At 36.8% G+C, this 144179-nt stretch overlaps 2 protein-coding genes across 3 annotated transcripts; both read right to left on the bottom strand.

The window, feature by feature from the left end:
- Window positions 1-24816: 24816 nt before the first annotated feature.
- On the bottom strand, window positions 24817-26278 carry LOC132301375 (uncharacterized). The gene is made up of 3 exons (XM_059798633.1): window positions 26259-26278; window positions 25414-26062; window positions 24817-25239 (listed from the first exon to the last, which is right to left on the bottom strand). Exons 1-3 carry the CDS (start codon window positions 26276-26278, stop codon window positions 24817-24819), a joined length of 1092 nt encoding a protein of 363 aa, XP_059654616.1.
- A 3181-nt stretch (window positions 26279-29459) lies between these two features.
- LOC132300130 (serine/threonine-protein kinase TOR-like) lies at window positions 29460-115292 on the bottom strand. 2 transcript variants are annotated; one of them, XM_059797094.1, is made up of 57 exons: window positions 114807-115292; window positions 111435-111773; window positions 111285-111359; window positions 110426-110598; window positions 108617-108715; window positions 107152-107311; window positions 106881-107024; window positions 106571-106740; window positions 106286-106490; window positions 106018-106209; window positions 99922-100074; window positions 97326-97447; window positions 97092-97191; window positions 96924-97019; window positions 94056-94186; window positions 91677-91779; window positions 91409-91591; window positions 91249-91341; window positions 91101-91136; window positions 90591-90689; window positions 90395-90493; window positions 90106-90268; window positions 89867-89991; window positions 89711-89763; window positions 88597-88720; window positions 88314-88499; window positions 87598-87750; window positions 87373-87525; window positions 84349-84420; window positions 84107-84241; window positions 83914-83975; window positions 83638-83735; window positions 81794-81903; window positions 81546-81719; window positions 81392-81457; window positions 74220-74288; window positions 74001-74114; window positions 60932-61072; window positions 60712-60837; window positions 60438-60597; window positions 60128-60342; window positions 46673-46879; window positions 44986-45099; window positions 44677-44880; window positions 44249-44329; window positions 43305-43379; window positions 43157-43223; window positions 42908-43068; window positions 42540-42713; window positions 42326-42454; window positions 42148-42231; window positions 41397-41458; window positions 41251-41323; window positions 41008-41142; window positions 40454-40627; window positions 40116-40378; window positions 29460-29664 (listed from the first exon to the last, which is right to left on the bottom strand). In XM_059797094.1, exons 1-57 carry the CDS (start codon window positions 114921-114923, stop codon window positions 29646-29648), a joined length of 7410 nt encoding a protein of 2469 aa, XP_059653077.1. In that variant the 5' UTR covers window positions 114924-115292; the 3' UTR covers window positions 29460-29645. The 2 variants fall into 2 exon arrangements, with proteins under 2 accessions (XP_059653077.1, XP_059653076.1); XM_059797093.1 differs by having other exon boundaries at window positions 97092-97194.
- Between the last annotated feature and the right edge of the window lie 28887 nt (window positions 115293-144179).

Here is a 144179-nt window from a genome sequence, read left to right on the forward strand (position 1 = left end):
TGTTTTTCTCACAATCGCTCTCTGTTTCTCTCTATATCTTTGGTACGTGAATAAGGTTTTTCCAACCCTTGTTGCAGACTATAACAGTATACTTATAGGCACAAATAAAACCTAAGTCCAATTGTTAATCTAAGACGAAAACCCTAATTAAACCCTAGTCGGCCACAACGTAAATCATAAAAGAAAAACAAAACCTAAATTAACCATTAATAAAACCCTAATGTAATTCAAATAACGCATTTAAAACAATTAATTCAATTGAAGAAAAATCTCAACACAATTTAATAAAACAATTCATTTAAACAAAACAATTCATCTAATGAATTCAAATAAACAGGCAAATAAATAATAAAATAAATAAAAAATGCAATTAAATAAGTAATTAAATACCAGGACTATCCTTGTAAAATTAGGGGTATTACAGCGAGGTTTGGAAACTCCTACTCTTCTTCTCAAGACCTCTCTTGAGACTTCCCAATCCACTATTGTTTCTCCTTACGGGTGGAGAGCAAACATTTGTATGAAGTAACTCCTTGCTTCTCCTTGCTAAGAGAGCAACCTTCCCTTAGTCTTCCTTTGGGTCACACCAACCCTGTGGGTTAAGCCAACCCTTACAATAAATAGTAACAAGAATAATAAAGTACAAGAAATCTCTCAAAGATAGATGTACAAATTTTAACTCATAACTAGAGTATTGATGAATATAAGTGAAGCTCAAACTTTTTGAATGATATGAATGAGAGATGATGATATAAGTGAAGAATAAAAGCTCTTATGAACTCAATAGGATCTCTCGAGTATAGAAAAAATGGAAAGCTCTTTAAATCCTTAAGTTGAATCTCTCAAGTATAGTATATGAATGAATGAGAGAAATAGAGAGAAAATGTGAGAACAAAAGCTCTCTTTGATGTCTAATGAGGTCTCTTAAGTGTTGGCTCTCTTGCATACCCACAATGTTCAAACATTGTGTATTATAGCCCTATTGAAGAATATGGCCGTTTGGGGGCAATATAGTAAAGTCCCATAAGGTTCTATGGTCAAACTAACCGTTATTTCAAATTTATCTCAGTGTCGGTCGACTGATGGTACACTTTTAGTCAGCTAAAAGTGCCTTGTCGGTTGGCTGACAGTCCACTTCGATCGGTCAAAACGATGACTCTCAGAATCTAAACTCTCTGTTTTGCTGTCGGCCGAATGCCACAAACTGGGCATTATCACAAGTCGATTGACAGACAAAAAATATGTCTTGACAATTTTGTTTTCAGTTTAGACTTCTACCAAACTGTCTGCATATGTCTATTTACTTTAAGTTTACAATGTAAATAAGGAAGTACCCCCAATTTGGATTCAATAAAAAATATAAAAAATTTGAAATCTAACTAAATCAAAATGTAAAAATTCATTTTAGCACAAATTTGGATTTTCGACAGTTTTGGTAAAAATGAATCCTTATGTAGACCAATGTAGACTTCGGTCATAAATTCTGATAAAATCAATTTAGATTATTTGAAGTATAAGGAGTAATTACCGGGAAAAAATATTTTGAAATAATCATTATTTCAAAAATTTATTTTTCACACTTAGCCATTTTTCATACTTAGCCAAAAACACAGTTTTCACGAGGTGCATACTGGGGTCCTAATGTTCTTTATCAAGGCATGGTAACAAAGGCTTTATAGATGAATAATTAAGTTCTAAGCCTTAACCTTTGCTTTCTAGAGACCAAAGTGAATCATATAATTGATGTGCATGGTCCCAGCATTTTACCACAAGTGTTGAGTCCTTTCAAAGCTTAAGCAAGTTTGACCTAACTCATTCTTTAGCAATGACTTCATACGTCAATTATATATGTGAATGAAGCGCATAGTCTATTACTAATGGATATAGGAACATATGAATGATAATGATGATATGCATGATCCTATAGAGATGAGTTTCAAATGGATTCATAAATACTTTGAAATTGAATCCTAATTATTCACCATCCTATCTACCCTTTTCTTCATGCTTTGTCCATGATCGTTTAAGCTTTGAGGTACTCTTCCTTTCTTCTTTTCTTTGAGTTGCTTACTTGCTTATTGTAGTTCAAGCTATCTTTAAATGGACTTTGCATTTTGGTTCCTTACAACTTCATGTCTTCTTTGTATCCATTGCTTTACTTGATGTGATCTTGAATAATGAAATACTTGGAATGATCTTTGTAGCTTCATTGAGTTCATTCTTTGAATGTGAATAATCTATAACACTCAATATAATCATTAGTCCTTAAACATCATTAATGGTTTATTATTATCAAAACACTTAGATTGTATTTGGATGAACCCTTATGGTCAACACTTCTAACTGCAAGTAACTGCCTCTCTTTGCTTGCCATGTGTCCCATTCAATAGTTACTTTCCAACTGTAGGTAACCACGTACTCCTTTGACTCACACGTGTCTATATGCAGTTACTTGTACCAAATGACTTCCTTTGATGAAGTTATGTATCGCTTCATAATTGCATCATTATCTGTATATCACCGGTGACGGACCCAGGAAATTATGTCAGGGGGGCGGCCTTTTAATAACAACTAGGATAACAAATTGCAAGTGGGTACTGTGTTTGTGGGTGTCGTGTATATGAGAGAGAGACATGGATTGCAGGATGGAGGTAGGGGCTCGTTGGTGATCGAAAGAACTGCCGAAGGCAGAAGGCCTGAAGACTGAAATTATATGGTTTGATATATCATATATATTCGCGCACGAGGCAGAGATGAGAGAATCAAAGTGTGAAAGAGATAAAATAATATTTTGGGAACTTATATAGTGGGGGGCATTTGTGAAATTTCAAGGGGGCATGGTATAAAATTAAAAAAAAATCAAGTATATAATACAAAAAAATAAATAAATAAATTCTAGAAGGGGCATTCGCCCCCTGGTCCCCTTACAGGTTCGTGGCTGCATATCACCCTTCCATTGAACATGGTCACCCTTTCATAGATATCGGCCATGACAACCTTTTCCACTGGAAAGGAAATGGTTAATAGTTATGGTGTAAACAATAAAAATAACGAAGATACTAATAACCTGTGTTTGTGGTTTACTAATTATGCTTTTACTAACAACTAGGATAACAAATTGCAAGTGGGTACTGTGTTTGTGGGTGTCGTGTTTATGAGAGAGAGACATGGATTGCAAAATGGAGGTAGGGGCTGGTTGGTAATGGAAAGAACTGTCGAAGGCAGAAAGCCTAAGGGCTGAAGTTATATTGTCTAATATATCATATATATTCATGCACGAGGCAGAGATGAGAGAATCAAAGTGTGAAAGAGATAAAATAATATTTTCGGAACTTATATAGTGGGGGGCATTTGTGAAATTTCAAGGGGGATTGGTATAAAAAAAAAAAAAAAAAAATCAAGTATATAAAAAAAAGGGTAAATTACACAAATCACCCACGAGGTTTCTATATTGTGGATGTGTATAGAAGTTATAGCAATATTACACAAAGGTCCATATTGACACACCTATATATAGATATACCCAATTATTCATATGCATCAAGTTCATATCTATATGTCCTTATTTTTGGATAAACCATCATCTATAATGAGCAACCTACCCAGATCTTTAACAGATTCTTTTTTCACCTTCTTCAAACTATCCATATCTGCTTCATACCCTTGACTTTTTTCTCTTTTCTCTTAATAATTCACCTTTTAGGTTTAGAATTCTAGCTAGGTGGGTATATAGTTTTTTCTTTTCTTTAAAAAAAAAAACAAAGAAGAGATTTTGGGTTGTTCTTGAGAGGATGATGAGTAGTAGGAAGGAGTCTCATCTTCTGAATTTTCATCATCATCATCCTAATAATAATAATAATCATGATCATCATCAAGATATCCCAAAAGGGTGTGTGGCGATCATGGTGGGTCAAGGAGAGGAGCAGTAGAGGATCATCATCCCTGTGGGCTAAATCAATCATCCACTCTTCATGCGATTGTTGAAGGAAGCTGAAGAAGAGTATGGGTTTGATCAGAAAGGCACCATCAACATTCCTTGCCATCTCGAGGAGTTTTGCTACGGCCAAGGTTTGATTGACAAGGAAAATCATCACCACCACCACAACCACCACCTTCTTCAGCATCACAATTCTTGGTGCTTCAGGCACTGAAAGATTTCATATGGTTGATTAATTACTTACTTTCTTTTTCTTTTTTCTTTTTTTAATTTTTGGACGTTGTTTCTTTTTTTCTTTTTGTTTTTTTGGTTGCTAATGTACATAGATTGTAATAGAAGATGATGAGAATTAGAAATTATTGAAAGATAAGGAGAAAAAACTATAGTTGGTGTTTTTGATTGGAAAATATTGCAGCAATGCCATATGTATCTATTATTTTATTTAGGTTGTTATCCTTTTGTATTTTGTAAATATGTTATTTTTTGTGGTCAAACGGTCAATATGGACCTTTGTGTAATATTGCTATAACTTCTATCTACATACACAATATAAAAACCTTGTGGGTGATTTGCGTAATTTGCCCAAAAAAAAAATTCTAGAGGGGGCATTCGCCCCCCTGGTCCCCTTACAGGTTCGTGGCTGCATATCACCCTTCCATTAAACATGGTCACCCTTTCATAAAAATCAGCCATGACAACCTTTTCCACTGGAAAGGAAATGGTTAATAGTTATGGTGTAAACAATAAAAAAATGAAGATAATAATATGTATATTTTTATTAAAGGCAATGTAATTTAGTGGCACTTTCTCATCTTCCGCGTTCAAGGTTAAGTTTCTATAAGTGCGTAATTATTGGATACACTATGCCTAAGTTATGTATGTTTTTCAAATCTACACTTTTTCTCTCTTTCCTTCAAGTTCCATCGAACAAGCACACCATACATGGTGGTTTGGGTGGGCACAAGGGAGGATTGGTGGAAGGCTAGCGGAATACAATATAGCGATTTAATCAATGGACATTGGGTTGAGGATGACTCACAAATTCAGGATATTTTCTTACAATATTTCTAAGGTTTGTTCCAAACTCATTTTCCGGTTGGTATTGAGCAGTTCATCCGCCATGTTCCTTCACGCGTTTCTGATGAGATGAACCAGAGTTTGCTCCGACTACCTGCCGAAGAAGAAGTCCGATGTGCTGTCTTTGATATGCAACCCTGTAAATCTCCGGGGCCTGATGGTATGACTCCCCTGTTTTACCAATAGTATTGGCATTTGGTTAAACATGAGGTACTTTAAGTACTTTTTTGCATTCAGGGTACTTTCTTACTAGTATGAATTATACTAATATAGTGTTAATTCCTAAGATTGATGCTCCCCCCCAAGTTTTACACTACCAGCCTATTTCTTTATGCAATGTCTCGTATAGGATTGTTGCCAAGGTGCTAGCTAATCGTCTCAAGGGATTTATTCATTCTCTCGTTAGTGAATCTCAGAGTGCTTTTGTTACGGGGCGTTATATTACAGACAATATTTAATTTCACATGAAATTCTTCATTATCTCAAAAATAAGCGCAAAGGAAAAAATGATTTTCTTGCTTTGAAGTTGGATATGAGTAAGGCTTATGATAGAATTGAATGGTCATTTTTGTTGGCAATGCTTACTAAATTGGGTTTTCACTCTCATTGGAATAAAATTATTCATACTTGTATCTCTACGGTTTCTTATTCTGTGAGGATTTATGGTTGCTCTGTGGGGTTATTTAAGCCTACCCGCGGCCTTCGCCAAGGGGAATTTTTATCCCCATATTTGTTTATTTTGTGTGTAAAAGTTCTTTCTTTCTCGTTGCAGCGGGCACTTGTGACACCCCTCGGATCCGAGACATGGGTTGATCAGGCCCAAGCCTAAACCCAAGGGAATATCAAACAATTAATATGTAAATCGAACACGGAATACAAAATTGAAATAAGAATTAAAAATTAAAAGCTGAAAAGAATTCTAATTATAAGATCCTCAAAAGTTAATATTGTTAAAACCAACATAATCCCAAAACCTTCATTTATTTAACAATTCGGGAATCCATCCATTGGACCCCTATTACGAAAATCCAAACTGAAATATAAAAAAAGCTAAAAGAACATCCAAAAAATAAACCATGGAAAGGAGTCCTACGTCGTCGGAAGAGTGAGTAATAGTCTCTGCTCAGCACGATCAGGTTTAAGTCTGGAACTGGCGAATACTTGAAAAATAGAAGTGGGTCAGGCCCACGAACAAGTTCTAACCTACTACAATCCAAGCAGAGACTCGATACGTATATATATTCTAACTAACTCAACAATAGCTAATAGTCTGTACATAAGTATATCCACACTATGGGACTCCTACTGAACTATGAAGAGGGTCTCAACCTGAATAAAAGACAACATGCAAAATGCACCTAAGTGGGCATGAGTACCTAAGCCTAACAGGGTATACCTCAACCAACATAGCCAGCTACGCATCCTACTGCATATGCGCTCCCTAACTGTCGACACTAAGACTCAAGCTCATGCCACGGTACCATAAATATATATTTAAAGTCCTATCCTATCCATCCATAAGAAATCCAGTTAGTCGTTCAGCTTGTTCAACTGCACAGACTAAACATCCAGAGGAAATCCAGTTAGTCGTTCAGCTTGTTCAACTCCACAGACTAAACATCTAGAGGAAATCCAGTTAGTCGTTCAACTTGTTCAACCGCATAGACTAAACATCCAGAGGAAATCTAGTTAGTCGTTCAGCTTGTTCAACTACACAGACTAAATATAAGTAGGATTCTATATTTATAATCCATTCACTTATTCCGTATAGGTAGGATATAGTATTTTGAAACTAATCCGTCCCTAGTAGGCCACCGTCCCATACCGGTGCATACAATCCATCCATCCAGCGGTTGATAAAACAAATAATGAATACAAATACCAACTAATCCACAGAATTCATATAACTGACAGAACATGGATAAATGTTTACATCAATTAATTCCATAGCAAGCATAATAACATTGGCCAATTATCATGCTTATAATTTCAGTCCAACAATTGATGTGACAAATGCTGAAATTTAAACATCAATTTAATTCTTAACAAGCATAACAAAAATATAAATTTGACATGCCTATTTTTCCATTGATACATGATTTGAAACATATAATCAGTGATAGAATATTGCTAAAATAAATCCAATCAATTTAATTTTCCATAGCCAAAACCAATATGCATAAATTGTAAAGAAATTGTTTTATAACTCCGTGTTGTCCAATTCCTTAAGCATATAAAGTGTATTATGCATTCTAGAACCTTCCAAAGTCCATTTAACCCATTTAGATTAATTAAAATAGGTTTAAAAATAATTCTGGGCAATTAAAACCAACATCCAGGTCGAGGTCCAACTGAGCAGGTTGAGTTGCTAACTGAGCAAGCTGAGTTCCCAACTTAGTCGGCTAAGTTGGTGCTGAAGTTGTCTTCTTCGTCTGTTCAGCCTCTGTAAACTCTAAAACTCCATAGTTAAGGCCTCTAAGCTTCAACCTAAGTCCCATATGTCCATACTAAATTATTTTAAGTGTTTTGGTAGGCAACGATTCAACTTAAACAACAGTTCATGCATTATAATTTAAGAATAAAGAAGTCGCTAAACAAGAATATATATAATCATGAAACTCTCTGTTTTAGTCCGATTAAGCATACATGATTATTCCGTTTTAATTGTTTAAGTCTCCTGGAATATCCTAAGCATGTATAGAAATACATACTGATTTAATTACATCTGACATGCAAACCAGATTAACGTTTATATTTCTTTACTCCTGAAGTTGTGTTAAGAATGTAAAGAACAGTAGCCAAAGGAAAAGAGTTAGGATTAGAACTTGCCTTTAGGTCTCAATCCGAAACCTTGCACCGTTGTCTTCCCAAATTCTCCAGCGAACTCCTACTGTAAACCTTCCTCTATTCTCTCTCTGCCTCCACTATCGTGAATAAGGTTCTAAAACCCTAGGCAGAACTTAATACTTATCTTTATAGGCAAAACTAAACCTAAGTTCAACTAAACCCTAATCTGATACTTAATCGGCCCATAGAACAAAACCTAATTTAAAACTATGTCTGCTACCAATTAAAAAAACACCGTTACATAATTAAAACATTTAACAATTAATTCAATTAAAAGAAAACAATTAATTCATTAATCCACATCAACATATAATAAAGAAAGAAAAATTAAAACAATTAATTAATTAATTAATTCGATTAAAATAAAACAAATACTACAATTAATTCAATTAATTAACAATAAATAAACAAATACACAAATAGCCAAATAAACACATACAAATGCAAAAATTACAACAAAACCATAGAATAAACTACCGAAACTATCCTTCTAAAATTAGGGGTATTACATTCTTCCCCCCTAACAAAAGGAATTCCGTCCTCGGAATTCGCTCTTACCTTCTTCCAATATTTTAGGAAACTATGAGCGAATGACATCCTCCCGTTCCCAAGTAGACTCAGCCTCATTGTGATGGCTCCACTGAACACACACCAAAGGTATAACCTTGTTGCGAAAAATTTGATCCCGACGGTCGACAATACGACACAATGGCTCTAAATAAGTTGCATCCTGCTGCAACTCAATCTCCCCAACATCGATATGCTGATACCGATCCTCATCACACAAAAATTTCCACAACATGGAAACATGAAACACGTTGTGTACGCGATCCAAATTATTCGAAAGTGCCAACTGATAAGCGATAGCTCCAACTCGATCCATAATCATGAATGGACCGACAAATCGCGGAGACAACTTCCCTTTCTTTCCAAAGCGCATTACTCCTTTCATAGGAGACACTTTGAGTAGAACCTGATCTCCAACCCGAAACTCCAATGCACGAGTACGACGATCCGCATAACTCTTCTGCCTACTCTGAGCAGTGCGCATGCAATCCCTAATAAGAGCAATCTTCTCAAAAGTATCCTTGATAAACTCAGGACCCAAGAATCTGCTCTCGCCAACCTTTATCCAACAAATAGGCGATCGACATGGTCGGCCGTACAATGCCTCAAATGATGCCATCCCAATAGTCTTCTGGAAACTATTGTTATATGCAAACTCCACAAGTGGCAAATAATACTCCCAGTGGCCCTTGAATTCAAGAACACACGAACGTAGCATATCCTCCATAATCTGATTAACCCGCTGTAATACCCCTAATTTTACAAGGACAATTCTGGAATTTAATTATTGTATTTAATTGCATTTTATTTGATTATGTGTAATTTTATTGAATTATTTTAATTGGTTTAATTATTTAAGTGTTTTTATTTGAATTACTTGTTGTATTATTGTTATTTACTTGTGTTTTATTTTCTTTAAATTAAATGGTTTTATTTTTATGTTATGTGGTTAATTATTTTTAATCTCATATGTATTTAATTGGATTTTATTTTAAAATGGATTAAAGTAATTACGTGAATTGACTTAGGGTTTTGCTTAAATTAAATCGTATCTTGGGTTTGAGCCGACTTGTAGTTAGTTTAGGATTTGAATTTAGGGTTTCAAACAAAACCTATAAATATATAGGTATACGTCTACCAAGGGTTTTTGTAAACCCTATTCACCATATCCACGTACCTAAGATACAAAGAGATTACAGAGAGCAACTGAGTGTGTTTTGTGAGACAAAATACAGAGAGAACCTTAAGAGATTAAAGGAGGGATTCAAGGAGGAGTTCTGGATTTAACTAGGAGCGACAGAGGTTGATAACAACAATTGATGTTGCCGGAGTTGCTAGTGACGACAGTTTTAGATTTTCAACCCGAAATTAGAGGCAAGTCTTAATTCTTACTCTTTCCCTTTAATTCGTGTTCTGTGCATGCCTAGTTAGACCCTAGGGACTTAATAAAGGCCAAAACAGTTGTAAATAAACATAATAACATGTTTTATGTATATACGAATCTGGTTTAATACTAGTGAATTAACTATTTTGCTTAATTGTGATACTCTGTTCTTTCTGTAGTTTGTGCTTAAGTTTGTTTTAAACTGAGGTTTGTAAATTTTATATTGGATGCTTTGTAAATAATCTAGGAGTGAGTTTAAATCCTAGAACAATATCTTAAAACAGTTTTTATTTTTACTAAATAAACCTGTTGTAAGTTGCTTAAAGTTGCTATCAGAAATTCTGTAATCGTTGCTTCAAAACTTGTGTCTAATTCAGATCGTGGTTGCATATCAGTGGGTTAGGATTAATCTAGGACAAAGATTGAACCCTAGGATAACTATTAAAAATATTACAGAGGTCTGGGAAAACACCGGAGTCGAAGAAGATGAAGTAGAAACGGTCGACGGCATCTAAGGGAGTGAGAGCAGGCTCCAAAAGGGGACAGAGCCGGCTCTATAACCCTTAGAGCCGGCTCCCAAAGGTTGGAGCCGGCTCTTGGCAGCCTTGGATCCATCTCTTAGAGCCATAGAGCCGGCTCAATCAAATAAAAGAGTAGGCTCAATTTTTTTAGAGCCTGCTCTTGCCCAGAAATCTCATACAGTATAGTTTTTGTGCGTGTTTGGGCTGTACAGTGTTTTTAGAAACTGTTTAAAGGCTATTGTGAGGTGTAATTAAATGTTAGGGACTTATATTAAAATTGAAAATGCTTAGTATAATAATGGATTAAGGAAAGGAGTAATGAACAGCTCCAAGAAACGTCTATACGTTGCACTGTTTGGCTAAGAAATTTAATTACCGGAACTTAGCAAATTGTTAGTAATTATATTTAATCATATTTTCCACCATGTTATGAACGTAGTGAATTATCTATAAATTCAACTATGATTGGTTTGGAATGAATTGGTACTTAATGGCTGTTAAAAGGTATCAGCTTATGGACTATATGTAGAATTTAAATACTATGAAATATTTTAGCTATTTAAATTGTTGGAGTATGATATTTAGGTTCTGAAGTGAATACCTAATTTTGTTATATATGTATGAATTTATATTGATGCATATTTTGTTGGAGGATGTAAAGGGTTGGATTTGTCATTGCAGTTTACAGCATTGGATATGATTTTAGGCTCTGTACTGAATGCCTAATATTTATGTATATGCATTTAATTTATCTTGTGCATATTCTGGAGTATGGTTGATGACTATTTAATACTGTATTTGTCAACTGTGTTAGCTGGAGGATTGTATGTACCGGTATAGGACGGTGACATACTAGGTATGGACTAGTTAAAACACTAAGTTCTACCTAATTTGGATTAAGGTATGGATTACTCATAAAGGTTCTGTCCATCACCTACATGTGTCATATCAATTGTGAATTGAGTGACCTACTTTTGGTTTCAGGATGGATTCGTTACATGTATCAATTATAATATATTTGATTGATATTTTGTACTAGGAGGACGGACTTTATATATTTTATTATATGTGCCATGGTATGAGCCTGAGTCTCAGGACCATGGTTAGGGTGCGTATATCACCTAAGATGGATAACTGGACATAGGTGTTGTTCCCTGGTAGGTCTAGGTAATTCATGCCCACCCTTGTGTGCGATTTGCATGGTACCTCTACTCAGGCTTAGACAGACCTACTGGACTAGTATAGTGTGTACTATATATACATATATGGACTACTCTAGCTATTGTTGAGTCTTTCTAGGATGTATCTGCGTATTGGATTACTGTTTCGATCGTAGTAGAATATGACTTGCATGTGGGCCTGACCCACTCCTTTATTTTTCAAGTGTTCGTCAGTTCCAGGGCTAGAGCTTGGACATGTAGAGCGAATACATATATTCATTCCTCCAACTACGTAGGAATCTTCTCTATGTTAGCTTTAGATTCTATTTCATTTATTTCAGTTTCGGTTTGAGAATTTTAATAAAAGGGTAAACTTATGTGGAGGTTTTGGAATATCATATTTGATTAATTATGATTCAAGGATTTTTTTTTTTTTTTTAGTTTCTTTCCACTTATTATATTATTTCTTATTTCACCTTGTATTCTGTGTTCGTTATAAAATACTTTAATTGTTTGACATCCCTCGGGTTTGGGCCGGGCCTGATCAACCCGTGTCCCGGATCCGAGGGGTATCATACCCGCTTTATCTGTCCATCAGTCTGAGGATGATAAGTAGTGCTAAGATGTAACTCTGTACCCAAAACCTGTTGAAAACTCTTCCAAAAACCTAACACAAAGCTCGAATCCCTGTCCGATATAATAGACAACGGAATACCATGCAACTTTACAATCTCTATAATGTAAAGTCTCGCCAACTGCTCCGATGTGAAGTCAGTGCGAATAGGCAAGAAATGAGCTGATTTAGTCAACCTATCCACGATGATCTAAATGGAATTGTGATCCTTGAAGGAATTAGGCAATCCCTCCACGAAATCCATAGAAATGCTCTCCCATTTCCACTCCGGTATCGGTAGTGGCTGTAGAGCTCCTAGCGACCGCTTATGATCAATCTTGACCATCTAACAAGTACTACACTGAGAAACAAAAAGAGCAATGTCCCTCTTCATACCTGCCCACCAAAACTGCCGCTTCATATCCTGATACATCTTGTCTCCTCCTGGATGAACAGAAAACTTAAAATGATGAGTCTCAATCATCACATCCTTCCTTAAATAATCAGCAAAAGGTACCACTAAACGTCCCTTGTACCTCAAACCTCGATCAGCCCCAACATGGTAAAATGGGACCTCCCCAACAGTTATCTCTGTAACTTGTCAATACACTGCAGATCCGTGAGTTGCGCCCTCAAAACTTTGTGAATGATAGAAGGTGTAATTACCATGCAAGCCATGAAAGCATCCGACAACTTATCCACCGTCTTCAAAGCATTCCACTCAGTGGTGAATAAAGCAGAAAGACTAGCAGTGGGTCGGCGACTGAGTGCATCTGCCACCACATTCGCTTTCCCTGGATGGTATTGTATAGAGAAATGATAGTCTTTCACAAACTCTAACCATCGATGCTGTCTCATATTCAGCTCCCGCTGAGTGAACAAATACTGTAGACTTTTGTGATCACTAAATAATCTGAAGGACTCGCCCAACAGATAATGCCTCCAAATACGTAAGGCAAAGACCACTGCTGCCAACTCCAAATCATGTGTTGGATAATTAAGCTCGTGTGGCTTAAGCTTCCGAGATCCATATGAAATCTGTCGCTCCTCCTGAATCAAAACACATCCAAGACCTTGCAAAGAAACATCTGTATAGACAAGATACTCTATCCCACTCTGTAGAGTAGACAGAACTGGTGCAGAAGTCAACTTGCGCTTTAGCTCATCAAAAGCTTTCTGACAGTGTTCATCCCACACGAACTGTACATCCTTTTTAGTCAGATGAGTGAGTGGTCCTACTATCTTCGAGAACCCCTAGATGAACCGACGATAATATCCTGTCATTCCGAGAAAACTCCGAATCTCCGTAGGTGAAGTAGGCTGTCTCCACTCAACCATTGCTGAAACTTTGGCTGGATCTACCGCTATCCCCCTTTCTGACCCAGAAACTTCACTTCCCGCTGCCAAAATTCACATTTCTCGAACTTAGTATATAACTGGTGCTCACGAAGCGTCTGCAAGACTATCCGAAGATGTCTAGCATAATCGTCCTCTGACTTTGAATAAATTAATATGTCATCTATGAAGACAATGACAAACTGATCTAAATAAGCCCTGAAGACTCTGTTCATTTAGTCCATGAAAACGGCTGGTGCGTAAGTCAATCCAAACGGCATGACACGAAACTCATAAGATCCATACCTAGTGAGAAACGTTGTCCTCGGAACATCCTGCTCCCTAACTCGAAGTTGATGATATCCAGAACGCAGATCAATCTTGGAGAAGTATGTAGCTCCCCTCAACTAATCAAAAAGATCATTAATCCTGGGTAGTGGATACTTATTCCGAATAGTAACCTTGTTCAATTCCCTGTAATCTATACACAGGTGAAGTGAACCATCATTTTTCTTCACAAACAGAACTGGTGCTCCCCAGGGTGAAGTACTCCTACGAATGAAACCCTGGCTGAGTAATTACTGAATCTGTTCCCTCAACTCTCGCATCTCCACTAGTGCCATCCTGTACGGTGCCCTAGTAATAGGCGTAGTGCCTAGAGCTAAATCAATCACAAAGTCTATCTCGCGACTAGGTGGTAATCCTGGAATCTCCTGAAAAACATCCGAAAAGTCCTGTACAATTGGTATACGATCCAATGTCACAGTAACCTTCTCCTCCGTTTCCTCCTCCACATGAAACAAATACGTGCTACTTCCCCCATTAGAACGTGGCATAGCGATGACGTACATATCCTGACCGGGTATGGTGAACACAATAGACCTATCAAAACAATTAACTTGGGCATGGTAGTGCGATAACCAATCCATCCTAGGTAACACCGTATAAGTGTAAATGTCCAGAACTACTAGATTGCTAGGAATCTGAGCCTACAAATACCTAGTGTCACCGACTAAACTATCCAAACCAGAATGCTAAATACCTCGTAGAGCAAAACACGGAAAGTATACAAAATACTCCGAAATCAACTCATAGTTAGAACATCAATCTATCCTAAGAATTATTTCTTTACTATCAAACTCGTCATATTAATTTACACAAGTTCTTTTATAAGCTTCTTGATAATCGTCCCGTCTCAACACAACGTACATGTATGCAAATACTTATTTGCCTGTCCAAACCAATCACTCCACTGTGATAGTCATTTATTATCACAGCATACACATTCCAATACAGTTTAATACAACAATATGTGTATAAATCACAAAAATGCTTCCATAAAACACAATAAAGACAGCCAAAATTGTTAATTCATTTTATCGAGAACTTCTTTAAATCACAAACCTCTAAAAGAAAATTTGTCAAATATTCTTTAAAATACTAATGTGTGCAATTCAAACAGTACTATTCTTTAAATAATCCTTCCACTCCTACTAGTACTAAATACTACTCTAAAAAGAGCAATTCATTCTTATGATTCGGTACCCTTCTGCTGGGATGGCCCGGTATCTCCACGTTTGGGACACTGCCTCCAAATGTGTCCAAATTCGCCACAATTATAACAAGTACCCATAAAAATACCAAACAGCCTCCTCTACTGGTTAGCCTGCGGCTGACCCCGTCCTGCCTGTGGTTCTCCATTCAGCTGTCTCTGAGCTAATCCAGGACATCGTCTGGTTGTATGGCCATAATCTCCGCAGGCAAAACAATGTCCTTTAAACACATTATGCACCACTGGTACTACTTCTAGTGTCTGTTGAACGTGTAGCTGATTCTGAAGTGCAGTTGCTATGCCCACTGCTATAGCTTGAACAATGGTGTAAACTAACTGAGGAGAATACTCGGGTTGCCTGCCTTGATTGTAGCCCCAATCCTCAGACTCATGAGTCAGCTGAACTTCCTCATGCTCTATCTGCAGCCAACCATCTTCCTTTTGCTCTTCCTGAAACCTAGGCAGTTGTTGCTCCTCCTCCATTTGCTGACGCTGTAGGAGATCTTGCTTCCTACGTGTCGCTTCCCTTCGGTGCCTACGATTCCGTCTGGTTCTAGCGTTAATCATTATGTTAACACAGAAGACAGACATCAATACGATTTTAAACGAACGGTAATGGAATACAATGAATCCTAAACTTAAGCTATAATCAAGAGAAAACGTTACGCGGAAGTCTTATACGATAGAATCCTAGAGACACTTGAACCTGAAGTGCTCTGATACTAACTGTGACACCCCTCGGATCCGAGACACGGGTTGATCAGGCCCAAGCCCGAACCCGAGCGAATATCAAACAATTAATATTTAAATTGAACACATAATACAAAATTGAAATAAGAATTAAAAATTTGAAGCTAAAAAGAATTCTAATTATAAGATACTCAAAAGTTAATATTGTTAAAACCAACAATCCCAAAACCTTCATTTATTTAACAATTCGGGAATCCATCCATTGGACCCCTATTACAAAAATCCAAACTGAAATATAAAAAAAGCTAAAAGAACATCCAAAAATTAAACCATGGAGAAGAGTCATACGTCGTCGGAAGAGTGAGAAATAGTCTCTGCTCAGCACGATCAGGTCTAAGTCTAGAACTGGCAAATACCTAAAAAATAGAAATGGGTCAGGCCCATGAACAAGTTCTAACCTACTACAATCCAAGCAGAGACTCGATACACATATACATTCTAATCAACTCAACAATAGCTAATAGTCCGTACATAAGTATATCCACACTATGGGACTCTTACTGAACTATGAAGAGGGTCTCAACCTGAATAGAAAGCAACATGCAAAACGCACCTAAGTGGGCATGAGTACCTAAGCCTAACAGGGTATACCTCAACCAACATAGCCAGCTACGCATCCTACTGAATATACGCTCCCTAACCGTTGACACTGAGACTCAAGCTCATGCCACGGTACCATAAATATATATTTAAAGTCCTATCCTATCCATCCATAACAAATCCAGTTAGCCGTTCAGCTTGTTCAACTGCATAGACTAAACATCCAGAGGAAATCCAGTTAGTCATTCAGCAGACTAAACATCCAGAGGAAATCCAGTTAATCGTTCAGCTTATTCAACCGCACAGACTAATTATAAGTAGGATTCTGTATTTATAATCCATTCACTTATTCCGTATAGGTAGGATATAGTATTTTGAAACTAATCCGTCCCTAGTATGCCACCGTCCCATACCGGTGCATACAATCCATCCATCCAGCAATTGATAAAACAAATAATGAATGCAAATACCAACTAATCCACAGAATTCATATAACTGACAGAACATGGATAAATGTTTAAATCAATTAATTCTATAGCAAGCATAATAACATTGGCCAATTATCATGCTTATATTTTCATTCCAACAATTGATGCTACAAATGCTAAAATTTAAACATCAATTTAATCCTTAACAAGCATAACAAAAATATAAGATTTGACATGCTTATTTTCCATTGATACATGATTTGAAACATATAATCACTGACAGAAAATTACTAAAATAAATCCAAGCAATTTAATTGTCCATAGCCAAAACCAGTATGCATAAATTGTTAAGAAATTGTTTTATAGCTCCGTGTTGTCCAATTCCATTTAACCCATTTAGATTAATTAAAATAGGTTTAAAAATAATTCTGGGCAATTAAAACCAACATCCAGGTCGCGGTCCAACTGAGAAGGCTGAGTTGCCAACTGAGCAAGCTGAGTTCCCAACTAACTAGGTTAAGTTCCCAACTTAGTCGACTAAGTTGGTGCTGAAGTCGTCTTCTTCGTCTATTCAGCCTCTGTAAACCCTAAAACTCCATAGTTAAGGCCTCTAAGCTTCAACCTAAGTCCTATACTAAATTATTTAAGTGTTTTGGTAGGCAACTATTCAACTTAAACAACAGTTCATACATAAAAATTTAAGAATAAAGAAGTCGCTAAACAAGCATATATATAATCATGATACTCTCTGTTTTAGTCCGATTAAGCATACATGATTATTCCATTTTAATTGTTTAAGCCTCCTGGAATATCCTAGACATGTATAGAAACACATACTGATTTAATTACATCTGACATTCAAACCAGATTAACGTTTATATTTCTTTACTCCTGAAGTTGTGTTAAGAATGTAAAGAACACGAGCCAAAGGAAAAAAAGTAGGATTAGGACTTGCTTTTAGGTCTCAATCCGAAACCTTGCACCGTCGTCTTCCCAAATTCTCCGATGAACTCTACTGTAAACCTTCCTCTGTTCTCTCTCTGCCTCCACTATCATGAATAGGGTTCTAAAACCCTAGTCAGAACTTAATACCTGTCTTTATAGGCAAAACTAAACCTAGGTTCAATTAAACTCTAATTTGATACTTAATCGGCCCATGAGAAAAAACCTAATTTAAAACTATGTCTGCTACCAATTAAAAAAACACCGTTACATAATTAAAACATTTAACAATTAATTCAATTAAAAGAAAACAATTAATTTATTAATCCACATCAGCATATAATAAAGAAAGAAAAATTAAAACAATTAATCAATTCATTAATTCGATTAAAATAAAACAAATACTACAATTTATTCAATTTATTAACAATAAATAAAACAAATAAACAAATAGCCAAATAAACACATACAAATGCAAAAATTACAATAAAATCATAAAATAAACTACCGAAACTATCCTTTTAAAATTAGGGGTATTACAGCACTCCAACACAAAGTCCTCTCGGGTTGTCACATTTGTCCACAAGCTCCATCCATTTCACATTTATTTTTTACGGATGACTCTATTATTTTTTGTAGGGCTTCTACTTCAGAAATTACATTTCTTAAGACTCTCCTTCAGAAGTATGAACACGCACCTGGGCAACAAATTAATTTTGCTAAGTCCTCTATTTTTTTCTCCAAAAATACATCAGAGGAGGTTAAGTCCATGTTATGTCAATTGTTGGTGATTCAAAAAGAAGGCCTTTGTGCTAAGTACCTGGGTATGCCTACAATTATTGAACGCTTCAAATGGGATATTTTCGACTATATTGTTCAACGGGTTGTTGATCGATTAGCGTCTTGAAAATCTCTCTTACTGACTCCCGCTGGCAAGGAGGTCTTAATTAAGGTAATGTTGGGTGCTTTACCTACTTATGTGATGTCTTGCTTTAGACTGCCAAATAATTTATGTCACTCCATCTCGAAGCATGTTAGGCGATTCTGGTGGGGTAAATTGGATGGTTCTCCCAGTATTAATTGGGTTGCATGGGAGTCATTATCTGCATCGAAAAAGGACGAGGGCCTTGGCTTTCGTAGCTTTGAAGCGTATAATACGGCTTTGTTGGCTAAATAGGGTTGGAACTTTCTGGTTCTTCAGAAAGGCTTGGCTTTTAAATTGTTTAAAGCCAAATATTTTCGCCATTGTTCTTTTTTAGAAGCACGGCTGGGATCTAATCCTTCATGGACCTGGCAGAGTATATGGTCTACCCAATCAATTATTACGGAAGGTTCTTGTTGGAATGTAGGAGGTGGGCGATCTATTCGTATATGGGAGGATCATTGGGTTCTTGGTCTGTCTCATTCCCTTCCATTACCATCTTATCCAGTGACTCCCCATTTTATGGCTGACTTGATTGATCATTCCAACCAAAGCTGGAATGTGGGTTTGCTTCATCAGTTGTTTCCCCCGAACATTGTTACTTCTATTCTTCAATGTAGTTTTAGTTTATTCTCTAAAGTAGATGTGTTGGGTTAGAACTTAATGACCAATGGTATGTTCTATGTGAAATCTGCATATAATTTGGCTTTTCGTTTGTTGTGCAGTGGAGGAAGGTCTCTGGAGGTCTCCACTTCGGATTTTGATGCTCAGTTGTTGTGGGCTAGTATTTGGTCCTGTAAAATTCCGCCCAAGATCTAGCGTTTCCTGTGGAGGTGTTGCAAGCTAGCTCTTCTAGTTCGCAAATGTCTCATCGGTCATGGCCTTGTTGTTGAGGATGTGTGCCCCCGTTGTGGTTTGGATAAGGAATCTATTGAGCATTTGTTTTTTCTGTGCCCCCAGTCCATTCAGATTTGGAAGGCTTCCCCATTTCGGTTTGATTTGGTTGTTAATTGCCCTTTTTCCATACTGCTTGGTGGTTAAGTTTGTTTCGTCAGTGGGGACGCCAGGAAAGGGGTGCGGATGTGTTGGGGTTTGTTACTTGCTGTTGTTGGTTTATTTGGAAGGCTCGTGATAAGCTTGTTTTTAATGGAGAAGACTGGATTGCTCAACGGGTTGTTAATTTGACATGTTCTTATTTTTGGAAGTTCAAAGAGGCCTCAAGTTCTTTGCATTTGGGAATGCCTCATGGTTTGCTTGGGGCTAGCTCTAATTCATCGGTGTCTTCTTCCATGTCACGTTGGTTTCCTCCTTCACCAAGTATTGTTAAATGTAATGTAGACGCTTCCTTTTCTTTTTTGTTCCGTGTGGGGGGTAGGGGAGCGGTCTTTCGCGACTCTTGGGGAAAGATCTTGCAGGCGGTGGTTTTCAGTCCTTTCCTTGTATCCAGTGCGACATTGGTTGAAACTATTTGTCTCCGTAAAGCTGTTTTGTGGGCTTTGTCTTTTCCTTTTGATCAAATTTGGTTTGAATGCGATTCTCTAGTTGTAGTTAAGGCTATATCTGGAATTGATCCTGGGCCTATTGAAATTCATGTGATCTCTTTTGATATTAAAGTGGCGCTTCAGAGTTTTTCCTCATCTTCTTTTAGCCATGTTCATAGGCATGGCAATGAGGTTGCCCATGCTCTTGCAGCGCTGTCTCGAAGTCATATTCCAAAGGATGTTGCTCTTGTCCATATTTCGTTTGATATTTGTTGCTTAGCAACCAAGGATTGTACGTCTTGATATGTTTGTGCTGCTTTGTTTGTTTTTTTGCCAGGTTAAAACAAAAAAATAAAAAAAAATTAATCAATTTCATAAGAAATTTTCTTGTACAAATAAAAAGTGCATGTGATTGAAAATTAAATGGATGATGCTACCATTCTCACTTATTTTTATAAGGATGGTGATGATAAATGATTTTATTTTTTCACCTTAACAAAGTATTGAATATTTATATATTGACGGATCACATGTTCTTTTAATGAGAAAATTAAATTTTAGTGATTAAATCTAAATAAATTTTTTCTAAAATGACCACAAAATAAAGAAAATATGGATATTCACCAAATTTAAAATTTAAATGCCAACAAGTGACAATTTAATGGTTTATTAGGTAAATGTCCATTTAGTAATAAATTATTATATAGTTGGACAAATTCACCCAATGCATTAAAGTACTAAATTAAACACTTGCTTCAAAATTACTTGTCATTTTTTTTTTTTTTGGAGTGTTATTTGATTGTTTTCTACTTTCCTTAAATTTGATTTGATAGCTATTTGATTAATCCTGTTAGAGCATCTGTAGCAGTTGTGTGTGTGTGTGTGTGTATATATATATTTGTAAATCTCATGTGTCATAGTAGATTTACATAAAATAAATAATAAATAAAAAATAAAAAAAATTGAACTACTCATCTTTAGCTCCAGCCATTATTTTATACCTTTTATGTAAAAATGTATCTACAAATAACAACCAACCACGTGTCATGTGAGAACCCAAATAACTTTTACAAACTTACTTAATATATGGTTGATTTGTTAATGGAATGAGAAAAATGGAGGAAATATGTTGATGTGGCTATGTAAAAGGGTTGTATAAAATATACAACAATTTTATACATTGATGACGTGGCAATAAATCTTAACATATGCATGGAGATTAAAAAAAATAATACATTATACGTGGTAGAATATATTTTACACAAAAAAGTATTTTAACATACTGCTGGAGATGCTCTTATAACTAGGAGTGCCATATACCCGTCACTTGTTAGCATTTAAGTTTAAAATTTGGACTATTAATCTCTTTTCTTTATTTTGGGTCACTTTAGAGCGATTTTGTTTAGATTTGATCACTAAAATTTAAATTTTTCTAAAATATTTTGCTTAATCCATTAATTAGCACAAAAAATCACGTAAATAAGATCACAATGATTACAAGAACCAAACGTAAAGGTATGCATTATTTTCTAATAAGTTTGAATCCATAAAGGGAAGAAGAAGAAAAAAAAAAACGTTTATATACACACATAATTTTAAGAAAAATTGTTTACAAAATCTTACCTTTGCTAAATATATAATTGTCCAAAGAGGATTTACCTTTAAACAATAACGTTCTATCTCAAAATTTGCAAGGCAAAAAGAGGACCTGAGCAAGTAGATTTCACCAAATAGAAAGAACAAATTAAAAGTGTAAATAAAATTTCAGTAAATTACGTTGCCCTTTCTTGTGAGGTTTAGACAAATTACACATAGGTAGAGCGTTTGGCTTTTATTACTTTGACCTCTCTTAAGATTTGACTACTGTACTCAACGACACCCCCTATCACTAATTAAAATGCAAAAAATGACTTAGTTTCCCTTTTCGTGCGTTAAAAGACATCAATAACTATATATTTTGACATAAAATGACGAAAATATCAAAGTATCAATTTTTGTACCAATTTTATATTATTAAATTTTACAAAAACAATTTTTTTGTTAATGACATTTCATTAGTTGTCTTTTTAGGATTTGATTAGTGTTTTTTCTTTAAAAACAAAACGTTAGGTAGGTAAGGTAATATAGTGTAAGATGAAAAAAAAAAAAAAAAAAAAGGTTAATAGAGTATTTTGTTTGACAGATTTTTGTTATTAAACTATATTAAACAAGATAAGGGTATTAAATATATTTCATGTTTTTAGGGGAGGTTTAAATAACAAAAGCCAAACGCTCTATCTGTGCATAACTTATCCAAATCTCGGGGGCTCAGCCTGTGTAATTTACCCATAAGTTTTTAAGTGCTCACATTTTACATATTGCAGAGTACTTATTATCAGATTGTATAAAAATCTGAAACCTGATGAATTCAATGAATGATGGATGAATTATAAAAACGGTGAAATCAAAAGAAAAATTTGACTAAAATACACTAATACTATGTTTGGGAGCATCGAATTTGCAACTTAAATTTGGAATCCGAAAAAATTTAGTTAAAACTTTCAACTAAATTTTCTCAAATTCTAAATCGATGGCACCAATTCAATACTCCCAAATGCAACGTAAAAAAAAAAAAAAAAAACAAACAAAAAAAAAAAAAAAAAAAAATTAAGGGAAGGTTTATATTAAAATATAATCAAATATATTCTCAAATTCAAACATCCCTTAAAAGAAATAAGGTTTTGAATTGCAATATGATGCACATCAACCAAATATGAACTCTTCTCCGAAAAGGTTCGAAGTTGTCCTTGGAATACAACCAAAAAAAAAAAAAAAAAAACTCCAACTGATATGAATTATGATGTTGAAATTATAAATAGATACAAGAAATATGTAAAGATATGAGTGAGAGCGAGAGAGAGAGAGAAGGCTATTTTTCTTTCTATTTCTATATATCTTCATCTGTACACAAATAAGCCTATTTATAGGCAAGGTTTCGTGGGCACCAAGTACAAAAAGCAGCTTATACCATAAGCCTCAAAACTTTTCAATCTATGTCATTGCATGTGGACCCCACATATGAAGATATATATATAACACTCCCTTTTGGGGTCCATTGCACCTATACTAAGAATATGCCTTGTTAAAACCTTGCTAAAGAAAATCTAGTGGGACAAAACCCTAGCGAAGGAAAAAGAGTACAATATTCTTATGTATCTGAAAATGGTATTGCATAAATTAAAACTGCCTCATTAAAAACCTTGCCAGGAAAACCCAGTGGGACAAAACCTGGACGAAGGGAAAATAGTACAGCATGCCAATACCTCTTTGATCAATTGCTCCCCCTCATTAGTTTAACCCTGAAGATCTTTTAGTTGACGCATTCCAATGTTGTGCACCAGCTTCTTGAATGTTGCAGTTGGAAGTGTTTTAGTGAATAGATCTGCTAAATTTTTACATGAACGTATCTTCTGAATATCAATATCACCCCTTTTCTGGAGTTCATGTGCATAAAAAAATTTTGGTGAGATGTGCTTGGTCTGTCACTTTTAATATACTCTTCTTTCATCTGTGCAATGCATACCGCATTATCTTCATATAATACTATTAGGCTTTCTTTTATTAATGAGAGACCACATGTTATTTGAATATGTTGGATCATTGATCTCAACCAAATGCATTCCCTGTTTGCCTTATGAATTACCAGTATCTCAGAATGATTTGAAGAAGTTACAATCATTGTTTGTTTTATAGATCGCCATGATATAACAGTGCCGCCACAGGTAAACACATATCCTGTTTGTGAATAAGCTTTATGTGGGTCAGAGAGATAGCCGGCATCATGCTAATAAATTGACTGGAAAAATTATATCACGTCTTGTGCAATTTGCAAGATATAAAAGAGCACCAATCGCACTGAGATAGGACACTTCAGGACCAAGGAGTTCTTCATCATCCTCTCAAGGACGAAAATGATCTTTCTTGATGTCAAGTGATCAGACAATCATTAGAGAGCTCAATGGATAGGCTTTGTCCATATAAAAACATCTCAGAATCTTTTCTATACATGTTGATTGATGGATGAGAATACCGCTCGAAAAATGTTCAACCTGCAACCTAAGGAAAAATTTTGTCTTTCTAAGATCTTTCATTTCGAATTTTTTCTTTAAATAAGTGGCCGTCTTTTCGATCTCGTCTAATATTCCCACAAGATTCAGATCATCAACATATACTGCAACAATAACAAAACCAGATTTTGATTTGTTAATAAAAATGCATAGACAAATATGATTGTTCACATACACTTCTTTGAGTGAGTAATCACTAAGACGATTGTACCACATTCGTCCAGATTGTTTCAATCCATATAGAGATCGTTGTAATTTTATCGAGTACATATTACGTGGTTTTGTTTCAGGCATTTTAAATCCTTCTGGGATTTTCATATAAATATCACTATCTAGTGATCCATATAAATATGTTGTAACCACATCCATTAAATGCATATGCAATCTTTCTGTGACTGCCAAATGTATTATGAATCTAAATGTAGGTGCATCAATCACAAGGGAGTATTTTTCCTCATAATCAATACCAGGTCTCTGTGAGAAACCTTGAGCTACCAGTCGAGCTTTGTATATCACAATTTCATTTTTCTTATTACGCTTTCGTACTAACACCCATTTGTATCCAACAGGATTGACACCCTCAGGTGTCTGGACTACTGGTCCAAATGCTTCACGTTTAGCTAATGAATTTAGCTCTATTTGTATCGCTTCTTTCTATTTTGGCCAATCATTTCTTCGTCGACATTCTTCGACGTTTTGAGGTTCTGGATCCTTATCATCAATATCAAGAGTAACAACATATGAGAATATGTTGTCGACAACAATTTTATTTCTATTCCATCTCATTTCATAATTTAGTGAGATCTCATCATTTTTAGGTAACTTTGCCTCATCAAGGGCATGTGCCTCATCAAAGGCCATACTATCATCTGTTGCCTTTGCCTCATCAATATTTATTATTTCATCAATTTTAGGTACCTGAGACTCATCAAGAGCCTCTACCTTATCAAAGGCTGTTATCTCAGATTGATTAATAATATCTGTTGCTCCTCTTGTGGCCTCTTCAGGAGTGCCAGCTTTTTTGTGTGATTTCCTCTTACGAGGAACAATATCTTTTGCACCGACTGGTTTATCATGCTTCAGACGTGTTTTAAATGCATTTGCGGCATTATTGACAGAAGGTTCCTCAGGGACAGCAATTCATGCTAGAATATTTGCAGCTGGTATATGGGTTTTTATTACTTTCTTTGTATCAGTAAATGCATCAGGTAATTGGTTTGCAACATTTTGCAAGTGAATGATCCTCTAAACTTCTCGTTCACATTGATTTGTGCGAAGATCAAAATGAGACAATTCCAAGGCATTCCAAGTAATATCATGTTGCTGCTGTTCCTTTTCTCCCCCTAATGGTGGGAAAATAGCCTCATCAAAATGACAGTCAGCAAATCGTGTTTTAAAGACATCACTTGTCAGGGGTTCAAGATATCTAATAATAAATGGAGAATTAAAACCAACATAAATTCCAAGTCTACGTTGAGGACCCATTTTAGTGCATTGGGGTGGTGCAATTAGAACATATACAGCACAACCAAAAACTCGTATGTGAGAAATATTTGGTTGTTGACCAAAAACAAGTTGCAATGATGAGTACTTATGATAAGCAGTTGGTCGTATACGAACTAATGATGCAGCTTGTAACATGGCATGACCCCAAGCAGAAACAGGTAATTTTGTTCGCATAAGTAAATGACGACCAATTAACTGAAGTCTTTTAATAAAAGATTCAGCCATACCATTTTGAGTATGAGTGTGTGCAACAGGATGTTCAACATTAATTTCAACTGACATGCAATAATTATCAAAAGCTTGAGAAGTAAATTCAGCGGCATTATTAAGACGGATCGTCTTAATTGGGTAATCAGGGAAGTTTGCCCATAATTTGATGATTTGAGCAAGAAGTCTAGCAAATGCAACATTACGAGTAGAAAGCAGACAAACATGTGACCATCGTGTTGAGGCATCAATTAATACCATAAAATAGCGAAATGGTCCACAATGTGGATGAATCGGCCCACATATATCCCCGTAAATTCGTTGTAAAAATGGGAGAGATTCAACAATGACTTTTGAAGGGGATGGTATGATAATCAACTTACCTTGTGAGCAGGCGGTGCATAGATGATTATTTGGTAAGATGATTTTTTGATCATTTAGTGGGTGTCCATGTGACTTTTCAATAATTCAACGCATCATTGTACTCCCCGGGTGACCAAGTCGATCATGCCAAAACATAAAAAGTTTTGGGTCACAAGATTTTTTATATATCACAACATTGGACTCAATTGTCCTAATGGTTGTATAGTATAACTCAGAAGAGAAAATAGGGAGTTTTTCTAATATCTGTTTTTTGCATGAGGTAATGGAAGTAATGTAGAGATATTACACATTTCTTTCATTTGCGGTCTCAATATGATACCCATTACGACGCAAGTCTTTAAAACTCAACAGATTTCTCCGAGATCTTGTAGAATATAAGGCATCATTGATTTGTAATCTTGTTTCATGTGGTAAAATGATGTTGGCTCATCCGGAGCCTTCAATCAAGTCGGTGGGACCTGATATTGTACTAACAGTAGCGTCTGTCAGAGTTAGGTGAGAAAAATATTTTTGATCTCGAAGGATTGTATGTGTTGTTCCACTATCTGCAAGACATATGTCTTCATTATTTATTTTGGAACTAGTCAGATCCATTCCTATTTATGCAAATTTCTTTATCAGAAAAGAAACATTTATAACAAAAGAAACTTTAATACAAACTAGAAGATAAAAACTTTAATACAAAGAAAACAAAAACATAGTAGACAGAACATAAAAGAAAATAGGATTAATTGGTGTGAATATTTCTATCACCAATCAGGAAGTCTATCTTTCCATCACGGTCCTCAAAAAAATTTGATACATCCAGATTTGTGATGTCAACTGGCTCATCATGATTAATGAAATTCATTTTCAGATTTGTGATGTCAAATGGCTCATCATGATCAAGAAAATTCATTTTCTTTTGTTTCCCCTTTTCTTTCAATGAGGCTTGGTAAAGTTCAGCTAGATGCTTAGGTGTAGACAAAGGCTTTGCCAATGCCCTGTCATGCCATATCGATAGCAAGTATTATCATGTGCCTTGGGAGGTTGAGCCACATCCTTCCCTTTTACTTGTTTCATTTCATTATAATCCCTCATTTGGGGATATGGTGTGGATCTCTGATTGCGAAAATGTGAGGATTGATATCTTCACGATAATAAGAATGATTTCTACCACGATCATATTCATTATTGTGGTTGTTATTTTTACCACGACCATATTCATTATTATAGCTATTTCTACCACCCCGTCTACGTCTACGTCCACGTCCACGACCACCGGATGAGGCAACATAGGTTTCAGGGATCGGTGTCGATCCAATTGGACGAGACTGGTGGTTTCTTAACAAAAGCTCATTATTTTGCTCTGCCACAAATAAACATGATACCAGCTATAAATATTTTTAAATCTACGTTCTCGATATTGTTCTTGTAAGAGCACATTCGAGGCGTGAAATGTGGTGAATGTTTTTTCCAGCAAAAGTTCATCAGTAATAGTATCACCACATAAGTTCAATGTAGAGCTGATTTTAAATAGGGCAGAGTTATATTCAGCCATAGTTTAAAAATCTTGCAACCACAGTTATTGCCAATCAGCCCGAGCCTTTGGGAGGATAACTGTTTTTTGATGATCATATCTTTCTTTCAAATTATTCCACAAACACAGTGGATCTCTTTTAATGAGGTATTCAGTTTCTAGCTCCTCACTAATATGGCGCCGAAGGAAAATCATGATCTTCGCTTTATCTTGTAATGATGCATCATTCTCTTCTTTAATTGTGTTTCCAAGGCCCATAGCATCCAAATGGATCTGAGCATCCAGAATCCAAGATAAATAATTTTTGCCAGACATATTCAAGGCCACGAATTCCAGTTTTGTCAAGTTTGACATTTTCATAATAACTAGATGTAACAATATAAAAATATAATTTAGAATAGTATATAAATAAATAAAATGGCATTAAATAAAATAATAACATAATATGAATTATTTAAATAACAAAAGTGGTAAAACCAAATAGATAAATTATTAAGTAATAAAGGAGGTAAAACCGGCCATAAATCATTAAATAATAAAGGTGGTATAACCGATCATAGTGTGAGCACATATATCATTTAAGTGAACAAATTTATTTTATCAATAATAATCCATAATTATAATTTTCTTACATTTTAGAGTCAGAAATACTATTTTCTTCGATAAAGCAAACCAACCCAACAATCTATCAAAATTAATATCACAAAATAAATATATAATTGAGATAGAAAGGGAGAGAGTTTTTTCTTCAAATCTCATATGGATAGAGCTCGTGCTGATAACGTGAAATGAATTATGATGTTGAAACTATAAATAGATACAAGAAATATGTAAAGATATGAGAGAGTGAGAGAGAGAGAGAGAAGGCTATTTTTTTTTCTATTTCTATATGTCTTCATCTGTACACAAATAAGCCTATTTATAGGCAAGGTTTCGTGGGCACCAAATACAAAAAGCAGCTTATACCATAAGCCTCAAAACTTTTCAATATATATCATTGCACGTTAACCCCACATATGAAGATATTGGTGTGGGGGGGGGAAGTGCGACAGAACCACTACCCCTCCTCAGTTCCAACGCATTCATCTATTTCCCTGGCCCACCCACACACACATTACTGCTTTTATTTTTTCAGTGTTTTTTCCCCCTCAATGTCTTCACTCCGCCAAGTGATGCTTAAACATGCAGTGAACATGGTTTTTGGTCAGTTTTTGGTTCTATTGGCATTAATTTCTCCATTACCCTTACTCGGGAGGCTTGCGTTTTCTCCTATCTTTGCACATTTCTGCTGAAGCAAGTTTAATTACACCATATTTCCGTGTTAATTGTTGCATTGAATTGGACTCTTGGAATTAGAATTGGTATAATTTGATAAAAACAAATAAGAAATTGAACCAAAATTTTCTCAAATTCTTCAAATTCCAATTCCCCAACTCCATGCAGCACAACACACCCTTAGACGTTTTTTGATTCGGAATTCTATTTCGTTTAACAAGTTTGCTCCCAAAAATATAGTGCTCAATTCTCCAAGCCTCTTATCTGAATTATTTTTGTTGCTTTCCAAACCAAAACTTTCAAAAACGAACAATACGTTTTGAAACTTGGAAAGCATGAACAGCTAATAAAAGCGGTGTAACATTAAGGCATTAATATGAAGCGTCTCTGTACAATTTCCTAAATATTGTTTTATGAGAATACACAATTTTTCCATTAATGTGAAGTGTCTCTGTACATACATAAATTACATAAACAAAAAACAGAGGGCAAACCTAGCTACTATATAATAAGAAGAACAATAACCAAAAAAAAAAAAGACAATACTTTGCTGATATGTACATGATATCTACAATCTGTGGTAGTTCCCAAATTACCAAAAAGGACACCACCTGAAAGGAAGGAAAAAAAAATAGTAGTTAGTTAATCCCAATAATAAAGAAATATGAAAATAAAGAAATAAAAAAAAAAATTGAATAGCAAGTTAAACCTAAGTGTTAAAGCAGGTTTAATTTACACAACCAGGTTTTATATTGAATCGAGCACACAATGTTACTGATCTGGACTCTGTTTAAAAGCCATGACGATACAATGACATGATCTACAAATAAAAAACTTGATAGTAAAACTAAAACTGTTATTTGACCTAAGTGACCTGGTGGTTTTATTATTTAGTAGAAATAAAACGGTATTAAGTGAAAGTGATGATCAGCCTCGTGAACAAAACACATGGACATTTCAAATAAAAGCCATTACGAAACCAAGGAATCCGACCCTATACAATGAACAAAGTATTTTTCCCCTTCCACATCTGACAGTTACCTAGAACTCCGATTTTAAGGACATAAATGCCAGTTGTGTTTTTTGTTTGGAAGGTAAAACAATCACACACACACCCACGCCTCCATGGAGGATCGAACCCCCGACCTATGCTTTGGGGAGGGGCTTGTACCAGCTGGGCTATTGCCCATTTGGTATCACCATGTTTGTTATCATGTCTAATATCTATCAAATTTGATCCAAATGATTTATTCCGTGCGGAACACATGTCGAACACCAAATCTTCATTATTTTGGATATTAAAACCGACTCCACAACATGAGTCTTATATAACTCGTTTAAGAAAAATTGACACTGTACATATATTCACCACAGGTCATCAAGCCAAGTACGCAATGACACTTCCAATAGAAGAAAGGATATAACTGTAAAGTAGGAGAGTAGCCACTTATATAAAATAGGGGCAAAGTGCAAACCCCACCCACTCCTATCCCCAAAACTATTTTCAAGTAAAACAATTTCAACTACAACGTTTTGTTGCAAAACCCCCTGTTGTCATAGGGCCGCTAATAATTTAACAGTAATAATGCACAAACAAGTCATGGGACCTAAATTAATTGGTAAGTGCAAAAATTACGAGAGACTTACCAAATCCCGGGGGGTATTTTGACAAGTGGTACCCCTCCCAATCAAAACTATTTGTTTATCTTGAAACTCTCCACTTCTCCATTTACCAAAGAAAATAGCGAGCTTCAATTGAGAGTGCTACCACTTGTCAAAGCCCATGTGGGTTATGATCTCTAACCAATTTACGAAGAATCTGAAAAAGAAGACCTACCTAATCTTGGAATTTGCCCAGTCTCATGGTGATTAGCAAGGCAACTTATGTATGAAGGATTCACTTCAAAGAGCCTGGTAATAAAGCCGATTAAGATAGTGTGACATCTATGATCGGCCTTTCCCAAACATTTTTCGGTAAAACCTTTTCGCAAAAGTCTTTTAACGATGTTTTCAATTGTAGAATTTCTATAAAAATTACCCCACGTGACCTCTATGGTAATCCCAATACAAACGGGGTCAAAATAACCTGGATTCATCTTTACTTCTATTTTTGTCTTCTATCATCATTTTCATCATCATCTTTGCCCTTTTTCCAAATGAAGGGGTCGGTCATATGAATTCTCTTCTTCCATTCAATTCTATTACACCATGTCTCCTCTAATATTTAATTTTTGGAGTCATTTTTAATTACTTCATTCCATGTTAGTTTTGGACGACCTCCCTGTCTCTTACCCTGTGTGCATCAACAAGTCTATATTCTATGCATCCATACCACCAAATTCCATTTTATCTTATTTGTCACTAATAGGCGTTATTCCTAACATCTTCTTCACACTTCGATTAGTAAATCTATCTTTTATATTTACTCCTATTATCCACAACATCATCTTCAAATCAATTATATGAATGCGTTGTTCTTGTTTCTTTTTCAACGCCAACACTCTGGTTCGTACTCTCCTTTCAAAAGGAAAAGTGAAGGATTGATTAAGGCATTCTTAAGAGTATTTTGGAAGTTCTTTGCCACATATGGTGTAGACTCTAGTCTTTGTATCCGCATATATTCTTAATAATATACAAAAGATTTAAAGTGACTATTTCTATGTAAAGCATATACCAAATTATATCCCCTGTAACTATCATATATGTGTTTTAAGTCTTATGAAAACCATGTGCAAATCTGATTGTTACTTTACATTCTTCTATCAATTGCCTAAATAAATAAATAAATGGCCTCCATAGTAAATCTCCCTGGCATAAATCCAAATTGGTTTTCGGACATTGTGGTTTCATTTTTTAATCTTTGTCCCAAAATCATTTCCCAATATTTCCCTATATGACTCATTAATTTAATTCTTCAATAATCTACAAGAAATTTATATATCACTGTTGGAAATCTTATCTATAAGTTGACTCAACGATTATGACAGATTTATTGGGTCTTCAATATAGGCTAATTTTTAGGGTTTTTATTTTTATTCTGATTTGATTTTATTTTATTTTATTCTCTTTATTTTGATTTTATTTTATTTTTTTTCTATATTTATAATTGTCCGCTTGTATATAATGATAGTCAGGCTCTCAAATTGAGTACGCCAATTTTACCAAGTTACTTTTTGGTATCAGAGCCTCAAACCTACGCCTCCCCCATCTCTCTCTCTTTCACCGCCTCTTTTAATCTCTCTCTCTATCTCGTTACAGCCCCTTCCCTATTTTTTTTTTCACAGACCTTCTCTCTTTTTCAGGTCGCTGTTGCGACAGTCCTAAGGGGAGTCAATCTCCTCTAGGTTCGACCCCTGTAGGGGTATTCCCTTAGTCTTTTTCATGCACTAAGGGTCAGAAGACGTGTTTGTAATTTTTTGGGGCTGCCGGGATATTCGGCAGCATTTTCGAATCAGACCGCCGTGTCTCCAGCTTCTTGGTTTGATCAAAATCAGGTTTATTCCTCCTTTATTTGAAATTATTGGTAATCTGTTGAATTTATCTATTTAATATTATGGCTGAATCAAGTAATAATAAAGAAACTCTTTTTTCGGCGCAACACACACCGGCTCAACGAGTTACTAGTGTGCTATTGAATGGCCGTAATCTTGCATCCTGGGCTCGTTCCCTCCGCCTCTATGTTGGTGGAAAAGGCAAATCAGGGTGGATTTTGGGTACTGAAAATAGGCCAGATATTAAAGATCCTAAATATGCTCAGTGGGATATTGACAATTGCACTATTTTAGGATGGATGTTTAATTCTATGGAGGAACGCATTTATAATATATTCATATTTTATGACTCTATTAATGACTTGTGGACTGCTTTGAATCAAATGTATGCTCATTCTAGGAATGATGCTCATATTTTTGAATTATATCAAGATATTGTTAAGGCCTCGCAGGAAGGCCTGAATTTGTCTGTAACTGATTATTTTGGGTATTTGAGATCTCGTTGGGAGGAACTAGCTCAATATGAGCCTCTCAGTGAATTTCCTTCTGAGGCAGCCTCTCTTCTTGTCAAACGTCTTGATCGTCAGCATACCTATCAGTTTTTGATGGGATTACGCCCAGAATTTGAACCACTAAAGTCTCAGATCTTGAATGCATCACCAATGCCATCCCTGTTGGAAGCCTTTGCTACTGTTGATGGTGAAGCACGCAGGCACCGTTTAATTCAGCCCTCAACTGTTCTTGTACCAGTGTCTGAGCCTGCTGGGGATAGTATGGCTTTTGTAGCCAACTTTGGATCACGAGCTTCTGGAGGTCAGATTATTTGTCACCATTGTGGAGGGGTTGGACATGTTAAGGCTCGTTGCTTCAAACTTCATCCTGAAGCAAAAATTTTCTAGGAACCGTTTATCTGGAATTGGTTCTTCTCGTACTGCGACTGTTGCAGAAACTCCTGTTACTACTGGTGGATCTACTGTATTTCCTGGACTGAGCCAGCTTCAGTCTCAGATTGGGCATATCCAAGACCAGCTTGGCTCCCTTATTTCTAGAGTTGGTGCTTCTTCAACTGCTCCCACTGCAACTATTGCTACAGGTACTCCTACTACATTTCATGTTAAGGCCAACCAACCCACTTGGGTTCTGGATTCTGGGGCCAATGATCACGACTGGTGAGTTATCAGTTTTTTCTTCTAATGTCATACCTGTTACCCAATCTGTGTATCTTGTGGATGGCTCTACATCTTACATTCACAGTAAGGGTGATGTTTGTCTGTCTCCTAATATTACTCTTTCATCTGTCCTTCATGTACCTAAATTTGCCTTTAACCTTTTATCTGTTAGCCGGCTTGCAAAAAACCTCCAATGTGCAATTATATTCTTACCAGATCACTGTTTGTTGCAAGACCTTTGTTCGAAGAGGATTTTGGGCAAGGGTTATGAGCGTGATGGGCTTTACTACTTTGGGGAACCACCAGGAACGAGTCTTCAAGCTTCTGTCCTCCCTACTTCTAGTGTTTATGATGTTTCTTTTCGCACTTTTAGTTTGTGGCATGCACGTTTGGGGCATGTAAACTTTCAATATCTATGTCTATTGTTTCCTTCGTTAAATGAAGCATGTAAGGACCATAAGTTTCAATGTGAAGTTTGTGAGCTTTCTAAACATACTAGAACTAGCTATATTTCTCATATGAGTCGTGCTCCTAGTATGTTTGATCTTATTCATTCCGATGTCTGGGGCCCTTCCCCAGTTACTGCTTTCTCTGGACATCGATATTATGTGACATTTATTTATGATTATTCTCGTTGTACTTGGGTTTATTTTTTGAAAAAAAAATCTGATGTGTTTCTTTTATTTACCCAGTTTCTTCAAATGATCAAAACCCAGTATAACACTGTTGTCCGTAATATTCGTTCTGATAATGGACGAGAATATGTTTCGAATGAGTTCCGGTCTGAACTTAATAAAAAGGGGATTTTACATCAACTCACTTGCCCCTATACTCCTGAGCAAAATAGCGTGGCTGAACGCAAAAACCGTCATCTTATGTCTGTGGTCCGATGTCTTCTGAGTGGTATGCATGTGCCTAAATTCTATTGGCACATGGCTGTTCTTACAGCTGCTTTTCTAATTAATCGTACTCCCAGTCGAGTTTTGGGTGGTAAGGCACCACTTCAGATTCTCCAGCCTAATTATACATTGTTTCACCTTCTGCCTCGTGTTTTTGGCTGTACTTGTTTTGTTCATAACCGTAGTCCTTATCGTCATAAACTTGATAATAAATCTATTAGGTGTATTTTCTTAGGGTATTCTGCTATGTCAAAGGGCTATCGTTGTTATGATCCTGTGACCAAACATATGTATCATTCTCTTGATGTGACATTTCATGAAACTGTTCCTTTTTATAGTACTAATTCTGTGGTACAGGATTCTCTCTCTTGTGATCTGGAGAAGGAGATTTCTCCTATTGCCCGTCCTGTTCCTCTCTTTGAAAATCACACTATCCTGGAATCTCCTTCTCCATCCATACAGGGTTCCCCTCCACCTTTGCAGGTCTACTCTCGTCGCCATCGCACTCAACCTCCCCTGCCAGAATCATCTTCAGAACCAGGTCCAGGTAACTCTCCTTCTCCTATTGCTCCTACAATTCCTGAGCGTACCTCCCGTTATCCTACCCGTGATCGTCATCCTCCTAATTGGTATGGTTTTTCTAGTAGCACTAACCACCCTATTTCCCAGTATGTCTCCTATGATGGTCTTTCAGGTGCATATAAATCCTTCCTGGGCAAGATTGGGACCGTTTCTATTCCTCGATCTGTGTCAGAAGCCCTCCAGGATCCCAATTGGGTGTCTGCCATCACAATAGAAATGGATGCTTTACACCATAATAATACATGGGAACTTGTTGCTTTACCTTCTGGGGAGAAAACGGTTGGCTGCAAGTGGATCTTTAATGTGAAGTACTTAGCCGATGGTTCTATTGATCGGTATAAGGCTCGGTTGGTGGCAAAAGGCTTTACTCAGATTCCGGGCAAAGACTTTAGTGCTACCTTTGCTCCTGTGGCTAAGTTGACATCTGTGCGACTGCTTGTCTCCTTGTCTGCTGCCCATTCTTGGCCTCTGCATCAGTTAGATGTCAAGAATGCATTTCTTAATGGAGACTTACTTGAGACTATATATATGGAACCACCCCCTGGATTTCAGGCTGAGGGGGAGTATGCTGGGAAAGTTTGTAGGCTACGGAAGTCTCTTTATGGTCTGAAGCAATCTCCTATAGCTTGGTTTAGTCATTTCAGCAATGTTGTTTTATCCATGGGCTTTGTGCGCTGCCACTCAGACCATACTTGTTTTATTCGACGTCGCTCTGATGGTCGTTGCATTATGTTATTGGTATATGTGGATGATGTCATTATCACAGGTGATGATGCTTCAGGGATTGCTCAGGCGAAACTTCATCTTCAAAAGTCCTTTGATGTGAAGGACTTAGGTCCTCTTCGATATTTTCTTGGAATTGAGGTTGCTAGATCCCGTCGTGAAATTTCTTTATCTCAAAGAAAATATGTTTTGGATCTTCTTCAAGATACTGGCATGCTTGGGTGTCGACCCGCTTCCACTCCTATGGACCCCAATCTTAAACTCTCAATTGAGTTAGGGGAATTACTTTCAGATCCATCCGTGTATCAACGTTTAGTAGGTCGTCTTATCTACTTGACTAACACAAGGCCCGATTTGACATTTGCTGTCAGTGTGATTAGTTAATTCATGCATGCCCCTCGCTCAGCTCATATGGATGCAGTCTACCATATTTTGAGGTACCTTAAGTCGTGCCCTGGTCTTGGTCTGTTCTATGCCTCAGGAAATCAGTCTGGACTCTCATGCTTTACTGATGCAGACTATGCTGGATGTAAGACAGATAGACGTTCTACCTCTGGCTCCTGTACTTTCTATAGCAATCATCTCATATCATGGAAGAGTAAGAAGCAGGCTGTGGTTTTTAGATCCTCTGCTGAAGCTGAATACCGAGCTATGTGTCACGGGCCTAGAGATTTGGCGCAGCGGCATGGCCCGTGCGGCACCATGGCGTTGCTTCAGCTCGCGCAAGCGCCCTGGTCAGCCATAACGACCTGCCCTCCCAAGGATACATGCTGACTGGTTTCGGCCTGCCATGGCCTCGTCAGGGGAATGACTCCAGCTCCCGACCAGTTTGTGCAGGGATGGCCAACTCCCTTCTTCATAGTCAAGTCCACGACCAGCGACAAGCACCTCGGACTGAACCGAGTCGACCTGCCTGAACTCTGAAGAGTTACCATCTTGTGCTCCTGCACGCCCCTTCCCTGCAACCATTCCCAGTCAAACTCTGCTCTTTGCCAACCAGCATGCATGTCTTCTATCCTCCAAGCGTCTTAGGAATCACTTCGTGACATTCTCCCCCACCCAAATCCTACGACGTCCTAGTCGCAGTGCGGCGCTTCACTACTGCATCCACTCCCTTCCAAAGTCTGCCTCCATGCGGTATGCTCGCCTTCCCACCATCGCTTCCTTGTGCAGCTCCTTGCACTGCACTCGCCCAATGATAGGCCTCGGACCAAGGGGACGTCCACTTGTCAAGGACGTGACTCTTCTCCGTCATGCCGCCTCCGCGACATCCCGAGCAAGCAATGGCCTCCTGCCGACTTGATGCTCGCCCTTCACCATGGTTTGCATCACCCAAGGACTAAGCACGAACTTTGGTGTGCGCGGCCCTCCGGCCCTTCAATGCACAACTTCAACGGACGCCTCTTCCAGGGGAGATGGAGGCTCTCCCCCCCCAACTGCATTGATTCCTCCTCATCGACGCAACTTCAAAGCACCGTCTTCATTCTCTGACCCCTCCCAGACCGAAAAGGGGGCACCCCACCGTGCTTTACCCCAAGTCCTGCTCTGATACCATTTGTCACGGACCTAGAGATTTGGCACAGCGGCACGGCCCGTGCGGCACCATGGCGTTGCTTCAGCTCGCGCAAGCGCCCTGGTCAGCCACAACGACCTGCCCTCCCAAGGATACATGCTGACTGGTTTCGGCCTGCCATGGCCTCGTCAGGGGAACGGCTCCAGCTCCCGACCAGTTTGTGCAGGAATGGACAACTCCTTTCTTCATAGTCAAGTCCACGACTAGCAACAAGCACCTCGGACTGAACCGAGTCGACCTGCCTGAACTCTGAAGAGGTACCATCCTGTGCTCCTGCACGCCCCTTCCCTGGAACTATTCCCAGTCAAACTCTGCTCTTTGCCAACCAGCATGCGTGTCTTCCATCCTCCAAGCGTCTTAGGAATCACTTCGTGACATATGGCTCAAGGTACTTGTGAGCTCCTTTGGCTTCAATCAATTTTGGGAGAGTTGGGTCTTGTACAGAAAGGTTCTTCAAAGCTGTTTTGTGACAATAATACAGCAATTATGCTTGCTTCTGATTTTGTTTTACATGAAAGGTCGAAACATATTGAGGTAGACATTCACTTTATTCGAGAGAAGGTTCGATCAGGTACCATTAATCCTATTTTTGTTCCTTCTTCAGAACAGACTGCAGATGTGTTCACAAAGTCTGTTGGGCCTTCTCTTCTCCAGTATTCCATCATCAAGCTGGGCTTAGTCAACATATTTGCTCCAACTTGAGGGGGAATGCTGAAAATCTTATCTATAAGTTGACTCAACGCTTATGGCAGATTTATTGGGTCTTCAATATAGGCTAATTTTTAGGATTTTTATTTTTACTCTGATTTGATTTGAATTTATTTTATTCTCTTTATTTTGATTTGATTTTATTCTCTTTTCTATATTTGTAATTTTCCGCTTGTATATAATGATAGTCAGGCTCTCAAATTGAGTACGACAATTTTACCAAGTTACTTTTATCACCTTTACATTTATATATTGGGATGATCGTACATTTTCTCCATTCATTATGCATCGTTCCTTCTTTTAGAATTTTATTGAATAAGTTCGTTAGCCAGTCAATTCCAACGTTTCCCAGAGGGTTCTCCAAGCTTCTATTAGTATATCTCAAGTCCCAACGCTTTATTATAACCCATCTTTTCTAGTGCATCCTCTATTTCTCAATTATTGATCATATTTATTATTCCAATATTATGTTCTACCGCATGTAATTTTTTCTTTAGAATGTTCCACATTTAAGAATTGTTGAAAATATTCTTTACATCTATCTAATAAATCCATCTCTACTTTTTGCTAACTCATAAATATCTTATTCACCCTCGATACCCATATCTCACTCTTGTTTTTTTGCATCTTTCTATGTGGAGCGAATTGTCACTTGCATCATCTCTAAGCTCACCACTCACAGTGTGAAGCAAACAGAAAAGAACAGAAGTCTTCTTACAATAGTAAGGAAGTCTGGAAAAACTCTAATCACCGTTGGAGCCTAGATTTCTAAAGGGTAATCTGGGAAAAGCCTGAAGAACTGTTTAAAATCTGATAATAACTCAAATTATATTGCTTATGACTTGATTACAACAGATATAGAAGACTGTCCCTTTTATAATACTACTAAAAATGACACTTCAATTCTCTAGACTGACTTTTAGACTACCCAGAGTATTAATGACAGCTTTTACCATTCCCATAATGTTTTCAGATTTCTCATACCATAAATTAAACCTTTAACTTTGACTAGACACTTTTCAAGACACTATTGACTGACGCAATCGTGACTAGAAACACTATTAATTATTTGCATCACGGTGATGCCAACATTTTCTTCAAGTACCAGTTACTTGGTAAAGATCTCGATGCTTTGATATTGGTGACCAATGATGATGATCATGAGAACATGATGCATGAGTACAACCACTTGAATAGAGCTTTGGCGAAACCAGCAACGCTGAGGCTATCGTTGTTCTTGGTGAGTCCATTGCAATAGACTTTGATTTTGTCCGAAAGAGTTTATTCCCATGGCCTGGCCTGGTCAGTACCTAACCAGGCCCTTTTGAAACCAGCAACGCTGAGGCTATCGTTGTTCTTGGTGAGTCCATTGCAATAGACTTTGATTTTGTCCGAAAGAGTTTATTCCCATGGCCTGGCCTGGTCAGTACCTAACCAGGCCCTTTTTCCATTTTTATATTATATAAATGAGGCAAAATTGGGTCGGAAGCAGTTCGTGTGCGCTTTTGATTCTAGACCAACCAAGTCGTCTATGTCGTTGTCGATGGTGGCGCAATCTCTGAACCATGTAGATTTCTTGTTCATTTTAGTATAGGGTTCATTGATCTCTCTAGGGGCCATTAATTGTGAAGTCATAACTACAAATTTTCCTGATCGGTAATTTTTAATGCCTAGCATTTACTGTTGCAATTGTCTGGCTCATCAGGAGAATTTTTTTTTTTGCAATTTACCCTACAATATAATAGTCAACTCGTAAAATTATTAAAGTGATGAAGTAACTCTACAAGAATAAATTCAAAATGGAAAATCGGAATTGGCAAGTTCCTTTGGCAACACTTGGAACAAAATATGAAGCGCTCACGTGAAATAAACTTAATAGAAGATAAGGAGGAAAAAAAATCTGATGTAAAATCATACCCGACGAAATTTTGGCACAAATTTTCATGTGATCTAGCTTGCAGAATCAGTTTTTGAACTTGTAGTTTAACAGATGAACCGTGATCAACTTCGCGAGTATCTCCAGATATCAAGGTACTGTGGTCTATTGCATGTTGGATGGAGCTGGTTGGAACTGAAGAAGTCGAAAAGTCACGTCCTGTAAGTTTATTACTCATCCGAGCCATGACTACAACAGCACGTTCATTCAACACCTCATTAGCATCACCTAGTTGATTGACAGCCTACATAAACACACGGAAACTGTTTAGCACAATTAACCAGCACAAATGCAAAAGTTTTATATGAATCCACAATACCTGAAGAAGTTCCCTCTCACGAGCACCCCGCTGAGGTTGAAAAAACTCCCTATTTTGAGCAGATTCTTCACCGTTCACTACTGGTGGGACGTGGGTGCTTGCAAAAGTTGACATTTGAGGGACTTCATTGAAGTTGAAAAGGCGCCAGTTTATGAGAGGATCATGAACAAAAGCCTGAAACCAAGTGGAACTAAAATTAGCCATATTTTACAAGGATAAATAGTTGCTTGATAATTTAAAATGGTCTTATCAAGAATGATATTCCAACACTAGTTCTCATATCAACACCACCTAAAGATTTCAGGCGCGCACAGATATTTTAAGAGGACCTTTTAATTGTTAGTCCTTCTCATCAGACACTTTGTTGTGATATGAGAAGCAGAACAATTATCTTAAAGTAACTGTTCTATTTCCTCATAGTCATAGCTCAATAAAAAAGTAGAATTGGAGAAACTTATCAAAACAACCATGCCTCGTAAATTTTTTTTGAAGTTATCAGACTGACAATAGCTCAGTGAAATAGAGATACAACATAGAAACTTTGGTGTGCATACCTCCATCATAGCCATGACACTATCTTTATTTGTACGCAAAACATCCATCACATTTTCGCATGTTGAACGGAAATTGCCTTCAATACCACTGACCTCCATAGCTTTCACAAGCATTCTAGTCAAGCGGAAGGGAACCTATACCAAGACTTTTACATTAGAGGACCTAATAAATCTATTCCATAGAAAACATACAAAATGTAGAAGTTTGTTGCAGGGTAGTTTTCAGTATTTGAAACAGCGCACCTTTTCAGGGAACTTCTCCCTGTTCATTGAAGCTTCAAAGCAGTCTCCAAAATCAATGTGCAGAATCTTTCCACTGCAAAACAACATAATTGATATGAACGCTTTCACAATCTTAACCAAAAATCAATCTTACCCCTATGAAGTACCTGGAACGATGCAGCATAAGGTTACTTGGGTGTCGATCACCTAAGCCAAGAAGGTAACCAACCTGAAACATGTGCCATTAATATTTAAACACAATAATGAAACAAGAAGAAACAAAAGGAAATTCAGAGGCATTTTAAGTGACCAGTAGCAAGGGATAGCTAACATTACAGAAAAAGATAAGTAGAATGTCCAAGTATAAATGATCAACTTACTTAAACGCATCGGGCTTTGAATATTTAGCACACATTGAAGTATTCTTATACATTACACAAATAAGTATATTAACTATACTTCTTGCCCTAAAGTAACTTCAAATTTCTTATAAACATATAACATGATGGGATCTACATGAGATATTTAGAGAGAAGATCTCATCATTCTTACTCTAAATTTATGGCCTCCCATTTTCTGACAGTATACACTACACCAAAATTTGGGGGCATAATCACCCAACCTGTTAACATAGGGCCCAAACAGGCACCAAAGATCCATGTAGCGGAATTGTCATAAAATGATTTCATTTAAGGTATACAAACGCAATGGTTAGAAAGCACATCTCAGTCGATCATTGGCCTAACAAGCTACTTGGGGACCCTCTAACCACAGAAAGATAAGTACACAGATGATACTGCTACATCAGAAGTGCAGAAGTCTCACAAATATGCATAACAGCTAAATGAAAGTTGATTTGCTGGACCCCACCAAGTTTTAAGGAAGAGGCCCAGATATATATGAGAGGAAAATACATACCATGCTCATAACTGCCAAACTTCTAGTGTAATTTGTCCTCCTGTAGAGCCAGACCTCAGAAGTGCGACTTTTTAACCAAAGGACCTACAAAGAGCCAATTTAAGCAACTAGAGAAACAAATTCTCAGGAGAGAGAGAGAGAGAGAGAGAGAGACTGCACTCGAGTTCTAGAAGAATACCCTTGCCAAGTCATTTCCTTCAGTATTTTGCAGAGCAAACTCAAATACCTCCACTTTAGCTATAAGTGGCAAATGGTCATAATCTGGAGCAAAACTAAGCATATATTTATTTTCCTGATTGAGAGTGATCTACAAACCAGAAGCATGCGTAAGAATAAAGTGAAAACTCTAGAGGTAGAGAGAGAAAGAAGCGTAAAAGGAACTCAAAAGCAACCTTTCTGGCATCTCTGTACTCCCGAATGAGTTGGTGTAGGGTGTCACAATTTGGGACCCAGCCTATTAATCCACTGTTTGGAGATAATGGAATGACAGAATATCGTTCAATAGAAAGGTCCTTTTCGGCAGTATTTCTAGAATTCTCCAGCAGAGTATTCACCAAACCGAAGAGCTGACCAAATATGTAAAATCTGGTTTAAATCGTGCTTGAAAAAGTGTTGAAAACAATATTAAAGAAATCTTAAGAGCAATATTATCCAAGTCACCACAAGCAAAATATGTCTCAGAATGCTAGCAACCAGAACAACAGCATCAGGCACTAGCATGCAATATAAGACGAACAGCCAAGTACAAGAGAGTGAAAACCTGCATGACACGTTCATCTTGGCGTAAATCCTCATGTCCTTTCAGCAAAAAGGCGTAATCTTCTCCATTGCTCCCATGAATTGTTAATTTCCGAGGTCTCTGTTTAGATGCTATGACAACAAGCTGGTGAGCGAATGATGCAATTGTCACCACTGGTAAGCCTGTCATAAGAAAGTGGGTGCACATATTAAAAAAAGAAACTGAGATTTAACTTAGAATAGATTCTTTTCAAGCTATGAGCCAGTTTACCAGCTCGGTAAGTCCCAGGAACAGCGAGTTCCAAATCGTGGCACTTTAACAATTCTGGGGAAACAGACTGGCAAAGCAAATATTGTTACAGGTTAGCATCACAGCAGACAAAGGTGTAAATCCAATATAAAAACAAAATGCTTCTTGCCTCTAGGTCCAGAGTCGTGAGACTTTGAAGCTGCTTATCTATCCGCCTGAATACATGATAATAGAGATCCCAAGCCTGGTCAAAAAATAATAATAATAATATATTAATTCCAGTTCATGACATCAACAGGTCAAAACTGAACAGTCCAGGTACATGGACTGGGGTCCTCTGGCCATGCATGCAAGTTCAAACACAAAACATTGACAGGAAACTCTGTTGTGGCATATCTCAGGTACTACAAGTGAAATTAGCACCTGGTATTTGTTTTGATTCAAATATGTACTTAAATGAGTAAAATAACAACTTAAAGCACTGTGTAAGAGAAGGGGGGAGGGGAAGAATCTGATGAGCAAAGGATGGAGAACATCTATTTAAATAACTATTTTTTTTTTTTTCTCTATAAAGGTGCACCAAACAACAATTGGAATACCTAACAAGAATTTACTAGAATATTGTTTTGAAAAGAGCTAAAAATTAGACAAAATAAGACAAAATTTAAAGATGAAGCGAAGGCTCCAAAATCAAAGGAATTCACCTAGAAGCCGGTCAACTCCAACCACATTATCTGTCCAAGTGAGTGAAGTTTTTTATTGCACCAGCAAAACCACCACAATAAATGTTAAGGAAAATAAGTGACAAAGGAGTACACACACATAGAAATAGTTTTATTGGAGGGAAAACGGTAACAAAATAGAAACACAGAACAGGTTGCGTACAGGTAAATTCAGCCTTTACAATAATTTCTGCAAGGCTTAAGGAAGGGATCCTAATAAGGCTAACAGAGTTCAAATAACTGAACAACAATAATAATGATGATCATGACCAGTAATAAAAGAAGAAACAGTGAGAAAAATATTCCAATTTCTTTGTGAAAGGAAATCGGAATAATTCAATTAAGATGAAGAACTGAACATTTACTCTTCAAGTAGAAAGATTTCTTGTACCTGAGTAAGTTCAGCATCTTTTCCTGTTCTCTTATATTTCATGCAACATTCATGGGCCTCCAATAATTCTTTGCGGTACGCCTGAAGTTAACACAAAGGTGAATTACTAACATTATATCAAAATTGATAAAATTTTCAAATGAAGAACTTGAAGATAGAAAGATTTCAGGATTTATTGAAAGACAGAAATTCATGATTGGGTGTTTAAGGGTATATGACCGACTATGGGGCTAAAAAAGGCAGTCACAACAGAAATAACTTATAAGACTGAATGTTCAGCCCCAATGAATCTAAAAGTGAGATTTTATAAGTTCAGACTAATGTAATCCAAAAATAAAAGACGAAGACTGCAGGGCTGTAAATTCTGTTTTCTCACATTTAATCATATAGGAAAATATCTAGGCTTTTTTAGGAAAATTAAAAAGTACCTCAATAAAGTGTTTCTCCTTTATGGTAGTGTTGACTCTCATGGCTCCTTCCTCAAGCATTTCATGCAAAGGCTCCAACACCTTTAGCATCCCTTCAATGTTATGTTCACCAAAATATAAACGACTGGCTTCTTCCAATGCCTCATGCCACAATTCATGCCAAAGTATCGCGACCCTGATTAACTCCTTCGATACAAGTTGTGCCTTCTCAAGCAAAAGAAAATAATTAGATCAGCAAGAATACTGCAAAACAAACCATTATTACTATCATCGTCTTCATCATCACAATCATTGTTATTATTATTTCACCTCATCCACTAGCATGCCACTATGCTGCCGAACTTTGTCAACCACTTCTTGAGCTGCAGCTCTACGTAAATTGCTTATTGATTTACATGCCACGAGTAGAGGGTACATAAGAGCCTGTGTGGAAATTAGATTATATCAATATATGTAAATGTTGAGACAATATATTTGGAGCAACCACATTAAAACAACATGCAACAGTAGAGCGTGCATCAACCAATATGGGTTATATTGTGTACAAAGGCTAAAAATTATGAACACAAAAATCTTCCACAGCTTGATTTAATAAATTCAGTTAAATGGTGCTTAAACATGAGTTACAAATCATTCGGTAATTGTTCAATAAAGATCAAGTTGTACTATCCTTCTTGTTGTATATGTTGATGATTATATTATTGGGAGTGAAGTGACACGTACCAATGATCTTTTTATCAATATTGTTATTATTTTTTATATCCTGGTAAGAATCTCTTATACCCACATGCCCCGGTGGGGACTTGAACCCTAGAAGGTAAGGAAGTAGCGCAGTGCTACAGCACTTGGTGACAGGAACCAATGATCTTGCCGTTAACTTGAGTTAGCATTTTTATAAGAAAGACCTCGGTAAGTTGGGCACTTTGGGACATAGAGGTTAACATGATTTGCGGAGGGGATCTCCCTTTCCCAGAGACTCATCTGCTGTTTCTGATATTCTATGAGACAGGCCTTTTGGTGGCAAAACTAGTTGACAATCCTATGTCCTTTATTTGCAGTAGGAGTTGTCAGTTTAAGCAGAGACCAAGGCAACACTCATGAAGCAGTATGTCGTATTTCAAAACTCCTCAAAGGAGAATGAAGAAAAAGGTCCAATATTGTGGTTAATAATTCCGTGACATTGTATGCAATTTTGATGCAGACTGGGTTGGCTATTGAATGGATAGGGAATCAATTTATTGGGTACTGCATATTTAATTGGTGAAAATTATTTGAAAGAGTAAAAAGAAGTGTAGCGGCAATATGAGGTGCCAACACATTTGCTAAATGCGTACATTGAGTCTTTGATGATTGAGTTGGGTGAACTGCATACTAAAGCATTAGGGGACATCCATTTTTTTTATCTTTCTTGTGAAGATATTTAACAAGCTGTGAATGATGGAAATCTATGCTCCAGAATGAAGGATAGTGTTGAGAGTACTACTTATATTAAGGGTTATTTATTTAATTTTAGTTCCTTCATCAAATAATAATGTAATCGAGCAGTCAGACCCAGTTATGGTCGTCCAATCTCATCGTTTTCCCAACCTCTCTATCATTCTCACGCTTCTGCAAATATCACAGAACAATAGGAATGTACTAAAAACAAGGAACATTACTTCCTTTAGTGATTGATATTGACGTACTTAGATACTCTAAAGCTCTAATGGAATAAAATCTTCTAAAACCAAAACATCATGGATTAGTTGATTAATTTGCTCAAGATAATGGTTAGCCCAGTGCACGAGGCTCCAGCCATTACGGGGCCTAAGGAGGCTTAGATGTACACAGCCTTACCTCCGCGTGCGGAGAGGTTGTTTCCCATTTTGAACGTGTGACCTCCAGGTCACAATGAAACAACCATATCATTGCGCCAAGGTCCGCCCTCACTAAATTGCTTAAGAAAGCACAGCAAAATAATGATTCTGGAAATTAAAAAGAACCAAGTAAAGCAAACCTGTGGATGATTCTGCCCAATTCGGACTAAAAGTGACTGTATCAACTCTCTAACAGCATGATTATTTGAATGTATCCTGGCAATTATCTGAGGCAAAACAACCAACCATGTGTCGATATTAACATGTGCAAATCCTTTCTGTAGTGCCATTTGAACCTCTGCAGTAGCTCCAAGGTTGAACCACAAAGTGAGAAGACGAAGTATATCCTGCAAGCCAAAAGCATAACCCAGAAAAGAATTAATGAAGTCCTGCAAGCCAAAAGCATCACCCAGGAAAGAATTAAGAATAAAGATCAATACGAAATTGGGGTTACAACCACTAGACCCAAAAAAGAGCATATAATATTACAGTTACACGTGTGTAGTCTAAGCACGAACCTTAACCTCCAACTTAATCCTAGTCTTTGTGAATACAACTCATATTCCACTATTCCATAATTAGGGGCATGATTATTCCTTTCAAATTTTACATATTAAGTATTTACCCAGACACACAATAGGACTAGATACACTCCGTGCAGTACACTCACCTACCACCTTCCTTGCACTCACTCACCTACCACTTTCCTAACCTATATAAAGCACCTTATGTACTCGATTATGATTCAATTTGCAAACAATATACAGTTTTATTGTTTTAAAAGTGTTATCAGAGTTTCAAGGTTAAAGTTAGAGACCTAAAATAAGCTTTTCATACAATATACAGTCTTCTTTTTTTTTTCTTTTTCTTCTTCTTCTCAATTTTTTTCTTTCTAAGAGTCTTCAGCATTTAGTGCCTTCCTTACCAAGTTTTTCTAGTTCTAATTGTGAGACATGTGAACTTAGCAAGTATCACAAGGTTTCTTTTAAACTTAGGACTGACGGACCTAGTTTCTGACCTTTTGAACTTGTTCACTTTGATTTGTTTGTCTTATTCAACTATTTCATCTGCACTCCATACCTCTAATTCTCCGTAACAGTGGCTCTACCGACTTGGGCTCCTTCGTCTAAGAGTCTTCGGCATTTAGTTCCTTCCTTACCTAGTTTTTCTAGTTTTAATTGTGAGACGTGAACTTAGCAAGCATCACAAGGTTTCTTTTAAACTTAGGACTGATGGACCTAGTTCCTGACCTTTTGAACTTGTTCACTTTGATTTGTGGGGTCCAACCCGAACTACTGGATTGGCTGGTGCCTGTCATTTTGTTTCCTTTCTTTATTGATGACTATTCCTGTTTGAGTTGGTTATATGTTCTTAAAGATTGATCTCAATTTTATATGTGCATCTTTTTATGCTGAGATCTGCTAAGTTACATATTCTTTCTTTCAGCAATTTCTTGAGTTCAGAGGGGTTACCCGTCAAACTACTTGTGTTGATACTCCCCAACAAAATGGGATTGCTGAAGAAAGAATGGACCCACTCTTGCTATTGCCCAGGCTTTAAAGATTCAAATGAATGCACCTAAACATTTTTTGGAAGAAGCAATTCTTACTACAGCATATCTATTGAATAAAATTTCATCTCGTGTCCTTAAAGAAAATTCACCTTTTCAGTTTATGTTTTTAGATAAAGACCCCTTTTCTCTTCCTCCAAAAGCGTTTGGGTGCGTTGTTTTGTATATAATTTAAATCCAATGGGATAAAAATGATCCTCCAACTCACAAATGCAAATTTTTGGGCTATCCTCGCACTCAGAAAGGATATATGTGCTACAGCCATTCAGTGAGAACATTTTGTGTGTGTTGATGTAACATTTTTTGTGCCTGTTCCGTATTATTCTAAGGGTAGTCAAATAAAGGAACCTATTTTTCAAGACACTGTCTTACCATCTCCGGTTATTAATATTCCTCCCGCACCTAGAGTTTAAACTCAGCGACGTCGCAAGAATACCTCTCCTACTCTTGCCACTGCCCAGGATGAACCTTTTGTGCCACCTGCCCCAACAGTTGAACGAGTAGAGCCTTCCTTGCCTCCTCCACAATCTTCCTTGATGCCTACAGATCCGGTTGTTCATCCTTATGAGTAATCTTGATCTTCCTCTTTGCATTTTCTAAAGGTAGAAGGGTTTGTACTAATCATCCCATATCTCATATTGTTTCTTCTAATCATCTATCACCTTCTTTTCGAGCTCTCTCTTTATCTTTGTTATCTGTTGCTGTTCCTAAGTTACTCTTTCCCACCCTGGCTGATGGAAGGCTACGGAAGAGGAAGTGTATGCCTTACAATTCAATCATACTTCAGATATACTTCCAAAGTATGCAGGTGCTCATGTAGTTGGCTGTCGTTGGGTTTTTACAGTGAAATCCCAATGGCAGTGTTGATCGTTTAAAGGCTCGCCTTGTTGTTGAGGGTTTCACTCAGACCAATGGTATTGACAACAGTGATATGGCTAAGCTGAACTCTATTCGCATAATTATCTTTTTTACTGCCAATCTTAACCGGCCTCTACATCAGCTAATGTCAAAAATGCTCTTCTACATGCCAATCTTAGCGAGACAGTTTACATGGCTCAACCTCCTGGGTTTTAGTCCAAAGGGTGATTGTGTTTGTCAACATAAGAAGTCTATTTATGGACTCAAACAGTCAGCTCGTGCATGGTTTGATAAATTTAGCAAGTTAGTGGTTGCTCATGGTGACTAGAAGTCAAGCCGATCATTCGGTTTTTTTTAAAAAGACAAAGTGTGGCATTGTGATTTTGGTGGTTTACATGGCTGATATCATCATTACTGGGAGTGACAAGAAGGGGATTCAGACGTTGATTCATCATTTTGGTTCCAATTTCCTCACTAAATACTTAGGCAAGATCCGTTATTTTCTTGGTATAAGGTTGCGAGATCAAAGAAAGGCATCTGTTTATCTCAGAGAAAATATACTCTTGATATCTTAAAGGATACTGGTTAACTTGGCTCTAAACCTGCAGCAACACCCATGGAGACTAATCTGAAGTTATTGCCTGATGTTAGTGACTTGGTTGACGATTTATAGATGTGCATATGACTTGTAGGCAAGCTGATTTCCCTAACCACTACTTGTCCAAATATTGCCTACGCAGTCGGTGTTGTGAGTCAATTTATGGCCAACCCAAGCATCTCTCACATAGACGCAATTTTACGGATTCTGAAGTATGTCAAAGGAGCTACATGTCGTGATCTTCTCTATCAGCCATCTGGGCATCTGCGTATTGAGGGTTACACCTGATGCTGATTTGGCAGGTTCTTCAGGCACTGATTGGGCAGGTTCTCCTTCAGATAGACGACTGTTACTCTACATTTATAGGAGGCAATCTAGTAACTTGAAAAAGTAAGAAGCATCGCTTGTGGCGCAGTTCAGTGCTGAAGCGAGTACCATGTAATAGCTCATACTTCTTCTTCTTGTGAGTTAACTTGGTTAAGAACTTTGTTACAAGAATTTGGGTTTTCAGTTCAAGACCCACCTCTTTGCTATTGTGATAGTCAGGCAGCTATTCACATTGCTAGTAATCTGGTTTTCCATGAGTAAACCAAACATATTGAGGTTGATTGTCATTTCAATCGTTCTAAGGTGACCGCCAAAGAAATTGTGACTTTGTTCATATCATCTTGTAACCAGTTCGCAGATATCTTCACTAAGGTTCTTCCAAAGTATGCCATCGATTCTATGTGCAACAAGCTAGGAGTTGTTGACATTTATTGTCCAGCTTAAGGGGTAGTGCCGTGAGTACAACTCGTAGTCTACTACTCCTTAATTAGAGGTATGATTATCGCTTTCATATTTTACACATGATAGATTTACCTAGACATACAATAGAACTAGATACCTTCCTTGCACTGCACTCACCTACCACCTTCCTCGCACTACACTCCCCTAAAATCTTCTTACCGTATATAAAGCGCCTTATGTACTCAATTATGATTCAATTTGAATACAATATAAAGTTCTATTACTTTTCACTAGTCAATTTTGATTTTTAAAGGGGTTAGGAGCAGTGTTGTTAAAGGCGCGCCCAGGCTCGCGCCTAAGCTCAAGGCTTAGGTTTAGCACCTGTTGTCATCCCAGGCACACTGATGTTTACTAGGCACGCGCCTCGGTTGCGCCACGTCCTGTTTGTGATGCGCGCCTTACTGATATTTGTTTAAAAAAATACAATTGTTCTATTTCTTAAGCCAAAAAGGGTACTTTTGGCGACTTAATAAACAAAAAAGAAAGCCCAACCATACGATAGAAGGAACTTTTGTACAAAAGAATAAAAAATAAGAAAGCCCATGAGTCAAAGTGTTAACTGAACAGCAATAGAATGAGATTGTAAAACAAAGACGAAGCCCTAGTTGCAGAGATGAACAACGAAGCCACGTCAGTTCTTTCTTTTCTTTTTTTTTCTCGCATCTCCTCTAGATCTCCCCTCTTCTTATCTTTATTTACATCTCTCTTCGTCTAGTTCTCTTCTCTCTCTGTCTTTTTTTTTTTTTTTTTTTTTTTTTTTGGGCACTGTTTTTTCTTCTCTTTTTTTTCTTGTTAACAATTTTTTTTTTTTAACATGTTTATTTCTTTTTGTGCTTCGATTTGCAATTCAAAAAACACATTTTGCTCTGCCTTTCAAGAAAACAAATTTGTGCTATGTTTTATGGTTGTTGGATGCTTCTACAATTGATAGATTTACTTTTTTATATTTAATATTAATTTTTAGAATATTGATGTCTTATGAGATATGAATGTTATTATGGTAGTTTAAATTTTCAATTGTGCGCCTCACTTCACTTTGGCGCGCGCCTCGCGCCTAGACTCCAAAGGACCTCTAGCGCCTCGGTGTGCCTTGGGCCTTTAATAACACTAGTTGGGAGTACGAGGTAAAAGTTCAATTAAAAACTTAAGGCCGAACTTAAACCTTCACTTATCAATCCCAATTAAATCTAAATGGATGCAATATTTTTTAGAGGTTGTACCACAAAATCAAACTTAACCATAGTCAGGTTCTAATTAAATGGGTTGGGAGAATGGGATCGAGGGTAATTAACAAATGAAGGGCTGAAATTAAAGCTATTATTATCATCACCCAACTAGATTAACTAATAGTTTACTACTTACTAATGGTGTCACACCTTAAGTCTTGGGTTTTTATTAACTATATTATGACTTGATGGTGATTGTCTCACTAAAGTAACAGTGAGATAGCCTACAAAGCACCGACACGGCAGTGAAGGCCCTCGTACCGGTGTTGGACACGTGTCCGACACTCCTTTGAGCATATCCTATATTTTTTTATTTTTTTAATACATTGGATACGGCATGACACGACATGAGGACACACCAGAGAGGAACAAGATGAAAAGGGTCGAAACGGAGGAAACACTGGAGAGGAAGAAGATGAAGAGGGATACTGACGTGCGATGAAGATCTGTGTAACAGTTGATGTGGGTGTCATGCATATGTCGAAATCATATATATATGATTATATATATCAATTAAAAGAGAAAAGAATGAAAAGAAATAGTAGGGATGAGAGAGGACTGGCGAAAGAAGGGAGTAGAGGGACATGAACTAGTAAGATGAAGAGATAGAGGAAGGACTAAAGTGGCGTGATGCAGAGGCATGGAGATAGCATCTTATCAGTGGACATACCAAGGCCAAAGAAGACACGCTTCTTTAGGATCTGTTTGGGAAAAAACAATGTGTTTTGTTGAATATATTTGTATGCTAATGTAATTTAGGCTGCGAATCTTTAAAAATATATATAATCTATGTACTTGAACTAATTTAAATGTGTTTAGTTTATTATAAATACATAAGAAATTGAGTAAAACTTAAGTTTTTTAAAGACAATAAAAAATTATTATTATTATTTTATTGCCGTATCCTTGCCGTGTCCATGTCCTATTTTTTAAAAATTTGTCGTATCGCCGTATCCGTGTCATATCGTACACGTATCTCGTGTCCGTGCTTCACAAGTTAGAGCAATTGACATAAGGAATTAGGAAGAGAACAATATATCTCCTATGGGTTAACCAAACAGATCTTATTTTCTCACTCCCATATGATATCTAAAGAAAAAAAGGATAAAGTAATCCCTTATTTCATTCATTCTGAAAACCATAGGGTACAAAGAATTTATAGGAGAAAAATACAACTAACCTATAATTAAATCTCCTTAATTCTAGCAGCTTATTACAGGAAAGAAAATCAAATCTAATAACTAACAGATTTGAAATATATAAATATGTATTTCAAGTAACCAAATCTCCTACTTTCTATATTCACAAATTCAACTTAACTAAAATAAAAATCTCTTCCCTAGAAAATAAGGATCTAAATCCGGAATTCAACACTCCCCCTCAAGCTGATGAATAGATGTCAATCATTCCCAGCTTGGTGATTAAAGCATCAAAATTAGTTCTTGGAAGCGCTTTAGTAAGGATGTCGGCAATTTGACGGCATGTAGGAGTGTACACCATCTAGATTATTCCTTCCTCGATCTTCTCTTTGATGAAGTGGCGATCAATCTCCACACGCTTGGTTCTGTCGTGGTGAAATGGATTCTTAGCAATCCTTATTGCTGCCTGATTGTCACAAAACATCTTCATTGTCTTCTCAGTTGGAATTTATAATTCTTCAAGTAATCTTTCAGCCACATTCCTTCACATATACCGTGAGCCATAGCCCTGAATTCGGCCTCAGCACTGCTTCTTGCAACTACAGACTGCTTTTTACTTCGCCATGTAACAAGATTTCCCCAAACATAAGTGCAACAACCAGAAGTACACCTTTGGTCAGTTAAAGAACCTGCCCAATCAGCATCTAAGAAAATCTCAACTGCCTTATTTGTTCCTTTTCGAAAGTATAAGCCTTTGCCTGGTGTCATTTTTAGGTACCTGAGGATCCGATATACAGCATCAAGATGTTCGTCAGTAGGATTATTCATGAATTGACTTACCACACAAACCGAGAAGCCAATGTCAGGTCTTGTATGAGAAAGATATATGAGTTTCCCAACAAGTCTTTGATACCTTCCTTTGTCACTGGAGAGCTTCTTTCTTTCATTCCCACTTTACAAGTTGAATCTATGGGAGTATCAGCAGGCTTGCATCCTAGCATTCTTGTTTCCTTTAGTAAGTTATGCTGACAATTTCTGGTTCGAGCTACTTCCATGCCAAGGAAGTATTTGAGTGCTCCCAGGTCCTTTATTTCGAACTCCTTAGCAAGAATTGTCTTTAACCTGCTTATCTCCTCGTCATAATCTCCAGTTAGGATGATGACATCCACATACACAATAAGAATCGTAGTTTTCCCTTGAGGTGAATGTTTGGGATACAAAGTATGATCTGATTGCTCTTGAGACTATCCATGCCTCTTGATTGCCTTCGTGAATCTATCAAACTACGCACGAGGAGACTGCTCGAGACCATACAACGACTTCCGCAGTTTACAGACTTTGTTGGCATTGTTCTTCGTTTCAAACCCCGGAGGAATTTCTATGTAGACTTCATCTTCCAAGTCACCATTGAGGAAGGCGTTTTTGACATCGAACTGGTGAAGGGGTCAATCTAAATTGGCTGTCAATGACAATAGAACTCGGACTGTATTAAGTTTAGCTACAGGAGCAAACGTCTCCTGATAGTCAATCCCATATGTCTGAGTGAACCCTTTAGCAACCAGCCTAGCTTTATACCGATCTACACTTCCATCAGCCTTATATTTGATATTAAAGATCCATTTGCATCCCACAGGCTGTTTCCCTTTTGGTAAATCTGAGAGCGCCCAAGTACCACTCTTTTCCGGTGCATGAATTTCATCTCCAATAATAGCTGCTCTCCATTCTGGTTTTTTAATAGCTTCTTAGATACTCATTGGAATTTCTATGTTGGAAAGATTAGTAACAAATGCATGGTAACTTGGGGAGAATCCTTCATAAGACACAAAATTAGAAATTGGGTGTTGAGTGCATGATCTAACACCTTTTCTCAGGGCAATAGGAGTACAAAGGGAAGTAACAGAACAAGTATCATTAACTGTATTACCTAAAAGTGACTCAGGATTGTCTGAACTCGGGTTGGAATCCTGGTTCTGCTCGGGAAGTGTATGATGCTCTATCTCCTTTTGAATTTTCTGTCTCGTTGAATAAACATGTAAGTCTTTATTATTTGCACACTGTGTGCCAGTTTGAGAGTTAGTGTTTTGTGTGGGTTCAAATTGGGTATTCTGGGAATCTGTGATTTGAGTGGACTCTGGCTGGGTATTGTGTGAAGAAGGAATGGGTGAAATGGGCAATGTAACTAGTGAATTAGGTTTGACAATATAATATCCTCATGAAACCAAAACTGATATTCTTGTGTGTTTGAGTTCTCCCCCTGAATATGAGTTTTGGGGTAGAAAGGTTGATTTTCGAAAAAGGTTACATCCATAGAATGATAAAATTTCCTAGTGGCAGGAGAATAGCATTTCTAAGCTTTCTGATTGGAAGAATAACCTAGAAATACACATTTTATGGCCCTAGGATCAAGCTTGCTTCTGTCATGTTGGTGAACGTGAACAAATGTTGAACAACCAAATACTTTTAATGGCAAGGAAGAAATGATTCTTGTTTGAGGATGGATTCGGGTGAGGGTTTGGCAAGGGGTTTGAAATTTTAGAACTCTAGATGGCATCCTATTGATGAGATAGGCAACTGTAAGAACTGCTTCTCCCCAGAGATGTTTTGGAACATGAGTTGTAAACGTGAGAGACCTTGCAACTTCTAGAAGGTGTCTATTTTTTCTTTCGGCGACTCCAGTTTGTTGTGGGGTGTCCACACAAGAACTTTGGTGAATAATGCCATTACTTATTAAGTAATCCCCGAGAATAGAATGACAATATTCTCTACCATTGTTTGCTCGAAAGGCTTGGATTTTGGCTTGAAATTGTATTTGGATCATGGTGTTAAAGTTTTGAAGATTAAACCAACTTCTGATTTTTCTTTCATAAGAAATATCCCAGTAGTTCGAGTGTGGTTATAAACAAAGGATACAAACCATCTAGCCCATTGACCCTAGAAGGCCCCAAATATCACTGTGAATGGTTGAAAATGGATGAGATGCTTTATAAGGTTGACTTGGATAAACATTTCGAACATGTTTAGATAATTGACAAATCTCACACTGATAAAACTTTGAATTTTTATTAATCAATAATAAAGGAAATAGTTTTTCAAGATAAGAGAAACTAGGATGTCCTAATCGATAATGCCATAACTGAATTGCACTATCATCACAAGAGCTAACACCTGAAAGAAAGGATACCCAATTTGCACTTTGAGTTTGTTCTTCAAAAGAGTCATCAATTCTAAGAAGGTAGAGTCCTGCACACTCCTTAGCATTGCCAATCGTCCTCCCCGAATCCAACTCCAGAAATTCACAGTGTGTAGGGAAAAATTTAGTAATACAGTTAAGATCCCTGGTAATTTTACAAATGGACAGTAGGTTACAAGTCAAATTTGGGACCAACAGAACAGATTTTAACATCAGATTCTTTAAAATAACAATAGAACCTGTACCAGCCACCGTGGATACGGACCCATCAGCAATACGGACCTTATAGTTCTCAGAACAAGGGTTGTCAGTGAGAAATAAAGAGGCATCTCCAGTCATATGGTCTGAACCACCTGAGTCCATTATCCAAGAACATGGTTTCTCATTTTTGACATTTAAAGCACTCAAAAAATTACCTTTCTGTGCTATAGAACCAGTTCCAATGACAGAATTTGATCGAGATTGGCTGAATGTCTTTTGAAGAAGGTCCATTTGCTCTTTGCTGAAAAGAGTTGTTGAGTATTCTTTCTTTTTTCTCAATACATAGTGGAGACATGGATTTATCCGTGTATAGCTGGCACCCTAATCTTAGGATGTAAACGCTAGCTGATTGTTTTTCCTATTTAATGTTGATTTGATTCTTTCCGTGTGTAGACTTTCCTAGTTTAATTCCTATTTATTTGTTGCTTGTTTTATTCCCATCAGTTTACGAAATTGAGTAGCTGGTCTGTAGCCTCCAAATTTTCCTATTTATGTATTGTTTCTGTACAATTTCTAAATATGCAATAAGAGAATTTCTTCTTCTCTTTCTCTCGGAGTATTCACCTATCATCATTAGTTGTTTCTGCAGGCGATTGCTCGTCGGTAATGGCTGTAAAACCACGGCCTTCACGTTCATGAGGCGGCTACCATTTGTTCTTCGGTTTCCAATCAGCGGGCTTGCCATGTATCTTCCAGCAGGTATATCTGGTGTGTCCTGTTTTATGACAGCAGTCACACCGTGGTCTGTTCTTGTTATTCCGGTTGTCATTACCAGTAGAGTTCACTCCACGAGAAACAAGAGCTGAACTTTCAGTTGGGGCAGCGATGTTTTGATTTACCATCATCACTTTCTTACAGCTCTCCTCTTCGAACCTCAGAGAAGGCTTCACGGATGGATGGCAGAGGCTTCAGTCTGAGAATTCTTCCTCTCACTTCATTTTTTATAAAGACCAAACAAAAACTTGAAAATTCTATCTTTCTCAACAATCTTCTTGTATTTGATGTTATTTCCAGGGCAGTCCCATTCTAGTGCTTCAAACATATCCAGTTGTTGCCAATAACGAGTGAGAGTGTTAAAGTATTGAGTGACCGACCCCTTGTCGAAGATCATGAAGAAGACACTTTATCTCAAAGAGTTCTGCCGTATTTTCATTGTCAAAGTAGGTCTCTCTTGCTGCATCCCATATTTCTTTCGCTGTCCCATAGAATAAGAAATCCTCACCAATCTCATTTTTCATGGAATTGATTAACCATGACATCACCATATTGTTTACAGATTTCCACACCTTGAACATTGCATCTTCCTTCAGTGGAGCCTTTGCAGTGCCCGTGAGATAATCGTCTATCCCTTTTCCGCAGACAAACATCATAACGGACTGAGACCATTGAAGATAATTCTGTCCGTTCAGTTTATGGCCCTTCAATGGGAACAATAGAGCTTTCTAATACACCACCTTCGTTGCCGGGAAGGACCGTCTCTGGTTGAGAGTTACCATCTGAGATGGTACTGTTTTTCTCGCTGGCCATACCATATTTGACCAAAAAAAAAATTTCTATCGATTCAGAGGGTGCTCTGATACCATGAAGAAAAAAAAGGGTAAAGTAATCCCTTATTTCATTCATTCTGAAAACCATAGGGTACAAAGAATTTATAGGAGAAAAATACAACTAACCTATAATTAAATCTCCTTAATTCTAGCAGCTAATTACTAGAAAGAAGATCAAATCTAATAATTAACAGATTTTTAAAAAAATAAAAAATCAAGTAACCAAATCTCCTACTTTCTATATTCACAAATTCAACTTAACTAAAATAAAAATCTCTTCCCAAGAAAATAGGGATCTAAATCCGGAATTCAACAATATCGTACTCTCTCTCTCTCTCTCTCTCTCTCTCTCTCTCTCCAAATATCTACAAATCTCCGTAGCTCAGCTACCCAACCTCCATCCAAAACCCTAACCTTCATCCTTCTCTTCCGCTACCTGAGCACCAACTCCGCTGCTCCCCACCTCTTCCATTCCCCGCAATGTCAAATCACGTGTATTGCAACTCACAACCCTAGGAGAGACATGTTCCTCATATCGTACTGAGAAAAATAAATATGCACAAGTTTATATAACACAAATCACGTGTTATTATGTCAGAGAAAGTTCTGATCTTGTTCACAGTTCTCCTCTGCAAAATCCAGAGGTATATATGTTCTTAGACTGTGTCTCTTCAAGCCATACAGTCTACGATTCAATATCTTGTTGGGGACAACAAAGGAGATTGTGATTTTGCAGGGGAGAGAGAAAAGGGATTGTGATTTTGCTGGGAATTAGAGAAGACGTGATTTTTGAAATGAGTTGAAACATAAGACCCAGTTTACCAGTTAAAAACGGGTTTGAGCCATTTCATAAATAATTTTTTAGATTTTGGACAGGAATCGAACTTTCACTTGTCCACGTCACCTATAAGGACCAAGTTGGTCATAGGGCAGGACCCAAAGTATTGTCCGAAAAGAAAATAGTAGTGTGGACTTCTTTACCTAATAGGTGTACAAGCGGCCAATGGTGAGCAAGACAAGTAGAAGTAATTATGCATGGTAATACAAAATAAAAAAACATCAAAAATATTTAAGAAATGTTCTTTCTAAATTCATGAGTTATCTTCTTCTAAATCCTTAGGTAAGCTGTGCAGTGCTAAACCTGAACAGTTACTGTGCCTCTTCCTCTACCTCCCCAACAACCATAATCTGCTTCTTCTAAAGATATGGCTTAACTCATCTCCAAAATAGAACGCCCTCTTCTTTCAACTTCATTAGACCGAAACAAATCCCTCAATTTTCATCTAAAAATCAAGCAAAATGATCAGATATTGGTCCTGACAAGCAAGCTCACTTTATTGTCCTTCAGAAATTGTACAGATTGTAAGGACTTATCTCATGACCTAGTTTTTTTTTTTTTTACCCTGGCAATAAGAGAACAGCCATACAGCATCGAGACAACACATCCATAAAGGACAGTACAGATACAACAAAGGCAAGCCATAAAAGGCATACAAATCATGAAGCAAAAATAAGAAAAATGAAGACCAGGCTCCAGATTTGCTGAGAAAAACAACGGAAACTATCAAGTGAGACGAGCAGCAATGGGAGTGACACACAGGTCAGACCATCATCAAGCCAACAGCTCCAAAGCTACATCCACAAGGTGCCTCCGACAGGTGGAAAAACCACCCAAATCCCGGACAAGTCGGGGATCACAAAAACCGACAGATCTGAGATTTAGCCGGAGAAAAAACAACAGATTCGCCCAGTCTAGCCGGAAACAAGCCAAACAGGAGCAGATCTAACAAAACAAAAGCAAAAACGGAGTGAAAACCACCCACAGAGCGTACCTAGTATTACACGCCGCTTTTATTTAGCCTGTGGGAGGCAAGAACATCACCTCCCCACTCCCATGGAAGGGAGCAAGGAGAAAACGAGATGAGGAAGACGAAGTGTGAGGCGGCTGGAAGGGTGGGTCGGTGGAGGTTTCTAGAGAGAGAGAGTGGTGTCTTTGCAAAAAAAAAGATTATCTCATGATCTCGTTACAAGACATAAATGAGAGCAAAAAAGTCAATAAACGGAGAAGAACTAGTTCCAATGCCATACAACAAGAAGCAAAGCATTTTCCCAACTAGCTGCAGCATGCCACAACTACATATTATGCCATTCATTTTACATATGACCAACTTTTCAAATCACACTCTAAATTACAAAACCGCCTGTTAAAGAAACATACAAACACTCTAGCAAACAAGTGCTTGACATAAAAGAAAAAGGTGTTCATGTAGCTTATATGGCTTTCTAGTAGGTATGTTGGAAATAAAGAAAAATGGACTAAACCAATAAATAATAAGACAAGTTAGTAGCAAGTTTCGTGTACATATAAACTGAATTTTATAACGCACCATGCTCTTATGTCAAAGGATGTGATTTACCTGTAGACTGTCATCCACTCCTTTAGCATGAGCCGCACATGCTATGGAGTGGAAATATCCAGTGACTGCTGCAACAACAAACTGTGCTGCAACAGTAGGAAAACCTCTTAAAGTATAATGTGACATCACTGCTGTGTTAAAAAGGGCCCATGTGTGCCACGCCTTTCCCCACTCTGGTGCATAATGAGTGGCATTGCTGAATGCGTCAAGGATTTCTAAAAAGATTGACAACCACTCATCAGAAAAATCAGTAACACATCAAAAGAAATCAAAGGCTAAAGAGATTACAAACACACAATAGGCTGATAACCTTTAACAGAATCATCATCAAATCCAGGATAAAGTGCCCGCTGCCAAGTTCCAAGTCTAAGATATACTCGGGCAATGAGTGGAGCACTGGAGACACCCGTTAAGCCAGTTGGTGTAGCCAATTGAAGATTCAGTGTGCTTGAAAGCTCAATGGCAAGATCCTAAAAAGTAAAAATAGCAGCCATAAAGTATATGTACCAGAATATGGATAAGGGCCAGTACAGTGCGGTACCCATTATGTGTTTCAAACCCTAAATGGAAAATTTAATGCGTACCTGGAGTCTAGAAAAGGCTTCCTTCCGCTTATGGTCCTCCCCGAGTGACCATTGGTATTTTAAGTAAGCCAGCATTACTTGAGGAGGTGCATGATACCGTATATTTTGAGATGTTTCTGGGTCAAACTGAACAAATAAAGTTATATAAACACACAAATAAGGGGAAAAAAAATAACACTAAATTTAGCAACTTATCCACTCAGATGGACAGGTATCTCACCTGTAACAATTTAACTAATGTAGATCTAGCCCGACTGATCCTGCCACTTTTTCGGCAAAGAGAAGCAAACTTGAGCCAAGTTTCAGTGTCTTCTGAAGGTGGCAGAACCAAGGCCCTGACTAACAAAAGTGCTTGCCAAACCTGTGCAATTAAATTTTCAAGCATTATTAACGGGGTAGAAGCATATGAAACCTATAGCACATGATGCAATGGAAGTGTAGGACGAAGCTGAAAAGCCTGAATCCAGCACTTCATCACACACACACAAAAAAAAAGGCCTAGTTCAACAGCACTTCTATGGAACAAAAACTCTAGGAATCACAATGCCTAAATGTACAATATTCTTATAGAAAATTAAGTGTGTTTATGTGGCTAGAGTCCTTGCACAGATGCATAATAGTCATTCAGAGCTAATTAATGGTGAACTATTTCCACTAGCATAATAGTTCTTGTACAATTGCTACCACTTTGTCACTATGGATGGTTAACAAAGTATAATATCCTAACATATTTACAAGAATTCCCCCATATAAAATCACGCACAAACATTTCCTATTCCTAACGATTATTTTGACACAGATATTCAGTGCTTCTGCATTACAAAGTTGTTTTCGTCAACTTTCAGACACAAATGAATTAATTAGGATAGAGGGTGAGTAATGTTTCCACAAGTTGATTGTTAAAGGCCCTTGTAAGCCACAAATTCTCATTAGCTATGCTCCTAATTTATACAGACTGAATATTATATAAGAGGAAAGTAAATCAAATCAATGATCCTATGCCTCTAATATGCACATGATGAAAATAATATCATACAAAATAAAATTAAGATCAAATCAAATCCAATCCTTAAAAATACTCCCAATACAGATCAAATCCCTATATTTTCTCCCAATACTCCCCCTAAAGCTAGAGCGAAGATATCAACTAAGCCCAGCTTGCCAATACCAGAGTGAAGAGCAGATTGTCCTACTGACTTTGTCAACATATCGGCAAGCTGATTAGTAGAAGAAAAGAAGGAAGTATGGATAACTCCACAACACACTTTCTCCATGAGAAAGTGAATATCAACCTCAATATGCTTTGTCCTCATGAAAAACTACGACAGATGCAAGCATAATAGCAAATCGGTTATAACAGAAGAGAGTTGATGAACTAAAACAAGGAATCCTAGCTCAATCAATAGGGAACGAAGCCAGAGGATCTCACAAGTGCCCTGAGCCATGCCACAGTACTCTGCCTCTGCAAAAGAACAAGACACAAAGCTTTGTTTCTTACTTTTCCAAGTAATTAAATTGCCCTCGAGAAAAGTACAGAAACCTGAAGTAGAGCGACGGTCAGTCAGAGATCCAGCATAACCAGCATCGGTGTAGCACGAGATAAGAGGTTGTGGTGTGGATTTGTAGAATAGACCAATCCTGGGCGAGGTACCGACGGTATACGGCATCTAAGTGTGAGGTCCGAGGAGCATGCATGAACTGACTCACAATACTAACCGCAAATGTGAGATCAGGTCTAATGTTTGTTAGATAAATTAAGTGGCCAACAAGGCGCTGATAAGCAGAGGGATCTAGAAGAAGGTCTCCAGACTCCGCATGAAGCCGATGCGTCGAATCCATAGGAGAGGAAGCAGGACGACACCCAAGCATACTAGTGTCCTGAGAAGGTCTAATGCATACTTCCGCTGATAGAGCAAAATACGATGCCTAGAGCGTGCAACCTCAATACCAAGAAAAAATCGAAGAGGACCTAAGTCTTTAACCTCAAAAGCCTGCCCAAGGTCTATTTCCTGTGATGATTATGTCATCAACATATACTAAGATAATGGCACAATGATTTTCTGGACTACGACGGAAGAAGTATGTGTGATCTAAGTGACATCGAGTGAAACCAATAGAAATAACTACATCACCGAATCGGTGAAACCTTGCCCGAGGTGACTGCTTCAGTCCATATAAGGATTTTAGAAGGCAACATACTTTCCCAGAATACTCCCCCCAAAGCTGAAAACTAGGAGGAGAATCCATATAAATTTCTTCTATCAAATCCCCATGAAGAAAGGCATTTTTCATATTTAACTGGTGAAGAGGCCAAGAGTAGCAAGCCGCTAAGGAAATAAGAAGGCGGATAGTAGTCAGCTTGGAGACCAGAGCAAAAGTGGCACTAAAGTCCTTCCCCGGAGTTCGTGTAAAGCCCTTCGCGACCAGCCTAGCTTTATAGCGATCACTTTATATTTGATTGTAAATACCCATTTACAGCCAACAGTCCTCTCTCCTTGTGGTAAAGTAACAAGCTCCCATGTCCTATTTTTCTCAAAAGACATCCATCTCAGCAGCCATGGATGCTATCCAATGTAGGCTTAAATCTCAAGGGATGGAAATAGCCGAGGTGGGAGCAAAGTAGGCCAGTAATTGTGTGAAAGTCCCTGATAAAAAAATACGTGATTAGTCACACAAGCCTTTTACCTTTACGGAGAGTAATAGGCAAATCAGAATCAAGAGTAAGCGATGCAGGATCTACAGTAGAAGTAGGCAAGGTAGAATCTGAAGTAAAATTGGGAATAGCAGGTTTAGGATTACCTATACCACAAGAGGACAGTGGCAGGGTAGCATGAGGGGGAATCTCGTGGGTGACGAGAGTATACGCGAAGCTCGGGCAAGCCACGGGAGGAGATGTTGAGGATAGAACTGGTAGGGGCCAACCCAGGGATGAGAAAGTATGGAGTAAAAGAAGACGGAACCTGATGTGCCAAAGAAGGGAACATCTTTGAAAAAAGAAGACGAGTACTAGGGTCATAACAACAGTACCATTTCGACATAGTCGAATAACCCAAAAAAACGCAACGAATAACTTTATCACCATGCTTTGTACGTGTAGGACGTCGGTCCTAAACAAAACATGTACATCCAAAAACACGAGGAGTAATAGGGAAAAGGGTGTTGTCTGGTTGCAAAATATGTAATGGAACCTTACCCCTTAAAGTTCGACTAGGGGTTTGATTAATCAAAAAAGCTACTGTGAGAACTGTCATATTTGAATAAGATTGAGGAACCTGCATACCATGTAAAAGACACCGAACAACACTCATGAGATGACGGTTTTTACGTTCCGCCACTCCATTCTGTTCCGGTGTATAAGGGCATGTCATCTAATGAAGAATCCCCAATTTATTAAGATGAGACCGAAAATCATTAGAGATATATTTTTTTTGTGATAAGTAATAATTGAATAAAAAGGCGTTCAAAAGGGGAATGTCCCTTATACAAAAGTGGAACCGAGATCTAAGGCCCCAAAGAATCCAAAAAAATAATTAAATCATCGGAGGAGGAGCAAGAACTCCTCTTCACATAACTAAAAAGAGAACGAATAATATGAAGTTTCAGCATTGCCATGGACGACTCCGTCCCTTTGAACATTCTGCTATTCCACTCCTTCCAAATACACCACCACACGCAATGTGGAACAATCCTCCAGTAATCGCGTACACCACTTCTTACACGACATCCTCTCCATGCATGAATCAAATCCTTAGAAGATCGGGGCATTACCCAAAGCATGCCAAACAAACTGAGTATAAGATTCTAGCAGTGGTACGCCACAAGACAGTGCATGAGGATATGATCAACTGACTCACCATCTCGTTTGCACAAGCAACACCAATTAACGATACAATTACCACTCTTCCTCAAATTGTCAATCGTCAGGATCTTACCCCATACAGCAGTCCATACAAAGAATTTCACTCTAGTTGGAGCTATAGAACGCCATATGGTCTTCCATGGAAAATCAAGGCTATCAAAATTAGATAGGCATCAGAACAAGGTTCGTACTTCAAAACAACCATGAGAAGAGGAGATCCACATAATATCATCATTACCTCTACCAACTGCTTCCTGCCGATACAACAGATCCAAAAGAACGCATACCTCGTCCATCTCCCAATCCTGAAAAGAACGCCTAAAGTGCACATCCGATGTAATCCCACTACTATCAAGCCGATTACAGTTAGCTACGCAAGCATGTCTATCAACTAAAATACTGTATAATCTGGGAAATGTATAAGATAATGGCTGGTCACCACACCAGAGATCCTCCCAAAATTGAACACATCTGCCATCACGAACTTTGAATCTGATGTGGGAAGAGAAGACATCCCAACCCTTCCGAATGGATTTCCACACACCAACTCCTTCCATTATAGAAACCGGACAAGTAAACCAGCTGCCACTCTCTTCCCCAAAATGACATGAAACTAGCCTTCGCCAAGGGTAATGCCTTTCCCTCCCAAATCTCCATAACCACTTACCCAAGAGAGCTTGATTAAAGGGAACCAACCTCCTGATACCCAGACCACCCAGCTTCATGGGCTTGCAAACTTGCTCCCATTTGACAAAGTGATACTTAAACTCTTCGCCCCTACCATTTATCAAAAAAAAAAAACTCTTCGCCCCTACCGCCCCAAAGGAAATCCCTTTGGATTTTTTCGATCCTTTGGGCAACAGAGCATGGAATTTGGAACATAGATAAAAAATAAGTAGGAAGGCTCGATAAAGTGCTCTTTATAAGAGTAACTTTCCCTCCCTTGGACATATATTGCTTCTTCCTTCCTACCAATCTCTTCACATACCTGTCAATCACAGGATCCCAACTCCCGACTCTCCTAGAGGAAACCCCTAGGGGCAAACCCAAGTAAGGAATGGGAAAAGAACTCACCCTACACACAAAGACCGCAGCTAAGGAGGAAATATCATGAACATCCCCTACCGGGACAAGCACGCTCTTAGCCACGTTGACCTAAAAACAAGCCAGAATGCACCTTAAGTATCTAAGTTGAGACACATCAACATCAAAAAAACCAAGGTATCATCCGGAAATAGTAAACGAGAGATCTTCAGCTGATGGACTACATCTCTGCCCACCCTAAAGCCCTGTATAAGACCGAGATCCTCTGCCCTCCTCGTAAGTCTGCTCAAACCCTCCATTACAATAAGAAAAAGGAAAGACGACAAGGGATCTCCTTGTCTTAAACCCCGAGAACACCTAAAGAAACCAACAGGAGACCCATTCACAAGAACAAAGAACTTTACAGATGAAAGACATGTCTCTATCTATTTCCTCCATCTACTTCCAAACCCCATTCTCTGGAGCAAGTATAGCAAGAAATTCCAGTTCACATGATCATAAGCTTTTTCAATGTCAAGTTTGCATAAGACTCCAGGGACACCACTTCGCAATCTAGAATCCACACATTCGCCTGCAATAAGAACTCAATCAAGTATTTGCCGTCCTCCGACAAAAGCATTTTAGGAGTCCGAAATAATCCCATCCATGCAATATCTCATCCTAAGAGCAAGAACCTTAGCCATGAGCTTGTAAATGCAACCCACTAGGCCAATTGGTCTAAAATCTTTAATGTCAAAAGCACCACCCATCTTAGGAATAAGGGCAATGAATGAAGCATTTAGCGACTTCTCAAAGATGCTAGTAGAATGAAACTCCTGAAATGTACCCATCACCTCATTTCTCACCACCACCCAACTTTTCATCAGAAACCGCATAGTAAACCCATCAGGCCCCGGGGCTTTGTCCACATTACAACTTGATAAAGCCGTCAGAACTTCCTCTTCAAAAAAAGGAATCCCAAGCCCATCTCTATCCAACTCATAAATAACCTCAAAATGGAGACCGCCTGGGTCTTCAAGTTAACGGCTCGATGTAAAGCTTCTGATAGAAAGAAACGATCCGATTACGCACCTCTTCCTCCCTCCACAACTCCATACCATCCACCCGAATTCGCCCTATGTGATTACTCCTTCTGTAGGCATTAACAAGTCTGTGAAAAAAAATTGTGTTACGATCTCCCTCTTTTAGCCAGAGAGCCCGTGATTTTTTTTTTTTTGATAAGTAAAAACATATTAGAAAAACGTTCAAAAGGGGAACGCGTCCCTAATACAAGAATAAAAAAGGTCTAAGGACCAATAGAATCCAAGAGATCAATAGAATCCAAGCGATCAAAGAAATCATCAATCGAGGAGCATGCACTTCCTCTTACATAACAGAACAAAGAACGAAGAATATGAATTTTTAAATTAGCTAACGACGATTCTTTTCCTTCAAAGGATCTGTTATTCCTCTCACGCCACAAACGCCACCAGACACAATGTGGAACAATCTTCCAATAATCACGAGCTTGTTCTTTGACACGACACCTTTTCCAAGCGTTAATCAATTGAGAGGACTAGTTAGGCATTACCCAAAAAAGGCCAAACATGCTAAAAATAAAACTCCAACAATCATACGCCACAGGACAATGCAAAAGAATGTGATTCACGGATTCACTATCAGCTTTACATAAACAACACCAATTAACAATAATGTTGCCTCTCTTTCTCAAATTGTCCAATGTCAAAATCTTCCCCAATGTGGCAGTCAAAACGAAGAATGCGATTCGAAAAGGAGCTTTAGAGCGCCAAACAGACTTCCAAGGGAACTCAGGACCAACGAAATTGGACAAACAGAAGAACATAGAGCAGACACCATACCGACCATAAGCTAAAGGAACCCACAAAATATCATCACACCCTCTGCCAATATCCTTTTGTCTATACAACGTATCCAAAAAAACACAAGCTTCTTCCATTTCCCAATCCTGAAAGGGCCGCCTAAACCGCACATCCCACGTAACTCCATTGTTATCAAGTTGATAACAATCAATCGCGTAAACATGTTTATTGGCTGCAATACTATAAAGTCTAGGAAAGGAGTGAGACAGCAACTGATCGCCACACCAAAGGTCCTCCCAAAAACGAACATGTCTGCCATCACGAACTTTGAATCTAATATGTGTGGAGAAAACATCCCAACCCTTCCAAATGAATTTCCACACACCAACGCCTCCCGTAATAGTGACTGGAAGAGATGACCAGCCCCACTCACCTCACCAAAACGACACAAGACAACTCTTCTCCACTAACGATGGCGTTCCCTTCCAAATCTCCATAACCACTTTCCCAAGAGAACAAAATTAAAAGGAACGATTTTTCAAATGCCTAACCTCAACAGTTGGCAGACTTGATCCCAATTAACAAGATGATACTTAAACTCCTCTCCCCTTCCACCCCAGAGAAAATCCCTCTGAATTTTTTCAGTCCTTTCAGCAACAGAGCATGTAATTTGAAACAAAGATAAAAAAAAAATAGGCAGGAAGGGATGAGAGAGTACTCTTCCCTCCCCCCCCCAAAAGAAAGATACTGCTTTTTCCATCCTGCTAATCTTTTCTCATATCTATTAATCACTGGATCCCAATTCCCAACTCGTGTAGAAGGAACTCCCAAAGGCAAACCTAAATAAAGAAGAGGAAAAGAACCAACTCCACACCCTAGGACAGCAGCTAAGGAGGAAATATCTGGAACATCCCCCACAAGTACAAGCACACTCTTTCCGACATTAATCTTTAACCCAGAAACCGCTTAAAAGCAAGCGAGAGTGCACCTCAGATATCTGAGTTGAGAAACTTCAGCATCACAAAATACCAAAGTATCATCAGCGAATAATAAATGGAAAATCTGCATCTGATGTTCAACATCTCTGCCAACTCTAAACCCCCTGATGTAACCCAAATCTTCCACTTTTCTCATTAACCTACTCAGACCTTCCATGACAATGAGGAAAAGAAAAGACGATAATGGATCTCCTTGTCGCAGACCACGCGAGCTAGCAAAAAAAACCGCAGGTTAACCATTCACGAGTACAGAAAACATAACTGACGAGATACAAGTTTCAATCCATTTTATCCACCTAACACCAAACCCCATCCTCCGAAGCAGATATAGAACAAACTTCCAATTAACATGATCATAAGCTTTCTCAATATCAAGCTTACACAAAATGCCAGGAACCCCACTTCTTAATCTAGAGTCAACACATTCCTCAGCAGTAAGAACAGAATCCAAAATCTGCCTCCCACCAACAAAAGCATTCTGTGATTCTGAAATGAGACCATCCAAAACATTACTCATCCTGGAGACAAGAACCTTGGCAATAAGCTTATACAAACATCCAATTAAGCTAATTGGCCGAAAGTCCTTAATATCAGAGGCACCGCCCTTCTTGGGAATGGGAGCAATAAAAGATGCGTTCAGAGATTTCTCAAATGTGCCATGAGAATAAAAATCCTGAAAGGTGCCCATCACCTCAGCTCGCACCACCTCCCAACTCTCCTTAGAGAGCCCGTGATTTTTGTTGCCACTAGATCTCCTCCATACAAGCAATCTCAGCAAAAACTACCTAACATGAGGCTCTCCTAGAACGTAGAGACTCCACATCCCCACCTACCCTCTTCAAGACGATCAATCTCAGAAAAATCAGCAAGGACTCTATTATTCCTCCATTCAAGATTCCCGAATACATCCTTATTCCACTTCTTAAGCTCGAGTTTTGAGAGTCCTTAACTTCCTGGCTAACGTAAAACTGGGCTAACCTATACCCATTGCTCCCTCCCACCAAGACCGAACTTTCCCTTGGAAGTCCTCCGCTCTCAGCCACATATTCTCAAATCCAAACAGGGAACATCGAGAACTCAAACTCCTAGAATCCAAAACTAAAGGAACATGATCAGAAGTGACCCTTGCTAAAACCGCCTGAACAGCATCTGGGAATTTCTCTTCCCACTCCCCAGAGATCAAAAACCGATCCAGCCTCGATAAAGTGACTGAGTCCCTACCATTGGACCACGTATAGGCTGCACCTTCCATTGGTAAATCAATGAGAAAATGCTCAAAAATAAAGTCAGAAAACTGAACCATATCTAAAGACCACCTTCCCCCTGTAAACTTCTCTAACGGGGTTCTAACATAATTGCCATCCCCACCCAGGCATCAAGGAAGAGACCACAGTCCTTGAACATGGCAAAGCTCCTCCCAAAAAAGAGGCTGATCACTATTAACAACCGGTCCGTAGACCCCAGAGAAAACCCATTTGAAATTGTCCTCTTCCATCTTAAACACGCAGGACACAGAGAACCTCCCCATCCACACGTCCATCCTAGACAACCATCTGCAATCCCACATAACTAAAATTCCACCAGAAGTACCTGAAGCATTCAAGGACTGCCATTCCACAAACCTTCCTCCCCAGAGATTTCTAACAACCCCATTAGAAATGGATGCCAACTTGGATTCTTGCAGACAAACAACCTGGGCTCCCCACTTCCTGAAAGCTACCTTTACCACCCTCCTTTTGTCTGGATCGTTGAGACCACGAACATTCCAAGTAATGATTCGTAGTTTCATTAAGAACCAGATAAGATTATCTCCCCTCCTCCCCTCCTTACACTCTTACTTCTAGTCCTTCCCCTCTCCCTCACTGCCCCTCTCTTCCCTTCATAATTGACATAAGAGATAAGGTTCTTGACCTCCTGTTCCCCTTTCCAAGACGATAAAGGCTTCGTGTTCACAACCTCATTCGTCACTTCAACCTCTCTTCCTTCCACAATTGCATGAAGAATGGATAATGCCTGATCGCTATTGCCCTCATATGAGACAACCAACAGCTCACTAGTAGCTCTTATATTTGCGACTACCCAATCCTTACACATATCAGCAGCCATTTCAGGGCAACAAGGTCGCACATCAGCCAATGGTTCCTCCATTACCAAATTAGTATGGTCAGTCTCCAGCCATGGAACAAGCTCGTTAGAACAGACCTGTTGGATGGAAACCAGGTCATCAATCACCTCCTCTGCACTATCTCTTCCATTTACAGACAGTTCTGTCATCAAATCCATATCTATAACATAGTCACCCATTCCATGACTAAAGAATTTGATAGACTCATTCACCTCTACCCCTACAGGTGGCAAACAATAAAAGCCTTTCAAAGCTACACATAAATGAAGCTCTTTGAGCAGGGCCAAAGCCAAATCATTGGACAGCTGAAAATGAAGATCACGCCCCACACAGACCGTTACCCCCTCAAACAAGTCCTTAACTGCACAAGCAACTGGATCAATATGCCCAGTGATAACAGGACCACAGGCAGTCTTCCCTTCCGTAATCAAGCCGGGATCAAATTCAGGCACCGAAGGCACAACTGGTAACAAACAACTCTTCTCCGTCGCCTTCTCAACATCACTCCTCAACACCCCACAAGAAGGAGTACAAGAAGAAGAAGAAGTAAGAAAGCTCCAAGGGTGATGAGCAGAGGACATACTTGGGTCGTTGATAGAAGAGGTGCGTATCCACTTCTACTTATCTTTTCTAGACCATCTGTTACCGTGGCGAGGCATGTGAGAACCCCGAGATGAAAATCTAAAAGGTCTTTCCTTCAGCTGTGCAGGGATGGAAGGAAAAGACTCTTTTGATGGATCAGCGCAGCACTGATTATGTCGAAAAACCTCCTCATTCAAACTTAAACCAGCCTCGCCTTCACTAATTTTGATCCATCTCCTCTTCTCTGGCGAAGTCCACGATCTATTTACAGAAGAACCATAAAGAAGACACTGTGGAGGTTCTGTATTGCTGGGCTCTGTAATGAGATTTGGGTTGCGCCTGTTATTTAGAAAAGATATGGAAATCAGGTTATTGGGCCCCATGTAACCTTCCTCCTTAAATCATAAAACTCCTGCGGCCCATTACACAACGTAGTCCCAACCGTGGGCTTATCAAGCCCAATACACAGGTTAGGCCCAGCATTAGCTGAATGAAAGACACCTGTTAACCCTCTTGCCCGTCCACGTGGTTGGCCTCCAACATTTCGTTCAAAATTAGACGAGCTAGAATAGGAAAGGAGGGGGGCGTTACACGTGCAACTCGCAGTCTTCCTTCCCCCACTCGCGTACGGCACATTGAGGAGCACGTGTCGTTGTCCATGAGGGCCGAGATGAACCTGCAACTGCCGTGAACGATGACTGTCCCAAAGATGTACAGTCCGTTCCTCTCATACCCCCTACCAAAAATTCCCTTCGTAGCTAGGTCCTGAAAAACACAATGACCAGGAAAAAAAGCCACTAAGCAGGCCAAGGAACGAGTTAAGCGGCTAACAGATAATAAGTTAAGGGAAAGGTTAGGCGTATGAAGAAAAACTGTAAAGATAAATCAGGAGATAAAGGGCTAGTACCCTTACTAATGATCGGTGTAAAAGAATCATCAGCAAGGCGGACCTGCCCGAAGGATGCTTCCATATCCGAAAAATATCGAGACTCACCAGTCATGTGATCAGAAGCACCAAAATCTATGACGCAAGTTGGAGGAACAATACCAGACTGAGAGGCAAGGAATTCAAATGGACTTAAGTGAGCTGCAGTTGATGTAGCTGAAGGGATGGTACCTAAGTGAGCTGCAGCAGATGTAGCTGAAGGGAGAGATGCCTGTGATAATGATCTAGGATAATAGACCCAATTTATGTATGCAACTGATGCATATTAATACATCCAGGCGGAGGAGCAGGTGGTTCATGGGCACCAAAAGACTCAATAGCAGTAGAAGAAGTTGTAGTGCTGCTAGATCTGAGGTATGGGTAGAGCTGGAAGCACCACCTATCCTTAGCATGACCAATTTTTCCACAGTGTGCACATATGGTAGAACTTCCCCGTCCACGGTTGCTGCCACGGCCATAGTTGCGAGTACCAGATGGTCTAGAAAAAGCGACTAATGCCATCTGATCAGTGTCAGTTGCAGGAAGTGTAGCAAGAGCCATCGAAGGTGTAACATGACGTCGACGATCATCCCCGTCAATAATAGCAAAAGCCTCGAAAACAGAGGGCAAAGGTGTCGTATTTAGAATTTGAGCACAAAGGGCCACAAATTCTAGACGGAGTCCCATAAGAAACTGATAAATCTGATGGCGCTCGTGTCTAACCTAAATAATCCCTGCAGCCTCGACTGAGATATCACCAAGGGACTCATAGTGAGCAAGTTCCTCCCAACGTGACTGAAGGAAGGCAAAGTAATTTGCAACTGATAGCTTCAAATCGTCTTAGGTAGCTTGTGAGATATCTCAATGCAACTCATAGATCCGGGCTTCATTACGAGCATGAGCATAAGTCTTAGTGAGAGCAATCCATCAGGTGTGTACAGTTTCATGATACATAAACATATAATAAATACACTACTCCATAGAATTGAATATCCACCCAAGAATGGTACAATTATCAATGTCCCATTGCGTTAACGTAGGTTCAATAGGTGTTGGCTTTTTAATAATGCCCAATAAATATCTAGTTTGACCCCGACTCCCTAAATAAAGTCTCACTGATCTCGACCAAGATGGAAAATTTTTCCCATTTAATAAAACTGTAGTAATCCTTTGGGTTAGGGAACTATGCCGAATAGATTCCATTTCTCAGATTGTTATGATATAGAATCAAATCACAGATTCTTACCGAATTGCAAATTGTAAATACTGCTGTCTCCAAGTCAAAGGGCTGGAGAAGTCTTCCAAGTGAGCAGCTCTGTCTACAAGAGTAAAACTCAGTCGGACGTACTAACCTTGCGGGAAGTCGTCAGAGAATGAAAAGAGGCTGGACGATTCATCAACAGCACATAACGACCAAGCCGGTCATTGGTTTAGAGAGAGACCCCTCTACCACATGAAGCGATGGAGGGAAGAAGAAATACCCCAGAAGGGCTTTGGTTTGCTTGGGTGTGGTTTAGTGGTTGGTGACTGAAAAATTTAAAGAACACAAAAAGAGGAGAGGATGAACCAAAAGAATATGAAGTAGAGATCAAGCAGTGGAGTGTGTGTCGTGTTCTTGGCTCTGATACCAAGTTGAATGTAAAAGGCTCTTGTAAGCCACAAATTCTCATTAGCCATGCTCCTAATTTATATTAGGACTGAATATTATATAAGTGGAAAGTAAATCAAATCACTGATCCTATGCCTCTAATAGGCACATGATGAAAATAATATCATATAAAATCAAATTAAGATCAGATCAAATCCAATCCCTAAAGATACTCCCTATACAGATCAAATAACTTATATTCTTGGAAAATAACATGTTAATTCCTAATAGTTACCGGTCATCTAATCAACAACAACAAAAAGCGAATTAAGCTTATAGTATATTTACCTCGACATTTCGTTTCGCACCTTTTATGCGTTCATTCCACATATTGCGAATGAGAGCCCGTCGCCCATCAGCTACAGGGTTTCCCAAAGGAGGAAGGGTACAGTAATCAATGACCTGTTGAGAGTAAATTTTCTCCATTTACTATGAGCTCAATGACGCATGCTTGTTTATAAGAATTTCAGTTAAAGCATAAAAGCAACTTTAGAAAATAAAATTAACCTCCTCTAATTCAGACAGCTGCTGAACACGAACCATATTGCTGTATGCACGTTCATAACTCTCTAGAACCTAAACAATAAAATACTTAAAATTAAGAACATTTAGGAACAAGAAATTCAATTAAAAAAATGCTATTTCTATGAAGTGGATGCTCTGTGGCAAGGTTTCGGAGGCAACTCAAACCTTCAATATAACCGAAATATGCAAATAGTCATATGAGAATTAACAGCTAAACAAGAGTCTCAGAATCACCTGTATAACTGAAATATGCAGATAATCTTGCCACAATTAACATCTAAAGATGAGTCCTCGAACACCCATTAATATAAGACAGCTAATATAAATGTCCAGCTATGTGTTCCAGAATATTTCAAACACTCGATACCTTAATTCTGCAGACTTTTCTATTAAATTGACTGCCCTACAAAATTACTTAAGTTTTTTTATTGTAGTGGCTGCTAAATTACTCTTTTTTAATTTATTGTCACTATACTCATTGATTATAAGCTAGTTTCAACTTTATGGAAGGGTCTTTCATCCTTCTCCCTGTCACCCTTCCACAGATATTCTGGTCTCATATCATTTTAAAAAAATTAAATTAAATTTTCAGCCTCCAAAGTCTATATAAAGCACCCTGTGTTTTCAGAATGTATAACCAAGCAATTTAGCATATGAATGGTTAAGACCCTTTTTTTCTCTCTTTCAATCATCGTCAAAGTATTTAAATGGCAAGTGTTATTGAGTGTTGAATAATTACAACCCAAGTGCATTAAGAAATCCAGCACAACCAACAAAAGGAATAGTTGATGAGATCAATTCACAAGTAAAAGAGCCAATCATGTTAAGAGCATATCTATATATTGAATACAACAGTGTCCAAGGAGGAACAACTGGCATGAGTCTCAATTTGAGGTAACTCTGGTGACGCTAATGTTTAGAACTGATATTTAGGGTTGTAATTACTATTCGTCGATATTGGATTTGATATGTCTAAACTAGGTCTCATACTTTTTTCTCTACAGGGCTTTCCACGTAAAAATTGGTTGTCTTGTGCCGCATGCTTTTTATATTCACTGCATTCTTCTTATTTTTTACATGATTAATTAAGAAATTTGAAATTGAAAATTAATTTAGTTTCAAGGCCTATTCACACTGCCCCTAGTTCTACTTCTAGATTGAGTGTACCAAACTATTAAAGCTTAGGGTGCCAGCTCTAACCCTCACAATTACCAGCCTAAGGCCCAGAAAGAATGTTACAAAAACATTGAGTCTAAATCCGATGTGATTATTTCTGGAACACCATGCAAGGAACAACTTCCCTAAAGTAAAAGTTGTGATACTTGAAGTCTCCTAGTTTTCTTGCACCAAATTAAATCAATAGAACCCACTCCCCTCTTGTGTTCTACACTAGCCCAACAGAAATTAGATGCATATGCAAGCGTTCGGTAGGATGGAAGAAGAGGAAAGAGAGAAGGGATACATCATTGTTTGGTAGGGGGGAGAGGTTGAGGGAAGGATGGGAGGAGGGATGAGGCATCCCTCTAGGCCCATCATTTTGTTTCCGTCAAAAAGTGAGCGCAAGAGGGGAGAGACAAAAATGATGATAGAAAATTACATTTTTAACCTCATTTAAATGTATTAATTTATATTTATATAGGTATACTGATAAAAATATAACATTATGCATTTATTTCCCTTCCAACCAGCCAAACAAAAGGAGGGCTCGACACTTTTCCTTCCCTTAAGTCACCACATCCATCCCCTCCCCCTTTCTCTTCCATCTATTTTTTCATCCCTCCTACCAAATGGAGCATACATCTTTCCATAGGCACTAGAACAGAGAATGGAGAATGAAAGCTGGTATTTTGAGCTCTTCCTTCAGAACACATTTGGCACTTATCTACTAATCTGTGCACATCACATCTCATCTTTGGTGGAAAGAGCTTCTACTCAATCAGCATAGTTCTTAACTTGTTCAAAATGTCCAACCAAACACCTCCATTCACATCAGAATAGTTTTCTACAGTAGAGAACAATCTTGCATGCACAGTTGACTGCCCTTCAGAAATGCATTACGTAGCACATATGCCCATCGCTGTCCATTAATCAAATTTTCCTAATTGAGACAAATGTGGATCAGTAAGATACAAATCTTTGAAAGAATCAAACCTCTCAATAGTTGTAGACAAGGCGTTCAGCAAAATTGTTTTCTATTAAGTGCATTTACAACCCTTATTGTTAGTTTCAAATTGTGCTCAATAAGAAGGTGAATTTTTTTTTTTTTTTCCCCCCGGTAAAATGGGCAAGTATTATAGACAAAAGATTAAATGTACAGGAACTCAATAGAGCAAGCAAGGCCTATAGCCAGCAAGTTGCAATAGCAACTGAACAATTGCGATCATACTATACAAATAACAGCCCTAGGAAGAGGCAAACGCAAACTAGCAAAAGCACAACCACAAAAGGGAGGAAGACATGGGAGATCCCAAAATAGAGAAGGAAGGGAGAGACATCATCATCAGAACAAGAGTCCAGCAACCATCTGCTCCCCCCAACAATGCATGCTTCTTGCTGCAGAAGGCCAAGAAGGTCACCCGGAGAAGTAGCTTGCCTAAGAGTGCAGCATTCACAAGCTTGAGAGAGGCAAGTTTACTTCTAAGTGCCCTTAGAATCATGGTTGAAACGTCGTCTGGAGGGGAAACCTATTGTCTGTAAGCCCTGTTGTTTCTTTCCATCCAAATGAAGTAGAGAGATGCAGTGAAAATTAGCTTACGTAGAAGGGAAGAACCTGTGGTACCAGTCCAATTAATAGAGCACCAAGAGACAGGGTTGGACCAGCTAGTAGTTGGAGGAGAGAATCCGGCCTTATGAGCAAACATTAACCATGTGGGAGAAGCGAAACTGCACTGGAAGAACAGATGATCCATGGACTTAGCTGCTGATAAACATAAATAACATGCATTTGGCCAATGAAGGTTAGCCATAGCATGGCTGTCAAGTGTCCTCGTTCTATCTTTCAAAGCCAGCCATGTAATGAAGCTCCACCTGGGAACATGATATTTGAACCAAACAATGTGTGACCAAGCACAGGGGCAGAAGGAGAGAAAAATGACAAGGTGGTGGAGTTAGGAGAGGCAAACCAAAGGAGGGTATCAGTGGCTATGTTGGGAGGTGGGATGTAGACAAGTTGATCTGTGAATGCTGGAGTATGTATATTTAACTACTTTGACCACCTATATGCTTCGTAAGGCTTCATGATATGAGAACAAAACAAACTCACTTTGTACTAAACAATGCTCCTAGTGCATAGAGCTTAGAGGATTGCATAGAATTCTTAATCATTACTGACTTGTCACCACCGTGTATCATTCAATTTCTCATTATAGAAAGCTATCGGCCTTCTTACTTGACTTAGAATCCATAAACATCACATTATACCACAAAGTTTTCCTCAAAGGCTAATAATCATATGATAGGTGCTGAATATCTCTCTTTAGTTTGTTGGAAGCTTTCTTCAGCTTGCTTTGACAGTTCAAACAATCCTTTCTTTGTACAATTAGGGCCTTTTAGTTCAGTTTACTGAAAAAAAAAATTTGTTCTTGGAGAACTTTCTGGAAATTGTTTTTGAAAACTATGTTAGGAAAACGATCATGTTTTAAGATAAGTGTCTTTAATAGTTCTCAGAAAAAGTTTTCTGTTTTTTTAAGATACAAGCACTTGTTTTGTTCAACTTTCTGAAAACATCACGTTTGGTTGACAGTTTTTGAAAATTGTTTAATGAAAACTCACTTAAAAATATTGAAACGTCTTGTTTGGTTCAGTATTCTGAGAACAGTTTTTTTTGCTTTCTGGGAACTGAAAATCGGAAATTTGTAAACAATTCTGTTTGGTAGAAAGTTTCCCAAAATTGTTTTCTGAGAACTCGGTTAAATGTTTGTTGTCACAGAACTGTCTTTTATAGTTCTCTCAAAACTGAGCCAAACATGCCACTGTTTTCAAACAACAGCCTTCTATAGTTGTCTGAAAACAGTTTTCAGTTTTCTGAGTTGTTAACAACTGTTTTTTGAAATCTAAACCAAACAGGCCTTAGTTTCTAAAAGTAATTATAGTTATGACATTCTTGATAAAATGCATGTCAAATGTAGCTAAGCCATAATACTTGTGTACTTCACCAACATTATTTGCATTTAGCAACTTATGATGGTTTCAACTTTACTTTCATCCACTTCTATAACTCCACATAACCTGAAAGAAGTAATGAATTAGTGACAATTGGCACTTTTTCAAGTTAGCATGAGGTTTATGCTATTGCAGGACTTCTAATTCATCCCTTCCATGCTACAGTTGATACTATTTGCTTGGACTGAGAGTCAAAACATCATCTGAATATACTACTAAAAACTTCAAAATAAATGGCTTCAAAACTTGATTCACCAAACGCATGAAAGTTCTAGGTGTGTTAACAAACCAAAAGGCATCACTACCCAATTGTAAAGCCCATCTTTAGTTTTAAATGATGTCTTCCACTCATCACCTTTGCAAATTCTGATTTGATAATAACCACGTTCAAGATCAATTCTCAAAAACAATTTCCCCATTGCAAAAAATTCAACATATCATCAATACGGTACTTTATAGTCATCTTGTTGATAGCTCTATTACCAGGAACACACATTCTACGAGTTCCATCTTTTTAGATTTAAGAGGGGTTGAACTACAAATGGACTCATGCATTCACAAGTAAATCCATTTTGCAGTAGCTCCTTGACTTGGCATCTAGTTGTTATGCCCCTTTGGACTATAATGAAGTGAGTTTGACAAGCTAGCTCTCACTTCTCAGTATTAAATCAATATGATGCTAAATACTCATTTTTGGAGGTAAAGGGAATTTTCCTAAATTCCCTTGTGATACCGTCATTCTACCAAGAATAACTTGTTTCTCCGTTGTTTCATTGACCAAAAATGCATATCCAACTCCATGAGCCTGAAACTCCCTTTAAAATCTAGTAGTCAAATAAGCAATCCTCGTTCTCCTTTTCAGACTTGGAAAAATCTTCATCTTTCACCGGAGATGCAATCACCTTAACTCCATTCTCCTGAAAGAGCATCACTTTCACCAAGATGGACAGTCATATTATCAAACTGTCATGGCATCTTCAGCAACAGAAAATAATCTTACATATCCACCACATCACATGACTTTTTCTCAATTATTCCCAATAGATAAGGAACAAGACATTGCACCCATACATCTACATTACCACCCCCGTTGAACCAAGCCATTTGGTACAACTTTGGATGTGACTCCAGTTTGAGCTTTGTCACCATTGCTTTGGAAACTAAATTACCGCAACTACCTACATCACTATTGATATTGCAAAGTCATCCTTGTCTAAAGAAGTTATTGCACCTCCAATCACCTTCTTGTTCTTTTGTTGTCAACATGACTCCTCTGTGTTGTTTTTAACTACTCTACTTCAGCAACCAACAAGTTACTGACTGCTATTTAACAATGAGAGGAATTGTGATGTCCTTTACCATGGCTACAAACGTTTTATTTTATTTCCTATGAACTGAAATCGTGCATTCCTACTCCCAAAGCAGTATTTGCCGCCTCATGTCCTTGGCCTTGACCACCACCAGGGCGTTAGGGTTATGTTACTTTTCTGCATGACATTTGATACTATTAGAAATGTATAACCGAAATCTTCTTGACCACCAACAACATCCAACTGAAGTTGTTCTTATAATTCGGTTTAGGCGATTGATAAACTGATTTTGTTGGACTTCAATCTTAATTCACAAAGGGACAGAACTGGCGAAAGTCAAGCAAGATTGGAATAATATAATAAAATTGAATCATTTGATATACCTTTTAGGTTCATGTCCAATTAAAAGTGTCGGGCACATACCTCATACCCATGCCCAGGTATAGTGTGTCCAACACCGGTAATTCAACTACTTTTGAAGGGTCCATGTAACATAGTACAGCACAATTGATTAATTTGTTGCATGTTTCTCAGATCATATCTTGCAAAAAGGTTACCAATATTTACAGCTCGAGATGTCTCAGTGTTCTGGTATCTCATTAAAATAATTCCTATTCCTAATCATAGGTACGCAATAATCTAAAAACGAAAAAGAGGCTCTGATACAATACAATTTGATGCAAATTGGGATTGAGATTAGTCCACTTACACCTGTTACAACTAAGTACTAATTCAATCTCCAGTTGAACACCGATTTATGAAGGGAAATATGAGAAAAGTCAAATAGTGTTCAACAACTAAATAACTGATAATATACTAAATTCGTAAAGATGAAGATTGTTAAAATGAAAAAAGTGTCACCTTTATAATACAACAACTAGTGATTCCTGATTATATTTAAAATGAAATTTGGAGTTCCCACACCACATTAACACCACTTCCGTAAGCCATCACTTATCAATACCAAACTATAATCACTACTTCTAGAAGAACAGGTAGTGACTATTATTTCTTATTGAATAGCAAGACACCATTAAATGATCTGCATCAATATTGAAGAATGATTTATGGTAAAATCAGACCTGATTAAGCTGACATTATTTACCAAGGGGGAAAAAACTGACTAAGATGATATTTAGCATATTTGATTCACAAAACAGTACCCCATCACCTTTTGTATGGTGGTGTCTTTGGAAGGAGCGGATTAGCGGAATAGAAGCTCCTTTGATGGAGAGGAATCTTCTATTGGGGTTGTTAAATATCTTATTGTTAGCTCTCTTTTTTTTTTTTTTATTAGTCTATTTTTAGTTGGGTTATGGGGAGAAACTGTAAACCAATAGAGGAGATAGTCCACTTTTTGGGTTCCTTGCTTAGGGTCCTTTTTGGCCATGGCCTCTGTGTAGTTTCTGGGACGCGCTACCCTTTGAACGCTTTCAAGTATATTATTACTTATCAAAAAAATTAGTACCCCATCAAACCAATGTCATAATCTTACGTTCACAAATTATACATCCCTGTGGTCCTGTTGTCTTAGCAACAAAAAGAAAAAACGAACTACCATTCAATGTGTCAATTGAGTAAACAATTAAATGGAAAAAAAACAAGTATTTAATTCTTATGGTTAACAAAGCCTTTCCGTAGTATGATAAAATGTGATAATAAATGAGTGATTAAAGAAAGTACCAAAGCAGCAAGCTCGGTTGCTAAACACTTTCTAGCTCTCTCGACAAATTCACGCGCTTCATCATACTGGAGAGAAAACAATAAAACTGAGTAAATAATTAATTAATATTTAATATAATTCCAGTTAAAGTCAAATTTAGTATTAGAGGAATACCTTTCCGCGACGAACTAATAGAACAGCCCTGAAAAATGTACCATTGCTACTGCCGTCGCCGGTGGCAGCGGTGTTCCCTAAAACCCGAAGTTTGGTTTCATCACCATCATCCAGTCGAGAAACATATTCTGACATCTGATCCCACTCTCCCATGTTCCAGGCAGCACTGGCAGCCTGAGAAAACCATATCACATACTTGGGAAAAGAAGTAAGCATATATTTAACACACATAAAAATAAATAACAAACCATTGGTGCCATTTCCAGTCGAGCAGCTGGCACAGCAGGGGCCCAGTATTCCTTGCACAGGTTGTTAAGCTCTTCCCACCGAGCCAATGCAGCAAGGCATCGCATCCGTCCTAAAAAAAAAAAAACCAAAATGAAGGACAAGCCATTAGCATTAACACAAGAAATATAATGCTTAAATGCTCTGAAACATTTGAACATACACAATTCATTACAACACAGCAATTGGGGTGACACGAGCATGGGTTGTGATATCACATACTGCTTTAAGACCTGATGCAGTATCTGTCAAACATTGCCTTTGCTTTCTCATGCAAGGATAGAGCGGCAACCATAAGCAAAGTCAATTTTCAATTCTAAGCAAAAGAAAAGGATAAAAATTCCTTAATCCTAGGTTAGTAAGTTGGTTATACAATCAGAATCACCAAGAGTTGACCAAAGATATATTAAAACTGGGAACACAAGTGACCCTTACACAACGTCACTAGTACAATACTGCCCTTGCAAGCAATAGGAATGGTTATCCATACAATTGCCAAAAGAGCCGGGCTAATATTTTAAATCATAGTATCAGTTTACGTAACTGTAACGACCCTCACCCTAGCCAGACACAATATTGTCCGCTTTTGGCCCCCCCGGACCATAGACTTCCTAACGGGTCACCCATCCTGGTACTGCTCTAGGTTACGCACGCTTAACTCTGGAATTCCAGTGGGTTCAAGGCCATCACGACTTTTAAACGCGTTGTGTCATAGAAAGGTATTGAATCTACATATAGCACTTACCCCCTCCACACCCAAGCGATGTGGGATTGTGCACCTGTAACTCGCCCAATGTGGTAGCCTATTGGTACACCCGCCCACAAGGTCGCCACAATCACCCCCCCCCCCCCCCCCGGGCGCTTCTCTTTTTGGGCCTAACGTCCTCATTGGCCACACTTCCGGCTGGGTCAGGCTCTGATACCATTTGTAATGACCCTCACCTTAGCCAGACACAATATTGTCCGTTTTTAGCTCCCCCAGACCAGACTTCCTAAGGGCATCCTAGTACTACTCCAAGTTAAGCACGCTTAACTCTAGAATTCTGGTGGGTTCACGGCCATCACGGCTTTAAAACGCGTTGTGTCATAGAAGGGTGTTAAATCTACACATAGCACTTGCCCCCTCCAGACCCACGCGATGTGGGATTGTGCACCTGTAGCTCACCCAGTGTGGTAGCCTACTAGTGTCACCTGCACACGCTTACACACACCCGCCCACAAGGTCAACACAGTAACGGTCAAGGTTGCAGTGCAATCACAAAGGGGGCATTAGAGAATGCTTAATTAGTTCAGTTTTGGGGGTTATATATATATATAAGAATTCAAGAGCGATCAAAAGGGGAATGCACCCACATACAACAACACAAAGACCAAAAAAATCACAAATCTCTCAGACTGTCCACAAAATTGACAAAGTCCTTCAGAGATTTACAATGACACCTTTTACCAAAAAAATTAGAGAACTCAATATGGAATGTTTTTGCACTCAAATGGGAGCTTCCTCTACATTAAAGGATCTCCTATTCCACTCCCACCACAAACCCTACCACAACGAAGGGGGTCACTCTCCAAGCCTCTCGGACTTGACTGCCCACTCTCCAAAATAGTGATACATTTACCCTCTCAACTGGCATTATTATTCTGAAGAGTAAGTTCCAATGCATAAAATCTTGCAAAGTGAACAAACTTTTGGGAAAATGTTTTCCTTTCATTTGGATCTATGGAAACAGAAATTGTGAATAAGAACATAAAAGCATTAATCAACACAATAGCAACCAAATATTGTACGCCTTAATTTAATACAAACCTAATGTAGCATCCAATACAAGATGTGGACTCGATGATTGAGAGGCTTTGGCAGTGTATGCCTTGAGGGCGTCATCCCACCGCTGCAATTTCTCATACCTTGAAAGTGCAAGCAAATGTGAGTACTTCAACAGACAAAAATATGGGGAAGACAATGCACGAAATGAGCAATCCATAAAAATGTGTATTAAAACTAAGGTGATTCAACTAATTCCTCGGAAACATATAAAGGAGCAGCAAGCATAAATGACTGTAATAACTTAATGTTCAACAATACCATGACTCCTTCAGTTGAACATCCAAATTTTGTTGGGCATAGGTCAATATTCCAACTGCAGCCTAAGAAAACATACACCAAAGTTGCAAGACCGGGTTTAATTGAAATATGACAAGGATCAAAGTGAGCATTATGAGTAATAGCAAAGCTGAACTCAGAAGAAATTATCTTCTCTATGGAGATGAATAAACACCTTGTGTTGATGTAATTGGCTGTTTATATGTATGAGTGCTTCAACTACAGCAACAGGGTTTGCATCCATCTTCTTGGAGCATGCACCTTTAAATTCCATCTCTTTATAGTGTAAAGCCTTTGCAAATGCTCGACACTGGAATGAACAGTTGACAAGTAAAAGACGTTATCATTGATGCACAGAAAAAGGTAATGTAGGTACAAGACATCAATACCCTAAAACTCCTTTCAGAAGAAGCAGACCTTTTCTGCAAGAGCTCCAAGGAGACGGATGTCTATAGGAAGAGGTCTCTCATCATGTTCCATGAATTCCGCCTGAAAAGCTCAATTAATAAACAGATCACTGAAAATGAACAACAGAGTAAATTTACTTTTTTTATTTTGTCCATGCAACCTTTTCCATTCTAAGTTGCTTGACAACGAACCACAGATAAAGAGTTTAGCAAGAAACATTGTGAGTTCAACTCATGTTAAGAGGAAACCATAACGTATGACGTCAAGGATCATGGAAAGTGTCACACATGAAAGTCAAGTTGCAGAGTAAATTTACTTCTTTTATTTTGTCCTTGCAACCTTTCCCATTCTAAGTTTCTTGACAGCCAACCGTAGATTAAAGTATCCAATTCATCTTGTAAATCAATTAGCAAGATACATTGGGAGTTCAACTCATGTCAAGAGGAAAACATAACGTAAGGCGTCGGGGATCTTGGAAAATGTAATGATTGCATTTCAGTCGAACTCAGCACATTTAGTTTCTATAGAATTTAGTCCTTTGCAGGCATGTGTCCATAGATACGCTTAAATTACAATGATACGCTTAAATTACAATGACCATTACCGTTATTTCACAAACCCAAAAGGGTTCATACACCCAACCTTAGATGGTGACAACCTATGTTGAGTTTAGTAGAGAATAAATAGCATTTAACCTGAAAACATGTCGGTATTTATTGAAGACAAAAGTACAATGAAACCATACAAAGTTTTATCATGATTCAATTGTATTTAATGAGCAAATACAGACTTTAACGAGACCCCGGTCAACTCTTACTTTTACAATTCTAATTCCTAGATTTCTGACAAAGAAAATGGGTACACAAGTCGAGTCACCACTTCGTTCAGACGGATCGCAAAAGCAATGGTGATGAAGGCTGAGAAGCACGATTGAAGAAAACTCGAGTCCCACTAGATTTAGCACTTCCGTGAGCACATGTGACTAAGTCGCCTGTCCTCAGCACAAGAAACAATCCTTATACTAAACATAAAAATGGCATCTGGAAAGGGTGGGATGTCTTTTCCAAACATATTCGTTTTTGAGTGAGGTGTGGAAAAAGGGTCGGTTTCTGGAAGGATTTGTGGGGTGGGATCGCTCGCTAGAGACCATCTATCTGCGTCTTTATAGGACAGTTGTGGATAAGGAGGTACTGGTGGCCAGCTGCTATCGTCTTGACGGTGGGAGGTTGTTTTGGGACATTCAGTCCGTGGGACCCTTCCAGGATTGGGAATTGGAAGCCTTGGGTGAGCTTCTGGCTGTGTTGTATCGTCAGGAGGCGGTGGTGGTGGTGGGGGTAGTCAAGGGTTTTTCGAGGTGCATTCTTTTACAGGAGCATGACGGATACTTGAGGACCTTCCTACCCTTGGAAGTCAGTTTGGCGCACCAAGGCTCCTCTCAAGGTAGCCTTTTGTTGGACGGTGGTTCTAGGGACGATTTTGACTATTAACAAATCTGAGGAGGGGCTTATAGTCAATTGGTGTTGTATGTGCAAGGAAGATGAAGGATCAGTCATCGTATCTTGCATTGCCAGGTAGCTCGAGATTGTTGGGCTATGCTTTTAGCCCTTTTTAGTGTTTTGTGGTTCATGCTGGAGTCCCCGTGGAGCATGCTTGAGGCTTGGCCGGGGTGTGCAGTAAGGAGGCAAGTCCAAGATGCTTGAAGGGTGGTGCCCCTTTGTTTATTGTGGGGGCTCTGGCGTGAGCAAAACAGGCAGTCCTTTGATGGGGTTGAGGTTCCAGCAGGGGTGCTCAAGTTCTCTATTCTTTATACCTTATACTTTCGGGTTCAGTGTCGGAATTGTAATTCAGTGGGGGATATAGTGGCTTTTGTGGATACATTGCTTGTATAGTGACCTTCCTGGTCTAGCTTTTGTTATTGGGCTGCGCTCCCATTTCGTGTGTTCATGGTTCTCAATAAACTTACCAGCACCAAGTTGAACATAATACCCAAGAGACAAGTCAAAAATTAGTTTGGAAACATCACAAGAGTGATCATTTTAAAAGCAAGAGACTTTATTCAATGTGTAAGAGTAGAATAAGCTCCCATTCATCATATAGAACTACACTACAGGCAATTATTTGGGCGGGTAAAGTGCAACAAAAAAACCCTGCTATAAAAAAAATGTGTAAAAACACCCTGCTATTTAGTATGTGCATAAAAATCCCTATAGTTTGAAATTTTGTAGCAAATTGCCCCATGATCATCAATTTTGACCAATTCTTTTTATAAAAACCCCAAAAAAGAATTTCTAAAAATTTTGAAATCAGTATTTTCTTTTTAAAATTTTGTCTCAAGGGTATTTTAGGTATTTAAGTCTTCAAATTGAAGGATTGTCCTTATTTACTCAATTTGAAAAATGTTGGGCGCTTTTTGAACACCAAGGGGGTATCTGCACATTCTGTATATAGCAAGGGAGTTTTTGCAATTTACCCTTCTTTGGGATATTTTGAAGCCAAAGCCGAAAGTTAAGAAGGAACTTCAATTCACGCATTGATTCCATTAAAAATGTTTTCCAATACTCAAAATTTCTCTCCATCCAATCCACCAAAAAAGCAAGAAAAAACCTGAACTCCAAGAATATTTCACTCATTTAGTACCAAGTCACCCTTATAGGTCAATAAGAGAAGCAACAAACATAAAACTAAGACTGCATAAACATTTTTCAGTTCCTGAGTAGTACATAAGAAACATCTATTCTCGTTTTTGTAAGAAAGTATTCAAAAAAGAAAAAACGAAAACCTCCATTTTGTCTAATTTCATTAAAAGGATTTCTCAAATCAAGTAACTAATGTGCATACAAAATACAATAAAACGACACTCTTAAATTTATATAATCAATATTTTTCAGAATGCATGGTCCAATTATAAACAAAACCTCACTCTTGACCCTTTCATTCTATACTAATAGCAGAAACATCAATTTTTCAAAAGACGTGCGTAGTTTAGAAATAAAAGAAAATATTCCACAGGCAAAGGAGGAAAAATGAACATACCAAGTTCAGAAGTGTTGCAAGAATTTCAGGAGGAATATTTGGAGAAGAAAATGCCATTTCTAGACTTCGTACTAGCTGTCTTTGACTTGTCTCATTTAGCTGTGACCAACAGCTAACAAAACCAGCTGCAAACAACTCCCGCCCAACAAAAGGCTGCAAAAAAAAGGTCAATGCTGATTTCAAATGAAGAAAGGTACATGTAAAAAGCAGAAAAGTCGGTAACACCTGCAACTGTGCAAGCCTCGCACAGGTTCTTAAAGCTGGAGAAGGTGATTCTTTCAGAAGTTCAATGCTAAAATGCCTCATCCATTCTGCCCAATCTTCTTTTGTACTGCGTTGAGAAGCCTCCCCAGCAGTGCGTAGTCGACCATCATTAACCTGTATGACACTTGTAGAGGTCAAAGAATATGTCCACCATCTTCAATAAGTAAAAAAGATACACGAGCCAAATAAAATAATTTTGTCATTTGACACATCAAAGGCTCAAATTTCAACACCCATGTCCATAGAATTGGGGTGCTCAGAAATTGCAACCTAACACCTTGGAGATGCCACATCAAAGGAACAAATCTCAACACCCATATCCTTACATTTGGGTTGCTCATATACTTCACACCTAACTCCTTGGAGGTGTCCAACCGAAGCATTGACCAAAAACATTATTATTACACAATAAAGTCCCTGAGCAAATAACTATTATCTTCTTCTTTAAGAATGTCCATAGAAGAACACTGCCTGTGGCCTGATGTTTGTTTGTTACTTTTTGCATTTTTTTTTTTTTTTTAGAATACAGACAATGGTAAGAATCAATGATGGGACCTTTGCGCCTCGTCTCGCACTTAGGCTCCAGGTCACCTTTGCACATTAGTGGGCTTCGGGCCTTTAATAGCTATACGGGGAAACCACAAAATACTGTGCACCACATCAGAATTTAAATATACCTGATGACTTCTAAGTTGTCTGTGCACATCAGTCCCATCTTCATAACAATCATTCTCAACATCATTTAGAGGGTCACTTATAACCTCAACAGGAAGTCGTCGACTTAATCTTTGAGCAGCTGCGCTCCCAAGGATTAGTGGTTCACGTTTTTGCAAGCGTCCTTCAATTTCTTCAAATTCCTTGTGCTGAGAGTAAATTTATGTTAACAATCAAAATCTTTAGAAGAAGATATTTAACCAAATTATACAGATAACAAAAACAACCAGGAAGGAAAAAAAATACCCGCAGGCGATGCTTCAACAGAAGTTTTTGAATCGATGGGATGAAGATAGTAAAGTCCTCCCCAAGAGCATGAGCAAGACAACAAAGCGCATCAACAGCATCCTTCCTCAGCTCGTCATTTTTCCTGTAAATTAAAAGTGTAAGCAGTTAAAGCAACAAAAAAAAAAATATTAATAAATGTCGGGGGGAGAGAGAACATATGTGAAAAACTTATGAAAATAAATCTGCAAATAGTCTAACCCAGATATATTTATATATATATATATATATATATCAAAGTGGAAACTTGAGAGAAACCAAAACTGGTAGCCAACTGATATTAAGAGAACCATAAAACAAACCATTAAAACCAAATGGAAGCAATCAACAGAATCAAAGACAGATCAATGCAAATAGATTTTCAAATTATTAATGCAAGGGCTTTTAGGTTTTTACAAGAAGAAATACTTGAAGTTTAAATAATAGCCAAAGCAATATCATCAACTCTAACCATCCATCGTGAAAAAACTATATCAAGGTCCATATCACCAACTCTAACCATCCTTCATGAAAAAGCTATATCAAGGTCTACTAGGACTTCCCCCACCCTCTCAAAAAAAATAAAAAAGACTAGATATGACTGGAACTGGCAGCAAATCCGGCAAGTGGACAAATTCAAACAATGGTTTGGTTTCAGTCCACAGCTAAGAATCATTGACTCTTAAACCATAATACAATGTATCACAAGTCACCCAAAAAATCAGGCATTGGTTCACTACAGAAAATTTTGCATCAGCCATTTAAAATTTTAAAATAAGTAAGTGAGTCAACATTATAATTCAGCAGACAACTAAAAATGTTTCAACTTGATGAAGTACAAAAACCATATTTTCATTAACAACACATAAAGGGACTAGAAGACAGACATGTGCAATCATAAAAAGAAAATGTAAATATAGATAGCATGCATTTGTGTCTTTTTTTTCCCCCACTCCAGTAATCTTTTCTGTTTCCTACTTGCATGAGAATGGAACATTTAATTGGATTCTAGAAGAGCAGAGAAGTTCAAAAAAACTGAGAAGGAACTGGTGAATTTTCATGTTTCTATATAAATCAAGAGGACACGGAAACAGACCCATCCAAAACTAGCTTCAAGTGATGCACGAGAGCTGATATGTGACCAGTAACCTGATGAGGAAGAAGTAAACAAGCAAAAACCAAGGTGAAAACTGTTAATACAACTTTCAAATACATTACGCAGTTTATAAAGCGAGCAAGCATCGGTGCTTACCTGAACACAAGGGATCAATCTTGTCAGAGTTTTGATTGACGCGCGTCTTGTCTCCACAGAAGCATCCACTTTAAACAATCGAATAAGTGCAGGAAGCAGTAGATGCATGTGCTCATCCAATGTCCCTATAGTGTGAACTTGGATGAGAGTTTCCATAAAGGTTGGATATTTTCCAATGAAATGAATAAATATAAAATAAAAAAATGCACAAAATATCACAAAACCAAAGAGGGACTGACCTCCAAACACTTCAAGGGTGTGGAGAATATCACGGACGTAAGTGTAGTCATTAAACCGCTCCGCGTCACTCAGGACTTGTATACAGCATGGAAGAATGACAGGGAGATGTGTTCTGAATTCATCATTGAGCGCCAAGCAAAGTTGTTCCACTAGATGCAGAAGCTAAGATAGAAGTCCCAATGTATGAAAATTAATGAAGACAATAGGAAGCCCAAATAAAATATTGTATATGACATGCAGGTAATTGTGTCTGCAGGTAATTGTGTCCAAAAAACAAGGCATACATACCGGTGATCCATGCATGGGACGATTAGCAGCTGGTAAACTGAAGGATGACCATAACTCAGATATTAGAAGGAGCAACTCCGGTAGATATTTCCTAATATGCTGCACATGCACACCAAAATTCCATAAACAATCTCCAAAAGATTGCAAAGATTATTATTTGTGGGAGAAAAAGAAGTTCCATGACAGCTAAATATACCTGACGAACAATAGACACCAGTGTTCCAAGCTTCCACGTTATAAATTCTTTTAGACCCTCTTCACAGGTACGAACAGTGTGAAAGAGATCAGGCAAAACCTACAGACAGAAGAGGGTAGTATAGAACCCACATTTTGTTCAACCATAATACAATCAGTCTAGAACACTACACCTGCACCACGATTACCATCATAAAAAGTAATACTCAGAAATAACTTTAGGATATCATAGTTTACACCGCACTCTGAGATAGCGTGACGTTCAAACATTACAGTAGTTCTTTTATTACATCCTTAATTTACTCATCAACGATGAGGACTGATACACACAACATATGCATAATTTCAATGTGATAAGAAATGAATTTTCATTACATGACTTCAACAGGAGATCCCATTCCATACCATGATAAAGCAACTTAACAAGAAATATTGTTCCTTCAAGTTAATGATCTAAATGTACAAAACAGAATAAGATGGAATCCAACATCAATTGCAAGAACAAACTAACCTTTGGCAAGTAGTGGATGCAACCAAGACCCATGGACTAGTCTCGCAAAAAAAGAAAATGAACAAATGAATAAAATTAAAGGTTATAATATAACATAGTGATGACATTTTCAGAGAAACAAAATTATAATCCATGACATAAAACGAACCTTGAATATAAACATGAGAGAACCAACTACTTTCTGGTGGTAACTAGATAGTGAAGGATCTCTAAGAATCCGCATAAGGGAATTGATAGCAACCTGAAGTAATAGATGTATTAGTGAAACCAACATTGACAGGTGTCATATTTCAGTTTTGAACTTTTACCGTGGAATAATAATCTTCTGGTGTAGCAAAAGATGGCCAAAGATCTGTAGGCAATTCATCCAAAGAGCGAATGTGTTGACCTGTATCGCTAGCAGCACGTGTAACTTCACCATGTGATCCTGGTAAGCTTAGCTGATTGCGCTTATGTACATGGGGATCCAACGCACCCATAATGCCAAGAACCTGGAATAGAGAAACCCAACATAGTTTCAGCATAAAACAATATCCAAAAGAAAATCTACAGCAATCTAAATTGGTCTAGAAATACCTTTAAAACTTCTCGTCTAGTAGACCATGCTAGCTCACCATTTAATAACTTCAGGAGTAAGCCAAGCAACTGTGGATATGCATTATAAGGAGTTATGACATACCTGAAAAGATTGTTCAACCGAAAATTTGGTAAAATTTATATATTTGGGGTGCAATACAGGCATAAAACTAAAAATTTGATAGCATTTTGACAAAAGCGTGTCCTAAAATGAAGTTCAAACATTCTATCAGAAGCATTTTCTTTTAACAAATCACATTTTTTGTCATTTATAAAAGCCAGCTAGCATTCTAGATTGCTATTACGAAACAGCAACATACATAATTTTCCCCTGCCTTGATGCTTAATTATCAATTTGCCCAATTTCTAACAAATACCACAAGACCAACTATTTCTCTCTACCTCAGTATATATTCCTCATGTAACCTCGTCATGGGGCTATTCACCTGGCTGCAAAACCCACATGGAATTCAGGGTGTAAATTCTATACTCCCTTTGGTACTCCATTTCACTAGATTCTGAAAGTAAAGAATTTGAGGAAAAGGCAAGTGTTTTCATTTCAAATCAAAGGCGGTAAATAATTCTCCTTGCTTATCCAGCAGCCACACAAAAATCACTAATTTATATCTACAACGAACCTCAAATGAGATCATTGCTTAATGCACTGGTATACCCGGGCTCTCAAGCGGGTGAAAGCAGGTTCAAATCCTGAGAACAGAAACTTTGTATAAATAATGCCATGGTGAAAAAAAAAAAAAAAAAAAAAATGAGTATAAATAATGCCAAAGGTTAGATCGTATCTGGTCTACCCCTCCCAACACCCTCGATCAACAGGGTCAAGGACTAGATATGACTCTTTGACTGAACTTCAAATAAAAAAGGTAGACACTAAAACTTTAATATGGACATAAAGTAACTTTCATTGGCTTCCATCTACAGTTGTCCTTTGAGAGCTCTCACAAAGGTTCTCTTTTCAACTACACTTCCTTCTGGTAGGCCACCAGAATTGCATCAGTTTTATTGTTAACAAGATTAGCATCTACACCCACCCAACCCCCCCTCCCTCCTCCAAAAAAAAAAAAAAAAAGGATATTGATCCTCAACATAGAAATCAACACCTGATCATTTTGTATCAAAAATAATGTGTCCAACCTGCTCAACTCTAACTGTGAATCAAATTTACAACATAATTGAGTTCGTGGATATACATATTTGTTGGTATCCCATAGACAAAGCCACCGATAAGGATCAAATACCAAATATCCCCCTTTGCCCACCATCCATCTAATCGAATCCTCCACCTCTCCACATACACTAATCCCTAAAGTAAATCCAACAAAGCAGTCACTAGGGATCAGGTTCCCCTCCCCTTATCTTCCTTTATAATCAATATTTATTTAATTACAATAACAAAAGGTTGCCTAGATATTTTTATCCCTGAATAAAAAAAAATTCTCAAAGAATTCCAATAACAAAGGTAATAAAGTAGCGCAAAAGTACATAAATGTCTATATATATATATATATATATATATATATATATATATATATATATGTGTGCATTTGTATCTATGTATATTTGTACATGTACACATATTTATTGTTACGAAGCACAGATTAAAATGATTGGTAGGTAGTACTTTATAATGGCTAAATGGGTCTTGGGAACTTAAAAGGAGTCTCATTACCAAGGGATGCGTTCTCTGCTTCTTATGCACAAAAACTTAGAACTTCACATTTTGTGCATTGCATGATCAATCTACACTTGATATATTCCAAAATAAAACAAAACCATGCTTATATATATAGTGAACGATTTTTCTGAACTCTTTGTTCAAACTCAAGTTATGTTTGAAGCTATTTATTTAATTAGCAAAAAAGAACACGGGAAGTTCACAAATCTCTTTTTCCATCTTTGATCAATGTTATTGCAGTGGGAGTCAGCACTTTTACATAGATATAAACTGTTATTTCATGGAAGAGATAGTGCATCCAAATTGCTTCCACAAGCTGAATGAAAAATATTCTAAAAGTGAAAAAAATTACAAAAATGTCACAACAATTTACTAAAACCCCAACTTATAGAAAGCACCAAGAAGTAGTTTCTTGAGGACCCTCAACAACCAATCAATATAATTAAATGGCCAGTAAGGAAAATTAAAGGGAGGCCCGCAGGAGGGGGGTGAAGAAGCTCGATTATCAAAGTGATAAACCTACTTGGTAATATTGGAACATCAACCTCATCCAAATCAGGAAAAAATTAAGAAGTGATCTAATTCATTGAATACATTTATAATCCCATCCCCAACAACAACTGACAAACACAAAAATGGAAAAATCATGGAAAAGATTCTAAACATAGATAGAAGGCATCAAATACCCTGTACTCTGTACAACTTGACCAAGAGTTGCAACGGCCACTTCACGTTTTGCAGCAGCAGCTCCATCCAATAGAGCTTCGACAATCAACGGCATAAGTTCGGGAATGTATTGCCTCATTGCAAAACCACCCTGAACAGGAAAGGGGAGGAAAAAAAAATATACGTCACAATTAGTTTGACTGGCCAACAAGTTATGACATTCATCCAGAAAGTTGTTAAAAGAACGTCATGAAATAACTTATCATAACATAATCCACCACAAAACCAATCTTACAAGCTCATAAACCATATATAAGACAATAAGTTTTTAAAGAACAAAGAATGCAGAAAAAAGAAGAGAAAATATAGTGTAAACACCAAATTCTGTAAAGTAAATAAAAAGAAAAAAATAAAAAACAAACAATTAATGAGTAAGGGCAAAATTAAACAACCCTGTGATAGTATGAGCCTCCAAATAAAGAGAATTTGCATTACTAATCAGAATAACACCAACTACCAAAGCCTCTGCTAAAAGAATCGGCTTACAAAATACATTGCATAAATACCATTCTTCTGCCTTCTATAGACTATAAGCATTGGTAATATGTTAGCGTTGACTCACTCCCAAGCCATAACAAAAGAGAACAAACTACATATCTGATAACCATCTCAAGTGACAATACCAATGCCAATGCCAATGCCAATGCCAATCCCCCAATTATAAAATAAAAAATAAAAAGTGTATGACCCAGTATATGTCGCAGCAACATGGGGCTCAAGTACAATTACTTTGTGCCCAAGTCTAACAACACATCCTCAAACAAATACAACTCCAAGCTCAAACCAATAAGAATTTGAGAAATACATAACGGGTGGTGTTGAGTTAAGGATTCAATTCTAATGTTGAACAATAATACTAAATAAGGGAGCAAAGGACAAAACTGATAGATCCTTCTATAATCTTTTCTGCTTTTGTTCATATTTAGGGCTCACACTCAAAAGACTTTTTATAAGATGTGTGGAACCATAAAAACAAGTCAGAACATTCCAAATAGAAATCCACAGTTTATAGTGTCAACATAATAAAACCAAATATCATTCCAAAGAACACTTTTATGTCCAAAGTAAGACAACGGCGCAATTTCCATCAAAAACTTGTATAAAAAGAACAAAAAATAACCCCCAGCTTCCATCTATTTGTGGTCCAAAGGAAATAGCATCCAAGGATTTCTAAATAAAGTTAATAAACTGTTTCTACCAAGTTGCATCCATTACCACTTGTTGGAAAAAAACTCAATCATCAGTTATTTGACTAGTGTAGATGGATAAGAACTTAAATATCGTCATAATAATTTCATTGGACCTTCAAATCTAATATGCAGCCCAAATTGATATAGCCATGTCTAAAAATTCGAAGTAGGTCCCGTCAATTTGCTATTCCGCTATATCTAGGACCATAAATTTGAATTTAGCACCAAAGCTAATTAATCTCAACTGCACTACATAGTTCATCAAACACATAGAAGACACAACCCTTTCGACCAAACTAAGAAGATGAAGAAGAAGAGTTTATGGTGCACGTGCAAAGTATATGTAATATATATATATATATATATATATATGAGAGAGAGAGAGAGAGAGAGAGAGAGAGAGAGAGAGAGAGAGAGAACGGTGAAAGCTTCTTTAATAGTTTATTCAAATTTCTTTAGTAAAATCCAACTTTTCACCTTTAAGGACAATTTAAATGCATTGTGAAATCGTTACAACAAATGAGAAACATCCAAAAACTCATCCTAACCAATACATTAACATATTGGACCCACATACCATCCTTAAAATTATCACAACTTTGGAAACGAAAGCAATATATGTATTAGAAGAAAAGAAAAAATATAGTTTATGAAATGAAATCTGCATGACAAGTCATCCATCTGCAGGTCCACATAAAATAACCTTCCAGGACTTTGAATGCAAAGGGCACCAAATTATTTCAAAGTTGCACTACAGCTACAATATAATCTTACAATATAAAAATATATATGCATATAAACAGCTGAGAAAATCAAGATCAAATCATTAAGGATTTATTAAGTGAATTGTCAGTGGCCCTATTTGGGATTCAATGGGTCATGTCAAGATCAGCGATAGATACGTGTAGACTTCGGCAAAAGCAAGGATTCTCAAGGAACATTTGAAATGACTCTCGAGGAGAAACGTTGAGTCCTTATGTTAAAGAAGGCTATGTTTAGTTCATTACAAATGACTCTCGAGGCACATTTTCTTTGTACTTTTTTTATTTTTTTCCTATACACTTTCAGGCAATGAGTTGTAGGTAAGGGGTTAGACCTCCCTCTCATATACTGCACATGTACTTGACTGGCACCATCCTAGACACTCTTCCGTGATACTTTTTTATTTGTGTGTGTGTGTGTGAGAGAGAGAGAGAGAGAGAAACCAATGGATAGCTGCATTGAGACAGTCCGTAGATGGTACAATTCTATAAATATTCTCATATTATTGAAAATGGGATCAATAAATGTCATTTGGTTTCACAATTGTAAAAATGCAATTTAAAAAACCAAAGAATCACTTATATTATAAGATATAAAAGTTGGGTAAACGTTGATTTCCTATTATTAGAAATCCCAATGGTGAGAATGTGTGTATGAGTCAGTGAGCCATTTGTGCAAGGTCAATATCCTGCCTGCTTATCCCAGGACCAACACGAAGTAATGGGAGAAAGCCCAACGATGATTGGCACTAGACAAATTGCAAGTTGCAACACATCTTATATGCTAAAAAACAACCATATAGAACACATTGAGCACATCCAAACACCCAGAAAGAAGCACTGCATGTGGATACAATTAGAAAAGAATTTCACCCACCACTCTGGCAAGATCCCCAACAGTCACAAGAACCCCACTAATTATGGCACTATTAGCGTTCACCCCAGTTCCCTCATTAAGCTTTGCCACAAGTGCCTGAAATAAAAGATACACTATATGAATGATGGTAAATTAGTAAGCTAATTAAATTTAAAAAGAATAATTAACCTTGTGTATTGGAGCAATATAAGGAAGTATTAGTCGTTCACAATTGCGAATTAAGCAGCCCAGCAACTTAGCACTATCTTCTCTGCATTTGCTGTCTGCACTGCTGACAAGTAAAGTCAATATCTGAAGCGTTAAAGACATTAAAAGGTATAAGATCTCAGCAATATAATATCCTATTATTAGTATGTAAAAACTGTCCAGAAGATATCATTAGCTAGAACCCTTTAACCCTACCTTTGTTTTAGATATGTTAACAACTGAATAAGATGGCGACGAAGAGCCGGAAGAACATATGCAGGATTCTTTTCAGATAATCTTCCAGCCACTGAAATTGCATACTCCCTAACTTCAAAATCCTATAAGAAGAGAGCACAAGGCAATGGAGAAAGTGAGCGCATTGGAAAAATGAACTTTTCATGATTTAGCAAAATCTTAATGTTATGTAGGGACGATCACATGATGCAATGGCATAATAGCTAATTCAGACATACTAAAGCTGAAATTCATGTCTGTTTACCCAATCTAACCCTTGCACCAGGAATTGACACCCAGATTGACAAGACGATCACTAGGTAATTTCTTTTTTTATATTCAACAAGTGCAATGCATTGGAGTAACAAAATTGGATAAAGAATCAAGTGCTTTAACACTTCCTCCTACGGCGACTAAAGTGTGTATCTCACAAAACAGGGATGTACATATTTACTGACACCCAATAAGAACATACAAAACCCATTTGTGAGAAAGCTACTCCAATAAGCTATGCAAATTCCACACATCGACAAAATATCCACATATTAATTCAAACATAACATTAAAAGGAACAAATATATATACACGCACACTCCATTCGCTGAAGTGTGTATCATTCCCTGCAAAAAGACATAATAGAAGCGGCTTCGTGAGTAACAACTATAGTACAATACTGAACAAGTCTTTCTTCACCTGGGCAATTGTGCTGGAAATGCAATCAAGCAATTGTTATTTTCTCTTTTATAAATAAGCAAAACAAATATTAAAAAAAATTAATAATAGACAATCAAAAAGCATCGAGAATTACTAAATGTGATACTAAATTAAAGACCAGCATTTAGACTTTTATATTGAGGTAACCAGCTAAAACATGTATTGAAAGCCTAAGTCATAAAGGTACGTTAATCGAGGGTGTCAAACGGGGTGGACGACTATATACAGATCTAACTGCCATTATTTGTACAAAGTGGCTTCTCTCAAGACTCAAAACCATGTCATCATGCTTGACAGATCGAGCATTTAACAAGTGAAACAAGCAATGACCCCAATAATATCAACTTTTATATTGAGGTAACCAGCTAAATTGGTTACAAACAAAAAACATGCTACCTCTGTCCCATATTAGTAGTCCATCTTTCCCATTTAGGATGTCCCAAATTAGTTGTCCCCTTAGAAAAGTGAAAGCAAATAAATGTTATCTCACCATCATTGCCCTTAGGTTTTCAAAAAATTTCCAACTTGGTAATATACATATTTAAACTAAAAAGATAAGGTTGGTAATTTTAAAAGGGGGCAATGCATTACTTGCATATCTAATGCATTGTCCCCTTAAAAATTCTAATTCTAAACATGGACATCTAATATGGGACGGAGGGAGTACTCTTGTTTCTCAACACGTATTTCAAAAACAATCTGCTATTTAATACTTTAATTTAGTTAGAAGGATACTCCTGAGAAAACTTTTAGAGAATACCAAATTTAAGTGTACTTTTAAGAGAGAGTCTTTACCAAATACCATTTTTCATTCCCATATCATCTTGATTACCACAATAGGTGTATTGGTTCCCTGACTAAGCATTCCTCCCCCTAAACAAGCCTTCGCACAAAATAATAAATGGCAAATCACATCATGCTCAATTCTTCATTTTTCATAACGATAAATTAATCAGATTCAATGTAATAATAACATAATCAAATTCAACTAACTCTGTATTTACCAAAAAAATAAAAATATATATATAGAAGCCATGGCTTGATGCAATGGTAAAAACTCAGGTTGTCAAGATTGAGAACTCAAGTTCGAGCATGACGCACTGAGACACATTATGCTAAAGTTTAGGTGACATAGATCCGAACAGAAATGAACTATAAGAATTTATAATGGAAATAAACAATATCAATTTATATAAGGAATATCAACACAGCATTTGCCGTGCACTACAGAAACATTATTGGACTAAATAGTATTATTAGTAAAACTGACTCTCAAAAAAGTGAATATTCTATACTAATACATATAGCATTCATGAATTACCTAGAGGTGTCTATATCTATGGAGAATTCTATAAATTTGATGTGGCATAGCAAAGGACAAGGTAGTAACTGCATCGTCACTCTCACTGCAGGCGTTGGCAGTGGCAAAGATAATGGTGTTGCTATAGCAGTGACAATGGTGGCAGTTACAGGTGCATTGACTCCAGCTGTGATTGTCCAGAACATACTTAACTTTGCACATTGCGGATAGCAATGAGTTTTACACACTTCAAACTTGTCATTTACACTTCTTCTCCAATCCTTTTCAACTGAAGTTGGGAAAATTCATTGCTAACAAAACTCTAGAAAGAAAGATCAATTATACAATCAGAATTGCAATCAATGGAGTTATGAAAACCCATCCTTGGTTTTTGTTACAAGAACTTTGTTCTTATTCTCACGAAACCTCATCCCTATTCCCTCGGCCCCGACAATCATCAGACCCCAAGTAATTGTTCAAAACGGTTTCAAATATTTGATTAGGAATAAAAATGATCAATTATTAATTCATGTACTCTTTTTCTATATCACGACAAATTCGCACCTCATCATTCAAAGCAGCAAATATTGCACTCAAACTATCAGCCTGTGCAAGAAAATTATCAAAGCCTCCATTCCCATGCAGAGAAGAAAAGATTGAATGTCGAACAGTAACATCAGCATCTGCCACAGCTGCAATAAGAAGCTTTTCCACAATCTGCACGAAGAGCAAAATCAGTGAAAAATCTACCTACCATATATAAACATCAATGAAAAATCTGACACACTGCAATTTCCATAGATTTAGAAACACATCATCACCCTTGTTTAAATTTAAAGCAGCTTGATCTAAGCCTCGCAAACCATCAAACAAAGGAGTAAAAATATGGAGAGCACATTTTACATGCAATGTCAGCAAGCACAAAAAAACACAAAAAAAAAAAAAAAAAACAAAACAAAAAAAAAAAAACAAAAGAAGAAAGAAAAAATCACTTGCCGACAAGGATAGATAAAGACCAGAAAGAATACAGATAAAGACCAGAAAGAATACAGATAAAATCACTGAAAGAAACAAGAAGGACCAAAAGTGAATGACAATCCATATTGTTATCAGGGGCTTATTTGCTATTACTAATATATTGTTGGGGCTTATATGTAATTTCTGAAACTCGTCATCATAAATAGAATGTGATGGAAGGATGAAAGTATTCATTCATTCTCTCTATCTTTCCCCATCTCTCTCTCTCTCTCTCTCATCTGCTTTCTTCTCTTTTTCTTCTTCTTTATCACCTACTCTTGATTTGATTATATTTTAAAGTCAACATGATATCAGAGGATGGTTTGTAAAGCTCTAAGTGTGTAGTTGAAACCCTAGGGCAAGTTTGTGAAAACCCTAGTGGGTGTGAAGGGTTTTGAAGAGATTCCAAGATGGGATTTATTTGCAAGGAAGTAGTGTTAATCACATCCACACGTACCGTCGAAAAAAATATTTTGGACCTGTTTTTTATCTATTGCAGTCTCGATTGGTGTTTTTTTTGTGTTCACGGGGTTCTGCAACATAGGCTATTTCTTCGTCGTTCGCGATTCTGGTATGGTCTACTTTGTTGCTTTCTAGGGTTTGTGTGGTGACTGGTGACTTTGTGGTCGCTTTTTATGCATCTTAGAAGACGGTAATCTTTCTAATTGAAGTTTGTGTGTTAGAGAGGTGGTTCTCTGCGTATTTTGTTGCTGCTTTTGTTTCTGAGGATTATATACCCAGAAACTGTTTGTTAAAATGTCTAGCTCAGAGGTGACTTCAAATGAAGCTAGGTCTTCTCCTAGTCTGACTCCAGTGTAGTAATCACCATCCAGGCCTTTGTACTACGACTGTAAGGCTAGATGAGACGAACTATATGGAGTGGGCTCAATCTGCTCGTATGCATATCACTGGTCATAGGATGATCGACCGTATCGAAGGGACTGTCACGTATCTCCCCAAGAGCGATCCTGAATTCAAAGAGTGGAATGCAAATAATGCACTAGTTATGAGGTGGTTATTGCAGTCAATGCTGCCACATATCAGCAAAGGGTTTCTGTTTGTGAAAACAACTAAAGAGCTATGGACGGCTATGTCTAGTCCTCCTAACACTAATGATTTGCAGCAAGGAAAGCAACAATTGTCTACACTAGGAAGACAAAACAAGTTATTGACTCAACCCAGGACCAAGAAGTCTCCCTCGATCCAGATAATTCCTTAGTTGACATTGATACTCTTGATTCTTTTCCCAATAGCATTCATGTTGATCTTGATGTCCCTATTGCCTATCATAAGGGTGTTCGTAGTTGTACAAAACATCCCATATCTCAGTTTGTATCCTATGATGCCTTATCTCCAACATATCGTGCTTTCACTTCATATATCTCCTCTGTATCTATTCCTTCTAGTGTTTCAAATGCTCTCAGTCAAACTCCATGGAAGAAAGCTATGCTTAAAGAAATGAAGGCCCGAGAAGAATGGTACTTGGGATATTGTTCCATTACCTAGGGGTAAGAAACAAGTAGGCTGCAAATGGGTACAGTAAAGCATCATGCAGACGGGACAATTGAGAAATATAAAGCTCAATTAGTTGCAAAGGGCTTCACTCAGACCTATGGAATTGATTATCTGAAAACATTTGCTCCAGTTGCCAAGATGAACTCTATGTGTATTCTTCTTTCTTTGGCAACTAATTTGAATTGGCCCTTACATCAGCTCGATGTAAAGAATGCTTTGGAGGAAGAGGTGTATATGACTATGCCACCAGGGTTTAAGCTGGCCAATTGTCAGAATTTAGTGTGCAAGCTAAATAAGGCATTGTATGGGTTAAAGCAGTCGCCACGTGCTTGGTTTGAGAGGTTCAGCACTACTGTGAAAAGAGTAAGGTACACACAGAGCCAGGCAGATCATACTCTCTTCATCAAGAAGCACCAGGGTTGCACCACTACCCTTATTGTATATGTTGATGATATTGTTATCACTGAAAATGATCCAGAAGAGATTCGTCGAATGCTGTCATTCTTGGGGACTAAGTTTGAGGTTAAAGACCTCAGATCATTGAGATACTTTCTTGGCATTGAGGTGTGCAGATCAAAGAAAGGAGTGTTCATTTCTCAACGAAAGTATGTGTTAGATTTGTTGCTTGAAACAGGCATGCTTGGAGCTAGACCTATTAATATTCCCATTGAGTAGAACCATAGGCTTAATGATGTAGATAGAGACCCATTAAATGATGTGGCAAGATTTTAGCGATGGGTTGGGAGACTGATTTACTTATCTCTCACGCGCCCAGATATTGCCTACATTATTAGCATGATTAGTCAGTTTATGTATGTTACACGTACACCTCACCTTGAGGTAGCTCATCATGTTCTTCGCTACCTCAAGGGTTCACCTGGTAAGGGGATATTGTTTAGCAGTCATGGTCACTTGTGTGTTGAAGTATAGATGCTGATTGGGCAGGGTTTGTAACAGATCGACGATCTACTTCAGGATATTACACATTTGTTGGAGATAATCTTGTTTCATGGCGAAGCAAGAAACAATCTATAATAGCTAGGTCTAGTGCAGAGGCTGAGTTCAGATCCATGGCACATTAAGTTTGAGAGTTGTTATGGCTACATACGATGTTGGGTCAGTTGGGTTATCCTGTTCGTTAGTCAATGAAGTTGTATTGTGACAAGAAGACAGCTATTAGCATTGCCCACAATCCAGTTTAACATGACAAGACAAAGCATATTGAAGTCGATCAACACTTCATCAAGAAAAAACTTCGTCTTGGGCTGATGTGTACTCCATACGTCAACACACATGATTAGGTTGCTGATGTTTTGACTAAGGGTGTGAGCAAGACTTGCTTGCAAAATATGTTAGTTAAGCTGGGCATGATAGATATCTTTGCACAAGCTTGAGGGGGAGTGTTGTCAGGGCCTTATTTGTTATTACTTATATAATGTTGGGGTTTATGTGTAATTTCTGAAACTTGTTATTATAAATAGAATGTGTTGGAAGGATGAAAGTATTCTTTCATTCTTTCTCTCTTTCCCCATGCTCTCTCTCACTTTTTCTCTCATCAGCTTTCTTCTCTTTTTCTTCTTCTTCATCACTTACTTTTGATTTGATTATATCTTAAAGTCAACACATGTACCAGAAGAAAATCCATAAATCTCAAAAATATTCAAATGTTCTTGAAGCTAGAAAGCAACCATTCCCAGTTAATAGTATTAACAGCATTTTGAAATAAGCCAATACCTAAAACTCAAGAACAACCTATGGATTTAAACAATGATTCACATGTTGATAGCAATATGCAACAAAATAACACTTAGAGAAAATTATGAGTCCAAAGACAAGCAATTGGCTTGTTCCAGAATTTGACAAGAAAGTCTAGAAAAAGTTGTGGGAATAGACTTAACCCCGCCACTTATCCATCTAGAATTTAAATTTAATGGATCACTAAAAAGAGGTTATATAATCATCCCATTGTTGCAATCTAAACTACAAAGGGAATGATGATTCTTACCATTCTCATGGTTTGGATCCCACCAATTTTCTTGAAGACACAACCATACCACCTAAATCTACTTTCTCTTGTTTTATTGCTAATGGACGCCACTCCTAGTTTTCCCCACATGTTGATTATTAAGCCTATCTTTTCCCGTCATTCCAATCATCCAATTTAACATTCTCATTAACGCCCGATATTCCGCTCCATATAATATAGTCAGTCAATAACCGTCCTGTAAAATTTTCCTTTTAACTAATTAGGTAATTGTTCTCACATCATCAATGGAGATTTTGGAAAGAGTTGCATAATCCTGCCACCTAAACAAGAGTGATCCTTTTTCCACTTGGCGAGTCCTGTTGAAACCTTCTCAAACATGGGCACCAAGTAGATCACAAAAAGAAGATTTCCCCGAGTACAAGACCAAAATACTTCATGGCCAATCACTGGTGCAAAGAAACATAACATTAATTTATGCATGATCAACAAAGATGCTGACAACAAAAAATTTATGCCTATAAATTCTAGAACACCCATTCTATCAAATATTTCTACGATTCTAATGAAATTATGGTTTTTAGAAATGTTCAAAATAAAATAAAACATTATCCTAAAAAAAAAAAAAGACACTTTATTTCATTCCCTATGCATCCCTCAACAGATGAAGCCTCACACCCCGCCCCCCCCCCAAAAAAAAAAAAATGCACAACTACGCAAGTCAAAAAAAAATTAATCCTAACCATTAATTAAGAATTTTTCAGTGAAGGATAAAGAACTGTTTATCAATATCTCCAAAACCTTTCCTATCAATCAAATAATGCAAAAATAAATTAAATAAAAAACCCCAAATGACCATATGCCTTCTCAATGTATACCTTGAGCACCACGCCTTCGTTATTGTGGTTCTTGTAATCTTCTACCACTTCATTATCAATGACCAAAACCCAAATTTGTCTACAACTAACAAAGGCCAAATAGCCAAGGAGATAGTTTCATCAAGGTCATCTTTAACAAATAAGAAGGAACCTTAGAAATGATTCCGCCATTAATGGATATGATACCTTTAGTACTCATCATCACTCATCAAACTATATCCATTGGAACCAAAGCAATTAAACTAAAACTAATGGCTCCACTTATGGTTCCTTTCGCATGAAACTCCCAAAAAACCCTCGAAAATCCTCTCACACAGTCTTCCAACAATCTTCAGAAAAACAATGGCAAAGTTGTCAGAACCATACATGCTCAAACCTTCAGAAGCTACATAATAGGCACATTGGGAGCATTTGTGTAATGATTCCAACATTTACAACGAGTAAAATAAAAATATAAATACAAAATTTAACTAAAAAGGCAATTGTAGAAGTTCCATTTCCTTAATATTGTTTTGACTCATGGGGATCCTTTAGAACCTAAAGTTGAAAGCAGAAAACGCATTCTCCTCTTGACAATGAAAGAGTGATAATGCAGTTCAGTACTTCATTCTGAATAATTTAACTGATTATCCAATTAAGTGCAGTTGATAAGCAATTTAGATATCACTTAATAGAATAAAGTCCACTTAGAATGAGTTGATGTCTTAAGTGATAGAGACTTCACTTATCACTGAACACTTAAAATTCAAACAAGTATCAAGGAAGTTCTCAAATTACAATTAGCATTTTAAATGCAGATTTTAGACAGTGTGATACTCCCTTTGGAACCCAATCCTAGTGCATTTTTTAAGTAAAAATCCAGACATGAGCCCCATTAACGTCTCCAATCTGAACCAACCCAAATTCAAATCTCATAGTAATTCCCATTGATCTGCGTGATTTATGTGGAGAGAGGAGGGGGGGGGTGGGGAGGTTTGATTACAGATATTCAAAGTAAAAGCTACAATAGCATAAACTACAAGGATTGGCTCAAGTGGATAAGAACTTGGCAACGATGCCTCGTGAAGCATTAGGTCTAAGCCAGAAGTAACTACTTTGTGCGAAATAGAACTAGGTGCATAGTTTGCGTCAAAAAAAGATATATAAAGGCTATAAAGCTACATTTATTTGACGCTGCAAATGAAAAAAGAGTCGATAAAAGCCAGAAGAAAAAACAAACAAACAAATATGTGACAGCAGTTGGATCAATTTTTTAATAAAGAAAACCTCCTCAACAAGACGTCGGCGCTTTCCCCCAGTTCGAGACCTACTAGAAGTAAACTGTGTGCATGCCACACCAGAGAAGGAATTTGCAATCAATCTACAGCAACACAGGGCAGCATCTTTTCGTGTAGCTCCATCCTCATCCTCCAAATATACTACAACTGATTCCCTTGCAAACTCGAGTAGATCGTGGCCCTAAAAGAAATAATAGCTTAGCATTGAAATGAGAATGAAAACTAAGAAACAAACTAGACTGTAGAACTAAACAAACCTTGAAATTAAATCGCGCAAGAGTTTGCAAAGCGAGTTGCACTAAAGCAGAACCACTAGGTTCTGAGACTTGCTGGATGGAACTCGCCATATTTCCTCGACTCGCGGCAATAGATGGCCTTGCCTGGGCATAATGGGATCTTGAAAGAACCAATGAAATGCATTCAAGCAACCGCTCTTGAATAGTTGGCAGCAAAGATGGAATACTGAAATATTAACAATTATTATAAGTCAAAATCTCACAGAAACGTGTTTGATAGAAGTGTTCGTGTATGCTCTATTATACCTAGCAGTTATTTGCTCAAGGGATTCTACTAGTGTAGAGGAAAGGCCAGTAGAGAACATAGCATCCAAAAGACTGCGGACATGAGGTTCCATAGGAGGCCCCATGGCTTTCGCAATGCTTCCAACACAAGCCAAAGCTTCAAGCGAGGGTTTAGCTCTACGAGGAGCAATCTACAAATCAAAAAGACGCCATGTTTATTAGATGGATTGCCACGAGTCAACTAAATATCTAAACCACAAAAATGCAACAGGGAGAAAAGCAGAAACTGTGGCAAGAACACCAGTCCTAGCTGATAGCCTAGATAACATACTGCATCACGTAAGTGAGATGTTATTGTCGGCAAATAGTTGATAAGTTCACCATCCAAAGCACCAGCCATCTCTCCAAGAGCAATGAACCCACTGGCACGTTCGGCATGTATTTTAAGAACCGCAAGAATATGATTCATGCATATCTGTAAAATAGAAATCATTTTGTAAGCACGATATAGGGCAACCAGCAGTGAAGGTAAGTGATCTTTAATCAGACACATTCTCTAATGAGATACAATTGCCTATAAAAGAGAAAGGAAAGATCAAAACCTCTAAGTAGTTTGTAACAAAGCGATCCCGCAAGAAATGAGCAATGCGAGGTAGAAGCGTAGTTATGCTAAGACGAACAAGCCGGTCCCGGTGCTCTAGGTATCTGAGAACAATTTCTGCAACTTCTCTGTACCTTGACATCATAAACTCACCCGTATTCCTGCCAGTTGAAACTCAAATGAGAACTAATTATGAAGCAAAGGAGCAGCAGATAGAGGGCAGTGTTAATATTTCAAAGATGCACAACAAAATAGAATATTCTAATCAACTATGTTACCATCGTGCCGTGGTCCATACTATTATTGTTGACAATACATTAAAAGGAAACAATTTAGCATAAAACCAAGCTGGAAAGGCACACATGTAATTCCATCATCATATGGTATTTCTGTGATGTTTTTCGTCCAACATGTTGAGGATGATGACTTATCAACAAAAAATAATTGGTTAGAGTATGATGCATGGAAGACATGGAATCCATAAGAGAATCTCATAATATGAAGGGTACTCTGGTGGTAAAATAAAACCTCTACTAGAGAAACCCATTAGCAGTGACTTGTTTTAGTCTTTCCAAGAAAATAAGTGATACAAATGAAAGTCTGAAGGCATCCTAAAAAATTCCATGAACTTGGTGCTTGGAGAAAACCATCAAAATTTTCACAAGCAGAACCTATTATCATATAGCTCAACCATGATCACAATTTAATCCCATGGCATCCAAGCTTCCACTAAATATTTGCATCAGATGGCCAATAAAAAAGCTCAACGGAAGATGAAGCATTCACAGATACATTGTTATGGTCTAAACTTCATAAAAAAGATCTTCCTTGTAAAACTAGAATGTAATCAGGATAAGTTCAGAACCTACCCCAGAATATCAGGAAAGCAACCAATAAATAATCACCCAAATGATGGACTAGTTCCTCTTACTTCGTTATCATAATACTTCTTTGACTCGCTTTTTATTGACTGCTACAAAATTCTAAAATAAAACTCCCTCCTTCCCAATTAAACGTCTCTTTTCGGGAATCTAAATTTTTAAGAGGATGGGTTTTAATATTTTTTTATTGTATTGGTAGTGAATGAATTACCAAATATGTCCATAGTAGGTCCACAGGATGTGATGGTTTACCTTTTATAAGTTCAATGCAAGAAGGTAAAATTGGTAATGTTACCAAAAATAGTACTTTGACTTTTCAAATGGGACATTTAATTTGGGACAGCCAAAATGGAAAGGTGGACATTTAATTTGGGATAGAGGGAGTATATATGTGAGGAGTTGAAAGCTTGTCGCCATGTAACTTGGAAAAAAGACCTAAAATTATTCATCATACGAGTTGCTAAAAGTTTGTTCCCAAAAACACTAGTAAGCAAGAAATATAAAATAGAAAAAACCAAGGTAGGAAACCAAAGAATATGCCATTTCAAAGTCCCCTAATAATCGCAAAACCAACTTTCATCCAACCTTAAAAGCTCCCCAACTGCAAGTAGAGAACCATGTATGCTGTGAACAGGAGCATTTCTACCCAATCCATCTTGTGTAGCCTCAAACATCCGGTAATACCTGTCAAAAGGACAATAAAAAAATAAATGATCCCTAATGTACCAACTAAAAGCATAAAATGCATCACAATAAGCATTAAGAAATTTTAACTGCAATAGCCAACTAGACTTTCTCTAAAGCAAAACCATAACAGATAAAAAAATAAATAAATAAAGCATCAGTAGAAGAGTACCAGAACGTAAATTTGGTTTTTTTATTGGAATTAGCAAGGAATTAAAATTTTACATGACTTAGCTGATAGAAATGGACTCACAGCTGCAACCGCAACTGACTAGGTCAGACATCAAGGTGACTAAGATAGTGGCATGGCTCGGATGAAACAGCCGCGATGGCAATGTTTCAGCCACCACAGCTATATTGATCTGCTTATTTCCCAATTTTTCACATTTCTCTCAACCTCCAAACAGCCTCTAAACACGTCAAATAACTTGAATCTATGAATCCAAAAGTACAAGATTCGGCTGTAGATTTACATAAAAGCCTTCTGATTTTCCAAATAATCGGTATATGTAATCTTTGGTTTCTTTTTTCCAAAAATGGCACACAGCATGACCCATCCATCTCTAGTTCATACAAAACCTCAGCCCTCTTGCATATATAACACCAATTGACAATTATCTGCCGCCTCCTCCTCATTGTTTGGATTGTGATAATTATATTAGAATATCTACAAGATGATTGGGTGGTAAACTCCAAAGGAAGAGATAGGTATCTACCTCGCCTTAACTAGGATTGTTATCAAAAATTGAAGCAACTTGAATACACCAAAACTGCTTCAACAACATCGGAAGTTCAGCGACATATGTCAAGAAAAAAATTTATACCAGCGTTTATATAACGGTTTCTTATTTTCATACCACGTGAGAGGAGAGAGAGAGAGAGAGAGAGAGAGAGAGAGAGAGAGAGAAAAAAAGGTCTTCTATGTATTAGAAAAGTACTAAAAACATTATCCAGATACATGGACAAGTACTAAAAAAGTTCGCTACATGCAAAAAAAAAAAAAAAATGAACCTCAGAGCTAAACAATGAGTAAACAAAACCATCAAACGGAAGGGCTTCCTGAATGCTTCATACATTGGAAGTTATATTTATCCCCTTCCCAGAACAAATTATCTCCAAGTCCATAAAATGGAACACCAAAACCCACCATTACCAGCCAAAATACACAATTATCAATTTCATGTAGTAGTGTGTTAAAAGTTGTGTCCGAACACGAAAATTGATCATAATTTATATAATCACAATTTGAGTGACAACAAGGGAAAGTAAATGCCGAACGTGGAGATTGGTTTCTATATTATTAGCTACCTTACTTGGAATTGAGTATGTGTGCCGGATGCAGCGGTGTCTAAGAGTCTATTGTGTCAAATCCCAAATAGAAGGATATAAGAACACTGCTAAATATTCATATTGTTTAATATTTTTCTTTGAATTTCTAGAGTAACAAAAAATTCTGTAACTTCAAGTTCTAAAAAGGAAGTTACCTCATTTTGAACCAATAATTTTAATAAAATTGAATTATAGGATATTCTTTTTAGGTAAATGTCCAACCAAATGTGCCAGACACATATCTCATACCCTTCTCCGAATATAGTGTCTCCAACACGTCCAACCAAATCATGGCATTTTTCAGGCCAGAAAACTTTAAAGAAACTCTAGATGTCATTTTTTACTATCACCAAATCCAAAAATTTAAACATATCAACTAACCATTGGACACGCCAACGCGTCTCACGCTTTTCAATAACACGAAGGCAAGCACGCAATGCCTCTACAGCCTGCTCTCTAACAGCGAGTGTTGGATCCCTCAGTGCAACCCAGATAGCATCCACAAATTCAGGTACATGAACATTGAAGACAGTAGAAGCATTCTCAGCCATTTCCTAAACAAAGACAAATAAAGAACAAATTATATAGTGACAAGGGATTAATGGAAATCTGAATTAGGTACACTTCATAAATGAACCAAAGCTAATTGACAATGCCATAATACATGGCGAAAGTTTAGGCCAACTAAACAATGACTCTAGTAGACGACTAATAAGTATCTTCGTGTGGGGTCCACATGATGTCATATCTACAATGCACATTGGTTCCTATCATTCACATTAATTAGTCAGTTAAGCTTTTCACTTTGAAAAGATTTTTCCAATTTAATTAGGTAAACAAGTAGTCTTTGAGTTCGAAGTTTAATAGGTATTCCACCTAAAAAACCCAAACACTAGAATGCATTATTGAAAAACAATTTGTAGAAGAAGCAATTACCTATTCTTTATTACATTGCAAATATGTTGAAAGCAGCATGCACAAAATAATATAACAAGTAAAGCAAAGATGATCAAAAGGTAATCTGTACTTGGCTTCAACCATTAATTAACTGTTAATACACCGTACGCAGTCAAGTGCCACGAAACAGTGGCAGAAATTGACCAGAAGGCAAGAATGTGCAAATTAGAACACTATGGACTTGGTATAACCCAGTAGTGTGTAATGCTAAATGGCTACCAAAATCTCAAATCTTTGACAAACTATATGTTAGTAATTGTCAAAAGAAATTTGTAGCACTTACTTTCAAGATCAAGACAGCAGCAAAACGGCGATACTCAACTCTCTCAGAATTAAGCCATTCCAGTGCATTTTTTACCTAGGGAACAATAGATATCAGGTAATCTTATATCCCAGACTCACATGCAATTAAGAGAGCAACGATGCAACAAACCTGGCGTTCCACTTCATCTGCAGTCATTGCCCCACCCTTCCTGGCTAGGTGGCCAAGAACTTTACTGGCAAGAATTAGAATATCACGATCGCGCTTTACTTCAAATACAGTTCGCATGTAATTAGAGAACTTTGAAACCTTTGATGCACTCTCTCCAAGTGTCACATCTATCAACTCATCAATAGCCCGTAACGCTCCCAAATTTTCAGCAACATCATTACTTTCCAGTAGACCAGTAATACGATCATATAAAAGATCCATAAAACGGGAAAAAGCTTCCCCGCTAAGATCACGAGCTTCTTCCTCCACATGTTTCCTTAAAGCCAATGCAGCCCCATCCTGTGTAACAGAGGAATAAAACCCAAAAATTGCCAGAAATAATAAAAATAAATAAATAAATAAATAAATAATTAATGAATTGAAACAAAAAGTACTGAAGAATAGAACAAACCAAAAATAAATATAAGCACTTTATCTTAGGATCTGAGCAACCACCTTTATATTAAACAGAAACCACACACAAAGATGAAAAAATATTGAAGGATGAGGAGGCTTAAAGAAATAAGGGAAATGAAAATCTTATAGTAATTAATACTACAGAATGTTCATTTCCTTTTCTTCACTAGTTGAATGGCCAGCTATCCATCCCACTGTGATATCTCAAGGGGGGTAATTGACCAGATCTCTCACGTAACTTGCCCATCCCCATCCCTAATAATGGTTGTAAATGAACCAAATTATTCATGAACAATACCAGCTCAAATAGTTAAGAAACCACGTCAAACTCATACACTAATTAATATTTATATGAACTAAGCTTTACCACATGTACCAAGAGTCGTTAGTTGTTTAACCTAGCTCCACTCGTTCAGGCATACGAACATTTCGTGTTGATGTTACATACTTGAACTAATGCAATTCATATTAAACTTACATGGATAAAACATGGTACAAGAATACAACGTTATTAAGTTATGAGAAATATAAAAGCAAGAAGTTTTTAAGTATGTACTCTCCCCCTCATGGTCCCAAAACAAATGTCCCTTTCTGGTGACCCCAACCTTGTGCATTTAGAAAAAATTTAAAACTTACGGATGATCTAGGAGATATACAAATTTTTATGTTGAAATTCCTAAAGGATAGTAATTTTAGGACATCTAAAAATAGAAACAGGGATACGTTCTTTGGGGGAGAGGGAATAATAAATTTATAATAGTACTAATCAAAAAAAAATTGTAAACATTTGTTGAAGGATTTAAATATTTAAGTTACACCCTCTCTAATAACTTAAACCTTTGGAGTAGATGGTTGTTAACATGGTATCAAAGCAGGTAAGGTCCTGTGTTCAAACCTCACCGTCACCCTGATTTAAAATTGATACACATGTTGGACCAAAAGAAGGCCACACGTGAGGGGGCATGTTGAAGGATTTGAATATTTAAGTTACACCCTCTCTAACAGCTTAAGCTTTTGGAGTAGATGGTTGTTAACAACATTAATGTGCAATGGTCATGTTAAAAGCTAAGTCACACAAAAAGAGGGCAAGAATGAGAGTGTGAAAGAGTTAAAACTCCAAAATTTCTTAGATTGGGAGCATTTTCAGAATGCCTCTATGTTTTGTTTGTTTGCATGTATCCACGCAGTGTACATCCATTTGTACCAATTATAATTAATTGTACTATTGTTTTTGGAGCGTCTATACAAGTATGTGAAAATATTTATACTGCATTGTTTGTTAGACAGTAAATAAAATAAATTAGAGACACAATCCCACAAAAACGTAGTGACTTTGTTGGCAATGGCGTATGCTTTTCTTGAAAATGTTACCAGTTTGAATCTTGGTTCTGTCACATATTTTTAAATCCAACACAGCAAATACGCATACCTGTGCAGAGAGGGACCAGCGTCCCTTAAGTAGCAGTGACCAAGTTAGTGTACTGACAATTGCAAATTACCAGTGTCCAAGCCAAGGATTGGAAATTGCAATCCAAGTCCAATCCACAAATTCAAGAAATTCAGCGCGCATATTTGTGGTGCTTTTGCTCTCAAAACATTGATGCGCATTAGGAGCGATACAGCACCTACTAATTTAGTTGAATTGTGTAACTCTGGTTAGAATTGCTAGACTTCAACATAAATTCAATTTTACATAGGTATATACAACATGCTAAATAGAACTGCTGCCAAAGCACGAGTTCGGGTATTATAAATGAACCAATCTCGGGCACTCTATTTAACATCTGGTTAGAGCTCAGGCTTCACTTAAATTATTCCAAATTTAACTGAATCAAAACCCAATACTCAACCATCTGGGTTCATTTGCAACCTGTCACTGCTGGACAAATCTGGTACACCTCTAAATGCAGCAGGGAAGGACACAGGTTTACTCACATTGCCCTATATTGATTCAGTGCGTGGTAAGGTTTTACTAAGTGTCTTTATTGGATACTTAACTACTTAGAAAAGTTACAAATGTTATCATCTGCAATCCAATCAGGAGTTTGTTTGCATGGATGTCATGTTTCAAGAATCAGAAGCATTTTTTATCCGTCGACCATCTCTTCAAGGGAGAAGTGTACGTATAGAGGAAGAAATGTTTTTCCAACGGCATTTAGTCCCGCCTGAAGTCCATGCTCATAACCAGAGGGAGGGTTCTAGAGCTTATAATAAGGAGGAGAGAAAAGGAGACCATTATCCACGATGAACAGAATACTTCTATTAGATTGGATAGGTAGGATCTATAAAGTTATGCCCGTAGACCTAGGTAACCCACTGCCCCATGAAGCATATCACCACTAATGTGCCCCATCATATGTAAAAAGGTGTTCTTAGGCTCCAAAAATCCCCAAGCTCGTCAAGGCTTAGTAAAGGGCATCAACTTATTACATATCAAAACCTTCAGTCAGGTTCTCATCTAGTCATATTCCTTGGACCATATATTTGATTGAATTCAGAATATGTTAGCAACACTAGTTTACCACCACAGTTTTGCATGTCCAAGCTAACAAACTCCGTTTGCAATTTTGAGGATTCTTGGCCAAAACAAATTTAAACTGTAAAATTACAATTTCAACAAGTAAGCACAGAATTGAAAAACTTGCAGGGAATCAAACTTCAGTTTAACCGCCTTCATAACCAAAATCAAAACAAACAATTCGAGGTATAAGTTCTCAACATTTACACTCCGCCCAGTTGCCTATAAATCATAAGCAACTTCAAAACAAATAGAATGAAAACCTTCACGGCTGAGCTGGAGATATGTAATTCAATTTTCATTCATTTTTTACTCAAATTTCCCAGAAACTAGAGGAAACAACTCAAAATTTAAGTTTCTGATCAATTGAACCAATACTTAGGGGGAGTCAAACTAACCTTTGGAGGGCCTCTGGTGCATAGATCAGCAAGGACACGGTTCAGCGCATCTACGTTACCGGCGCCAGTAGCAGTGGCCGGACCACCGAATCGGATTGACTGCGATGAGGTCGCCATGTTGATCGATAAAAACCTAACACAAACTTGCAAGCATCGAATATTTGTGTGTGTGTGTATCACATATAGATATAGATGTGATGAGACTGCTTATGAGGAGTGAGAAAGTAGTCTTCTTCTTCTTCGGTAATTAGGAACTTAATGATAAACGATACAGCAAAAGCTGCAAAACCCTCTCTCTCTACACTGTGTTTGGCAGGAAAGAAATGAAGAGAAAGTAATAAGGGAAGACATGCGTGGATCGGCGGAATAATTCTCACTCATTTGGGAATTTTCTCGTAGGTATAGAGAAGAAGGAGAATATGAGGAAAAGAGTCTTTGGCGTCTGTGTTCTCTCCAAAGTGAAACGCGAAAAAATGTGAAAGGAAGAAACTGATTTGATGATATTAATCACTCGTCTTCAGTTTTTTTTTTTTTTTTTTTTTAATACTCCGTTAATCTGTTTTTTTTTTTTTTTTTACTATGAATTTATTATATTTTTAATAACATCATAAGCAAGTTCACAAAAAAATGATTTGTAGGGATGTCGTATTTTTCTACCCTTGTCACTCTCTCCTCTTTAGTATAAATTTCATAATCTTATTTTAATATATCATATCACGTCAATATTGAAGATCATTAAAATAGCCTTCTTTTACATCTGAGTTAGACAATTGTCAACTAATTTAGTTTATAGGTGTCTTAAATTTTTTTAATGAATTATCTGGAAAAAATCACATAAGCCCCCTCTATTATTATTTTCATCCAAAAAATTTCCTAAACTAAAGAAATGCCATTAAGTTATCGCATTCTCACGATCCACTCATTTATTAGGTTGTGAAATGACAAAATAACTAAAGAAAATTTATTAGATTGTGAAATGACAAAATAACTAAAGAAATGCTAAAGTTACCAGGTTGTCACCCATTTATTAGATTATAAAATGACAAAATTAACCTTATGATTTGATATTAAATTTAAAACTAATATTTATTATTGTAAAATTATAAAAATACCCATCTTTTTCTTCCTCTTCCTCTTCCTCTTCCTCTCACACTTTTACCCCCCCCCCCCCCCCCCTCCCTCTCTCTCTCTCTCTAAAATCAGTCTCTCTCTGGCAATGGAACCAGGCCTCCATTTTTCCTTATCTTACTCTCTCTCCTCCCACTCTCTCACTCCTCTTCTCTCTCTCTCCTCACACCACTGCCATCTCTTCACATCTTATCGTGGACTCTCGAAACATCATTGTGAAAGCATTAATTGCTTGATCTGAAATACCAAATATCATCTCATTCAGAATACAGGCGGCTGTGCTAGCTTAATTGGCGCACTAATTGACCTGAACCAATTCTATGATACCAAGACTGCCAGCTTTCCTTATTGTACGTATTCCTTCATCCGGACCTCAGAAATCAATTTACGGAAGTAACCCAATGGAATATCGGTGATAACATGCAGAAAAGGATGCTTCAGTTCTTGAGTCTGGTTACAAGCAAAAATATGAGGCCGGTTTGGCATAAGTTAAGCGCACTACAAAATAACTATATTTAAACAAATATGTTGGATTCCAAGAGCAGAAACAACCTGACATTAAAGATAAACCAACAAGTCTAATAATTCCAGCAAGAGTCTGGTATAGTTCTTAATCATGTGTTGTGAATTGTGAAGTTATGTGGCCCCTCAATGCACGTAACAATTTGGGGCGGCAGAGGGTGATTTGGTGGGGGAAATGGCGGTGGTGTGAGGAGAGAGAGTAAGATAAGGAAAAATGGAGGCCCTGGTTCCATTGCTAGAGATAGACTGATTTTAGAGAGAGTGGGGGAGGAGGAAGGAGAAGATGGGTATTTTTGTAATTTCATAATAATAAATATTAATTTTTAATTTAATGTTAAATCATAAGGTTAATCACACTGCGTTTAAACAAAAAACTAGATCTAAGCTGCTATGGTTGGTACCGTCAACTTCCAAAAGAAAATCTAATAACTATCCAAAAAAAAAAAAAAAAAAACAGAGAAATTGGCTTCCAAAAGGAAATTTTAATGAGGAATTCTCTTTTCGGCTCTTAAAAAGAAAATTAACTATGTCACGTATTATTAGTGATACAATCATAAAAAATACTTTGTAATGTCTATCATTTTCCAATTCCAAATATATATATAGAAAATTCTTCCACACTTTTTAAAGTGACATTAAATTAAATCTAACGGTTGCATTCTAAGGACTAAATTTAATATTTATCAATAACACTAATTACAACAATAAAAGGTAAGTATTAAACAAATAAATATATAAATTGTTTCCCCTCTCAAAATCACGTCTCACCACTAATCAAAATTTTGTTTATTTTAAAAAAATTATAAGTGTTAGAAAATTGCATCCATGACTTGATACTAAAGTTGACATTGCCTATTTATTTTAGTGTAAATAAATAAATAAATAAATCTAAAATTACACTATTGCCATACAAACATCGACTAAAAAAATAAAAAACTAAAAATAAAATCTCTATTCTTTTATCTACTTGATCAACTTAAGGTAACCTATGATTTGCACGATACTTCACCCATAAAAAATTTAATAATTTAAATTGTTATATACCACCCTAACTGCAAGCTATTTTAAAGTTAGAAATTCAATCTATTTTTATCTAACCCTAATTGTCTCACATTTCTTGTTAATTATGTTTTATTTTATTTCAGATTCTTACTAATTGCAAACACAATATCTTTTTTCTAGTTTTACTATAATAACAAAAATTTATTGACGTAATAAGGAGATTCAGGACAAAATATGTTATTATTCTATCAAATTTCAGATTTCTTTTGTAAATTAGTTATTTTTCTTAGTATTTTCTTTAATACTGCTATTTATATACTACCATTATAATTTTTTTTTCACTACTATAATTTTTTTTTGTTAAGTAAAATAGGTATGAAAGGCAACTAATATATAAAGTAACAACAAATACATGAAAAAAAAAAACAAAAAATTCCTATTAGTTCAAGAGGTGAAGCAATTTCTATTTTATTTGTTTAGGACTTACCTTTTATTGTTTTAATTAGTGGTATTAGTAAATATTAAATTTAGAAACTATAAATAATGATAGTGGTTTTGTATTAAAAGGAAATCATATAGGTGGGTTTGGAATGTAACCATTAGATATCTAACGGTCAGAAAATGCGAAAGAATTTTCTTGAGGAACAATAGATCATTACTCTATATATATATACAAATGTAACCCATGAGTTTGACATATTAAAAGGTTCGTTCATAAAATCTTAGTTCTGGCTTGACCACATATTCTTTTAGTTTGGTTTGTATTTCGTTAAAATAATTAGGTCGATGTTTCATTTAAATTAATATTAATTTATTTATCTCTGTAAAAATTTTAAAAAGAGAAAAATAAAAATTCTCCATTGTATAAAATAAAAGAAAAAATTAAAACAAAAATGAGTAATTAAACATTTATCTTGACTAATAAAGTAAAAATAAAGAACAATAATTTCATCCTTACCTACAAGGAGAAAACTACTCTTTACTTTTGATAGCATATCATGATATTATCACTATATTTTTATTAATATTAATAAATAAAAATGGTAAGAAGACATTTCATTTATTTCTTTTATCTTGTTGATGATTAAATAATTTCTGTACTTTTCTTTCTAAAATTTTAAAATTATTACTCTTTATTTTATCTTGATGCGATGTTGAAGTTTTTTATGTCAAAGTTTTTTTTTATCTACACCAATGGTGAATCTAGATGTCATGGATGAGCTTGTGCTCGAAAACATGACATGTCATGTGTCTCTAAGTTTAATTTTTATGTAAAAAATAAAAAAAATTGGTTGAAATGGAGAAAAGAAGCGATGAATGAGAAATTCCTAAATAAAATATTGTATTAGTTTTAATTACAAAATGGCCTATAATTTAAAAAAGTTTTCAAAATGCCTCTCTAAAATAAATTTTTTTCTAGAAAATGGCCATTAATTTTTATTACACGTAGGTGAATAATTTATAAAAAAGTATTGCAAATAGGCCTATAATTTATAAAATTTTACAAAAATGCCCACTAAAATAATTATTTTTAAAAAATTTCTTTAATTTTTCCTTTATTTTCATTCTTACTCCTCCTCCTCATCATCATCATTTTCTTTTTCTTTTTTTTCTTTTTTTTTATTTATTTATTTTTTATATTCTCTTAAAAAAAAAAGTTGCATTCCTTTATTCAAACTATTTTATTTTTTTTCTCTTCAAAGTTTGGTAATTAAATTTGTTACTAAAAGGACTCTTTAAGGTCGATATTTTATGTTTCCATTTTTTTTAAATAATTATTTTTCAAATTATTAAATACTATTATTCCACCATCATTACAGTTTTATTTTTTGACTTATTGTCTTACGTCACTATTCGCTTGAAAAAAATATAATTTATCATCTTTAATACGGCACCCCCCTGAAACAAATTTCTGGCCTCGCCCCTGGGTGAGATGAAAGAGAAAATAATAAATTATTTTTACCATTAAACAATCACTATACTATTAGATTTTACAGCTTATAATATAAAAGGATAATTCCATAAAAATGGAGTTTTGTGAGTTAAAAGACAAAAGAATGGAGTCAAAATTAAGTTTTATAAATTAATAAAATTTTCTCAAAGTACGAGGTGGACATGGAAATTTAATTTATATCATCTTTTTATTTCCAAAATACCCTTCTATTACTATTATGGATCTCTGCCTTTGCATCGCCTGTGCTTGAATGCCTCGAGTTGTTTTCTTTTCTTTGGATGAAAGGCCCTCTCTCCATGCAGTGGAATAAGCAACATAAAAAATAAATAAAAAATAAACCTATTTCATTATCAATCTCTCTCACACCCCTAAACCAGCCCCTTCTGAATGTGTTCATCTGTAATGGCAAAAACAATTCTTTATTTTTGATTGGTCATCTATTTCTTTCACCCACCTAACTAGCAAACCCATTTAAAAAATAATAATAATAACAAATCCATTTAGTCATTAGAAAAGTACAAATGATTAGAAGTTTTGGATGAATTCCTCAGGTTTGTTGGTTATTCGTTTGGGAAGAAAGGTTGCTATATATGGGTAGGGATGTCAATTTTTACCACCCCGCCGGGGCCCCGCCCCGTCCCGCTCTGTTAATAATGGATATGGGAACACTTGTTATACCGTTGGGGCGGACATGGATACAAATTTTGTACCCGTCGAGGGTCATGGGGCGAGTAAGGGTTCAATATACATATCCTAGGGGCCCCGCCCCGCCCCGCATATAACTATATTTAATATGTATATATATTAATAAGTTATTTTAGCGGTTTACCCAATTACCCATCTCTTACAATCCTAATTTTGGATGTAAACTTGGTATTAAATTTGCTTTTGTTTTGGTTATGGTGGAAGTTGGAGCTTAGAACTTCTTGTGATTTGGTTGTATTAAACTTTTATTTTTATTTATTATGTTCTCTGAATTATGTTATGTGCATGTTATTTTTTTTTATTTTTGTTGGTATACATAATTTTATTTATGTTGTGCCATTCCTAGGCTTTGCACATTTAAATAGCAGGAGTTTAAGTTCCAAAAAGTGGGAGAAAAAAATTTGTTAGCGGGGCGGGCACGGGGGCACAGTATTTCCTAACGGGGCGGGGCTGGATATGAAAATCCAACCTGTCGGGGGTCTCAGGGCGGGCATGGACTTGACAAAAATTAAAAGAGGCGGGGCGGGATTTAGGGAAACCCGCTCCAAACCCGCCCCGTTGCCATCCCTATATATGGGTTTCTCTCTCTAGATATGAGGGGTAGTAACATAATTTCATAACAATAATAGAATGGTATTTTGGAAATAAATATGTAATGGACATTAAATTTCCAAGTTCACGTCAGATTTTGAGAAAATTCTATTAATATAGAAATTTTAATTTTGACTCCATTCTTTTATCTTTTGAGCTCCAAAATTCCATTTTTATAGAATTATCCCTAATATAAAATTGTAAAGCTTTTTTCTTATTTCTAAACATTTTTCATCTTTTAAAATCAAAATATAAAATTTGAAAGAAAATTTTATAGGTAATTTAAAAATAGTACCCCAAATGAACTTCCCAATTTTACTTTTAAAGACGTATTTAATTACCTTGTCAAATTCTATCAACCATTGCAATTTTAGTTTTTTTTTTTTTTTTCATCATCTAAAGGTAATTATGATAAAAAGAATGAAATTACCCTTGTGATTTGTTTTTGATCCTTCGTGATTTTTTAATATAAGAAGTCAATTGACGTGCCGCCGGTTTTACTATTGGGTGTGTATATGTATCAATGGTGTTCAACTTTATGATGAGCAGGGAGCTGCGTAATAATTTTTAATTATAGCCTTAATATCTAATCATACAATTAATGAAACAGTTATATTATTTTTAGAAATTGGTATTATTTGAATTAATCATTAATTAAAATCGAGATAAAATAACTATAATGAACTATAATGGACAGTTTCATTAAAGGAAAAAATCAATTTTTTTAATATAGCCCTTCAATATATTGTCGTAGTATCTCATTAACAGTGAGTTTTCGAAGTCATCTCTTAAAAATAATATCCAAAACTTTTTGATAGATAAAAAGTATATAAAGAGTATAATAACGCAAAACGTTTTTAGGGATTTGCTAATGTGGACACCCAAAATTGGCAAGCCACTCTGGCTTCAGCAATGATAAATAAGTGACTGGACATCAAATGAGTAAAACAAGGAGCTTGATTTATTATGTGAGTTTGGTGATAATTATCTATAGATAAAGAAAAAAAAAAAACTTGTATGAATAACAAATAAGGTTTACTCGTTGTAAACAAATTGAGAAATTGATAATGGGTTATCTTAAATGACCTATATATGACGAGATGATGTGTCTTGTTTGGATACACACGAGAGAAAATGAAGGAAATTATAACATTATTTATGAGATAAAAGAAAGGAAATAAAATGGTAGCAATAATTTATATTTATGTTTAGATTGATTGGAGAGAAAATAATAGAAAATATAGTATTATTGTTTGGATAAAACATATGAAAGAAAATAAAAAAAAGGATAACAAGTAAATTACTATGATGCCCTTGCAAAGATGCATTAGTTTACTTATTTTTGTTATACTGTTGGTTTGCAACCATTAATATACCCTTAATGGTACATTAATTTTTGTCCTAGAAGTGGAAGCTGTAATGGATACTAAGCCGCTCAACTACAGTTAAGCAATTTTATGGCATGGCGAATTGCACTTTACATCGATATGTAAAGTACAATGTATTACGTATCACATTTTCAGCTAGAAGTGGAAGCTGTAAACATATGAAATTTCAAAAGCTTCTAAATTTTGGAAAAACTACATCGATATGTATGTCACATTTTCATTAACTTTACATCATATTCTCCCCGTTAATTTTCCAAAGCCTTAGTTACAATACCAACAGAAACTTTATGAAAGAACAGATCTCATGATGACATGTTAATATATATATATATATATATATATATATATATATATATATGTCTAATGTACAATGTATTACGTATCTCAAATGAGTTTTTAATTTGGAGAACTGCAACAGTTTTTCGCTACTACTTAATTAATTTATTTGATTGTATTGAAACAAAAAAATATACATAGAGAAAGTGGAATGTGAACATTACAAAAAATGAATCAATTACTAACTGATACAAGAATAATTATTTGCTTAAGCACATGAATTAAATCTGGACATGAAATTAGTTCACGAACGATCACATAGCACTAGCATGTCTGGACATGGTATCACTAAATATATGTGGACATGAAACATATTCAATGAACCATGAAAATAAAATACGTCAAATAGTAAACATTTGACAAAAGAAAACACATTATAATGTCTCAAGACAAACATTGAAATGACACAAATACCTTGTCCCAAAGTTTACATCCCAAGAGCTCCATAACCAAAAAAAAAAAAAACACATAATATAACATAACATAACATAACAAAAATTTAATGATCAACATAAGTGATTTAACATATACTAAGGTGTTGTTTGATAAAACTGAAAATTATGCACTGAAAATCTTAAGTACTGAATTTTAAACGCTAAAATTTTAAGTGTCGAATGTATTAATTTGAAAACCTGTTTGATAATGTTTTAATTTTAAGTACTGAATTCATTAAGATTGTTTATTATATACAAAAACTGAAGTCTGAAAAGTGTATAAATTACATTTTTGCCCTCAATATATGGTGCTCATAACAATTTTATATTTATAATATAAAAGTATTAATAAAATAACCACATTAATTCACTCAATGAAATATATCAATTTAACAATAAATAATAATGGTCAAATAATCATAAAAAAAATAAAATTCTTAACTAGAAATATAATTATATTATATAAATAGTTGAATTCTATTATATAAATAAGTGATAGAAAATTTAAAATGTATGGGCTTTGGATTATATAATATTTATGTACAGTATTGAAAAGGATGTCAAAAATATTAAAGAAAGTAGGTGAAAAATAATTCTTATCTAGAAATATAATTTTGTTATATAAATATTGGTCTTAAGTCAATTTGAATAGGTAATCAAAGAGACTTGTTTATAATATAATACGTAGAATTATTATTATTATTATTATTTTGGGAATTTGGTAAAATTATATATTTTTTAAAGAATTTGTTCTACAATGTAAAAGTAAAAAAGAAAAAGAAAAGAAAAAAGAAGTAACAACCAACCAAATATATATAGAAGAGTTTTTCAATTTGAGAACTCACTCTATTTCCAGATGCAGAAAGAAATTGCAAAGAGAAGTTTAAAGAAATTGCAAAGAGAAGTCTAAAAGAAATTGTGTGATTATTTGAGGGTAGAGTAGTCATTAAAAAAATAGTTTTAAAACCTATTCACTTACCGTCTTCTGCAATAAGCGATAAACAACCTTCTCCTCGCTTAAAATTTTAGCCTCTTTTAAGCGGTACTTACCATATTAAACGGTATTCTAAAATTTTATCAAACACACTTATTTTTAAAAATCACTTACCGTCTTCTGTATTCAGCGCTGAAATTGAAAATCAAACAGGGCCTAACTATTTTACATATGGTAAATACTAAAAATACTAATTAACTGCAGGTAAATATTATCTCATATTTTCAGAAACATCATAATATTGTGAGCATCTGTGATATCCCCGGATTTCAGAATTCGGGTTGGCCAGGCCCACGCACAAATATCCGGAGATATAAAAAACAAATCGGCAATAAACGAACACAGAATACAAAAAGATAAATAAGAATAGATATGATGCTAAAAAGAAAACTAAAATGATAATCCAAAATAAAAAATCCTCAGAATATATTTTCATTAAATAATAAATCTTCTGATACATCTAATCTTCCAAAATATAATTTGAGAATCCATACTGTGTGGACCCTAGAAAATCCCAAAATCTGATAATCAACAGTAGCAACTGTTTACATCTAGAAACAGAAACATAAAATAATATTTTATGTAGAAGATCCGAAAGAATGATGATGATTGGTCTCTGCTCTGCATGATCAAAATCTACATATACCTAAAAAATAAATAATGGGTCAGGCCCACAAATAAGTTCTTTCTACTACATCTAGCAGAGACCTAAGGAACGAATACATCTTAGTGAAATCATGCAATAACTAAGTAGTCCATATATATATAGATACACACTAAATGAACCTCACTAGACTATAGGGTTGTCTCAACCTGAATAGTAGACAACATGCAAAACGCACATATAGTGGGCATGAGTACCTAGACCTACCATGGTACACAATTACACTATATCTTGCTACACATTCCTGATCCTGAGACTCAAGCTCATATCATGGCATATAACTATATATATATAATCTGTCTTATCCAAACATAAAAGTAAACCGTGGTATGTCATCCAACTATGATGTTGACCTGATACGACTATAAGTAGGAGTTAACATTTTAGTTAATCCATTCCCTTATACATGAATAGGTATGACTTAACGTTTTTAGTTAATCCGTCCCTGATATGCCACCATCCTATACTGGTGCATATAATGTATACAATCCATAAATGATACTACAGTTATAATATCACATCAAATAAATCCATACATAGTCTGAAATAAATCATATAGATATTCCTTTGCATTTAATTAAGCAAAATGTAATAATTCTAAGTAGCATGTATTGAATTTATCTCATAAAAATTTACATGCATCTCAAATAATTGTACTCCTCCACAATCTAATCAAATTTATTTAAAATCAAATAATTGATTAAAATAGTTTAATCCAACCATATGTAATTAAATACATATAACATTATCCCAAAAATGATTTACAATTTATTAATCCAATTACGTATTTTAAAATAAATCCTACGTTACTACCAATTTAAACATTATCTTTATTTTTCACTAAAGTGGTAATACCAACCAATCACTAACTAGTGTCCAAAGGTTATATTAATTGACCACATAACACGTTATATTAATATTCATGCTAAAGTTCCAACATCTAACCAATACATCATTATCCTATTGGTTCACTAACTAGTGTCTAAAAATGGTTATATTAATTAACCACATAACACGTTACAGTTATTATCCTATTGGTTATAATAGTTTTAGGATAAAATATGTATCAACAAAATTAATATAATGTACGTATATTTTACCAATACGTAACAATGTTAGTTATCCAAATACCAATAACCACTTACCCCAAAATACTACTTACAGTGTTAAAACAAACCAAATACAAATAACAAAATACGCTTCCTTAACAGGGAATTTCAGTCGACCGATTCGATCCCTAATTTGGTCGGCCGAAACACCAATATCGGTCGACCGATACATTTCATCGGTCGGTTAAAACACCTACATCGGTCGATTGAAACAGGTCGTCTTCTTCCTCGTGACGGCTGTTCCAGACCTGTAACTCCATTGTTCGGGTCCTAAATTATTGTATTGCTGTCTAATATGATTATCAATGTTACATATCACAAAACTACACCAGCCCCAACAATTAAAACAAAGAATTATGCATGAATTTACAAAATCATATAAAATCAAGAACACAATATACACAAAATTAATTCTTGTTTTAATCCGATTAAAGCATACATATAGATTCATTAATCTTATTTAATCAACCTAAAGCAGTCCTAAACATGCATTGAACCACACATCAAATAAGAGGAGTAGAACAAAGAACTTGCCTTAAAGAGTTTTGAATTAAAAACCCAACTCCTTTCTTCTCCGGCCAATCCCTCAACGCCGGCAGCCTCTGGTTGCCATCGTCCTCCTCCGTAGAACTGATCTACACACACGAACAGCCCTTACCTCCTTCTTCCTTGGTTCAACCTTCTTCTTGGCCGAGACCTCTCTTCCTTCCTCACATTTTTCCCTTCTTTTCCCTCTCTGTAACCCTTTGCTCTCTATGTAGTGTATATATATATATATTACGTAATTATAATTCCAGCCTCCCCATATATAATGTGTGTGTGTGTATATATACACTACACCAAAAACCCTAATCCTTATACTACTTTAAGTCTGCTTAAGAAGGGAAAATAAAGAAAATAGAAAATATGTAATTAATGCTAAATCTCTACGCGATATACATATATATAAATAAACTGACTATCCTAATAGTAGTTCTATTACTATTAATTAAAACAATATTATTTATAATAATAAAATACTATCTTTATATACATATCTATACATATATATATATATACAACAATCCATGGATAACTTCCGTACCCATTACACCTCCTATCCAATTAGTCCATGCGATCCAATTGGTTGGTCCATTACTACCATCCAAATCCATCCTTTAAAATAAAAATAATTAAATAAATAACACAAATAATTAAACATTTACATAGCACATAATTACAAACAAATACTCAAATAAATCACATCATTTGCGCACACAATTTAATTAAACAAAAAATACAAATAACACATGGACAAATAGCCAATTAATTAAGTAATACTGAAATCAATTAAATACATAAGTAATTAGCCAAATAACCAATTAAATAATTAAAATTGCAATTAAAACAATTAAATAAATACCAAAACTATCCTTTTAAAATTAGGGGTATTACAACATCCATATAATGCATGCTGATAAGGATAATTTAAATAAGATAGTCCAAATAGATTGGATAAGGTAGTTCAACCGTAGTTGACTAGTTTAAAATTAAAGGGAGGCAGTTGAGCTGATAACAAGTAGATCATAACATTTCAAATTCAAAAGGAAGAGTCTCCTCGAATAGCTCCTCAAATCCCAACAAGTTGCAACAGCTATACCAGAACATCGTTATAAATATGACATATCACCAACCAAAGAGGTATGCGACAATTAATACATTAAATTCCTGCTTTTACTTCAAAGCTCCAGTAATTGATTTCGTCATCGGAAAGCTCTTGGCAGGCACCACATAGGTATCGATTAAGGTTCACCTTTTGTTGCAGGGAAACGATGTCATTCAGAATCTTGTAGAATCATGCCTCAACAGTTGGCGCCATTTGTGGGAACGTATAGTGATTTCCCAATGAAATTAAAGTTATGTCGCGATCCGATCTGAATTTCGGGGAAAATCTTAAGTATTGAGCCTTGCACTCGTAAGACTCATCCAAATCAAACCTCGCGCTAGCAAGGTTCACCCACATTAAACTTCTAACAAGGGCTCATCCATATTAAGCCTAGTAATGGTAAGGCTCATTCATATTAAGCTTTTGGCGATGGCACACCATATCAAGCCTCGCACTGGCAAGGCTCACCAACATCAAATTTTTGATAAAACTCACCTACATCGAGCCTCTGATAAAGGCTCACTCAAATTGAGCCTCACACTGGCAAGGCTCACCTGCATCAGCAAGGGTTTACCCAAGCCTCATATTGGCAAGACTTACCCACATCAAATTCTTGATAAAGCTCACCCACATCAAGCCTCTGATAAGGGCTCACTCAAATCGAGCCTTGTACTAGCAAGACTCACATGTATCAGTAAGGGTTTACCCAAACCTCGAATTAAAAAGGAGGTCTCATACGAATGATAGGCAGATCTCGCACCTATGTAATGCAAGTCTTCCACTAAGGCAGGGCTAACTAAGTATTCCACCATGACAAGCAGGTCTCTCACCATTGCCAGGTAAGTATCTCACCAAGGCTATGAAGTCTCGTACCAAGGCTAGGCAGGTCTACCATTATGACAAAACCAGAAGGTCTCGCACCAATGTCAAGAAAATCTCCAACTTAGACAGGGTCAGGTAGATCTCCCACCAAAACAGGACCAAGTCTCCTACCGAGAAAGGGCAGACAAGTTTCCCAAGGTAAGGTCAGACAAGTCTCCCACCAATCTAAAGGCCAGGCCTGACAGGTTTACCACTAGGACAAAGCCAGAAGGTCTTGCACCAATGTCAGGAAAGTCTCCAAATAAGGCAGGACAAGTGGGACCAAGGTAGGACTAAGTCTCCTACTAAGACACGGGCCAGATAGGTCTCCCACCAAAGTAAGGTTAGACAGGTCTCCAACCAAAGTAAGGCCAGGTAGGATTTCCCATGAAGGCCAAGTAAGTCTCTTACCAACATACGGCCAGGAATGGTCGCCTAGTAGTGCAAGACAGGTCCCCCAACAGGGCTAGGCAGGTCTCAGACCAAAGCAGAGGTTAGGTCAGGTAGGTCTACCATTAGGGCAAGGCCAGGAGGTCTCGCACCAATGTCAAGAAGGTCTTCAATTAAGGCAGGGCCAGGTAGGTCTCCCACAAAAGTTAGACATGTCCCACTAAAACTAGTTTGGTCTTGACCACTAAAATCAGGCAGGTCTACCACTAGGGCAAGGCTAGGAGGTCTCGCACCAATGTCAAGAAGGTCTTCAACTAAGGCAGGGCCAGGTAGGTCTCCCACCAAAGTCAAGTATGTTCCACCATGACCAGTATGGTCTCGACCACTAAAATCAGGTAGGTCCCTCATCAAGACTAGGTAGGTCCCTCAGCCACCAAGACTTGGTATGTCTCAACCACCAAGACCAAGTAGTTCTCTCATAAAGATTAAGTAGATCTTGACCAATAAGACTAGGTAAGTCTCACAGTAAGACAAGGTAAGTCTCTCACCAAAATCATTTAGGTCTCTACCACCATGACCAGGTAGGTCTCTCCCTGAGACCATATAAGTCTCAACCACCAAAATTATTTAGGTATTGACTTTCAAGATAAGGTAAGTCTCAACTTCTAATACCAGAAAGGAATTGACTATATTTTGAGAGAAATATGCTAAAGTATTATTGGAAATCATGCAGAGGTAGGTCGCTAGCATACAAGGCCATCCAGTAAGGATGTTTTTTTTGAAGAACGAACATATATGGTGATCTAATCCAAGGAAGATGATATAGATTATCATTCAATAATTTACAGGTCTACCACTAGGGTAAGGCCAAGAGGTATCGCACCAATGTCAGACTGGTATTTAACTAAGGGATCTACCAAGGCAGATAAGAGTTTTCTACCACGACAGAGCCAAATAGGTTTCTAACCAAGGGAAGACCATATGTGGTTTTCCACTTAGGCAGGGCAAGTTCTTCCACTAAGGCAAGGCATGGTCTCCCACCAAAGGCAGACATGTCCCACCAAGACCAGAGGTAGGTCGCTAGTATACAAGGTTATCCAGTAAGGATGTTTTTGAAAAACGAACATAATTGGTCATCTAATCCAAGGAAGATGACAGAGACTATAATTCAATAATTTACAGGTCGTATCACAAAGGCATCCTTAAACATGACTACTCCATTTTCTAAAGGGAGAGCTGGGTTAAGCCCCTTTAATTTCTTCAATTATTAAAATGATGAACTTATGAAGTTTGGGGCAACCCAATTCCTTACTAAGGACAAATCATTAAGCTCAGCGTAATGGGCGAGCTTACGAAACTTGAAAAATTCATTCTCTTATTGAAAGGTGAACTCACGAAGCTCGAGAAAGCCTACTCCGTTATTAAAGCGAGCTCATGAAGCTCGGTGAAATACACTTCCCTTTTAAAAGGGTGAGCTGAGTGAAGCTCGTAAAATATACTTTCCTTATTAAAGGGCGAGCTGAGTGAAGCTCGTAAAAAATTTACTTTTATTATTAAAAAAGTGAGCTAGGTGAAGCTCAACAAATTTTATTTCCTTTATTAAAAGGATGAGCAGCGCAAAGCTTAGAATACCTACTATTTATTAAAGGATTAGCTAAGTATAATAACTTCATTGTTAAAGGGACAAGATGAAAACAACAATACATGCTTAGCTCGGATTGAAAATAGCTCGACCTGAAAAAAGGAAAAAAACAGTGTCTGGCATTCCCGATGCTTGACGAGCAAGCTCGAGAATGGGAGGTAACTGATAAGAATAATTTAAATAAGATAGTCCAAACAGATTGGATAAGGTAGTTCAACCGTAGTTGACTAGTTTGAAATTAAAAGGAGGCAGTTGAACTGAGAACAAGGAGATCACAACAGTTTAAATTCAAAAGGAAGAGTCTCCTCGAATATCTCCTCAAATCCCAACAAGTTGCAACAGTTGTCCCAGAGTATCGTTATAAATATGACCTCTCACCAACCAAAGAGGTCTGCGGCAATTAATACATTAAATTCTTGTTTTTACTTCAGAACCCCAGTAATTGATTTCATCGTCGGAGAGCTCTTGGCAAGCACCACACCAGTGAAGATCAAGGTTCACCTCTTTGTTGCAGGGAAACGATGTCGTTCGGAATCGTGTAAAATGATGCCTCAACACATGCCAAAATACAAGACCAACCAATATTGCAAAAATTTGTTAAATAATTTGAAAACAAGATCCTTAAATCGGGAAACACATTAAATCCTAATCCAAAATTTCAGATAAAACAATTAATAATCAAACTAAGTAGAATATCCTAAATCCATGAAAATCAAAATTGCACAATTAAAAAAGAAACAACCTTATTCACATAAACAAAGAAGTATTATAAAGAAAACATGTTTTCTTTTGCTTCCATGGCAGAGACCCATCCCCAAATCACGCTCTGAGTTGAACTTTGTTTGGGAGACAAACAATAAAACCCCACATGTGTTCGAGAGATACCCAGCAGCAAACAACAAATTAGTGATAAAATTAGTATTATTTATAAACAAACATTATATAAAGCCAAACAAAGCTCTGTTTAAATAAAATAAAAACAAATAAGAGACAATAAACAATCAAGAGCTCGTGTGTGCGAAATTTACAAAGAGAATGAGAGAGAAAGATGAGATAAGTTGTGGATGCATAGAGGATGATGGGTTAAGTTACAAGAAGTACAAATTGCATATTTCAGTGTTTAAACAATACACAACTTACCTCTGAAAGTTCAAAACATAAGAAATTGACTGCGAGAAAACTTACCTCCGATCGCTAATGCTAAATGGCGAGAGTAAACCGGATCTGGAGAAAAGAAAGGGAGCTGCAAGTTCATTGCTTTCTTTTATTGCTGCACCGAATGTGACAATGTGAGAAATTAAGTTGTCCTGTATTATGTTATAAGGATTTGAATGGAATAACAAATTTCCGTATGTAGTTTTGAAGGTGAGTTTTGACATTATAAAAGTATTACTAAACCAACTTTCCTTTTCCCTTTAATTCCCTCCCTGTCCTTTATTTTCTCCTCATTAAAAGGTCATCCAAACATAACATACCTTATCATTTCTTTTCTTTCCCTATCCCTTTAAATCCTCCCATCAAACGAGGCCTAAAGGATTTTATAAAATTTCTCAATAAAGAATAAGTGGGCACGTGACATATGAATGTATACGGGCTCATTAAAAAGGAAATTAATCAAGGAATCAAGAAACTCATATAATATATTTTTTTATCTTTCGTGATTTTCTTAATTATAGTCATATAAGGAGGGTAGTTCATGTGCATCGCACGTACTTTTACTAATGTGTGTGTGTGTGTGTATCAGTGGTGTTCAATTGCTTCATGATGAGTAGGGAGTTGTATAATCATATTTTACTATGGCTAATGGAACTTTTACATCACGTGCATCGTTCGTGCTACATCATTTGTAGAAATTTGTATTAGTCATTAATTACAACTTAGATAAAATGATGATAATGGCCAATTTCATTAAATGAAAAGATAATTTTTGTTTTAATACTACCTTTCAAAATTTGGTTGGAGTATCTTATTAACCTTGAATTTCGGCCTCATAACTCTTAAATATAATATCCACAACTTGTTTTACAGATAAAAAGTGTAGAAAAGGGATAATATATATTTTTATTTTTTATTTTTTTGGGTGGGGGTGGGGTGCTAATGTTGACACTCAAAATTGGCAAACCACTTTGGCTTTAGTATGGATAAACAAGTGGAACCACATCAAATGAGTAAAACATGGAGTTTGGTTTCTCGTGTCAGTTCGGTGATAATTATCAATAGATTAAAACAAAAGCTTACTTGTTAGGATATGCGTGAAGTAGAGGAATCAAGAGACTTGTAATTTTTATTTATTAATTTTCTTAAGGGTTAAATGCAAAAAACCCCCCCTTAACTATTGCCATATTGCAACAAACCCTCCTGAACTACAAAAAACCCCCTGAACTATTGATTTGTTGCATTTCAGTCCTTTCCGACAAGTAACTTGGTCGGAAAAATGAAAAGACACATTTACCCTCAATTAAAACTACGTAGTTTTGAGAGTTACCCACTGAGCTTGGTGACATGGCAACTAGTAATTTAAAAACCAACAAAAAAAAGAGAAACAAAGTCAGCCAAAAATAAAAATAAATAACAAAAATGATAAAAAAATTTAATAGGTTGTAAAACTCATTTGCGTTACATCTGCGGCGACATTTTCCTTGCCCACCATGTTCGACGGCCAAATCCACCTGATTGCGGTATAGAGATTGAAGAACTCGAAATTACGTCGACATCGCTGGACAGAGACGAAGAATCAGAACCGGTGTCACCGTCCGGAATCAGTTTTTTTTTGTGATCACAAAATTGAGATCTCAATATGGAAGAAGGATTATCAGCCATGGAAATATGATTTTACCAAAAGTTAATCGAATTTAAGGAATCAAGATTTTGCCGTACATGGGAAAAGGTCGCCGAACATGGTTTAGGGTCTGATCAAATAAGGGTAACGGAAAATAGATATCCTAATAACTGCCGGTTCGTTCTTCTTCAGTGAGGAAGTGTTTGCCATCATCTACAGCAATGGAGGAACGGGAGTGAGCTTGGTTGGTTTGGATGATGGTGGCCGTTATGGAGTGACGGCAGAGAGAAGAGTCCGCGAGGAAACGGTGGCTACGGTGGTGGAGAGATGGGCTGACTTGCGGCGGCTAAGATATATATATATATATATATATATATATATATATATATATATATACAAGGTATATATCTGAAATCTATTGGGGGAAATTCGTGTATGGAAGTGATGGTGCTGCGGCGGCGGCGACGTGTATGAAGGTGATGGTGCTGCAGCTACGGCGACGGCCATGACGCTTTTTCTCACCTGTAAGACGGTCCTCGCACTCACCTCCGTACCGTTTAATAAAGCTCCAATCATACTCACTGCCCGAGATTCCGAGGGCAAAATCATAATTTTATCGCCGGAGAACAGTCCATTCTCCGTCAAGTACCCACTTTTCACAAGCGGCGTATTGATTACCTCCACCGTTTGAATTTGCTTTAATGTTCTTCACAAAATCCGACGATTGTGACTTCTTAATCGAGAAGTCGCCGAACTGAGGCTTAAAGTGAGCGAAGAAGCTAGGGTTTTGGTTGCTAATCAGATTGAACTTAGCGCTCATAGTCATGAAGCTCGAAATCGGCGACTTGAAGTGACCAATTCCGGTTTTGAATATGAGACTAAAGGGATTGAGTGAATCATTGGGATGATAGACAATCTTCAGAGAGAGGGACCTGAATCGAAGAAAGTGCCAAGACCGGAAGTTGTACCGTTGAGGGGTGTTTGGCTGTGATTATAACCTATTAGTTACTTGTTTGGTTGTAACCTTAACAATTAAGGGTTTTTTTTTTTTGTCTTTTCGTGTGTATAAGGGCACTATGGTCATTTATTTTCAACTTATGCTGTAATGACCTGGTCATTTTCTTTTCTTTTATTTTCTCAGATTTTCACGGATATTTTTTTTCCGTTGATCTTTTCCTTTCTGAATTCGGTTTCTCGTCACTTAGTGTCATCTTGAGTACTCGAGAATGGTTTCTGAGACTCTTTTCCGTGAATTGACGACTTCCTTTGAGGACCGAGTCATTTTTACATTTTCACTTTGTGACATTATTCACATTTCGTCTTTTTCTCGGTCGTCACTTTTTAGCATAACCTCACTTTTCGTGTTCGGATTTGATTCCGGTTTTGCATGCATCCACAATATTTAAATTCCATACTATGTGCATTATCACTTTTGTAAAAAAGCATGCTAAGTGCTTACTTTTCTTGTAAAGGGTATAGATGCATGGCCTTTTTGTAATTTTTCTAACTTTAGGGGTTTTTGTGTAATTACTGTAAAGTAATTATTTTTCGTCTTAGGGACCATTTTATAATTTAATTTGGAAGATATTTTTAAAAAGGACCTTTTTGCAATTTCCGGAAAGTGTGACAAGTGTCACGCTCTCATTGGTCCACTTGTTGACATGTGTATGGAAACACTTTGAGGCCTTGGATGAGGACATATGGAGGGTGGAGATTTAACCACTTGTTGACCTAGGATTGGTGCACTTGTTGGCTTGGATGGTTGACAAGTGTAGGCTTGAGATTTAACCTAGGATGGAGCCTTGGATTTGTGACAAGTGTAGGCTCACAATTTGATCTTGCATTAGTGTGTGTGTGAGAGGTAGTGTAAGAGCACATAGTGAGTGGAGGATCTCTATCCCCTCCACTCACATTTCATCTTCATCATTTTTCATTTCCTTCCTCTCTTGTAAAGAAAACCTAGCCTCCATGGATGGAGCCTAAAGCCTTAAGCTTTGACCTTGATTTTTGAGAGCCTTCCATTGATTTCCAAGCTTGAACTTGGGAATACATTTTGTTCCCCTCATCTTCCTCTTCATAACCCTAGAAGGGTTTGCCATTTTGTGTTGATTTTGCTTGGATTCTAGAGAGACACTTCTCTAGTGAGGTAGGGGATGTTATAGGGTTATATGTTTGTTATTTTGCATGTTTTTGATGCTTATACAACTTGTATGCATGTATTGTATTAATTTGAGAAATTATGATTAATGGTTGTTGCTTATAACTCATTTTAGACTTGGTAAATGGCATGGCCATGAGTTGATCTTTGATATATATATTAATTTGAGATGATTTAGATGAGTTTTCAAATCTAGAGATTAAATGGATTTAATTTGATTTAAATTCTAGTAAATTGTATTTTGCTTGTAATCCATCTTAGACTTGATATATGGTATGACCATGACTTAGTGCTTGATATATATTAATTTGAGATCATTTGGACAACTTTTGAAATATAGAGATTTAATTAAAATTGAATTAATTAAATTCTATATGAAGGTATCTTGCTAATTTTGTAGTTTTGACTTGATATATGTAATGAGCATACTATGTTGTTTAACATAGATTAAATTGAAGTTATTTGGAATAGATTTGAAATATAGCGAATTTAATTATTTTGTTTAATTAAATTCTATCTAATGGCTCCATGGATCTATTGGTATTTTAGAAGTTGTTTCTATATTCAAATCATGGACTTGAACTTGTTATGTATTCACTTTGTTGTGTTTTGAGCATTGGACAACTTTGTTGTTATGTTTATATTCATGAGAACATGTTTTCTTTATGGAATATATTGATGCCATGTGTAGTGAATTGCACACTTTGTAATTGACATTATGTATGTCATTTTAGAATTGAAACTCTAAGGCATGGATTGTGTGGTTTCAACCTACTTGTGCATGGAAGGTGTTTTCATACATTATATAAGTTATGTATAAGTTGTGAACTTATTTGGTTTAATTTTGGAATCTTGGAACATTATTGAGTTGAGATGGCTAGGGTTTGGCTCTAGTACGGGGACGTGAGTCCTCTAAGTCATTAAGATAGTGCGCACTTAGGGTGGTCTTCCCTGCGGGTTAGTGCCCGGAATAACCATTGAGGTCTCGGCAGAATCCGAGCTTAGATGTCCAAGACTTCCACTATTTGTTTTCGCTTTCAATTCCAAGTTAACAATCATGTTTATATTGTAACTTGTGATTTTGGTTATTGGCAATTTTGATGTTGTTAAGTACATCCATGTTTATGATTTTAATGAATCATTTTGATGTTGTTAAGTACATCTATGTTTTTATGATTTTTGTGAATCATTTTGATGTTGTAAAGTACATCCATACTAAATTGCTATATTTAGTTGATTACACACTTTTAAATTCTAGTTGATAACCTAGAGAACCTATGTATTGATGTGTGGTATTAGATATTCTAATTATGCTAAATTGTTATATTTAGTTGATGTTGCATTTTAGGCTTCAAGTTGATTACCTTGAGAATCTATATGTTGTTGCTTTGTGTAAGCATGCTCATATGTTGTTGCTTTGTGTAAGCATGCTCCTAAGTTGTTGCTTTGTGTAAGATGACCCTATGTTGCTAAAATTGCATGAATGAGGTGATTGATGCTAGAAATGATTCTAGGTAGCTAGGATGCTCCTTGAGTCTCACCTTTGACATAGACGTTGGGTGGAATGAACCACAATAATTAAATCATGCAAACTTGTAAAACGTAGGTCGATGCATGCTCATTTCCTACGAGTAGCCTTATGTTACTCACCCCTACGATACTGGGGCATATTTCAGGTACAAGAATCAAGGTTGCGATTCTCGTTATGCTTGGATGATTGGTGAACTTGAAGATTTTCATTTCTTGTAAAGGTTGGCTTGAAAAGCCATTTGTAGCCTTATATGTCAAAATATGTATATTTGAATTTAAACATGTAATGCGTACATGCGTACATGAGTATACTCCTTAAAATGTATTTGACATGTATGAGATGAGGCTGGAGGCTAATGACATGTATTTGTATTCTATGTAGTTTTGACTTTATGAAATATTATGAAAATATTGAAAAATGTTAAGTTATTGTCTCACTATGTTTGCATCGGGTGTGGGAATTCCATTTTGATTCTTCCGTAGGATCTCATTAATCATGCATGAAGTGTGGCCAAGGGCCAAATGGTAATTTCCAATTTTTTCAAAATACCCATTTCAAATTCATTTTCGTCTTTTTGGCCGTTGGGGGGTTAGATTTTAACTCGACCATTTCCAGGAGCCGTAGACCATTCCCGCGTGCTCAAAATCACTTATTACGTTTGTGTGCATATTCGTTTCAGCCTAGAAGTGCAATTGGGGTCAAATGTAGGTTTGGTGCAAACTTACATTTTTTTGCCGTTTTGAGCCTAAACTGAGCATAAGGGCATTTTGGGATTTTCACTTGAAAAATAAAGTTTTCTTTTGGCATGGTTAGCTAGAAAACATGATTTTGAGGGTAGTTTCTTCTTTGTATTTTTCTCAAAAAGGCTCAGAAAGTCCTCAAAATTGCATTTCAAGTTCGCATTTTCAGGTACAGCTACAGTAGTTCGAGTGCTCTAAAGGGGGGGTTCGAGCGCTCTAACTTTGGGCAGAATTCTTAGGGCAATTTTTGAGCTCTTGAAGTCCTTGTTCGAGCACTCGAGGTACTGTTCACGGGTGCGTGTGTGTCTTAGTTCAGCACTGTACCTCCGACTTCAAATCATCATATCTTCTTCGTTTTAACTCCGAATTGGTCCGTTCTTGAGTCTAAATTGATTGCGTCGAAATAAGCTTTTCAATGGTACTAATTAGAGCTTCAAATTATTTTTGTGGCTTAGGTTATTCAAGTTTTAGTAAGGTAGTGTCTGTTTTTGGTTCGAACAGGGATAGGGTTTCCCTTCCTTCAACTTCAGAACTTGATATTTTTGCCGTCCAGACTCTGAATCAAATGATTCTTGAGTCTATCTTTATTAATTTTTTATTGTCTTTCCAATGGTGTGCACGGTGGCACCCATTTCAGTGTGGAATGACTATTTTGCGCCTAGGTTCATTCTTATCCGTTTTTGAAACGTCACTTCCGCATTTTCTTCCTTTGTGTTTCGTGACCTCGTTGAGGGTCACATTGTGGTCTTAGAGGAGTGTTGTATCTCTAGAGACCATTGTTCTATCTTTTGCTTTTGCATTTTGGATCCGTTTTGGGTCATCACAGGACACACTGGGTTGAAAAATCCAGGGTCGTCACATATGCTCTGTTACGGTCAAGACTTGCCAGAGATTTGCCGGATGGGGTCATCTATAACATAATTGCACAGTTCAGGGGGTTAGTTGCATTTCTTGTAGTTCAGGGGGGGTTTGTTGCTGAAATGGCAATAGTTCAGGGGTTTTTTTTTTGCATTTAACCCATTTCTTAATTACAATCATATAAAGAGTAATACGAATAATGTTTTACACGACATATTTAACATGACACATTTCATGGCAATTAAAATGAACAAACCATTATTCCAAACACATTATGTCTCTAAAAATAGTCCAACTACTCGTTCGATCACTGTGACAATCAATTATAAGGGAGTATGATCCATCCTTTTTCAATATAAAGAGGTAAAGGAATAAGATATGCATAAAGTAATGCATTTGTTTATAAGAAAATTTATATACTCGATGTACACTATTGAATTTATTAAAGTTACTTATAATCTCAACAACCTTGACGTAAATGATGAAAGCCTAAATCAAGAAACGCTGATTAGGTGAGTAAATATTGAATTACTAGGGAATATTCAAGTGATCAGGGAAATCCCAAGTACAAAAAACAAAAAGGATAAGTGGTCAATGCTTGAAGACCTATTTAGACATGTATTAAATTGATTGCACAACCTAGCAAACTGATTTTGGCCATATGCTTATGTGGAGTATAAATATTGTTAATATTTTATTCAGTTAAATATAATAAAGTAATTTTAATTACACCACTCTCTATTGTTAGTTTTGTATCTCATTTATTAAAATTTGAATTGAGTATTATGTTTTATTCTAGTAATGTAGGTGACATTTTTCAACACTTAATAATTTCATTTGTCACATAAATAATAATTGAATTTTTAAAACAAATAATATTAATTTTTTCTTTTATTTTTCTCTTTGGTACCTTTTAATGTTGTTAAAATTGACTAGGATGATTAAATGTAACGATGTAACATATATTCAAGTAATGTAATGTTCATTGTCACTATGATTTATACTATATGATTAAATTCATTCACCATGAACGAACTAAATATGCATCTTTGGGAATTCAACATGTCTACCTTAAACCTTGTATCCAAATAACAATATCACACAAAACTCTTTTAGGATTATAATTATTATGACAATTAAAATTATTTTTGTGTATCAAAATACCATTATTAACTATTGTTATAAAGGGAAATCTTTGATAAATTATTGGGGTGTTTTTCATAAATATCTTTTAGAGATATTTTATTTTGGGGGTTTTTAAGAAAATATCTTTTGGAAGATATTTTCATTCTGGGCAGTTTTGCAGTTATCCCTTTTTGTAGGGGCCGTTATGCAATTAACGAAAGTTATTTCAAAATACCTCGTTTTAAGCCTGGATCCTCGTACAGGATTCATTTTCACATTTCGTCGAGTCGTGTACTCTTAGAATTGTCTTGCGGTCGAACCCTACAGTTTTTGGGTTTTCAGCCCTTGTTAGCGCCAAACTTATTTGGGGTATATCTCTCTACTCGTGATTCAGTTTTTGACACCGTTTATTTTATTGTTCATATTTTATCATTTCAGTTCTTTTTCATTCACAGAGTTTTGTCATTTGAGCGCGTCTGCTCAAATTTCACTTTCTCGGACCTGGCGGAGCCCTTTCGGCGCACTTTTAGGGTTTTACTATAAATAGGGGGTTTGAAAATTAAAACATAATTTTCCTCTTCTTCTCCACACGTTTTGGACCAGATTCCACAGCCCTTCCATGGCTGCCACCCCTCTTTTCCCAAATTAACCTCATTCCTTTTGTTAAAAAGTCGTAGTGCCTTTGTGTTTTATGTTTGTCTTGACTACGCACATCTTTCCCCCTTATTAGAACCCATTTTTGGCCAATTTTTGAGTTCGGGTTTGAGGTCAAGTTAGGATTTTGGTAGGTCCTCTTTGGAGTTTAATGTTCACGGCGTTGTCCCCGACAAAACCCCGAAGTATCGTCGGATTCGGAGCGTTTTCGTTTCGGTGGAGATTTGTGATTTCATCACAAAATGAGGTAGGGGATGTTTTAGGTTTAAATATGTGTTGTATTGATGGTTTTATAAGCATATACAACTTGTAAGCATGCCTTTGTATTAATTCTAGAATTTAATTGAATTATTTTCTATGTTTAAGATTTAATCCTCATGGTTGTATATAGCTTGGAATTAAATTGTACCATGCTATTAAATTAAGCCTTGATATGCTTGTTAGCATATATTAAATTGAGAGGATTTGAATAAGTATTACAACTTTTAATTAATCTTTCACTTGAATGAAAATTTAATTCACATGGTTGTAACTAGTAGGAAATCAACTTGTAATGTGATATTAAATTAGGACTTAGTATGTTCTTTAACATATGTAAATTTGAGGACATTTGGAATTGTTTTAAAATCTAAAGAAATTAATTAATTTTACTCTAAGTGTTCTAATCACTTAATTGGATTTTTGACTTTATATTATTGATGAGCTTTGTATGTTCTATCATATATATTAAATTGAGAATATTTGAATGAGTTTTGAGAAATTTATTTAATTATTTTCTTGACATTAATCTTAATTTACCTTGTTGTAACTAAGGTGGAATTGGTTTATAACTTGAAATTAAATTAGGCCTTGCTATGACCTTTGACATATATTATATTTAGGATTCTTGGAGTTGCCTTGTAATCTTGAGAATTTAATTATTTAATTTAATTAAATTCCATTTATATGCTTTCATTGAGGTAATTAAGTATTGATGTTATATTCTTGCTTAATTTATAATTTGCAACTTGGTGTATGATTACAAGATGATATTTCATTAGTAGAAGTTATGATTTAACTTGTTGTATACACATTGTACTTGTATGACATTTAATATGCCATTGTAGCTTGAAGGCCTAGAACATATCTTGTGTGTATTCCATGACTTGGTTGTGCATGGTAATTGACAACGTGCATTGTGTATATGTGATATACTTGTTGCACAACTTGATGATTTTTGGAAAGCTTGTATGGACATTGTAAAATGTTAAGGCTAGAGTATATCTCTAATACGGGAGATGAGAGTTCTCTCTATAACATATAGTGCGCACTAGGTAGTTCCTTGCAGGCTAGTAACCCGAGATCACTTGTTTGGTCATTGAGACCATATGTCCTTTGTCTTTCCGTCATTGGTTGATTTTGCATTCAATTCCTATTTGTAATTGTGGATTACTTTTAACTTGTGGTTGGATGTATGGTACTTCATTTCTTGCTTAGTATACTTAGATTTGCAGGCTTGTACGCCTTATATATAAAAAATGCTTAATATACTTGGATTTGTCTACTTGTATGCCATGCATGTCAACATTGCTTAGTATACTTAGAAATGTATACTTGAATTTATATGTTGCATTTCCATTTCAATATTGCTTAGTGTACTTAGTGTGTACCCTTGTATATTGATGATTTACTTTCTAGATAACTTAGTATACTTATATCTTCTATACTTGTCTTAAGTACATTTCAATCTTGATTGTATACTTGCGTACGTGTGCTTATATGTTGTATGACTTATTGCGTGTACCGCTTGCTCCTATGTTATTTAAATTGCATGAATGATGTGGTTTATGTTAGGAATACTTTAGGTAGCTTAGGATGCTCCCTGAGTCTCAGCTTCGACATAGACGCTAGGTGGCATGACCATTTGAGTTAAATTATAGTAACTTAATAGGTTTGTAAAACGCTAGGTCCTTGCATGCTCATCTGCAACGAGTAGCTTTATGTTACTCACCCACGTAGTGGGGACATTTTTCAGGTATAGGAACCTTCATTTGGGATGCACACTATGCCATGGAAGTTTTGTGGACTTGAAGTTCTCATTTCTTGTAAATGTTGGCTTGAAATGCCATTTATAGCTTTATATGTCAAAACTTGTATATTTGATTCTAATCATGTAATGTGTACATAATTACACTATTTACAATGCATTTAACATGTATGAGATGAGGCCATAGGCCAATGACATCTAATTTGTATCCCATATCAGTTTTGACTTCATGAAATATTATGAAAATATTGAAAAATGGCAAATCATTGGCTCACCATGTTTGCATCGGGTGTGGGAATTCTATTTTTATTCTTTCATAGGGTCTCATTAATCATGCATGAAGTGTGGGCAAGGGCCAAACGGTAATTTGAAACCAACTTATAATTTTAAGTTTCAAAATTCTCTTTTCATGTGCATTTTTGCCTTTTTTGGCCGTCGGGGGGTTGGATTTTGTATCGGCCATTTTTTAGAGCTACCGGCCATTTCCGCGCACTTAAAAACACTAAATACACTTGCGTGCATATTCGTTTCAACCTAGAAATGCATTTAGGGTCAAATGAACACTTGGGACAAAAGTTGCATTTTCCTCGTTTTTGGCCTAGACTGATCAGGGGCGTTCCGGACATTTCACAGTGTTTTTTTTTTCGTTTTGTTTCACATTTTCGGGTAGAAAATGTGATTTCAAGGGGGGTTTTTTCTTCGTGTTTTTCCAAAAAATGTCGTTAAGGGCTCCGTTTTTGCTCTCAGTTGTGGACTGATCCTAAAAAAATTTCATGTAGCAGCTTTTTGGGCCCTTTTGACCTTCGCTAATCTAGGGGCATTTTAGGAATTTTACAGCGTATTTTTTTTGTTTCTTCTGCGTAACCAGGTAGAAAACGTGATTTTACCGGGGGAGGGGGGGTTTCTTCTTCGTGTTTTTCCAGAAAATTCTGTTTAAGTACCGTTTTTTAGCCTCAGTTCTAGAAAGAAAATCAAAAGATGTTTTATGTCAAAACACTATTCCTGCCCAGATTTCTTACCCAGAAAAAAATTGATTGTTATGAAAATTTGAGGCTTCATATCTTCTTCGTCCGGACTCCAATTCAAGTGATTTTTGAATCTAAGTTTATTAATTTTTGCTTGTTTATCAAACGGTATGCACGGTTGCATCCAATTCTATTTGAAAAGATCATTTTACCCCTTACAAAGTACCCTTGCAGCACTGATTTTAAACCTAAAAGTTGATTTTTTTGAAACTTTGACGTTTCATATCTTCTTAGTCTGGACTCCGAATCAAGTGATTCTTGAGTCTAGATTCATTAATTTTTCCTGGTCTATCTAATGGTATGCTCAGTTGCATCTAGTTTTGTCTAAAAAGACCATTTTGACCCTTACAAAGTACCCATGCCGCACTGATTTCAAACCCAAAAGTTTGATTTATGAAACTTTGGAGTTTCATATCTTCTTCATCCGGACTCCGAATCAAGTGATTCTTGGATCTAATTTGATTATTTTTTTTACTGTCGTTCTAGTGGTGTGCTCGGTAGCACCCGATTTTATATTTTTAGAAATAACCATTTTGCCCTTGGGGTTAAATTTGTTCGGTTTTCTTTTAATTTGTTTCCGCCACTTTCTTTGAGTCCCGTGACTTCATGGGAAGTCACGGATGTGTCTTAGGAATGATGTACATTCCCTAGGACATTGCTTCCATTTGAAAAGACTATTTTGCCCTTGGGGGCCTGTTCGGTCTTTTTCTGATCATTTGTTTCCGCATTACTCTCGTTGAGATCTGTGGTTTCATGGAAGGTTATTATGGCTTCTTACAGATGTATTGCATCTCCAGGGTCTTGTTTTTTGTTTTCTCTTCCGCATTTGGATCCGTTATCGGGTCAATTTTCGGTTCATCAAAGGACACACTAGCTTAAAAAACCAGAGTCGTCACGCGTATGTAAAACTATAATCTAGTTAAACCATTTCTTGTGGTGACCCAATCCTAATTTAGTTTTGATATTTTTTTTACCTACCATTACTCATTAAATATGACATTACATTTTTCAACAAAGCAGTTGTTGGTTATTGATGTTAGATAAGGATAGTCTAATTGTTACCTTAAGTTGAATTTTAGACAGCTTGTGATGTTTCATGTCACTCAATAATT

This window comes from Cornus florida, unplaced genomic scaffold, assembly GCF_030987335.1.
Source record: "Cornus florida cultivar Cherokee Brave unplaced genomic scaffold, ASM3098733v1 CherokeeBrave_3.0.0_Hap2_Chr03, whole genome shotgun sequence".
NCBI classification, from domain to species: Eukaryota; Viridiplantae; Streptophyta; class Magnoliopsida; order Cornales; family Cornaceae; genus Cornus; species Cornus florida.

Excerpts from the sequence above, each read along its gene's own strand:
- LOC132301375 (XM_059798633.1), bottom strand. The coding sequence starts at position 26,278 with ATGCACCGCCTGCTCACAAG. Across the intron at positions 26,063-26,258 it reads ATGCACCGCCTGCTCACAAG|ACTTCTTGCTCAAATCATCA; the intron begins GTAAGTTGATTA and ends TGCATTTGCTAG. Across the intron at positions 25,240-25,413 it reads CAAATCAATGTGAACGAGAA|CATGATAAACCAGTCGGTGC; the intron begins GTTTAGAGGATC and ends ACACGTCTGAAG.
- LOC132300130 (XM_059797093.1), bottom strand. The coding sequence starts at position 114,923 with ATGGCGACCTCATCGCAGTCAATCCGATTCGGTGGTCCGGCCACTGCT. Across the intron at positions 84,242-84,348 it reads TTGGAGCTCTTGCAGAAAAG|TGTCGAGCATTTGCAAAGGC; the intron begins GTCTGCTTCTTC and ends TGTTCATTCCAG. Across the intron at positions 43,224-43,304 it reads TCACGACTCTGGACCTAGAG|TCTGTTTCCCCAGAATTGTT; the intron begins GCAAGAAGCATT and ends TTGCTTTGCCAG.